Source organism: Musca autumnalis, unplaced genomic scaffold (assembly GCF_047663935.1).
Source record: "Musca autumnalis isolate F117 unplaced genomic scaffold, ASM4766393v1 scaffold_112, whole genome shotgun sequence".
In the NCBI taxonomy this organism is placed as follows: domain Eukaryota; kingdom Metazoa; phylum Arthropoda; class Insecta; order Diptera; family Muscidae; genus Musca; species Musca autumnalis.
In genome coordinates, this window is record NW_027411659.1 from 1 (window position 1) to 144,179 (window position 144,179).

The 144,179-nt window shown below is 35.1% G+C and overlaps 8 protein-coding genes across 15 annotated transcripts; 2 read left to right on the forward strand and 6 right to left on the reverse strand.

Moving 5' to 3' along the window:
* Nucleotides 1-10,632: 10,632 nt before the first annotated feature.
* Hyls1 (Hyls1 centriolar and ciliogenesis associated) lies at nucleotides 10,633-46,273 on the reverse strand. The gene is made up of 3 exons (XM_073964491.1): nucleotides 45,456-46,273; nucleotides 11,203-12,219; nucleotides 10,633-11,142 (listed from the first exon to the last, which is right to left on the reverse strand). The coding sequence occupies exons 1-3, from the start codon at nucleotides 45,553-45,555 to the stop codon at nucleotides 10,970-10,972; spliced, it is 1,290 nt and encodes a 429-aa protein (XP_073820592.1). The 5' UTR covers nucleotides 45,556-46,273; the 3' UTR covers nucleotides 10,633-10,969.
* On the reverse strand, nucleotides 15,658-16,742 carry LOC141391798 (uncharacterized). The gene has a single exon (XM_073964492.1). It carries the CDS (start codon nucleotides 16,613-16,615, stop codon nucleotides 15,923-15,925), a length of 693 nt encoding a protein of 230 aa, XP_073820593.1. The 5' UTR covers nucleotides 16,616-16,742; the 3' UTR covers nucleotides 15,658-15,922.
* Nucleotides 18,705-22,217, reverse strand: LOC141391796 (uncharacterized). The gene is made up of 2 exons (XM_073964489.1): nucleotides 19,731-22,217; nucleotides 18,705-19,679 (listed from the first exon to the last, which is right to left on the reverse strand). Exon 1 carries the CDS (start codon nucleotides 21,903-21,905, stop codon nucleotides 20,064-20,066), a length of 1,842 nt encoding a protein of 613 aa, XP_073820590.1. The 5' UTR covers nucleotides 21,906-22,217; the 3' UTR covers nucleotides 18,705-19,679; nucleotides 19,731-20,063.
* On the reverse strand, nucleotides 27,005-44,029 carry chif (DBF4-CDC7 kinase regulatory subunit chiffon). Its single transcript, XM_073964488.1, has 3 exons — nucleotides 43,937-44,029; nucleotides 41,703-41,853; nucleotides 27,005-35,590 (listed from the first exon to the last, which is right to left on the reverse strand). The coding sequence occupies exon 3, from the start codon at nucleotides 35,569-35,571 to the stop codon at nucleotides 28,822-28,824; it is 6,750 nt and encodes a 2,249-aa protein (XP_073820589.1). The 5' UTR covers nucleotides 35,572-35,590; nucleotides 41,703-41,853; nucleotides 43,937-44,029; the 3' UTR covers nucleotides 27,005-28,821.
* A 16,450-nt stretch (nucleotides 46,274-62,723) lies between the features above and the next one.
* LOC141391802 (uncharacterized) lies at nucleotides 62,724-79,264 on the reverse strand. Of its 7 annotated transcripts, XM_073964498.1 has the most exons (5): nucleotides 79,115-79,264; nucleotides 78,875-78,959; nucleotides 64,198-64,260; nucleotides 63,170-63,242; nucleotides 62,724-63,104 (listed from the first exon to the last, which is right to left on the reverse strand). In XM_073964498.1, exons 2-5 carry the CDS (start codon nucleotides 78,906-78,908, stop codon nucleotides 63,086-63,088), a joined length of 189 nt encoding a protein of 62 aa, XP_073820599.1. In that variant the 5' UTR covers nucleotides 78,909-78,959; nucleotides 79,115-79,264; the 3' UTR covers nucleotides 62,724-63,085. The 7 variants fall into 7 exon arrangements, 2 of the variants coding, with proteins under 2 accessions (XP_073820599.1, XP_073820598.1); XM_073964497.1 differs by having other exon boundaries at nucleotides 62,724-63,242; XR_012409719.1 differs by lacking the exons at nucleotides 62,724-63,104; nucleotides 63,170-63,242; nucleotides 64,198-64,260 and adding exons at nucleotides 74,484-74,622; nucleotides 74,680-74,805.
* Nucleotides 79,265-95,717: 16,453 nt separating this feature from the next.
* On the forward strand, nucleotides 95,718-98,115 carry LOC141391800 (uncharacterized). Its single transcript, XM_073964494.1, has 2 exons — nucleotides 95,718-95,947; nucleotides 96,017-98,115. The coding sequence occupies exons 1-2, from the start codon at nucleotides 95,914-95,916 to the stop codon at nucleotides 96,409-96,411; spliced, it is 429 nt and encodes a 142-aa protein (XP_073820595.1). The 5' UTR covers nucleotides 95,718-95,913; the 3' UTR covers nucleotides 96,412-98,115.
* Nucleotides 98,116-98,134: 19 nt separating this feature from the next.
* LOC141391799 (SWI/SNF-related matrix-associated actin-dependent regulator of chromatin subfamily A-like protein 1) lies at nucleotides 98,135-107,513 on the forward strand. Its single transcript, XM_073964493.1, is given in 9 exon segments — nucleotides 98,135-98,270; nucleotides 102,108-104,227; nucleotides 104,305-104,857; nucleotides 105,297-105,787; nucleotides 106,200-106,350; nucleotides 106,417-106,800; nucleotides 106,802-106,832; nucleotides 106,894-107,088; nucleotides 107,151-107,513. Coding segments are annotated over 6 exon segments (1,284 nt in total). The 5' UTR covers nucleotides 98,135-98,270; nucleotides 102,108-104,227; nucleotides 104,305-104,857; nucleotides 105,297-105,552; the 3' UTR covers nucleotides 107,439-107,513.
* Nucleotides 107,514-114,757: 7,244 nt separating this feature from the next.
* CaBP1 (Protein disulfide-isomerase A6 homolog CaBP1) lies at nucleotides 114,758-116,819 on the reverse strand. Of its 2 annotated transcripts, none has more exons than XM_073964495.1 (3): nucleotides 116,615-116,819; nucleotides 116,436-116,506; nucleotides 114,758-116,372 (listed from the first exon to the last, which is right to left on the reverse strand). In XM_073964495.1, the coding sequence occupies exons 2-3, from the start codon at nucleotides 116,446-116,448 to the stop codon at nucleotides 115,078-115,080; spliced, it is 1,308 nt and encodes a 435-aa protein (XP_073820596.1). In that variant the 5' UTR covers nucleotides 116,449-116,506; nucleotides 116,615-116,819; the 3' UTR covers nucleotides 114,758-115,077. The 2 variants fall into 2 exon arrangements, with proteins under 2 accessions (XP_073820596.1, XP_073820597.1); XM_073964496.1 differs by having other exon boundaries at nucleotides 116,436-116,566; nucleotides 116,615-116,760.
* Between the last annotated feature and the right edge of the window lie 27,360 nt (nucleotides 116,820-144,179).

The following is a 144,179-nucleotide window of genomic DNA, read 5'->3' on the forward strand; positions in this document are numbered from 1 at the left end:
GTCTTGCATTTTTATTGCCATATAAGCCCTTTTCCTTTACTCGAAAAGCGTTCCTTTACTTCAGACACAATGTAATTCATATGGGAGCAGTTTTCAACTTTTACTACTTTTGCCGGTTTTACCATTTTCAGAAGTAAAGGAACAGACCAATATTATTATTGCTCTGTCTCAGAACCTGTGAGAATTTACAATTGGCCCGTTCCCGTACTTTATCAGCCCTATTCTGAACGCATGGGAGTTGGGAATTTTTTTCCATTCCCACATTTTCGTATTCTGAATAAAATTTTGTGGGAGTTTTTTTCCCATTTCCCATCTCCCCTCATTCTGAATGAAGTTCGAATTGGAATTTGTTCCCATGGGAAAAAAGTATACATTCTCTATCTTGAATTGTGGGAGAATTTTGTGTCTTTTTGTGGGAAAAATCTCCCCAGCAAACAGTGTGGGAGTTTGAAAAAAATTTTCAAGAAATTTCATATTTTTATGAAATTTCATATTTTAAGACATCTACACGACGAAATTATTGCAAATATTTATAATCGCCATGTGTTTGCTTAATAAAAGCATACAAAATGTACTGTAAAATATGTCATTAGTAGACTTCGGATTTTGCATATTCTTATATGATACAAAAACCTGCAAGAATCTAACATGTTTTACACCGATAAAAAAATTTTCCTTTATGTTATCGAACAAAACAAAAAAAAAAAAAGTAGTAAAAATTAGTAGATTTTTGCAGTTCTGGAACAGACCATATGTATTAAAACACGAGAAAAAGTCATGGTTGATCATCAAATCAATTTCAAAAGAATTTTTGGCAATAATTATTAAAATATATTGGAAAATAACCATAATATATACAATCTTTACAACTTTTATTCATTTTCGTAATATAACCTTCGGGTTTTTTGAATCAGACGACTAACGTTCTATTGAAAACGTGTTAGTCTCCTCAACGACACGCCAACGATCACACAAACGTACATACATATATGCCAAATTATTGCAATCCTATTCCATTTTCCGAAATGCCTTTTCTTGAATAGGATCATTATTTTGAACGTAGAAGCTTGAAATTTTGCAAGGGCATGTGTTTTAGTTTTAGATTCAATCAAAAACGTATTTTATTTATTTATTTATTTATTTTTTTGAGATACGTTTTCTGAAATATGTTAAAATCGAGAAAAATATCCGAATTTTTCTCTATGAAATTTTTTTTTTTAAAATATGCAAAATACGAGTTCTTGCGATCATTAGGAATAAGTAAAACTAGCGATATACGCGTTAAACCCCTAACTAAAATTATTCCGAATCAACATACAATTTTTAAATTCGTTGCAAACTTAAAAAGTTCCTATTACTTTATACACAAAACTTATGTTTGCCTACTAATTAAAAAATGCTTACACCAATTCGCACAATCTGAAGAAAATGTGCTTATTAGAACAACATCACACATCGTTGACTCCATTCACTTAAAAAATCCATAAATCAATGCACGGTTGTTGAATTAAGTAAGTTGTGCTTTTGCTAATCTAATTCAAAAACCGCGAATTCAATGCAAATAGGCATTTTGTATTACAAAACAAAATTACAGCCCCCTAAAAGTATGCTATCATAATTTGGTGTAACTAATTTCGAATTTCGAAAATTCAATTCCCATGATTTGATGTTCCCACGTCGTTGAGAATATGGAAAACGTGGGAATGGGAAATTTCGCTCCCATGGGAAACAGTTCCCATGGGAATGTTCAGAATAGGGCTGTATAAAGTGGTAAAAGTCGTAAAAGTTGTAAAAGTCGTAAACGATTTTCATATAAATTTTGTGTACGGGAACGAAAAATGTGTAAAAGTGGTAGAAATTGTAAAAACTTTTTAGTTCTGGAACAGAGCTTATTTTTCAAACGTTTACAATTTTTTATTTATAAATTTGAAAATATTCAGAAAAGGAATAATTTATGTATAATTCATCGTTATGTAACACACACTTTTTAAGATTTGGGTTATTCTCAAAAATGTTGGTATGCAATTTTATTCGTGGCATCTTTCGAATTGTTTTAATAATAATTATAACGAATATTATTATAATAATAATTCTACGAATATTAACAAATTAAATTCAACCCTTCAACTTTGAATAAACAACTGCAAATATAAACATTCATTCACGCTTGCACACGCTTCCATGCCAACACTGATGCCAATCGAAAAGGTTCTCAAATGTGATAATCACAATATTTATATATCAGCGACATCTGCATTTCATACTTCATTTATAACAAGTACAGTTTGAGAAGCCCTGCATCATAAACATAACAGCATTTAGTATGCTCAATTTATAAAAGATGTCTCCATGCGAAAATTAATACTTTAGTTCTATTTTATTCTGTCATTCAGTTTGTAACACACTATGTCCAATCTTTACCATTGTACGTCTTTGATGGTAAAGATTGGACAAGATGCACAATGCAGTTCAATTTTACTATTAAACCATAAAGGGTGTTTGTGTATAACAGACAATTAATCCCGGTCCACACTAGAGCGATTTCAATAAAATAATTTCATGAAATTAGGTGTTCTTAGATCGAGTTCCCCACTTCAGCAATATCAAACAAGTAAGAACGGCGTTAAGTTCGACCGGGCCGAACTTGTATAACCTCTTCCACGAAATGTATTGAAGTAAAATGGAAAAATTAGTTTCAATTCAATTTTAGACGCAAAGAAAATTCAACACCAAATTTCAGCCATTTTGGCGTGGACCTATACCGACAAATTTTGAGTATCCCTACCAAGTCTAAATACCAAATTTCAGCCATTTCGGAGGAAAGTTGAGGCCTCAATCTTCGTGAGGTACCTTTCCATAAGGCGTGGACCTATACCGACAAATTTTGAGTATCCCTAACCAAGTCTAAATTCCAAATTTCAGCCATTTCGGAGGAAAATTGAGGCCACAATCTTCAAAATACCGAAAATAGGGAGGTACCGTTCTATTGGGACTATATTAAGGCGTGGACCTATACGACAAATTTAAAGACGAAAGTTGAGGACACCAAACTCCAGCCATTTCGGTGCAATATTGAGGCCACAACGTTCTAAAATACCGTTCTATGGGGGCTATATGAAGGTCCATATACCGACAAAATTCTGGGGGAAAGTTTTATACCCCCAACGTAGACTAAGTACCAAATTTCAGCCATATCGGTGTGATAATGAAGCTAAAACCTTCAAAATACCGAAAATCGGGAGGTACCGTTTTATGGGGGCTATATGAAGGCGTGGACCGATACCGACAAAACGCTATATTTGCAAATATTACGAATGTATCGGTTTAAAAATATACGAGTTAATTTACAATCTAGGTACTTCTCTGGGGCCTAAAGACCCGACCACGCCTGCTTGTTTTAAATATGGTACATCTCCAATACTACTGAACCAATTTTCATGAAATTTGTTGTTATGAACATTTTATGAATTACGGATATTTTATGAATTTTCCCACGCCTTGTTTTAAACGCAGATACACGCAGAAAAATATATGTTAGAAATATGTTTGGATCCAAACAAATATTTGTTTGGTACTGGTTGCAAACAAATATTTGTTTGGGACTGGTTGCAAACAAATATATGTTTGGATCCACACATAATTTGTTTGTGTCCAAACAAATATATGTTTGCAACATTTTGTGACATATCTCAATTTTATTTTTTTGAGTACCAACATATTTTTTATGTTAGAACATATTTTTTATGGCTGGAGAGAGGATTTTGACAAAGAGAGTAACATGTTAGAGAGGCCTTTTTTCCTCCATTTATCAGTTTCATCATAAATTTTGGGAGACAATGGGGCTGTGTGTATACTAGGTACATATTTGGAGCCAAATTACCAGACCATTCCCACTTTATAAATATGTTACATATTGAAAACTAATGAGAAAAAAAATATATTATTCCGAAAAAAAACTATTTCTCAGAAAGACTTCTTCATATCAATGATATGTAACCTCCTCCAATTCCGAACGACGAGCCGCACAATAAAACACCGCTTATAGAGGCGGTAAAACGTTTGTTAATATGTGAGGTATTATGTTAAACTTGAAAAAAAAAATAAAGCCCTAATAAACATGCGCTTCTTTGATTTTAAAAACAAAAGATTGAACCAACTTCTTCTTTTTCAATGAATTTCCATCGACCCCAAACATTTTTGCAAGAATTCTACTTTCTGCGAGAAGTTATGAATTTAATGGAATGATGTGGAAATTTTCAAATTAAAAATGTAACGAATTTTCATTCATGTTTTCCAAAATATTCAATCAAATGTGAAAAATTATTAGTTTTTTGAATTCAAATAATTTATAGACAGATAATTATCTGTAACATACAAACAAAACAAATTTCTATGTGGTTGTTGTTGAATTGTATTTGTTGTAGTATTTACTTTACCTTATATTTGTTCTACCATGACTAAAACGGAGTTATTGTTTTTTTCCAGTCCACAATTTTAGTTGGAGATATTTTATGAGCACGAATACCGCAAACACTTAAATTAGGTCAGAAAATGTACCTAAAAACATCTCCAGTTGGCGGCATTTTTATATGGGCCCTACATATATCAAAGTTTGAACCTATGTTGACAAATTTGGTTAGAGAAGTTTTGTGGCCACAGGAATCAAAAATGTCAAATAACAGGTAGTTCGGTCATCAAATGTAGCTAAACTCCTCAAACCACCTAAAATCGGAAGGTATCTTTATAGGAGGGGGGACCATACCAAAAATGGACATATGTTGACAATTTTTGTGGGGAAGTTTTGTGATCACTGGGAATTTCAAATGTCAATTTACAGATAGAAACAAAATTAGGTTCTGTTATGTGGGGTCTATACCAAAACACGGAGCTACATATATTGAAAATTTTTAGTGCAGAAATTGTGTTGCCGCATCTCTACGCGGCTCAATGTGTGCTGAAACACGATTTTCGTATGTTTTTACTTTTGACTTAAAGACGGAAGAACGTGCAACTTCATGAATTAAGCCAGAAATCCTCTTATGTGACGAGGTCTTGAGTGCTTTATAAAAATTTACGCTACAAAACTTATTTTTAATTTACGGACATTCATTCATTCAGTTACTGATAGGCAGATATGATGTATACTCGAACGATATCGTTATAAATTGAGCTCCCACTAAAAGCAACAATAACTAATTTGTTTTTCGAAATCATTTGCTCTGTTCCTTTACGTGCCTGAGGTTACCATTTCTTACCATTTTTAACCAATTTATATGATAGCAGTTTACCACTTTTACCATTTTCTGCAACTGTTACCATTTTTAAAAGTAAAGGAACAGACCAATTATTAACTTGCTATCGATTTCTCATAATATTCAACACAAAATCTGTATTTTTATTCATGAACGTAATTTAATCTTCAACAGGACAAAGGTTCAAAAAACAAATGAATTCTTTGCATTCACCTCATTATCTCAGCAGTGTATTCTTTTCTAACCTTTTCAAAGTTTTGCTAGAATTCTATTCATTATCTCCATCTTGATGATAGCAACCAGCAGCTGACTCCCCCCAAAAGTTTCTAAAGTGCATTATCATGACAACAAAAGTCTTAGTCCTGCTGCTTGGTTTCGAGCACATTTGTTTTTTTTTACACATTGTTAACATAATTAAATATATAACATCAATTAAATCTACTTCGGTATAGTTTGGACAATCGAGAAGATTCATTAACTCTGTTGTTTGTTACCGAAAATAATTGAAACAAGGAATTTTAATTCAAACTATAAAAAAGCTGCAACATGGTGTAGATTTGAACATAAATTCTTAGACAACAGTTTAGGTTTCTTTATTGATGTCCTTTTTGTCGGAATTATTTTGTGGATAAAAGAACCTGAAATAGAGAACATGACCGTCTCCAGTATGCAAAGTTCATATTCGTACAAACTTCAAAAATGAATAAAATCGTTATTAATTCCATATTTTATAATGAAATCATTTCAATGAAATAATTTCATAAATTATGCGTTCTTAAATCGAGTTCTAAATTAAAGTAATTTTTATACCCTTCACCATATGGAGGGTATAATTAAATTTGTCATTCCGTTTGTAACACATCGAAATATTCGTCGGAGACCCTATAAAGTATATATATTTTTGATCAGGTTTTTGATTGCTTGAGTTGGAGTATTGATCAGCATAAAATTCTTTGTCGATTTAACCATGTCAGTTTGTCCGTCCGTCCATCTGTCTGTTGAAATCAAGATACAGCTCGCAATTTTAAAGATAGAGAGTCAATATTTGGTACAGAAGTTGTTATTACTTGCAGGATGGTTGGTATTGAAAATGGGCTATATCGGTCCACGTTTTGATATAGCCCCCATAGAACGGTACCACCCGATTTTCAGAATTTTTAAGGTATTAGCTTTATTATTACATCCAAATGACTGAAATTTGGCACTTAGTCTTCTTTTAGGGTATTAAACTTTCCCCCAGAATTTTGTCGGTATCGGTCCACGCCTTCATATAGCCCCCATAAAACGGTACCTCCCGATTTTCGGTATTTTGAAGGTTTTAGCTTCATTATCACACCGATATGGCTGAAATTTGGTACTTAGTCTACGTTGGGGGTATAAAACTTTCCCCCAGAATTTTGTCGGTATATGGACCTTCATATAGCCCCCATAGAACGGTATTTTAGAACGTTGTGGCCTCAATATTGCACCGAAATGGCTGGAGTTTGGTGTCCTCAACTTTCGTCTTTAAATTTGTCGTATAGGTCCACGCCTTAATATAGTCCCAATAGAACGGTACCTCCCTATTTTCGGTATTTTGAAGATTGTGGCCTCAATTTTCCTCCGAAATGGCTGAAATTTGGAATTTAGACTTGGTTAGGGATACTCAAAATTTGTCGGTATAGGTCCACGCCTTATGGAAAGGTACCTCACGAAGATTGAGGCCTCAACTTTCCTCCGAAATGGCTGAAATTTGGTATTTAGACTTGGTAGGGATACTCAAAATTTGTCGGTATAGGTCCACGCCAAAATGGCTGAAATTTGGTGTTGAATTTTCTTTGCGTCTAAAATTGAATTGAAACTAATTTTTCCATTTTACTTCAATACATTTCGTGGAAGAGGTTATACAAGTTCGGCCCGGTCGAACTTAACGCCGTTCTTACTTGTTTGATATTGCTGAAGTGGGGAACTCGATCTAAGAACACCTAATTTCATGAAATTATTTTATTGAAATCGCTCTAGTGTGGACCGGGATTAATTGTCTGTTATACACAAACACCCTTTATGGTTTAATAGTAAAATTGAACTGCATTGTGCATCTTGTCCAATCTTTACCATCAAAGACGTACAATGGTAAAGATTGGACATAGTGTGTTACAAACTGAATGACAGAATAAAATAGAACTAAAGTATTAATTTTCGCATGGAGACATCTTTTATAAATTGAGCATACTAAATGCTGTTATGTTTATGATGCAGGGCTTCTCAAACTGTACTTGTTATAAATGAAGTATGAAATGCAGATGTCGCTGATATATAAATATTGTGATTATCACATTTGAGAACCTTTTCGATTGGCATCAGTGTTGGCATGGAAGCGTGTGCAAGCGTGAATGAATGTTTATATTTGCAGTTGTTTATTCAAAGTTGAAGGGTTGAATTTAATTTGTTAATATTCGTAGAATTATTATTATAATAATATTCGTTATAATTATTATTAAAACAATTCGAAAGATGCCACGAATAAAATTGCATACCAACATTTTTGAGAATAACCCAAATCTTAAAAAGTGTGTGTTACATAACGATGAATTATACATAAATTATTCCTTTTCTGAATATTTTCAAATTTATAAATAAAAAATTGTAAACGTTTGAAAAATAAGCTCTGTTCCAGAACTAAAAAGTTTTTACAATTTCTACCACTTTTACACATTTTTCGTTCCCGTACACAAAATTTATATGAAAATCGTTTACGACTTTTACAACTTTTACGACTTTTACCACTTTATACAGCCCTATTCTGAACATTCCCATGGGAACTGTTTCCCATGGGAGCGAAATTTCCCATTCCCACGTTTTCCATATTCTCAACGACGTGGGAACATCAAATCATGGGAATTGAATTTTCGAAATTCGAAATTAGTTACACCAAATTATGATAGCATACTTTTAGGGGGCTGTAATTTTGTTTTGTAATACAAAATGCCTATTTGCATTGAATTCGCGGTTTTTGAATTAGATTAGCAAAAGCACAACTTACTTAATTCAACAACCGTGCATTGATTTATGGATTTTTTAAGTGAATGGAGTCAACGATGTGTGATGTTGTTCTAATAAGCACATTTTCTTCAGATTGTGCGAATTGGTGTAAGCATTTTTTAATTAGTAGGCAAACATAAGTTTTGTGTATAAAGTAATAGGAACTTTTTAAGTTTGCAACGAATTTAAAAATTGTATGTTGATTCGGAATAATTTTAGTTAGGGGTTTAACGCGTATATCGCTAGTTTTACTTATTCCTAATGATCGCAAGAACTCGTATTTTGCATATTTTAAAAAAAAATTCATAGAGAAAAATTCGGATATTTTTCTCGATTTTAACATATTTCAGAAAACGTATCTCAAAAAAATAAATAAATAAATAAATAAAATACGTTTTTGATTGAATCTAAAACTAAAACACATGCCCTTGCAAAATTTCAAGCTTCTACGTTCAAAAATAATGATCCTATTCAAGAAAAGGCATTTCGGAAAATGGAATAGGATTGCAATAATTTGGCATATATGTATGTACGTTTGTGTGATCGTTGGCGTGTCGTTGAGGAGACTAACACGTTTTCAATAGAACGTTAGTCGTCTGATTCAAAAAACCCGAAGGTTATATTACGAAAATGAATAAAAGTTGTAAAGATTGTATATATTATGGTTATTTTCCAATATATTTTAATAATTATTGCCAAAAATTCTTTTGAAATTGATTTGATGATCAACCATGACTTTTTCTCGTGTTTTAATACATATGGTCTGTTCCAGAACTGCAAAAATCTACTAATTTTTACTACTTTTTTTTTTTTTGTTTTGTTCGATAACATAAAGGAAAATTTTTTTATCGGTGTAAAACATGTTAGATTCTTGCAGGTTTTTGTATCATATAAGAATATGCAAAATCCGAAGTCTACTAATGACATATTTTACAGTACATTTTGTATGCTTTTATTAAGCAAACACATGGCGATTATAAATATTTGCAATAATTTCGTCGTGTAGATGTCTTAAAATATGAAATTTCATAAAAATATGAAATTTCTTGAAAATTTTTTTCAAACTCCCACACTGTTTGCTGGGGAGATTTTTCCCACAAAAAGACACAAAATTCTCCCACAATTCAAGATAGAGAATGTATACTTTTTTCCCATGGGAACAAATTCCCAATTCGAACTTCATTCAGAATGAGGGGAGATGGGAAATGGGAAAAAAACTCCCACAAAATTTTATTCAGAATACGAAAATGTGGGAATGGAAAAAAATTCCCAACTCCCATGCGTTCAGAATAGGGCTGATAAAGTACGGGAACGGGCCAATTGTAAATTCTCACAGGTTCTGAGACAGAGCAATAATAATATTGGTCTGTTCCTTTACTTCTGAAAATGGTAAAACCGGCAAAAGTAGTAAAAGTTGAAAACTGCTCCCATATGAATTACATTGTGTCTGAAGTAAAGGAACGCTTTTCGAGTAAAGGAAAAGGGCTTATATGGCAATAAAAATGCAAGACATTACAAAATATGCCAGAATAAATAAAATGCATTCATCATTTGTTCAAAACATGCATTTTAAGAATTTTATTTTATTAATATAAATTTTAAAAAGTCTCCATTAAATCCAACCCCAGCTGATTGTCGAAATTTGTCGCATTCGTAATACATGAGTCTAGCCAGACCGACATAATTATTTATATTCTAATGCAACAATTTCGAAAATGTTCACAAAAATGTGGGTGTGCCTGGCCAGACTCATGTGTTCCGAATGTGATATATATGTGAAAAAATCCTTATAACTCTTTTTTTGTTAATCCTTTTGGCTTCGTGTTTCTTTCATTGGAAAGGCAAGAAAATTTCATTAAGCTACCAGAAATCTCAGATCATTAGCATAATCGTAACACAGTTGAAAATGCAAAATTATATGAAAAAGGTTTCAAAAAGGCAAATCTCGGGTATCCAACGCAGGGTTAAAAGTTCCTGAACAGGCTTACAAAAGACAATTTTTTAATTAATGGTAAATATCAAGGCCTACAGAAGGTCGGATATTTCAAAAAGGAAGGGAACTCGAATGAATAACATTTGATATGTTACTTACTAAATGTTGCTGATACAATTTTTTCAGCAACTTTTCCTTTATACAACTGTCAAAATCTGCAGCATTAGTAATAATTAGGTTTGTCTTCGTACTTACTAAATGTTGCCGACACATTTTTCAGCAACTTTTCCATTGAACAACTGTCAATTTTAGAAACATTAGTAATAATTATTACAAATTATCGAGTACGCAGACAGGCATATTATTACTAATTATCACGTAAAAAGACACAGCTATTATCGAGTATAAATAAATAAATTGGAAAACTATTTACAAGTTTTTGTGAAGAAGATCAAACATTTTTTATTAAAATCATGTGTCTGAAATGAATTTTGGTGTTTTTAAATCTCCAATCATTTAAAATTGTTGAGTATAATAAAATAGTTTACGCTGCTACTAGAAAAACATACATTTTATTTTTCTCATTTAGTTGTTGTCAGGTGGTTATAGAGAATAAACAGCTTTATAGATATAAAATTTGCATACGCGACAAAGTTTTTTATCTCATTAATTAATGTGTTTAAATATATGTCGGTATTATTTTTAAACTGTGCATTGTGTACTTTCAACATTTTTAAAATCAAACAGCTGTAGCATGGTATTGTTATTCCGGATCTAAAAATCGTTGACGTACATGCCAGCGCAAACGATTATGATTTGTCTCGCCGGGTATGTGTTTACGAAAGTGATCCCATTCGTTCTTATAGTACTGATATAATGCCACAGGATCTGCGTTATTGGGTTTACGAGAACGGCCATGTGAAGACGAACGAGGAACTAAAATTGAAAAAAGTTATTGTTGTTATAAGAAAACATTTAAAACATACGCATACTCACTTAAAACGCTTGTTGTTTTTGGAACACGAGAACGCGAACTGCTACGACCACCACATGATGATACGGGACTGCTTGGCCTTTGTGCACTTTTTGTACGTGTTTTAGATTTTCCGTCTGTTTCGGATTGCCATTCAGGCAACTTCGATTTGGAACGTGGTAAACGTGTTATACCTGTTACAGTTTTTTCACCACTCAAATTCTCCCATTCAGGTGTATAACTGCGAGAGGATGGTGACAGTTGCTTAGGATTTTGGTTTTTGCCTGATGAATGATCAGCCAATAAGTCTGCCATCAAAGCTTGAGAATCGAGAGTTTTTCTTTTATTTGTCTCCGTTGAATTCTCATTTGTCAAATTTAATTTCTGCAACAATTCCTGTGATAAATTGCCTACATTGTCACCATTCTTACTATTATTGGAAGTATGTTTCATATGTGGCAAATGCTCTTTCAACTTTTCATTTACTATATCTTCAATGAGAGATGTTAGTGGCTTTGTTGATGCTGGCTCATTGTGACCATAAAGTTTATCCTTTATTGTTTTGTTAACCAAATCCTGTATAATTGTTTTTAGTGTAACGGGATCCATAAATGACCCATTTACTGTTGCCGATTTGTCCCCTTTTGGGCTTGCCTTTTTGCAGCTTGTTGATTTGGAAAATTTTTCTTCTAAAATTTGGGCAACAATGTCTTCCACTGTCGATCGAATAGACGAAGTTTGTGTTGGCTTTGAGGCAACTTCTTGAGTCTTCATTTCAATGAGGCTACTATTATCCGTAGAGGTGTTAGTATAACTGGTGGATGCATTGTTTTCCTGTAATATGCTTCTTTGGCGGGCCTGTTTGCTTGTCGTTGGGACATCATCTTTTAGGCACTTCGCTTGTCTTCCACTTGGAACATTTTCCTTATTATGTTTGGCCCTAAAACTAGCCGTTGTTCGCCGAAACAAACTCTCGTAGTAGTCATCTTGATGGGCATTCACGCCCATACGCTCCTCATATTTAATTAATTTTCGCAAATCTGCAATCATAAAGAAAATAATATAGTTGTAAACAAGACCGATAACAAAACTTCGTATAAAAATGTTTTGTGCATAAATATTACTGATCCCTAAATGCCAACGAGCACATTGTCTAGTCGAAGTAGAGAGCGAACTATTTTTGGTAAAATGACACTTTATGAAGGGTATAACACTTCCGCACATACACTTAGGCAACTAAATAATTGGAAGATGGTACCCTCACCATGAAAAGCAGGTTTTCCTGTGGGCCGATAACTACACAAAAATCATTTAATCACAGAAATGATTACAGATTCAAATAACACAACCCCTCTTACGATGACGACTTTTGGCTTTAAGAAACGTATGATGATTGGAACATGGAACGTGAGAACACTCTCTGAATAATCTAAACTACAACAATTATGTCGGGAGATGATCAAATATAAGCTGCATATTCTTGGTTTGAGGGAGGTAGGATGGTTAAATAGTGAGAGAGCCAAATTGTCTACTGGATACAAATTCCTCTATTCTGGAAATAATATGAACCGAATACACGGAGTAGGGCTCCTCTTAATACTCTTAATATAAAAATGCAAAGGTTGGAAACAACAACACCAACATCGAAGCGATTATGGGACCCAATGACCTAGGCAGCATCATAAACGAGAAAGGAGACCGGCTCGTTGACAATCCCAGCACCATCCCCCGAAACCAATTGATCACATCATAACCAGTAAACTTTTCGTGGGCTTCTTAATGGATGTTAAGGTAAGGAGGTGCTGACATTGATAGCGATCAGCAGCTACAAGTTGGAATTTTCAGACTACGACCTGCTGCAATCAGAAAGAAAAAGGCAACTTCCAAATATAATATGGTCAGATTGCAGAACCAAGCCACGTCGGAAGCATACAACTCAGCCTTGAGATCAAACATTGGTGATGAAAATAAAGAAGCGACATAATGGGAATCTATTGCACAAGCGTGAAAACAATGTGCCCAAGCCGTACTTGGACAAGCTTTACAACGCAGGAAACCATAGATAAGCGAGTCGACATGATCAGAAATTACAAACTGCGAAATTCTAAAGAATAGAACTGATGTCTCTAGCACCTCTACTGAAAAGGCTGCAGTAAATGCGGAATAGAGAAGATCAGCAGCAAACGTTAAGTATCTCACGCGTATCGACAACATCGCAGATGAAGCAGAGCATGCATCAAATGTTAGTAACATACGCCAAATCTACGCAGTTGGAAACAACATTAGGAGCATACCAACAATCAGAGACAAAAATTGATCTGAGCTTACTACACCAACCGAACAGCTGTAACGTGACCGTTTCATACAATTTTTACATCTCATTCCATCCCACCTTAATATTTCCATTATTTACTTCGTGCAACCACCCTAATATGTATTGTGGTTTTATTCACCCAAGTCGTCGATCAACTGCCGAACAAAGTACGAATAGACGTGTGGCTCGTCCGCAGTCTACCATACTAGTCAGCCACGATTCGATCCAGCTCATAGCAAGCTCTCAGCGCTTAGCACGCTCCCAGCTCTTAGCAAGCTCCCAGCTCTTAGCAAACTCTCAGCGCTTAGCACGCTCCCAGCTAATAGCAAGCTCTCAGCGCTTGGCACGCTCCCAGCTCTTAGCAAGCTCTCAGTCAGCTCAAGCTCATAGCTAGCCCCACGCTCATAGCGAGCTCCATGCTCTTAGCCAGCTCCCATTAACCGATCTCTTCCCCCACAGCCGACAGCAACCCGAATACTACAGAGCCGAATCAGCATCTGAATACATCAGAGTCGACGCAAACATACACTATTACCATTGATCCCGCATCTTAAACCAGATCACCATCGAGCCGAATACAACAACCCGATTGTCACTGGTTACCAACACACACATCTTATCCATATTCCTCACACATTTTGTTCGTATATCCAACACCAAGAGTTTTTTTTGGGTCCTTAGCTCGACCTTGGCAGCGACTGAGCTTACCTCAGCCCTAGTCGAAACCACTCGTTATACAGCTAAATCGATTACGTAAATTCTTTGTAGAAAATCAACCGACATCAACATTTTCAAGGTGAAATCCAAGACGCGACATTTTAACGCAACCACCAACGTGCGAGGAAATCAAATCGGCTCTTAAATCTATACGAAATGAAAAATTCAGCGGCCCAGATGATATACTAGCAGAACTCCACAATATGGTGCACCCACATTAGCAGAATCCTTAAGATCTATAGTACGCAATGCATGGGTTTCAGAAGAAATACCAAATTCATAGAAAAAAGGTGTCATGATAACGATCCCCAAAAATGTGACTTGAAGAAGTGCAAAAATTGGAGGCATTACCTTACTAAACGCGATTACAAAACTCATCGCCAGCGGTGAAGATAATGATACGAAGCGAGCAAACTGGTTTTCGTCCTGGCAGATCATGTGCAGACCATATTAATACTTTGCGAATCATAACTAAGCAGTTTAAAGAATATAACTCACCGCTATATTTATTGTTCGTCGATTTTGAACGAGCTTTAGATACTGTATCGCGTGAGGCACTAGGGGATATTTTCTCTCTAAATGGATTCCCCGACAAAATTATCCAACTGATCCGCGAGTTATACAGTAACGCAACCAGCTATGTATGCTTCAATGGCTTTTTTAAAACATACAAATAAACCTAGAATTTTCTAGTTCCGCATTAAAATTTATACTTTTTACAATTAAATTAATAGCTGAAGGTTCAAAATACTGATTTTGATCGAATTTGACAATAATTTCCGTATTTTTGGTCATTTTAATTGCATGATTTTCTCTTCTGGCAACGCAACTACAGTTGAGTTGCTATCCATAATCGACCCCTAAAAGCCAAGTTCGACCTAATAAAAAGATTTCAGATTCACATTTGAATTAGGTCGAACTTGGTCTTTAGTCATTCACCAGATATGACTTATAGCCCGTTTCCACGGTTCGTCGTTCGTTCTCTATTCGTTGTTCGACCCATAATTACGAATAAATTAGTTATTTCCCCACACAAAATTCTATGAACGAATGAGGATTTTCTACGTTGTTCGATTAGAACTACTCTCTGAACGGCGAATAAGTATGTCCCATCCCTAATGCGGCCCATACACTATGGGCATGCACGACAGCATTTGTAATAGTATTAGTAAATTTTGAAACATTTGTCAATGTATGTGTCAAGTGATCGATTGAAGACTATTGGTTTCCGTAGACTCAAATGAAATACAACGACCGTTTTATATTATAATAAAGAATTCACAAACGTTTATTAATTAAAATTATACAGGCTTATATTAATACGTGTTGTCAGTTTGGCTGCTTATCTTCAACTTCCTTACATTTAAAAGTTAAGGGTTGGATCAGGGTTGTATCTAATTGTACATTTTTACATGTATGCAACAAAAGGTATCTACTACTATTTTTAACTTGACAACTAGAAAAATGTCAAGTGATCGATTGAAGACTATTGGTTTCCGTAGACTCAAATGAAATACAACGACCGTTTTATATTATCATAAAGAATTCACAAACGTTTATTAATTAAAATTATACAGGCTTATATTAATACGTGTTGTCAGTTTGGCTGCTTATCTTCAACTTCGTTACATTTAAAAGTTAAGGGTTGGATTAGGGTTGTATCTAATTGTACATTTTTACATGTATGCAACAAAAGGTATCTACTACTATTTTTAACTTGACAACTCGGCCTTTCCTGACCTGAAGTCGTCCTCGGCTTCATCATCGCTTGAGATATCCAACTCGGGGGAACATTCACACCATTTCTTCATCTTATCGGAGCTGAATACGGAACAGAATTTCCTATTCGTGATGTTTATTCCAGGAATGTCCTCTATCAGGTATCTATCGTTGCCCAAAACTCGTGCTATTATGTATGGACCCTTGTACTTGGGTTCTAACTTCCGTGATTCACCTGTCGCTGGCGGCTCATTCTGTATCAGGACCAAGTCACCTTCTGCATACATCGTCGGATTCGAATGTTTACTGTCAAACCTCTGTTTCCATCGTTCTCGTTCGCTTTTGATGTTTTCTGCGGCCAGAATGCGCTTTTCGTTGATGGGAATTTCTTCGTTGTGTACATCATCTTGTACAGCTGCTAACAAGCGGTTTTGAATTAAGTCGGTGGGCATGTAATCGAAGATCAATTCATTCGGACTGTTGCCTGTTGTCGAATTTTTCGTTGAATTGATTGACCATTGCAAAACGTGAAGTGCCATGTCCCAATCCTTCGGTTCTTCGGTGGTAGTTCGCAAGTAAGACAGGATAAGTTGATTGACCCTCTCAACTTGTCCATTTGCCCTGGGTGTTCGGACTGCATTCTTGATATGTTGAATATTATTTCGATCGCAATATTCCTCAAACATTTTAGATGTAAAAGCTGTTCCACGGTCGGAAATTATCCTTCGAGGTAGACCAAAGTATCCGCTAACCTCATTTAAAACGTTGATGACGGGCAATGTCTTCGTATTTCGAACAGCTTTTATGACAACAAATTTCGTAAAGGAGTCGGCTATGGCTAATATATGCGTTTTTTGCCTTATTGTAGCAACACTCTACACACGCTGCAATGTACTCCTTCATATATTTCCGCATACGGGGGAACCAAAACGTTTGTTCCATTCGTGAGAGACTTTTCTCCAATCCATAATGACCAATATCATCATGACAATGTTTAGCTATGCGCCATCGTATAGCCTTCGGTATGACAAATCGTAGTCCATTTTTCGTTTTCCGGTAAAGTCGATGTTTTTCCAATACGTATTCAGATTTTATCTGTTTTTCTTGCTCAGATTTTAATTCATCTCGCAGTATCATCATTATGTTCTTTATGTGGTCGTCGTTTAACTGCATCGTGAGGATCCAATCATCGCTATCGATACTCATTATGAACCCTGCTGGTTCAATTTCCGTTGGTGGTTCATCCGGTGAACGGCTGAGAGCATCAACGTGTGCCATACGTGATCCTTGTCGGTGTACGTACTGACAATCAAATTCAACTAATTTCATCAGCCATCGTGCTACTCGTGGTTGTAATTCCTTCGTTGCCTTTACCTTAGTAATTGCGGCACAATCAGTTACGACGCGGAATGGCTTTCCAAGTAAGTATGTACGGAAACGCTCCAACGTTTCAACCACAGCTAAAACCTCCAACTCGTAACTGTGATATTTCGATTCCGTTTCAGAACAGTGACGACTAAAATAAAACACTGGGTGCCAATTACCATTACCATCGGACTGTAACAAGACTCCAGCTAATCCCAAACTGCTTGCATCCGTGTGAACCTCGTGATCTGCCTTCATATCGTAGATTGCTAGGACCGGTTCACTGCACAAAATTTGAATTAGGCTCTTGAATGCGTTTTCCTGTGGTACGCCCCAACGAAATTTATTCTCTTCACGCTTTCGTGTTAACATCGTGAGTGGTTTCGTTATGGCTCCATAATCCTTCACAAATTTCCTGAAGAAGTTCGTTAGGCCAAGGAAACGTCGAACTTCTGTTACATTGGTTGGTACCTTAAAATGTCTGATCGCGTTCACTTTCTCTTCTCCAGGCGAAATACCTTCAGGCCTAACTATGTGGCCTAAATAAGAAATCTTTTCGGCTAAGAACGAACATTTTGCCAATCGCAACGTGAGACCACATTTCTTCAAAATATCTAAAAATCTTTTTAATCGGTCCAGGCCTTCTTTGACTGTTTTACTGGGAATTATCACGTCATCCAGATACGCTAAAACTTCTCCTGGATTCATAAATTCTATTACTCGGTTCATCGTGGCTTGAAATATTGCTGGCGCGTTTACCAAACCAAATGGCATCCGGTTGAATTCATAATGACCATCTGAAGTCACGAACGCTGTGAACTTCTTCGAGTTCTCTTCTACTTCAATTTGGTGGTAACCCATACGCAAGTCGAGTGTGGTGAAATAACGATTTCCGGCGAGTTGTGCGATCTGCTCATCCAATACTGGCATAGGATGCGGTATGCGTACTGTTATTTGATTTAACTGTCTGTAATCAATACATAAACGGTGTTCACCATTTCTCTTCTCGACCAAGACAATTCCCGATGCGTACGGAGAATTTGATTTCCTGATAATTTCGTTGTCAAGCAAGTCCTTCACAATATTTGCCACAATAGGGCGTTTAGCAAATGCAATTCGATATGGCTTTCTTCGTATTGGTTCCGGCGTAGTAACTTCGATTTCCATTTTCACTAAGTTACACTTACCCAATTCGCTTGACTTTTCTGAGAAACACTGCCGATTTTCTTGGATGATCATCTGCAATTCGTTGTGTTCTTCGGTTGTTAAGCTTTCGTTGCTACTAATTGCATTTACGTTTTGCATCCAGCACTCATCTCCTTCAATAATGGTGCGTCGACCTTTTTGGCATAAAACATCTCGACCCAAAAGTACATCATTCGGAATCATTGAATCTTCCACTACATATAGGGGTCGATCGTCGATAACAATTATCGTTGAGTGGCGTTGCCAGTTGTCAAAATTGATCCACGTATGGCAACTCTCAACTGAAGTTGCGAATCTCAGTTGACGAAGCGGCTGTTTTTCAGCAACCACCAATTTTCAGTTGCAGTGAACATTCTCGAAGAAACAAGAAGTAAAATAGAAGGAAAAATAAACATTTTGTTAACAATTATTGATTCTTTTCATCATTAATTAATTTTGTGTATCAATATGGTGAAAATAACGACAAAGCAGCAGTTCGAAATATTAATTGATAAACTGAGTGAAAATCCAAACTTAGCCCGAGGAGTTCGGGAGTTTTGGTGAAACCAAAGCCACAGCGGATGAAGCGTGGAGGTCCATTTCGGACAGTTTAAACAGCCATGAACCTCTAACACGAACACCTGAAGAGTGGCAGAGTCTGGATTCACTTTAAAGCAAAGTTGAAAAAGAAAATGCCTCAAAATAAAATAAACTTCAACGACACTGGTGGTGGTCCATCAAAATAAGTGAATTTATCGCCTTTGGAGCGGACAGCAGCAAATCTTTTGCAAATGAATTTGGTGACAAATACAGTAGGTTCAGTTTAAGTACAAATGACGTACATCCTCCATCTATATAGCCAACTACACCAGAGAATTTCGTTTTTGAATAAAAATGGTTTTTATTTTGCCTTTTTTCCTCTCTGTCAACTTCGAAACGATCAAATTTTGGCACAATGTGTCCTCTGTCAAGTGGACAACTTCCTTCAATACTCTCGACAATGTAGATTGAGCCATGCAATTGTTGAAATCATTGCCATGGGACTTTTGGAAACTTCCGTCCTCCAAGAATCGCAACGCTGCGCACACTTTTAAAAGTGGGGGTATTCCTGTTGATCTGTAACTTTCTTTGAAGTCATCCTTTAACGTTTCCACAATGTAAACTACGGCATCCTTTGGCAATCCAAAATACGCCTTAAACCTGAGATAATTTACTGATTATACAGATCTTTCCACATGATCATCAGCTTACAGTGCAGATGGCAATTCCAATGGATTCGACTTGTCCCTCAAATTTCTTCTAATAGATGCAATGTCCTGTATATTTTCTTCATCAAAAAATAATTCCACCGAACTTATCATTTTTTGGGACAGCAAATAAAACTTGACGATCCAAAGATTCAATGGGCAGGTTATATTCCAATCTTGGGTTGTTTTCCAAATTTGCTCGAAAACTCAGCCAAAATATTAAAATATTGTCCAGAATACACAAAAGAGTTATCCAAAGCGCAATTATTTTTAAAATGTTTTTTTTTTTTGGCGAATAGAGGTCACAAGTTTGAAAAAACACTGATCGATAACATGTTTATCGACCACCCAGTTGAGTTGACATTAATGGTACAACATTTCGTCTCAGTCGCGCAGACAACTGACAACGCAACTCAAGTTTAGTGGCAATACAAGATAGACCCAATAGATTCACGTCGTAACTCGTTTCATCAATATCAATCGTCACATTGACAAATGTTGTGCATTCGTATTTGCCTCCAGCAAAACCATTTAAAACAATACAGCAAGTTTTCGTTTCGCCAATTATCGTTGCAAAACTTCGTCTGATCAAACTTCGATCACTTCCAAAATCAATAAAAGCTTCGGATTCATTGTCCTTCACTTTGACAAGTTTACGTAGTATTTCATTGGACTTTCCGCTGTCCTTTATTTTGTTGACATTAACATTCGGGGTTTTCGTTGGACATTCACTTGCACCGTGTGAAGTCCGTTTGCATATTGTGCATCTATTTTTCTTCTGCGGCTCTGGGCAGTATACAGCTTTGTGGCCAGCGTTACCACAATTAAAACATTTGAATTTATTCACTTTGTCATCGCCTTTCTTCTCTGGACCCATTTTATGTTCACTGCTGCGTTTCGATTTATTCGTTATTGGTGTCAGCACTCTTCTTACCTCATTATAACTACAATATGCGTTGATGTCACTCAGAAGTTGATTGCAGGTGGTATAATCATTGGATATTTTCAGCTTCAATCCTTGGTCGTTAATTCCGTTGACGATGTGCCGTGCTATGGATGATTCACTTAAATTGCCCCGTTTTCCAATAGCGTACATTCTGTAATAATATTCCTGCGGCGTTTCGTTGAGCTGTCGTTTTGTCTGTGCCATTCTAATGTGAACATCGGCTGCGACTTCGTTTTGAGGAAAATCTGAAAGAAACTTGTTAACAAACTGAGGCCAAGTCAGAAATACCTCCTGCACTGAGTCAACCCAATACTTGGCTGGGCCAGCCATTTTCTGTTGCACTGCGAATATAACTGATGCGTCATCCCAATTATAAGCTGTCTTCAATAATTCCACACGTCGTACAAATTGCGAGGGATTAATAGATTCTTCTGATGACGGATTAAACTCTGGCAAAAGTTGAATTACTTCCTTTACGTTCCCAAAGGGGTTGTGCTGAACATAACGCTGTATCGGCTGCATACATATTTCTGACTGCGGCGGCGCTGAATAGACACTCGTTGCTAACATCGGTGGCTGCACATACACATTGTGCGGCTGCGTTGACTGAACATACCCATTATTCTGCTGCGTATTTTGCGTGAACACTCCTGTCTGTGTACCTGTTGTGAAATTCGCATGTGTCGTTGTATGTGTTGGTACGTTGTAGCATGACGTCACTACATTTTGCGTTGTATTTCGTGGAAGTTGAGCATGTCCGTGCAATGAAGATGTAAACGTTGGTAAACCAGCAGAAGCACTCGTGTGGACCGTTGGAATCGACGTAGTCTGAACTGCACCAAAAGACGTATTCGTTTGAACATACGACGGAATCGAACGTGATTCCGGTAATACTGTCACAACGTTTGCCACGTTTGGCAAGCTAGGCCGTGTGCCTTGCAGGGACATATTACCATCCGGTGTCGCGAACGTGTTCAAGGGAGATGATGCGTTGTTCGGCTCAAATGCTGATTGTCCACGTTGCTCCATAAATAAACGTAATCCAGTTACCATGTCTTCCAATTGCGAAATTCGGTTTTGCATATCATGAGGAGATGTGAATCCGTGCAAATACCTTTCGTTGTTGTCTTCAAGTCGTTCGATCAATTGCTTTTTGTTACCACTATGAGAAACACCAATTTCTCTGCATTTCGCTTGCAATTGCTTAACCGTGCATTTGTGCAAATTTTCCATATTTCTTGTTGGTAGACGCTTCTTCCAATAAGATGATCCTTATCCCACTTCTGAGAAAAATGTCAAGTGATCGATTGAAGACTATTGGTTTCCGTAGACTCAAATGAAATACAACGACCGTTTTATATTATCATAAAGAATTCACAAACGTTTATTAATTAAAATTATACAGGCTTATATTAATACGTGTTGTCAGTTTGGCTGCTTATCTTCAACTTCGTTACATTTAAAAGTTAAGGGTTGGATCAGGGTTGTATCTAATTGTACATTTTTACATGTATGCAACAAAAGGTATCTACTACTATTTTTAACTTGACATTTGTGTGAATATTTTATGCAGGATAGAAATCAAAATGATTTTGATTTTGAAAATGAACCCCTTTCAATCGGATGAATTTTGTTTATTTTCCCAGTGACAAACAAATAATTTTTGAAAACAACAACTTCTATTTGTGATAAAATTAAACAATTGGAAAATTTCAACTCAAAATCGAATTTTTGGAGGAAAATATATATTTTTTTGAAATTGGATTGAAGGGATGCCACACACTAGTCAATCACACACGTACACAAAGGGTTCATTTGGCAGTGCAGTTTGGCAGTATAGTGTATGCCCGGCATAACAAATGAGAGAATTTATCGAAAAAATTAATTATGACATGTCTAAATTCAAAATTGAAAAATTTGTTGAAAACACCAAAAATTTTTAGAAAAAATGAAAAAGATGAATGAAAATTAATGAACTAAACATTTTATATAGATGCACAAGGAAGATGGTTGTGTTTCCTTCTTAATTCCACACACATTTCTTGTCAATTAGTTCAAAATCGCGTAAAAATCTGAAACAAAAAGGCGTACAAATCTGAAACAAATACCTGAAAGCCTGTTACACAAATATTGGTTTGACATGTCTCTCTCTCTTTCTCTCTCTTTAATTTTGAAAATAGAAACATATAAAAAAAATATATTGAAAATACAAAATTATTCAGAATTTATGAAAAAAGTGAATGAAATGTGTGTAGTTAAATATAGAAGATACATTTGAAGGAAAGTCTATTGCTTTTCCTGTTCATTTAATGTACATATATTTTATGTGTTTTCGATTAAAATTTTCGTGAAAACAAGGAAACAAAAATGAAGGAAATCTCTTTCGAGTTGAGCTGTAAGGCCTTTAGAGATACATTGAAAAATTAGGAGTCTACCGAAGTCCCACGCATCCAACCATTACACTACGTTTCACGAACCTGGGTCTCCGACAACTGAGTGTTATGGGCCGATTCCGTACAGCGAGGCGAGTCATGTCGCGTCGTCTATCGTCTCTGCGACAAAATTTAAAAAATGCACTACGTACAGCGATAGAAAATAATCGTCGATAACAAGTTATTTTTTTTATTTTATTTTTATTCGTTAGTAAAAATGAACGGCGACAGCTAATTTGTTGTCGCCGGAAAATGAACATTACGGCGACAAAATTTGACGTCGTCGTGCGACTTTTGCCATACGTAATGGAAAAATTGCAACTGGCAACGCGACACGACTCGCCTCGCTGTACGGAATCGGCCCATTAAGGTTGCCGGCGTCTTAGCGTTCTAAGTCACCATCAACTTGTCAAAACTTTAGTAGACAATAATTGATGATCAAATCAAAAAATAAAATCTTCTGATATAGAAGAGCAATTACTAATGATGTAGGAATAAAACTTACCGTAGTATTTGTGAACATTGAAAAATGGGATTACCAAGCAAGACTATAGGAAAAGTTTGGAGTCAATTAACTGACATAATTTCGCATATACATTTATCTAATGAAGTGCGATATATATACTAGTTTCCAAGCTTTGCCTTCGTCTGCCACAACAACAACAACATCCTAATACACCTGAAGATCGGCTTTACCACCCGTGAAACGTAGTGTAATGGTTGGATGCGTGGGACTTCGGTAGACTCCTAATTTTTCAATGTATCTCTAAAGGCCTTACAGCTCAACTAGAAAGAGATTTAATTAAATATCACTATAAATGGCCTTCGCCTTAATAAGGCAAAAATAAAAAAAAATGAAGGAAATTTTGTTTATGTTTCTGTTAATTACGAATGGTGTCGTAGAAACGGGTTAATTGGTGTACGTCGTTCGACATGCGAACAACGTAATTGAAACGCTCGTGTGAACATGACATTAAGCAATATTGCCATGCTTCTTATGTGTCGAGGCCTTATACTATCATGATGGACCCCAGTCAGCCTTTAACCGGCTGACTTTCTGGCTGAAGTAATTTCTGGTAAAAGACGAAAGACCAAGTTCGACCTAATTCAAATGTGGTTCTGACATTTCTTTATTCCTTTCCCAGAAACGACTTCAGCCAGAAAACCAGCCGCTTATGTGCCGACCCCTTTAAGGCCTTGTTTAAGTTATATCTGGTAAATGATTAAAGACCAAGTTCGACCTAATTCAAATGTGATTCTGAAATCTTTTTATTAGGTCTAAACTTGTTCTTTAGTCTTTTATCAGATATGACTTCAGCATGGATACCATGCTTCTTATCTGTCGAGGCCTTAACACAATTTTCGTCTCATCAGAAAATATAACGTCATACCAGCACTCTAGTGGACGTGAAATGTTCTCTGTAGCAAATCTTAATCGCTTCTGTATTTAGTAGTTTAGTAGTTGATTTAAATCGACCTCTTTTTGATTTTAAATAAATATTTTGAGCTTGAGGTCATTACTGGGGCTGTTTTTATTTATTTATTTTTATCAATATTTCGGAATAGTTTACATTGCATCTTCAGGGTATATATTATAAAAATGTTTCTAAAATACTAGTCTATTCTATCATCGTCGAATTTAAATATTGCAATGTTTGCCAAATTTACACGACTCCATCGGTATGAATACCACTTAAATCTGCCTGATATGCATGTTGATCTAGAGGATCTCTATAGTATCTTTGGACCTCATCTTTAGATCAAGAAGATCTTTCCTGACAGGTCCGGGTTCATCTACGCAGTCCATGTGGTGAACAGTGTGACTGTTAACTTAGTGGCGGATATTTTACATATTCCTTGTGGAAAAACTCAACAAGATCAATGAGATAGGCATTTTGCACAAATGTTATCAACGGTTGAGCCTGACGCCATTAGCGTACAATCATCCCCGGGATGACTTTGGACTTCTTGTTTCTAAATTCCACGTATAACCCAACGTTTCATGCAAGGTCGAAGGATAGCATTCTCGACATCCTCGAACAGCTTAGAGTGACTGACCGTATCAAATGCTATCATCAGGTTCAATGCTACCATCACTGTTCTGTGACACGGCCTGTTCTGATTGAGTCCTAGGCTAATATGGCTGACTTCCGTATCGTCAGATGCTTTGCAAATGTGTGAAGTATTATGTTTCTTAGCGCCGTAGTACTTAACAACTGCGAAGCTACGTGTTTCAAAACGTCAAAAATATGCATTTTAAACGCAGGTAAAAAATAAACATGTATAATTTTTATTTCTGATGCATTTAGTTGCATTTTCGAGGAACAATGCATGAGTGTGCAACTGAAATATTTTGACGAAGTTTAAACAACACAAAGCATATGACGATACGGAAGTCAACCTATCTGTGGAATTGGAGTGCAGTTTTTAATAGTTGGCATCGCAGCATCTGGTCACACATTTCAATTCAAAACCTTCGAAATGAGGTCTGATTTAAAATTTTGGGAGGAGTGCGTGTGAGGTACAAAGAAGTAATAACCTAAATATGCCATTGACAAAAAAACGTCTAGTTGGTTGGTGACCGCTATATCTGAAAGTAGACTTCCCCAAGTAAAACAAACGTCATGGTACAAATACACAGGTAGCCGCATCGGCAATTGTTGGCAACATAAGATGTCAAAATTTGACATCAATTCAATGCAATTGACACTTTATGTTACCATCAGCTGGCATGATAATGCTACCTGTATTATTGTACCATGACAAACGTTAAGTTCGGCCGGTCCAAACTTTTTACCCTCCACCATGAAATATTCTAAAAAAAAATAGAAAAAATAGTTTTCTCTGTTTCGAAAGACCCATGTACCGTTATATGGGGAACGTGAACACCATTGACCTATGTCCACATATTTTGTTGGTTAAGATTCTTTTTGACCACTTTGAACCCTAAATGTTAAATTAATTTCAAATCGGGTGGTACCGTGATTTGGAGGATATTCCAAAACATGGACCTATAACCACAATTTTTGATGGTGGTTTTTTGATCACTTTGAACCCTAAATACCAAATAACATCCAATTTGAGTAAAAATGCCGAACATCAAAGTACTAGTGGTATTCACTCATGTTGGTAAAGTGGCATTGTAGATCTTGTACATCATGTTAATATTGTAGATCTACAAGTGTTTACAATACCACAACAACAAAATACATACATGAAAGTTTAATTTACAACAGGGTTGTTAATATACTCGACCAAAAAGTATTGTAAACATTCCATTGTACTTTTACAAGGGTTAGATCAGCTGATTCTTGTGTCGTCACTTTGTTGTGAGTTTTATTTATGTCGGAGTTTTGTTTTTTTGGTAGAAAAAATGGGAAAAGTAAAAAGAATAAAAGAATGGAGGCAAGAAAAAAAAACAATTTTTTATGAAAAAAGTGTAATAAAACTGAAACTAAAAGATAGACTTACGACGACGTTAAGATGCTTTGACTTGTTTACGATATTCACAAAAAAAGATATTCACACTTCGTTGTAAAAAACCCTGGTACATATAGTACATTAACAAGAGTTGTCAATCTACCACAATGAGTGAATACCGCTACTTTAAGTCGCGTGGTAGGGTGATATGGGAGCTATTCCAAAACGTGGACCTATATCCACAATTTTTGGTGCAAAATTGTTCGACCCTATGTCAAATTACATCCAATATGGGTCGAAAATGTCGATAAAAACTTCAAGATTTTGCCGACCATTTTTGTGGTGAAGTTTTTTGACTACTAGAACCCAAAACGCCAAGTTACAAGTGAATTGGATCGAAAATGATTTAGGTTTAGAATTAATACTACGAAGGCTTAATCCAAATCTGAGTACACAAAAATTGAAACAAAATAAACACACAATAAAAAATTTGATTTTAAATTAATATTTTTTTCTTTATTATATTGCAACATAAAATTGTTACAATCTATAGTTACTTTAAAATGTAATCAATATTTGTTGATTTGTTTTACAAAAAAAAAAATTTGACCGAAAAATTAATATTTTACCACTCATGACTCTTTTTCTTTTTGTAGTTTTTAGATTACTATTATATAATAAATTACATTAAGATGTTCTAATGTTTTTTCTTTTTATTTTATTTCATTTTTTACAATTACATTTAAAATTAAATTGTATGTATTTCAAAATGATGGGAACATGATGCTGTTTGCCTATTTTGTGTGATATAGAAAATGAGAAAATTTGGTTTGAAAAGTTCCGGGTCAGAACAAAAAATGAAATATTCTTAGGGACAAAATAGGTGACATAGATGTAAAAAAATAAAAAATAGAAGCGATAACAGGAGAGAGAACAAGTTTTTTTAAAGAAAAAAATCATACTTTTGCTGAAAATTGTATTCAAGTTTGTTTATACACCCGAAATATTTCACGTTCATATATTAATTAGATTCAGTTGTTGTGTGGTGTACATTTTTAATAGGCATTTATTGTAAAAAATAATGTTTTTATATGTAGTATGCATGTTGATTGTATAAATTAATAGTAACAAATAAATTTAATAATGACCATTTACTATTTATGTTTTCTTTATTTTTTATTTATTTTAAATTAAATACTAAAAGCCTACATGTTATTATTATTAACTATAGTATGTATGTATATATTTATATAATTTGTATTACAATAAAATTTGTTGCTGATATTTTTTAACTAAACAAAATGATTTACAAAGAGCAAAGTACATTGAAGATTGATTTGGGGGAGCATTATATCGATTTTTTATTCTTTATATGGGTCAATTATTTCAGTTGCTAGTGTGTGTGTTTTTTTCATAAATGAAACTGTTAACGTACAAGGAAAGAAATACAGTAAACAAAAAAAAAACAACAACAAATTATAAAACAAAAAAGCGAAAAAATCCAGAAAATAGATTTTTGTAAAAAAATTAAACAAAAATCTTAATCATAGTATACTTTGCGTTGGTATATTGCTAATTGGTAGCTTTTTACATTAATAATTTACCCTAGTCGTATCTTAATACCATTTATATGTATATAAATTACAAAAGGTAATATTATATATTTTGTTTTGTTTTGTTTATTTAAATATTTATACGAATACAACAATGCTCTCTTGATCACATTTTTGGCATTGAAAATTTAAAGATGTTTATGGAAACATGTTCCTTAATATCCCAGTTGAAGCATAATTTCGATTCGCTTTCTTGATCTAGGTTTAGTCAAATATGGGGAAAATTGATAAGCCAAGAGTTTCGGGAAATAAGACATTTAAAAGGAATTCATAGAGAAATAAAGAAGATTTCATTTGAAAAAAGAATATAAGAAATCCTAAACTGAGCCATCACTGACACAAAAACAACTCATAAGAAAAAAACTTAGAGGATTTTTCGGAGTATTTACATGATTCACTACAGGTCACTCTGAAAGCCCAAATGACTATTAATTTGGTACACATTAATCTGGCACACAAAAACCTTGACTTAATAATTTTCCTCAGCATTTTTTTCTGAAACTAAATCGTGAAAAAAAAAAATTTGTTTCTTAAAACAGACACAAAATTTCTTATTGACAAATCGAAATCAAATGCAATTTTAATTTGTTTTATGCCGTTGAGTCTTGATGGTGCCGTGCTACTGTTGTTGCTGATGGTGGTGGTGATTCAGTCGAAAATTGGTATTAAAATAAAACCCTGTCCCTATCTGCGATAACGAAATCTTCTAAAGGGTGCCCGTAATCGACGGCATGTTACGCGAACTTCCTTCTTTAGAAACTGTGAAATCGCCAAAGATTTGACCGCTGCTGTTGCCGCTTCAGCTGCACATGATGCCGCATTTGTGGGTGCATATTTGGATAAATCAAATTTACGTTTTGGCGTTGTTGTTGTCGTCGACGTGGCAGTAGTATTATTTAGCATTGCATTACTCGAGTGATCGTGATGATGCAGATGATGATGGTGGTGCCCATCATCATCGCCAGTATTATTTCTTAACTGCGAATGTGAATTGCTAAGATCGAGATCAGTATCCAGGCCATCTGATGAAACCGTGAAAATATCCGAATTATCACCAGCCTTTTCGCTGGGGCTAATACAACTGCCCAGACTACCATTCAATTGAGGTGTACGACGCAAAGCACGCATAAATGGTGTACAAGGCGTAGATGTCGTTGCCGCGCTATGGTTATTTAAACGAGATTTATCAACAGGACTTAGTGTAGAAGCTTCATCAACTAAGCAACGCAGGCGTTTCTCTTGTGGCTCATAGGAATCTTCATCATCTTGTGTAAGAAATGTTTTTGATGTGGATCGTTTTGATTTTTTCAGGATTTTCTTACATTCAACGTCAGGAGCATCTTCATCCTCCTCATCCTCTTCACGTTCTTTATCATCATCATCATCTTCCTCGCCCTCCTCCTCATTTGCTCCCTCCCTGATATCAGCATCCTCCTCTTCATCGGATTCAGCTGCTTTTTGTCGTCCATTAACTGCATCTTCTTCTATGGAATCGGCCATAGTTTCATTATCTACATCCTCTTCGTCATCCTCCTCCTCATCATCATCGTTGGCTGTTTGTGAGTCCTCATTTATTCCCAATTGTGATTCATCCTCCTCTGCCGTGATATTATTCATAGTTTCATCATCATCTCCACATTTACCATTTTGTGTCATTTCCACATCTGAATCGGGTGGTGTAATCACACCATCATTTTGTGTTTTATCTTGGGTGGTTTCCTCATCATCGCCCATAACCTTTTCGCCAACCACACTCTCGCCTGCAGCATCAAGTAGCTCCTGTTTTATGTGTATTTTCTTGGCCAAATGTCCATCTTTTTTCACTAACCCATTTTCCAGGAAGAAAATTTTATTACCCTGTGATTGTTGGCGGGTCACAGTCTTCTTTCGACAAACTTTGGGCCATCCAGTTCGATTAGTTTTGGGATTTTTTCGTTTACGATAATAACCCAACATATGCTGCGAATTGAAGATGCTGAATTTTTTGTTTTTAGGATCTTGACCGGGTCTATTATCGTCACCATCTTTTAGTCCGTTTTCCAAATCTTGATTTATCAAATCACAAAGATCGAAATCGCTGGAGAAATAATCTGTAGGTGGAGGTGTATTAAGCACAACATTGGAGGATGTGATTGGTGGCATATCCTGTTCTTGTGGTGGTGTTGCCTGGCTGGATTGACTATTCACACTGCTGGAATCGGTTGCAATGCCATTCAACTCAAACAATTCATTATCAAGATCTGAAGCACCCGGCGGCGTTAATGTCAAAAATTTATCAATTTGCCATTCTAAAATTCGGGGACTCTTATACTCTGTGGTCATTTTCGTTAAAGCTGCCAATGCCGTTGAATCGGCTTCGAATTCAAGAACACCCTTTTTGGATCCTGTTTTGCGTATCAAAGGTAGGTTATTTTTACCCGTCAACGAATTTCGATGGACACCCACTATTCTTGATCGTCCTCGACCTCGGCCCCGACCCCTACCACGCTTTACAACTCCGCCACTGGCTGCCAGAGATTCACTAGCCGTATTCGAGGCATTCGGCGTTCTTGATCTCTGTTGCAATTTCAAGGCCGCCGCCAACGAGGTACTTCCTGTTGAATATCTTCCGAATAAATTCATAGCAACATTATTAGCAGCAGCTCGACCTCTCGAGGAACGAGCAGTTGACGCTCGGGCAATAAATGGCGGAGAATAATCGTACTTGTTGCGCCCCCGACGCATGCGTTTTACGTTTTCCGATATTTCGGTGGCAAAGCGTAGTTCTTCGACAGGAGTGGCCGCTTGCGAACGAGTTCTAGGTGAATTCAGAACCGTGCTTTGTGGCAAAGGAGATTGTCTGGCGGGAGTTTTTGCAGCGGGAGGCGGAGTTTTTAAACGTTGGACTGCCCTTTGTAACGTTACTTCTTTTTCAGTGGGCTCACTGGCAGGTGGAATTTCTTGTGGTGGCGGCGGTTTCGAATCCTCTGTAGGAGTTTTCGGCTCATCAACTTCAGAATTGGACTTACTAACGGAATCCTTTCTCTGCTTTATAATACAACTGACTAATGCCAATGTGGATGCATGCTCACGTGGCGACTTCCGTGGTGGCAACTCCAAATGAGCCATAAACGCCGCTTTGTTGAGAAGTTTTTTATGCATCCTTCGGGATTTACCAAAGGTGGCAGTACTGCTTGCACAGCTACTCGCATTACTGTGAGTAGAGCCAGCTCGGTCATGTCTATTGCGGGTGACGTCTTCCTGTTTTGTTTCCACCTTATTGTTGTCATTTGCATCCGCTGCTGCCGCTGATAACCGATGAGCATTACTGTATTGTACCTGTTCTTCGAGCTTTTGACGTTGTAGCTTTTCCTGCTGCTCCTGTTCTTGGCGATAGCGTTGAAGCAAATGCAGCTTTTTGTGTTTGTGCGTATATGGCGTTGATGTTGTTGTGGAGTCTGAAGTGGAGTTTGAGAGTTTGGAATGTTCTTGTTGTTGGGGTGTAGTTGGATGAACGCCGGAGTTAGAAGATGGACCACAATTCTGCGTTTCTTCCTCTTGTTTGATCACGTTTTCGGCTTTTACTTTGGAATCACTACCCTGATCAATATTTGCTGACTTTGATGCCTCTGCCTGATTAGCTTCAGTCTCTGGTTTGTTAATACCTTTATTCTGACATAGTTTACAACACACTTTTGTTCCCATTGAGCCTTGTAGGGATATTTCAAAGGGCACCGGTCCCATTTCATAAGGAAGTTTTCGATATGATGTTGAACCAAAGTACTCAAAGTACTTTTCTTGGCAGTTATCTTGACGCTTATACACGCGGTACCATAAATCGTACTCCGGTAGACGTTCGAATGCATATCTCAGTTGTTTCAGTCGTTCACTTTTGGTGTAATCGAAAAACCTGGAAGGAGACGATTGTTCAGTTTTCAATGGCGAAGAAGTAGTGGAAGAGGATTTGGGCGGTGTTGTTGTCGTTTTATGTTCCTCTTTTGGGAGTTCGGGTTGTTCGGTAGATGATGTTACAGGAGGAGCTTTTTCTTCTTTAGATGACAGTGCTGATTTTCTTAGAGATTTTTTAGGTGGTGATGATGAAGGAGGTGGTTGAGCCTCTATTTTCTTCTTTTCAACCACGTCTTTATCAGCAGCCTTCGCTTTAGTTTGGAGCTTTGGTTCAGGTATTTCCATTTCTTTTTCTTCCTGTTCCTGTTCTACGTCTGACGTAATTTCGGTTTTAATTTGCATTCCAAAACGACGTGTTCTTCTTTGTCTTGTGGCAGTAGATAGCTGCTGCGTTAATACCGTCGTCATTGACTTATTCATAGGTTGGGTTTGTGGTGTTTGCTGAGATGCAGTTGTATTGCTAACTGACTTTTTAGGTGACGTTTTAGCTTTGCTTTCGGTCACTCTGAAGTCTTCATCTTTTTCATCATCATTATCCACTGACAGATCATCGTCATAGTCCTCCTCGTCGAGGAGTTCATGTTTGTAAATGATTGTAGTTCCACCTCGTAACCTCTTTTCACACGTATTAGTGGGAACGGTATTTGTGTCATTATTAGTATTTGTTGGTTTTGTTGATTTGTTGGATATTGTATTCTCCCCCATCCTATCCTCCATATGAAAAACAACTGATTGACGGTGACTATAGCGTAATCTTCTAGTTCCTAGTTCCACAATTTCGGGCTTTGGTTTCGTTTCTTTAGGCGTTATAATCTCCACCTGCTTCTGCTCGTCTTCCTCCTTTGCTGGCTTTTCCTTTTTTAATTCCAGTTTAGGTTGAGTTTTCTTTGTTATTTGGGAGGCGGTAGCCTTGCCTCTGGTTGTTGCTGCTGCGCCGTTGGATGAAGCTGCTGCTGCAGCGACTATTGCACCTGAAAGCTGTTGCTTACACTTATTCTTGGCTGCATCAACAGCGGCCTGCATAATACGAGTACTGGTTGTAGCTGCCGTAACTATTGCCGTTGCAGTTCGGGAACTTTTGCGTGTGGCTTCAGGAATTACTATTTTAGCTGTCTCTGCTAAAATTTCCGCAGAACTTGGAGCTGCTGCTGAATTTCTACGTCCACCGCTATGGGTTGCGTTCTTTTTCAGTTGTTCAAGTGGCTGGATGGGGGCTTTCGGAAAGCTCTGCCTACCTCCCTCACCACCTTTGGAGGTGGTAGTGAGATTGGTAGTACTAGATTTGAGCCCCTTGGTCGGTATGGGAGTTTTCACATAGGTTTGCCTGCCCTCTTCCTGGGTATTCACAGGAGTGATAATTACATTGCGTTTTCCCGTTGTTTGGCCAGGTAACTTTCTTTTGGCCCTAGCTATGGCCTTCTGGCCATTTACCACAGGCTTTTTTGGACATTCTTCGAAATATTCTTCATTCTCGTCATCTGAGTCGGATGAAGGTGTGGCCTCAGACGGTGTTCCAGCCGACGAAGAAGTGCAAATAGAGGCCGTATGTTGGGCTCGATCGGAACTCGTATGTCTATCTATGTCGGTGGGCAATTCACTCGAGTCGCTTCTCTTCTTGGGAAACATGAAGTTCTCTGCCTCGCCGTTCAGTACCTGCAGTTCGGTATTGCGCACCTTTTTAAATTTGACAATTATAGAGGGTGATGCTGTTACACCAGCATCATTGCCTCCAACACCTCCCCTATTTTTGGTGGGTGTACATTGGATATCTGTTGTATGCGTTTCCACAACCTTATACAAAGAGTTTGGCGGCAACATGGCACGTATGGGTGGTGATAGAACGGCATTTGATGTAGAACCTGAATGTTTTTTGCGGCCTGTAACTGGCGTCTTGACAACCAAAGGTGGTAGTGGTGGAGGCGCTGCTTTCTGCGGACTAGGTGTCTTTGGCGATTTTGTGGTGATAATTGAATTCTTAAATTTCTCCGAGGAATGTTTTCCCTTTGTAGACCGTTTGGATTTTTCTCTTAACGTCGGTGAAGCATTCGTTGGTTTAGATGGCTGATTTAATGAACAGGACTCTTCTTCTACTGCCTCAACGACAGCCCCACCACCATCGTCCAGAGGATCTACTTCATGGCCGACTAGCTCTTCTTGGTCAACTTCCATTTCTTCCAGACCGGCTTTTGAATCCAATTTACGATTTTCATTTAAGAATTTGTTAACGTCCGCCGAAGATGTTATTAACGAATCTAAGGCAATGAAATTCTGAGAGTTTTTGGCAAAGTATTCATGATCCTTGGTCTTAAGGTGGATGGTTAAAGCGTCGTATTCAATTTTACATATTTCACAAACACCACATTGCTTGTCAGACGAATCCTTTGGCGCTTGGGCCTGATTCTTACAGACACTGTTTTTCTGTGAATTGGCGGGTGACTTAAGTTCATTATCCTGGGGTTTTCTAATGTTTTGAGCTGATCTAGACCTGGATTTGCGAGTCATGTTGTTATCTTTCAGTTGATTGTTTTCACCACCGTCGTTGAGTTTGTCCTCTTTGGGGATATCCTTCTTGGGCGATAATCGGAAAGCACCGTCTTCACGGGTTAATTCAATTTTTGGCCACTCACTTGCTGGCTTTTTGAAGAGGTGGTAATAGGGGCGATAATTTCGTTTCAGTGCTTCAATTTTTATGAACCCTCCTTTGAGACTAATCGGTTCGACTGTATACAACTTCTGAGATCCGTTGGCTGAATCTCCCAAATAATCCTTTAACTCGTGCTGAACTTTTTTGAAAAATCTTAAAGCGTTCTCACACTGCCATATAACATACGGAGGGGGTGGTCCAACATTATCTCGGGATTTCAAGGGTGTTGTGGCAATTACTGCTGCTGCTTGTGGTATTTGCTCGACCGTTGATGCTCTTCGAGTAACGCATCCAGTTGTGGTGGGTGTTGAAGTTGCGGCAGTGCTTAGACGTCTGGCACGGTTTAATATGGCATCGGCTCTAGAATTTCGTATTGGTTTCTTTGAGGCAATTGCTGTACTGCCATTATTTGCTGCTCTAGAGCTTTCAAAATTTTCTATTGAGTATGGAGTCTGTGGTGTTTGCGGTGTCTGAGGCGTTTGAGGTGTGCCTGGACAACTGGTGTTATTACTACTAACAACGCCTGCTGCGGTGGCGGCAGCAACGACGGGCTTATCTGTTACAAAGTGTGTAACACTTGGCGTTAAAAAGAACTCCAGTGATCCACCGAGTAGCTTGATTTGTTCCTCTATACGTTTGGTCAACTGATGATCACATATATCCAAGTAGAACTTAAAATGGCATAGAGGTTTCTTGCATTTGATTACTTTGACAGGAGTACGTTTGTGTATGTCGGATACCGTAGCACCTGCACCTGGTGATATTCCTGGCGTAGCTGCTGCAGTGCCTGTCGAGAGATTCCTTGTTGTTGGTGTTGTTGGTAATTGCTGAAGAGTACTTTGCCGTTGCTGCTGCTGTGTTTTAAGTTTGCTTTTTTTGATAATTTCCGATTGCGGTTGCATACCTTCAGGCCCAATATGGCTATTCACACAAATTTCAATTTGTTGAGTTGTTGATAAAGGATAACAGTTCATATTGTTGTCGTTTGTTGTTTTACATTTTGCAGTGGATCGAATAGACAGACGGTGGCGCAAATCAATTTTGAAGAATTATTTGAAACGAGAAAAAGAGAAAAGATGGAGAAGAGAAAACAATTTTAGTTAATTGGTTTTTGCAATGTAAAATCAATAAATTTTTGAAAAAAAAAACACTTTTATAGAGAAGAAAAAACGACCGCCAAAACAATTTAACACCTTTTTAAATCAATCCCTTTACAAAAACACAAAAAATGAAAAAAGAACGGCCAATGCGAACAGAAAAGGACCAAAGCAAATAATAATCTGACAAGCCAGATGTACAAAAATGAAAACAATCACATCAACCCCTGTGATCACACAAATACATAAGCACAAAACTGTCAGGAGAGAAATCATGTACATCACAAACACACACACTCACACAAAAATGAAAAGGATCATCAGGATATGTTGCACAAAGAAATACAACATTGTTTACTAGTGACACAGTGCTGTATTTTTCAGTAGTGCTATGTTTTATCCATGGTACAATAAAGTAGAGATAGGCCAGGTATGAAAATCGCTGAAAAATACAACCTTGCAGCCATGGCTTAAAACGTCAAATGTCATGGTAGAATAATAAGATTAGATGTATCTGCATAGTTAGCCCATTCCATGGAATTTAGAACTCCACTGTTTATATGTTAAAAGTACCAAATAGAGCAAAAGAATAAAAATTACTTCAGCTAGGCTCCAGAATATTGTTGCTAGAAGTGTTCCAAAAATAGCAAAAGTTGTACCCAAACTTATGACAGTGAAAAAATTTGCATTCTCTTATTTTTACATACTATTTCCAGCTAAAATTTTTCCGTTCCCGTACTTTTGGAAAGAATTTCAATTTATATCAATATTTGACGAAACGTTATTTCGTAAGTATTACTATTAAAAAATAAACAGTTGCTCTGTTCCAGAACCTGCAATAAGCTACTATTTTTTACTACGATAACAATTTTTCCTTTATATTATCGGAAAAAATAGTAGAAATTAGTAGATTCTTGCGGTACTGGAACAGACCAAGTTTAATTTTTCCACACGAATAAAAACCGTTCGAACGAACGAAGATATAGCGTTGCAGCAGAAGTTTTCTTTTGAAGCAATTCACCGATGCCTCTACCTTTATTATTACATAACGTCAACAACAACCCTTCCTTTGACAGAACAGGCCATAACAAGAAAAAAATTGTAATCAGCTGCTCTCTGTGCCCTACCTGTAATTACTCTACCATGGTTTTATCCTAAAAAACGACAAAAAATTGTTGAGAAATAGTTAAGAAGCCTATGAAAGAGTAAATGAAAATATAAAGAATATCTTTTTTTTACAAACGTTCCCACGCCTCACTTTCTCACCCCAGCCGACCGAGGGGGCGACCTCCCTTTTGCGTAGGGATCGCGTACACACCATGATCCGCATCATGATGGGATATGAGAGGGAAATTGAAAACCAGCTACAGAATCTACTTCATCAGCTAGTTAGTTAATTATTAAAACATGCGTTACACTACTCATTTAAAAATAAAATTATTGGTCTGTTCCAGTACTGCAAGAATCTACTAATTTGTTATCGTAGTAAAAACTAGTAGCTTCTTGCAGGTTCTGGAACAGAGCATATGTTAGTTGATCAACGGTTTGAATTTCATATTACGAATTAGATTGAGAGGCCTGACACAAAATATTTAACTCCAAGAAAAATTTAATAGAAGATATGGTTCATTTTTGTTTGCATATTCTTAGCTTCTTCTTCCTATATTATAACATCAGTTAAAGGGACCAACCTAATTCTCTAATGCAAATTTAATATATACCGGATATAAATATGGTTTAAAGAACTAGTTATCGTTTTGGGTGGGTGGAATCATACCAAATGCTGCATATCCACTCACTTCGAATGTTGCATATTGGGAACTCGTGGCAGAAAAATAAAGTTTTCTTGTGAATAGGAATAGGGTTTATTTACATAGCCAGGTGAAATTTAAGGCTCTCCATGTCCATTTAAAGTCCCAGGTTGTTTAGGTCTCCATGTTTGCATCGGATAAAGCGGAACAAATTCTCCTTTAGCGGCATCTAGCGGAAGCAAGAAATATCTTTACACTAAAGTTTCCAATAAGTAGCCGACTTCGGCCAAAACATACTTTTTCTTATGGGCAGATGCCAACCTTGGCTACAAGATAGAACCTTAAAAGATGTTTAAAGTTTTCTCTTGAACTTTCATGGTCTGTAACTCGGAAAGTATACATTTCCAGGAAAATAGTCATAATTAGCTTTGTTCCTTTACTTTTTTGATGGTAAAATAGGTAAAAGAGAAAAGTGTCAAAATTTCTCAAAATTGCTCTCTCATGAACATTTTTACCAGAAAAGTAAAAGAACGGAAAAATGGTAGATCTGGTAGCAATGTCAAAAATAAACATAAAAAATCAATTTTCGTCTTTTATTTCACAGTTTTTAATTTAGTTTTGTCAGTGTTCGACTTTTCCTTCTGTTTTCCGTCCATTTTTTTCTTCATTGTGAAATAATCGTAAAAAAAAGTCGAAAAATCAGTTCTACCATTTTTTACCTGCAGAAATGTTGCTGGTAGCCTGTGATAGAAGAGAAAAGCGTATGTGCTCTCTCTCCTCTCTCACTCTCTTAAAAATTGCTGCCAGTTTTACCACTTTTTGGGGTTAAGGAACGCTTTGCAGGTTAAAAATGGTAACAAATGGTAAAAATGGTAACCTCAGACAAGTAAAGGAACACAGCTATTGTTTGGAATTAAAATAAAAAATATAAACTAGAACCTCAAATTAAGTTTAAGGCTTTATTTTGAATTTTGATGGTTCGTAACAAGGAATCGAAATAAAAAGTGGTACCTTTGGTGCAACAATTTAGAGCCGAGACATTGAGACATCTATGGACAAATCGAATAATCATAATTGTTTGAAATCAAAATAAGAAATAGAAACTAGATCATCAAATGGTGTTGAAGGCTTTATTTTGAACTTTGATGGTTCGTAATACGAAGCCAAAAATTTAAACCAAGTCGGATGATCTAATCGAGATTTATCTTGCGCGCCAAACGGACGGACATTGCTACAAACATATGTCGCATCAAAGTGTATATACCCTCGTGATCCTAAAGGAAAGTGTATAAATATGGAGTTCTTTTGTAAGCCATCACATTTATCCCCATAAATGAAATAAATTTTTGAATAGTTTCTCTGTATACTTTCACTTAAGGAATTCTTTTCCCTTAACCAAATCCTTTAATTGTTTTAGTTCATTTACCATTACTTGATTGATTGTGTCGTTTCCTGAAAACTGGGATCTGAAATTTGCGAAAGCGGGCTTTTGAAGAGAAACGTTCCAACGTTTCGTCGTCTTATGTGTGCATGTGCTATTATCTGTACATTAATTTTTGTGCAGATAAGCTTGTAAACCCAGGTGACCTGTAAGGAAACATGTTAGCCTACTCAACTCTGCCTTACCCTCGTTTGGGTCCCCCCGTGGGATTTTAGTGGTTTTCCTATTTCCTCTGTGTTCTATAGGGATATGTGCACGTTTGAATTTACTTTCTTGGATGTTATTGCTTTGATTACGGTTTTACTGTCCGTAAGAACGTGGTAGCATTAAGCCTGTTCAGACACATAGGTTTCGTGCTGCTACAACAACAACCTAGTTTTTGAGTTTTGATAGGTTAGTTTGAAAATTTTAGGGCAAATGAAATACTATTGCTATGCGTAATTAAGACTTTAAATATCATCTCTATGGTATTCATCTCCAGATGATTGTAGATACACAATTAGTTTATGCACAAAAAAGCAATATTTTAATAGTTGGGGGTCTATTCATCATACCAAAGGTGTTGTTGTAAATAAATATACCACATAACATACAACGATATATGTAAATTTGTATATAATGAATATGTATAACTCTTTATTTACATGTTTATTGTAGTTAAACAGTTGGTGAGTTATACATTTTAGTATATAATGTATATTACGGATTTTTATATAGATACAAATGCATATGCATATTTACATATAGGTAAGGTAAATTCTCATAGTATTTATTATACATCGATATTTGATTGTTTATGTGAAATGTAGGTGTAGGAGGTAGGAAATAGAACCACAAAGCCCATGTATTCTGTATATAACAACTATTATTGTATATAGTGTTTTCAACTTTAAATCGATTTAAATCATTCCACATAAGTTTTAATTTAGGCTAAACAGTATTCCGCTTCAATTATGCCATAACATGTACATAATTCTAGATTGACCATTCTGATATTATGCGACCTAATATAAATGACATTCTTTTCAAAAATGGCTACATTCATTTTTATTTATTACTACCTGAACCCAGTGCGCTTCGCTACCTCGACTAAGGTATAATATAGTTTGACACATTTGTTTGTAGGCCAATTTTCTTCCAAATTTCATTAAAATCGGGTATACATAGCGTGTTTGGTGCATCAAATACATGAAATCGGACGAAAATATATATGGGAGCTTTATCCAAATCTGAACCGATTTGGATATAATTGGGCACACTAATTTCTATACCGAATTCCGTCACACATTCCAAATTTCATTGAAATCGGAGATATATAGCGTGTTTCGTGCACCAAATACCTAAAATCGGCCGAAAATTTATATGGATGCTATATCCAAATCTGAGCCGATTTCAATATAACTTGGCAAATGTATTTCTAGACCAAATTCATTCACACATCTAAAATTTGGAGATGGTAAAAGATACCATTCTATAGATATTTGCATACAACATCTAAATTTTTGGAGGTACCTCCGATTCTGATGCTATATCTCCGGATCAACGCGGAATTTCAAAACATTTTATAGCCTATGTTACTTTCAGGCCATGTAGTGATATACTCTGAAAATTTGAGGAAGATCGGTTTAGCGGTTTTTGAGTCATTAAACTTCAAACAAACAAACGTACAAACATTTTTCTACTTTAAAGATCCCTGTTCTATTGGATATCGGGAAATAGTCGTTACTAGAACTATAGTGATTTTTAAATATGAGAAGTAAATACTGTGCATTTTGAAATCAAAGGAACAATATGTCATGCCCGGCATATGCAGCATATAGCCAGAAATGCAACTTTGTATGTCGGTGTGCCATACATAAATCTCAAACTAAATTTACTAAAAATGCTATTGATACACCTGCTATTATTGGTAATCAAACTATGCAAAGGATGGAACCATATCCTAGTAAGGGATCGTTTAAAACAAACTACATTAAATAGACATAAACAATGACAACTTAATCTGGTTAATAACAGAAGATATCAGATTGCTTTGAAGTTTCTTTGAATCTTCTTTCTTTCTATATTAAAAAGTTAGCTCCACTTTCAAATTAATCATCTATGTAATAACATCCAGTTTGTACCTATGCCTATTAGTTTTATATGGATTGCCTAGTGTATGTAGGAATGCAAAGATGGACGACATACTACATGCCCAAAACTTTAGTTTCTGGTTAACTATACACATGAACACAAACATCTAACACGATTCCTCTGCAGAGAATAATTTCATTTCCCTGCCAGCTCACATCACGTTTTTCCCTATTGATGCTAGTTTTTATTGTGTACATAAATACGTAGACGTTTATTTGTATGTAGAAACAGAAAAATAGCCAAAAGAACAACACCAGCGACGACATTGCAGCAGAATATGCGTTCGTCAACAACAGCAACACCAGCACAATTTGATTCTGTGTAAATGGTTTTTTAGATATTTTTCTGTATTTTCGTTTCTGGTTTGACTCATGGCTAGAGCTAAATATGTTTCTTATACACGCCATAGCAGCGTATATTCTGACCATTGCATTTAGCTTATTCCCTTTAAATTTCCAAAAGAAAAAAAAAAACAGCGACACACACATTATCTCTTACGATTTGCACAATCAACATTCATCTGCACAATCTGCTGTCTGAATAGAAATCAGTAGTCTTGAAGAAATGACAACAAAAAATTTGTATTGTAGACTTTTATGATTGTAGCTTACCATGTATAGCTGGTTCTAATTGAATATTCATTTGTGTCATCTTTATATTATTAAATTATTGCATTTTAAATTAAATATATTATGCTTATTTGTCGGTTCTGTCTTTGCTTTCATATGATGTTCCTCTAATAATCCGTCAAAAAATACAACTCTGTGTCGCACATTTTATTCAGTGCTGCTAATGTTGTGAGAATTTTGTTCGGTCAAGAAGATGAATGTTGTTGATTTTTGATAGGGAATTCTAAATTTACAGTTTACGCAGTAGGGGAAGATGTTATCTCAAGCTAAAAGTCTGGATCTCTTCGAAATCTATTCTAACTTTAATCTATGGACGAGCGTTCAGTTAGGGTTCACATAAATAAATATAGGGTATTAGGAGAATACTTTGAAGTTTAACAAAACATGGATTTATTAAATTTAAGAAATCTCGTCTGTGAAATGTAAAAGAATAAAGGAGAACAATTCAAGGAAACCTTTATATTGCATTTCATGTATAATTAATTAATGAAATTATAAGCATTTTAATTTTACAAAATTGTTTCGGTAACTTAAAAAAGAAACAATGATTTAGAGAATCGCACTACTGGACTATGTCTTGATAATGAAATATGGGCTAATCCATTAAAACATAGTTTACACTGATAAGTATTTGGAGAAAATACATCATTTATTTGATAGATAAATGGTTATGATTTAAATATCAACAAAAGTCCAAAATCTTAAAAATGAATAAGGTGTATTTACAAAACATTGTTCCACAACATCCCATACGGGACAAGGGAGACTTCTCTCATATCAATGATTGCACCCCGATTCATATTAGCTCCATGATATGGGACCTACAGTTTATCGCCGAGTCCGAACGGCGTGTCCTACGACACCACTTGTAGAGAAGTTTTACATGGCTGAAATAAATACTCACGAAATGTCGCCAACATTACTGAGGGGGATTTTGCCACCGTTGAAAATTTGATGATGGCTAGTCGGGAAAACCTTCTTAATGAGGATTTACTTGACGTATACGTAAAGGAGTTGACATTTGAAACCCAGTGGGTTTGTTAAATCCAGTTATATATAAACGTACTATTATTTTCAGATTGTTTCAATTTATTTAATTGCAATTTATTTTCTTGTTTCCTCTTTTTCATTGCAGACATCATTTAGTGGAGAAAGCTATTTCTTTATCAATGATTTAAAACTCATTTTTCATCAGCCAAAATTAATATTTGCGCAAATTTCCAACTCATCAATAAATGTAAACAATGACAAAAAAACAGCTGTTATTTATAATTGTAGATTATGTCACATGAAAAAAACATTTACAGGTGTGAACGCACAAATTGAAAGTTGTATGGATGACGCCATACAACGGTCGCTGGAGCAAATATTTGCGTAATGTGACCTTACCATTACACTTTTTTCATGTGGTTGTTGTTTTTGACATTAAATGGGACGAATGTATTTGGTCCCATGGCACAAATACCCAGGTAGTGGCATCGTAAAATTTTGAATATGTTATGTCAAAACTTTCTTTATGTTGTTGGGGAGATTACAACAAAAATATTTTTTTTATAAAGGGATTTGACTTTTCATATTCGATCAGCTGGTGTGATACCACTACCTGGCAGTTCTGCCATGTTTGGTCCTAAAGATTTTTAGCATTTTAAATGTTGTAGCCCAGTGACGTAGACAGGTGTCTGCCACCCGAAATAGTCAGTTTTTAGACATTTTATGTATACCTTACTCTCAAAAGTAAAAATTTGTAATATTAGCCCATCCACTAGATTTACTAAATGATGTGCGGTGTAAACGCGCTATCTGTTAATTCCAAGTATAACGAACCATGGCGGAATAAGGTATTACATCAAATCCATGGCACAATGATACAGGTACAGCGGCAAAAACAGCTGGTTATCACACTAGTTGTCAAAATTCATTATTGTGAATAAAATCACATACAAAATGTAAACAAGAAATTCACAATAATACATTATTGTGACCAAATTTGACGTTTGGTATGATTTGATGTAACACCTTCTTATTACACCATAATCAAATCATACTAAACGTCGAATTTGGTCACAATAATGCATTACTGTGAATTGCTTATTTATAGTTCGCGTGCGATTTTATTCACAATAATGCATTTTGACAACTAGTATGAAATCAGTTGTTTTTGATGTAACGCCGTTTTTGACGTTGCGCCATTAAACGCCTAATAAAAATGTACACACAAATATTTCGCGTTGAACCCAAAAACTTTATATTAGCAACACTGTTCAAATAAAAAGTTGCGCGCAAAGAAACCGAACCAATGGAGGAAACATCGACTAAAGAAAATAAACTTAAGAAAAGGAGGAAAAACAAAGTCACCACTGTCAAAATGAAAACATAAAACACAAACGACAACAAAATAAAAACGAAGATAATGGCAAAAATTGAAAACGAAAACAAATAATTAAAAGAATAAGGCAACATATGATAAAAGTCATTGAAAAGAAAAGGCAGAAAAATGCAATTATAAAAATAATATAGCAATTACCAGCGCAGACCACAAATGCACAACGTAATTATTTTAGCCCGCCGACACAACAAAACGTCATGTGAGGTTTGTGAATTTTTTGTGTGGTGTTGAAGTTGATAGTGTAGAAGAAAATGAAATCGAAACAAATTTACAAAGAAAAAGAGGGAAAAAATTACTTAAATATGAACAAATAAAAGTGTATAGGTTTTGTCGTTTTATATAAGGTTGGTTGATTGGTCGGTAGGTTGGTTGGTCGTCGTTTGTGTGCAGTGTAGTGAGTATAGAAAGAAAAACAGGCAAAAAATATGTGATGATGTTTTGTGTGTACTTTACTTATTTTTTTGGGATGGTTGGTTCAGAGTCTGTATGTAGATCTAGTTGCTTGGTGTATGGTTGGTCGGTATGTCTGTCGGTTTATACGTTCGTTTGCCGTTTCGCATAGGCTGACGAAAGAAACAACGTTACGTTGGCCTGTATGCTCTTGTTTTGTTACTATCTAAGCTAAAAACATGAAAATACCATATATAATGTATGTGTGGCATTTGGTGTGGTGACTACAAACTTGGATGTGTGGTTGGATGTTTTCCTTCTCCTCTACTGCCTTGACTACAGACTACAAGCAAACAATACATATACCAGCCCAGCCGGCATTATACAAAGCAATCAAGCGACCGACCGACCAGACCAATCGACAAAAAAGCAACTATGGCAAACAAACCCAGCAAAGCACTAAGAGCTCACTTTGCAGCAGAACGACGAACCAACAAACGAATGTTCAGAAATTAAATGTATTTTGTGGCGTTCGTCGTCCGAAAACATGGAAACAATTTAACAAATACAGCCAGAACATACACAATATTGTATCGGGGGTTTTATTTTTCTACAGCAGAAAAAAACTCGGCCAAACGACGAACAAGTTAAAAAGAGGTTTTTTTCTTGTCAACGTTTGTTTTCTGAGTAACATTTTAACTTGTTTCGTTGCTTAGATCTCACTTGATGGCAATTCATCAAAGGCGATGAGGTTAGCAAAATGTTTTTAAGTCAAAGCCAGAAATAAACAAATAAATAATGTTTTTGTTTACAATTGAAAGGTTAATCTCACTCTCACACTCTTTTCATTCCTTTATACGCGCTCTCTACTGTGGGGTTTCTTTCATTCTCCCTCTCTCTCACTCACTCATTCGCCACAACAATTATACTAAATTAAATATTATTAAATTTGTTTTTACCTTTTAAAAATTCTTTCAGTTGTTCTGCCGATATATTTCGGTAGCCCAATTCATTTAAATAATGCAAAATGGCGCGTGCATCCACTGGCAAATGTGACATTTTCTTGTGAAACTCACACTAGCGCTCTCCACATACATTGATTTCGTGTCGTTGAAGCACAGCAGATGAGAAGGAATAATGAGAAAACTAAAAAACGGCAACAACAAAAACTCAGTTCAAACAAAAAGAAAGTCCCCACATAAATGTTTCTGCCTCTGCTTCGCGTTGTCTTCGTTGTTTTACTTTAACTGTTGTTGTTATTATTGCAGCCAACAAGCTTTAGTAGCTTGATATGTTGTATAAATTTACACTTTCAATAAAAAACGATTCGCGTACAACACATACACATTATAAGAAATTCTTTGTAACTTTTGCGTTATTGGCAATTCGTTCACTTATTTCACGCCGTAATTACACATACTTTCAAGTTTTTTCATTTATTTTATTAAAAGCAAAATTATCTTCTCACAAACGTTTAAATTTTTTTCTCCGTTGCTGGCTTGTGATGTTGTTGGTGGTATCACTCTGTAGAGCGTTGGTTTTTTCCTGGGTTTTCACAACTTTTCTATATTTAGTTCAGTATATTTCTTTAAATTTCATACAATTCTTATAAAACAGTTTATGCGGATTTAGTTTTTTGGTTAATTTTCTTTTAATCTACTATAGTTTTATAGAAATTTTTAACTTTACGCAGAACGTATCAACTTTTTGTAATCGTCGTATCGTTTCGTTTGATGCTCGTTTTTTCTTTCATACTTTATCTTTTGCTTGCTTTTGTGGTATATTCTTTCTGCAACTGGAGGTGAATATAAAAACACACCTCTCCAATGTTGCTTTGCTTATTTTCGTTGACATTGTTGCAATTCGTTGCAGGGTTGTATTTTTTATACCTTTAATATAGGCGTATTCTCAACTAGGAAACGGATTCGCAAACTACCAAGTCGATGGTCAGACTAGCAAGGTTTCTTGAAACCAATTTCGTTAAAGTTTTTTTTCAAGTTTCGTTAGTGTCCACACACGTTAACGTGAAATTTAAGATTTTTGTGTGTCCTCTTTATTTTACCGTTCGCGTTTGTTGTGTTTCCCATACCAATAAAAACAAAACGAACATAAATAAACTAAAAAAACAACACAAAATAATTAACATTAACAATTAATATTAATAGTTAAATTTTCACTATTTCATTAATTAATTGTTTTTCTTAAATCTTTTTATGCTTGTTTTGTTGTTAACGTTTGCTTGAGAAAATAAAAGTGAAAGAAAATGGAAGAAAAAATCTTGCAACGAATAACAAGAAGAAGCAACACAACAAACACAGAAAACCATGTACATGGGTTTCACTACTTCATACCCCTCGCCTATAAACTGGACGTCGCCATGTTGAAATCGTGCTAGTCTGACCATCGACCAAGGGGTGGGTACAATATGTGTGTTTGTTTATTTAAATTTGTACAAATTATTACTGGATGTTGTTGGTTTACTCTACAGTACAATGCAAAATACCCAGCTTTAGAGATCCCTACAAAAAAACAGTTGGTTGATCCCTACCCACTGCTGGCGAAATCTTTTATTCTAAAAATAAGAGAGTGTATACATTTCTAAGAATTTGTTATAAAATAAAGAAATAAAAACTTAAGTTGCGAACATTTTTACGGCAAGAAATTTTGGAAGTTGTGCAATTGGAGTTATGATTTCACAACATCTTTCGATGTAGTCCAACAAAGTTATGAAAAATGCACTCCGTTCGATACATTTTATAAGCAGTTGCTGTAGAGATCCCTACAGAAAAAAACAGTTGGTTGATCTCTACACATTTCTTCAAAAGATAAACAATAGTGTAAACATTTCAAAGAAATTGTTATAAAATAAAGAAATAACTTAAGTTGCGAACATTTTTGCGATAATTGACGAGACTGAAATTTTTAATGGAGTGGAGTTGGAGTCCATGTCAAAAGCTGAACTAGTGATGGGAAAGCAACAAAAAACAACTTTAGAATGATGAAAGAAAATCAGATGCGCTTGGATTAAATCGAGAACGGAGGAAGTAAGCTCAAATGTGATTCAATTTAATGGATTTTTTTCTTAATTTGTGTTTATATAATAAAGTTCTTTGTGTTCTTGTTTTACACAAATAATAAATGCATTTTATTTATTCTGGGATATTTCGCAATGGCTTGCATTTTTATTGCATCTTTAGAATGACTAAAAATGCAATCCGAAGAGTGCCTTTAAATTCAACCCAATCCACTACATCAACCCAAACCACTGATTTGGATCGAAAATGGAGTGCATCTAGCTGTGTGATGCGGAAGCAAAATGGCGTATCCTACCCTGCGTTTACACGTGACAGGGCAGTTGAGTTCATGTATTGATTGTCAAAACCCCAAAACATGCCTGTGTGGCGTAGGCGTTCCGACAACTTCGAAAACAGTTGTAAAATTATGAATGCAAATCATCGATTTCCTCTTATTTTTCGTTCACATATTTTGTTTTTACAGTGTTATATTTAACTTGCTTTGGTCCGTTTAGTTCAAATCTGGTAACTCATTTTTAACATAGTTGCAGTTGACCAATCGAACTGAAACATTGCACACTTTTCAGATTTAGATGACAACAAATGAATATGAAATCAAAACCAATATTGGTCCATTTTATAGTGTTTTAACGGTGTTTTATTTAAATTGCATTTCAAATCTGGTAACTCAATTTTGACACAGTTGCAATTGACCAATCGGACTAATGTCTAATTTACATTAGCAACTTGTTCGTCATTTGGAGCTGTTTCGTCATTTATTTGCTAAAACAGGTAACATTTTGCGTCATTTACCATACAAAAATAAATGACTATAGCTACGTCATTTATTCTAAACAACGCACGAAAACACCATTCTATTATACGCAACCCTGCTTTTTCGTCATAAACTACCAAAAAATGCAACTGTTTTATGATGTCTTTGTTTGTTTGTGTGTGTTGTAAAAAAACAAAAATACTCAAACGATGACAAAAGTGAAAATAAATGGTTAAACAACTTGCAAAAATTATATTTTTTACTTTGGTCCGTTTTTACGGTGTTTTATTTAAATTGCATTTCAAATCTGGTAATTCAATTTTGCACAGTTGCAGTTGATCAATCGGACTAAAACTTTGCACACTTCTCATATTTGGATGACAATACATGAATTTCCATTTTAGTGTTTAACGGTGTTTTATTAAAATTGCATTTCAAATCTGGTAACTCAACTTTGACACAGTTGCAGTCGACCAATCGAACTGAAACTTTGCACACTTTTCAGATTTGGATGACAATACATGAATATGAGCCCATATGCAAATCGCATATGCATTTATCTAATGAAGTGCGATATATATACTAATTACCAAGCTTTGCCTTCGTCTGCCACAAAAACAACATCCTAATGCTATGTTTACATTTACGAAATCCACTCGATTTCATCCAATGGATTTCAGATGAGATTTCATTTGACGTTTGAGCTACGGAATTGACAGATGAAATCGAGTGGATTTCGTAAATGTAAACTTAGCATAATACACCTGAAGATCGGCTTAACCACCCGTGAAACGTAGCGTAATGGTTGGATGCGTGGGACTTCGGTAGACTCCTAATTTGTCAATGTATATCTAAGGTGTAACAGCTCAACTGGAAAGAGAATTAATTAAATATCGCTATTAATGACCTTCGCCTTAATAAGGCAAAAATAAAAGAAATTCATTTTCAGGGGTTTAGTTAGAAATGCACTTAAAACAAGTAAAAAAGTATCAGTCGGCTTTGCCGACCGAGATATACCCTCAGCCTGTGTGAATTGAAACTTTCATCTATTCACAATATTAAATATAATACCGGCTGTACATTTCCAAAGGATCTTAGGACAGATCCTAAACTGTCCTTAAAAATGTTTGAACTTTTGTGGATGAAGACCGATAAGGACCGTTTCTGAAGTAAAACTATCTTTGGACAAAATGTTAGGAGATCCAAAGTTTGCACGGGGGGGAGGGTACTGGATTTTGCGCATCGATAGTGCCCATCTTCGAAATTAAACAAAGGTTGGAAAAATATGACGGAAGCCAAATTTTTGACCGAATGGGTTGATCCGATCGAGAGTTATCGTGCGCTTCAATCAGCCACTATACATGATTCCATAGGGATTTTTATAACATTATGGCTATTTTCTCAGGACGAATGGATATGCGCCCTAAAAAACTTGTACCGTCGTAATGGCGGCAGCGAATGCAATTTATTACAACAAAGATCAAAGTGATTCGAGAGAAGGCCGTAAACTGCATTTTTTTTTAAATTTTGTGCGGGAGTTACCCGAATGAGTTGACATATGCAGTCCCTATTCGAACCTGATCTATGTCTTATAGAAATATTACGATGTTCAAAGTACGGACTAAGTCGGATACTCTCCTCCAGAGTTATCGTGCGCACAAGTTTTCCGAACATTTTTGAACTTTTGTGGGGGAGGTACCGGAAGGAATGGACCGATATAACTTATCTTCGAACCTAATCTAAGTTTAGACAAAATATTACGAAGGCCAAATTATGGACCGAATCGACAGATCCGTTCGAGATTTGTCTTGCGCTCCAACTATTACACACGGTGTCAAAGGGATTTTTTGCAACTTTCAGGTTATTTTCTCAGGAAGTATGGACTTGCCCCTGATGAAACTTGTAGCGTCGTATGGGGAGCAGTGAATACAAGTTGCTACAACAAAAATCAGAGCCATTCGAGAGCAGGCCCTAAACTGAACTTATCCGAAATTTTGTGTGGGAGGTACCCGAAGAAGTGGAATGATTGTGTCCATATTGTAACCTTACCTAATACTATGTTTACATTTACGAAATCCACTCGATTTCATCTGTCAATTCCTTTGTGTATATGTCAAATGAAAACTCATCTGAAATCGATTGGATTTCATTTGACGTTTGAGGAATGGAATTGACAGTTGAAATCAAGTGGATTTCGTAAATGTAAACATAGTGTAAGTCTGGTATACATTTCACGATTTGCAAAGTATGGACCAAATCGGTTACTTCCGTCAAGACTTATCGTACGCACAAATTTTCCGAACATTTTCGAACTTTTGTGGGGGAGGTACCGGAAGGAGTGGACCGATATAACCCTTCTTCGAACTTAAACTAAGTTTGGACAAAATATTACGAAAGCCAAATTTTGGACCAACTCGGCTCATCCGTTCGAGAGTTATCGTGCGCACCAGCCAGCCCAACAGACAGACGGACGGACATTGCTAAATCGACTCCAAATTGTCTGAAACACATTTCGTCCAAACATACTTGGGGTCTAAGACCCGTTATTTCGATGCGGCACATTTTGCCCGTATGAAAGTGTATATACCCTCGTTAGCATAAATGCTGAGGGTATAACTAGGAAATCATTTGTCGCTTAGCCTCAATAAATATATTCTTTCTCATGATGGAATCGCTCAAATAAAACGGTTGCATTTAAATTATAAATGGTGGCAAAATTAAACGGCAAGCGTTTTATTTGAGAGATTCCATCATGAGAAATGCTAAGTTTACATTTACGAAATCCACTCGATTTCATCTGTCAATTCCATAGCTCAAACGTCAAATGGAATCTCATCTGAAATCCATTGGATTTCATTTGACGTTTAACCTATAGATTTGACAGATGAAATCGAGTGGATTTCGTAAATGTAAACATAGCTAAAGAATCTATTTATTGAGGCTAATACTATGTTTACATTTACGAAATCCACTCGATTTCATCTGTCAATTCCTTTGTGTATACGTCAAATGAAAACTCATCTGAAATCGATTGGATTTCATTTGACGTTTGAGGAATGGAATTGACAGTTGAAATCGAGTGGATTTCGTAAATGTAAACATAGTATAAGCGCCAAATTATTTTCTAGTTTTAAGTGAATTTCTAAATAAAACACTGAAACTTATTTTTTTTAATTATATTTTATTGTTCACGTTCTTTTGTTTTCAACACATTTCAATTATTATCTCACACATGTTTACAAAAAATTTCAAAAATTTGTTAACCGTAATGTCTGTGAAAAACTGATGCACAGCTGGAAGACAGCCGACAAATGTATGTATGTGTTAGTAAATCAGAGTTGTATTTGAAGACAAACTGTCTGGTGTAAACGCCTAGTTAAAATTGAAAACAAGGACAACAAATTTTGTTTGCGTGGCTAAATTAAATTGTTGATTTTTAATACGTAATAATACTTGAGCAAGAAAGATTTGTCAAATATTGATATTTATTGTTGTAAAACTACGGGAACGAAAAAATTACAAATTTTGTAAAAATTCTAGCTGAAATGTTGCCGTATCTGGAAATCGGATGTTATGCCAAGTTTACACTTGCGCTCTAAAATCCACTGGATTTCACGAAATCCTGAAATACATCCCGGTGTTTACACTTATTTTTTTGTTGATTTCAAACATATCACAATGATCAAGGTAGATGCATATGCGCAGCTGATCGAACATGAATTTTCAAAACAAGTTGTTGTAAATTGAATTAGTCATCAAAAATATACGACAATATAGAACTTTACAACTTTATTTCGAAAATTATCGTAAAATTATCTATATATCGTATTAATTGTGTATAGTAATAACAAATGAACAAATAAAAAAATGATTTTATCGTTGAGACATCATAATAATAAATTTTGATAGATAAAAGTTGTGTTCAGAACTTGCAGCAGTTTTCCCGTTTGGTGCTAAAAATGCGTTCCCGTACTCCGAAGTTTTGCAAGACTTGCACTTCTCTTTAAGCAAAAACAGCGCCGAATAACACCCTATTCTCCTGTTTTTTGCCATACAATTTTGGCATAGTAGAAACTAGCAACATGTTCATTATCATCTAAATACGATAGCTGATACGTTGATTTGCTGCAGTTTTTGCAATTTCCGTAATTTTTTCGTTCCATTATTTTTTAAGAAATTTTTATGGGGAATCAATTTTTGACAATTCGCTCTTTTTTCTAACATTGCCATTAAAAAAGTACAATAACACACTGAGAAATAGCATTCTGACAAAGTAATTTAATATTTTTTTCACATTGTTTACAAATTTTGATACTAAAATTTTTTGTTGAATCAATTGACCATCTACCTTGTTTATTGTGATACGTGAAAAGTGTTGCAACTTTTGGTACTTTTTCAGGCAATAACAGGGTTGTATATCATGTGTACTGCGATTTCGATGTTGATTTCGCTGAAATCACGAAATGAGATGATTTCATTTTTGTATGCGAAATCATGATAATTTTTGCTTGATTCCGCGCGAAATCACGAAACGCCTTCGGAATCACGAAAAGACGCCGAATGTAAACCAAACATTAGATCAAGCAAACTATTCAAGCAGAAGATAAGAGAATGACATATTTGTTTTCACTGTCTTATACCCTAGACAGACGGCAGAGTTAATTTGCATTAAAAATGTCCTAATTTGAATTAATTTTTCACCCTGACAGACGATAGTATCTGCATTTATTAAACAGCTGTTTGTGTTGTTTGTTTGTACCCAGCAGACCATTTCATAAAGCTTTACAAAAGTTCGACAAAATATGAGAAACAAATACACTTTCTACCTTTGATCTTTTCACCACGATGAAGCAAAAATAAATTTAATTTATTCGCGATATTTTTGAGTCTTTTTAATAATATAAAAATATTGCAAAACTTTAAAAAACATTTGAGGAAGATATAATTTTCGATAGAATTGGTATGGTGGGTAATGAAATTTTTTGTGAAAATAAAAATTTGAAAAAGAGATTTGTTAGAAGGCGTGAAAAACGATTAGCTGCTATTCTACTCGCGAAAGACCACTACTTATTATGAAGAAACGCGAAAATTGCTGATTTGCTTTCCCTTTTTATTTCCTTAAACATGGAAATTTGACAAAAGACAATTGATTTTCAACAGCATTGCCATATTGAAATTGCTAAATTCAGTTTAAATTTCCTTTGATTTTGTGCATTAATAATGGGGATAATGTTCAAATTAATTTGAATTAAGGCTGTTAATGCAAATTAAGACTGCCGTCTGTCTAGGCTATTAAGTTTTTGGTACAACTTTTGCTATTTTTGGAACACCTTTTAAGCAATAATATTATGGAGCATAGCTGAAGTGAATTTTATATTTTACTCTATTTGGTACTACTTTTAACATAAATAGTGAAGTTCTAATTTTCATACGTTTTTGTTAAACCGACTAACTATGCAGATACATGGTGAAATAAAAGCTTCGTACCAGTACTTTTTTAATGGTAAAATGTTCAAAAGAGAAAACTGTCAAAAATTAGTTCAACGCACACATTTTTCCAAAATGTACGGGAACGGAAAAATGGCAGAAACGTCAAAAAATCTGGAACAAATGTCAAAGTCGGCGTGTCAGCGAATTGGAAGCCGGCAAACATGTTGCACATTTTTGCTCGCTCTCATTTGTCGTGTAAAAAGTTTCTAAAGAGAAAGCCAATCAGCGCCATTTTTGTTCAAAGAGAAGTGAACATTTAAAAAATTTCAATATGTGTTAAATGTGTAAAAACTTTTTAGTTCTGGAACGAAGCTAAAGTACTCTTATGTTATGATTTCACAACATCCTCCGATGAATTCACTCCGTTGGATACAATTTATAAGCAGTTGCTTAGTAATCCCTACCAAGCAAGCCAATTTGTAGATACCTACAGCTACAGAAATTTTTCAAAGATAGAAAAAGTGTGCATCAATTTCTAAAATTTTTATATAAAATAAAAAAATACAACCAAAAGTTGGGAACATTTTTACGGTAACTCACGAGAAGAAAATTTCTTAATGAAGTGCTGTTGGAGTACTTGTTGAAATCTCAACTGGTGATGGGAAGACAATATAAGAACCCCTTTAGCAGATGAAGCAAAAACATTTCAATTTGGATTAAATGGAGAGCGGACGAAATAAACTCAGATGCGATTGAATTTAATGAAGAAATTACATAACCTGTCTTAATGTAATAAAGTTATTAATCTTGTTTTACACAAACAATAAATTCTTTTTGTTATTTTGGGATAGTTTGCAACGGCTTGCATTTTTATTGCATCTTTGAACTGCATAAAAACACATTCCGAAGAGTGCGTTTAAATTCAAGCACTACATCAAAACACGTGCTTTGGATGCAAATTGGACTGCATCCTATTCTACCCTAAAGGGTTAGTTAAAATGCGATTCCAAAGGGATAGTTAAAATGCAGTGCAGAAGGGTTAGTTAAAATGCAGTGCTAATGGAGTGCATCTTTCAGTAGTCACGCTCTTGTAAAAATCATGAGTGAATGCATAATTTGATGCACTTCCAGATCACTTGTACACAGAGATGGTCTGTATGACGATTTTTTAGGTTTTCGACGGTCAGAAAGTTGTAAACGTCGGAAACGTCATATACCCGTAGAAAACGTATAAAAAGTAGTAAACGTCATAAACCTCTAAAAATGTATGTTACCACCATATTTTTCAATTAATACTAATTCTAAAAGCAGAGCGTACGTACTTTTTTGGAAATTTAAAGACATTTTTATTAATATTTTATTTTTTAAAACAACTGAATTGATTTAACAAGAAATTTGATGGAGCACTTAAGGCCTGGGTACGTAAGCTGCCTCGCATAGTTGCCTTGTTTTCCTGCTTCATTTCTGACATAACCAAAATAAAAGAATAAAGAAGAAAAGCGCAACCTAGTTCCAAATTGGCTCGGCCTTCTTTATTCTTTTATTTTATGTTATGTCAGAAATGAAGTAGGAAAGCAAGGCAACCATGCGAGGTAGCTTATGTACCCAGGCCTTTAGCACGCCATCTACAATGCATTCTGAACACTACGTGTGATAATGCCCATATAATATAAAACATATATATAATGTATATTTTTAAATCAACTCTTTTTATGTTCGTTTCTTTTTTACTAATACGGGATCTCAAAATAATAAAATGAGTTTTGTTATTATACAAAACAACGATTTTTATACCATCAGCCTTTAGGCTAAAGAGGGTATTTACACTTTGATACGGTCAAAAATGTGCCTCATCGAAATAATGGTTTTAGACCCCAAGTATGTTTGTACGATATCCGTTTCAGACAATTTTGAGTCGATCTAGCAATGTCCGTCCGTCTGTCTGTCTGTCTGGCTGGCTGGTGCGCACGATAACTCTCGAACGGATCAATCGATTCGGTTCAAATTTTGGGTATCGAAATATTTTGTCCAGATTTGGTTTAAGTTCGAAGATGGGCCATATCGGTCCACTCCTTCAGGTACCTCCCCCACAAAAGTTCAAAAATGTTCGGAAAAATTGTCCGCACGATAACTCTTGAAGGGAGTAACCGAATTAGTCCATACTTTGCACATCGTGACATTTCTACCAGACATAGATGAGGTTCCAATATGGACCCTATTGGTTCACTCTTTCGGGTACCTCCCACACAAAATTTTGCTTAAGTGCAGTTTAAGGCCTACTATCGAATCGCTTTGATTTTTGTTGCAGCCACTTGTATTCACTACCTCCATTACGACGAAATAATTTTTTTCAGGAGCAAGTCCATACTTCCTCAGAAATCAGCACAACAACTGCAAACAACCCATATAATACCATGTGTCGTAGTTGGAGCGCACGATAACTCTCGAACGGATCAACATATTTTGTTCAAATTTTGAGTCTTTCAATATTTTGTCCATACTTAGTTTAAGTTCGAAGATAGACCATATCGGCCCACTCCTTCCGGTACCTCCCCCACAAAGGTTCAAAATTTTTCGCCAAGATTGTGGGCATGATAACTCTAGGAGGGAGTAACCGAATTGAGCCAAACTTTGCTGTTGGTAATATTACTTTCAGGCATAGATCGGGTTCTAATATGGACTATAACGGTCCACTCATATGGGTACCTCCCACACAAAATTTGGAAAAAAGTATAGTTTAACAACTCCTCTCTGATCTTATTAATTTGTGATGCAGCAGGTTGCACTTGCGGCCCCTGTTACGACGTTGTAATTTTTTTCGTGGGCAAGTCCATACTTCCTGAGATAATGACCCAAAAAGGTCCAGAAAATCCTACCGGCACCACCTAAACTGGCTAATGTGTAAAATAACCTTTTAAGAGAGAAATCAATTTAGCTCAAACTTTGTAAATTGAAAAGTAAAATTGTAATATATTTAAATTCAGAAAATTAAGTACAACATTTTTAATTATGTAGTTTGTAAGGAAATATCCATAGACTAATAAAGAAAAAAAATATGTATTTCCTACAGATTTTTATTAGGTCCGAATATGTACTACATCGGATCACTCCTACGGGTACATCCTACCCAAAATTTGGAAAAAATTCAATCGTCTTGGATCATTCTGAATTTTGTTGCAACAAGTAGTTTTTTGCGGCCCTTTCCATCCTGGAAAATTTTCCCAACAGCTAAAAAACCTACAGAAATATTGTGTTAACTTTTTTTCTTCGGGTACATGGCTGAGGGTATATCTCTGTCGGCTCAGCTGACTGATACTTTCTTACTTGTTGGTTATAAAATTATATTGTTTATGCTGTAAAAAACCTTGTTTTTTGGCAAGGTTTACGACGTTTCTGACGTATGTAATATACGTCAGAAATGTATGTCATATACGTCATAATTTCCGACAGACCATCTATGCTTGTACATATGATTTAACTCCATCTTTGGAGGCAAACATTTTGCTAGGAGAGTTATAAATACATTTTTGGCTATCATTCTTCAGTGAATGCCTTTTGAATCGAGTTTCCCAACACAGTAATTTCATAAAATCACTTTAGTACGAAACGCCAAAATAATGGAAAAGTTTCGTATGAAAGTTTCAGCGTGTAGCTTTAGAGATATTCGATGGTTAAGTTTATAGGCGAGGTGTATGAAGTAATGAAACCCATGTACATGGTTTTCTGTGTTTGTTGTGTTGCATCTTCTTGTTATTCGTATGCATTTTCTTTGTATGTTGTATGCATTTTCTTTAATTTTTATTTTCTCAAGCAAACGTTAACAAAACAAGCATAAAAAGATTAAACAAAAAATTTTGATTTTTCAAAATAGTCTGGCTTAATCCCTTTTGTTGTTTTAATATTTAAAACAACAAGTTTATTAGTGGAGAAGGTTTGGCATTGTTCGCCAAGGGGTAAGGCAAGGAAGACTAGTTTCGATCCACGCCACTGGATCTCATCAGTTCCCTTTGTTTCTTGTTTGTGGATATTCTCCACCGAAGTTATTTTTCAATAACTTCTTCAACAAGAAACTTTTTATACCCAAACATCAATCGTCAGCTCGAAGTATAAACGTAAACAAAGAAAAACCTTCAATGAGAAGTTTTTCTTTGGTAACCTAACACAACTCCGACGAAAGTGTTTACGAAACAAAGCAAACCTTCTTCACTCGTATGTGTCGTTGATTTTTCAACGAATGCACATACCCAAATGCTGTTTGGTAGCTTATATACCAACAACACACAAAACCGTGCCAGTGTTTCTCAAATAGAACATTGGTGGCGTTTATTTAATTGGGATAGCTGTTACAATTTTGATTTTTCAAAATAGTCTGGCTTAATCCCTTTTGTTGTTTTAATATTTAAAACAACAAGTTTATTAGTGGAGAAGGTTTGGCATTGTTCGCCAAGGGGTAAGGCAAGGAAGACTAGTTTCGATCCACGCCACTGGATCTCATCAGTTCCCTTTGTTTCTTGTTTGTGGATAAACTTGTTGTTTTAAATATTAAAACAACAAAAGGGATTAAGCCAGACTATTTTGAAAAATCAAAATTGTAACAGCTATCCCAATTAAATAAACGCCACCAATGTTCTATTAAACAAAAAACTCTAAAGCCACACGCTGAAACTTTTATTACGAAACTTTCCTTACTTACTAAGTCCCGGTCCACACTAGAGTGATTTCAATGAAAAAATTGCATGAAATTATGTGTCTCTAGACTGACTTCCATAGTAGAGTAAAATCATAAAATTGCTGTAGTGGGGAATTCGATATAAGAACTCCTAATTTCATGAAATTTTTTAATGAAATTCACGCTAGTGTGGACCGGGTCTAAGGTGATTTTATAGCTCTGTTCCTTTACGTGCCTGAGGTTACCATTTCTTACCATTTTTAACCTGCAAAGTGTTCCTTTACTTTAAAAAGCATACAATTTATATGAGACCAGTTCACCACTTTTACCATTTTTTGCCACTGTTACCATTTTTAAAAGTAAAGGAACAGACCATATGAAATTACTGTATTGGGAAACTCGATCTATAAACGCCAAAATAATGGCAAAGTTTCGTATGAAAGTTTCAGCGTGTGTCTTTAGAGAAAGTTTAATTAATGAAATAGTGAAAATTTAACTATTAATATTAATTTATTTATAAATTTTAATTATTTTGTGTTATTTTTTAGTTATTTATGTTTGTTTTGTTTTTATTGGTATGAGAAACACAACAAACGCGAATGGTAAAATAAAGAGGACACTTACTTACTTACTTAGCTGACCCATTACAGAACATTTGTTCCATAGACCGAACTAAGAAAAGATCTCCAATCGTCTCAGTTTTTCGCTTCGCTTTTTGGAATACCGCGCCTTTTCATTTTTTCATCCACTTGTATGCTCTGTCGAAGCTTAGGCCTGCCGATTCTGCGTGCACCGGCATGTGGCATGTATTCATACGCCTTTTTAGCGGGTTTATCATCGCTCATTCTTATGATATGGCCTAGCCAACGAAATCGTTGCATCTCGATACGTTTAACTATATTCATGTCTTTGTATAGCTGATATAGCTCGTGATTCATACGACGTTGATATTCACCGTCAACGCAAATCGGCCCGTAGATCTTTTGAAGAATTTTCCTCTCAAACACACCAAGCACTGCCTTATCTGCTTGCGCAAGTACCCATCCTTCGGAGCCATACATTAGCACGGGCAGTATCAGCGTTTTGTATAGTGTTATTTTGGTTTGACGAGATGTGGCTTTGACACGCAAAAAGCTTAAATTTCACGTTAACGTGTGTGGACACTAACGAAACTTGAAAAGAACATTTAAGGAAATTGGTTTCAAGAAACCTTGCTAGTCTGACCATCGACTTAATAGCTTTGTTCCTTTACGGTTAAGTTTCTTAAAGTTTTACCTTTTTTTACTCGGAAAGCGTTCCTTAACCCCAAAAAGTAGTAAAACTGGAAGAAATTTTTAAGAGAGTGGGGGAGAGAGCCAAAATGGCTTTCTCTTCTAATACATTCTGCTCGACAAATTTTGTTGTGTAAAAAGTGGAAAATCTGTCAAACTGCTGATTTGACATTTATTTGACAATTAAGGAAAAAAGAAAATTATGCGCTTTGTCAAAGCAAAATAAAAAGAAATAAAATAAAATAAGAAAAATTTAAACCAGCGAAATTTATTTTGTTTGTTATTTTTTTAAGCAGCCATGTTTGTTTTTTAACATTGCTGCCAGATCTACTATTTTTCCGATTCTTTACTTTTGTGCAAAACTTATTACGTGAGAGCAATTTCACAGTTTTCTGAGAGCAGAGAGAACTTCTCTCTTTTGCTACTTTTACTATTAAAAAGGTAAAGGAATAAAGCCATAACAAGATAGGATATTTTAATTCAAAGACATAAATACAACAAGATAAGACATTTTCTTGCTATCAGCTGCTCAATGTTTACCTTATTTTTGTGGAAAAATACTATAAATATTACGATTCAGCTATATTTATTCATAGATCGAGTTCCCCAATACAGCATTTTCATAAAATTACTTTAGTATGGAACTCGATCTGTGAACGCCAAAATAATGGGAAAGTTTCTCCGCACATTTTGCGCGTGTTAAAAAATCCAGTACAAATCTCATTGCATTTAGATATACCTTTTGGAGGATTTTATTTTCAATCAAGTGATTTTTGTTCATAGCACAATTACCAAGGTAGATGCATCAGCCTATCCGATCGAATTTGAAACGTCAGAAGAAGTTGTTGTAAATTGAACTCGTCTCAAAAAACATACTGCAGATTAAAAATTTATTGTTTAATATTGAAAATGTTAGCACATTCTGCTACTAACCCTGCGTTTTTAAATGACAGGACAGTTGACTTCATGTATTGATTGTCAAAATCCCACAACTTGTCTATGTGACGTAGGCGTCCAGATAACTGCAAAAACAGTTGTAAAATTATGAATGAAAATCATCGATTTCTTTTAGTTTTCCGTTCACATATTTTGTTTTTGTAGATATTCTTTTGTTTTCAGCACATTAGAATTATCGTCTTACTTCTTTTTCACAAAAATGTCAAAAATTTTTTAAACCGGCTGTCTGTGAAAAACTGATGGACAGCTGGGAGACAACCGACAAATGTATGTATGTGTTAGTAAATCAGAGTTGTATTGGAAGACAAACTGTCTGGTGTAAACGACTAGTAATGCTAACTAATGAGCAAATAAAGAATTATTTTATCGTTTAAACATAGCAAATATTTGTCTTGGTTGATTAAAATCATCTTTGTATATCAAATCATATTTATTTTTTTCGCATCGTTTACAAATTTTGACATTTTAAATTATTTTTGTAATAGCAATTCATCGATGCATCTACCTTGTTTCTTGTGCCAGCTTGCAACTTTTTGTATTTTGTAGCAACATGTTGCAAAAAACAGAGTTGTATACGAGGATTTATACTGGATTTAAAACAAATCCACTCAATAGGAGGATTTATTTTTGTATGGGAAATCCGGTAGATTTTGGCTGGATTTAGCAAATAAAACCTGATAATGCGCTAAATCCGGCTAATGGTGTCATATCTAAATGGCATATAAAACAAATCCACCCAATACGGGGATTTATTTTTGTATGGGAGTTCTGGCAGATTTTGACCGGATTTAGCAAATAAAACCTGATAATGCACTAAATCCGGCTAATGAATTCATATCTAAATGACCTATTAACTTTCTTTATGAGGACTTATTCGACGTTTGCGCTATAGAATTGACATTTGAAAAACAGTGGATTAATTAAATCCGGTTAAGTGCAAACGGGGTATAAGTTGGAATAAAGCAGGAAAAGCATCAACGTTTGATTAAAATATTTGGTCTGAGGCTGAATTCTTGTTCTATGGAAATTTGAAATGAAAAATATTTCCTTTATAATTTTTTTTATTTGACATTTATTTCCTTTATACATTTTTTCATTTCACATTTTCATAGAAACAGAATTAAGCCTCTGGTCCTTTACTTTTAATGGTGGTAAAAGTAGCAAAAGTCTTGAACTGTCCACTTCAGATGAAAGAGGGACCAAGATAAATCCTGGGCTTTGCCATGTTAAAGCCGGTCAGGACCGTTCGTTGGTACCTTACACCCCTACGTCGCCCTGTGGCTGTGGCCTACCTTATACATTATTTTACCATGTTTACCATCTTATTTCAAATGTCAATACTTATGCTTATATGCTTTTTACATTAGAAGAAAAATCAGGTTTTAGGCCTGTTTCGTCATTTATTTGCTAAAACAGGCAACATTTTTCGTCATTTACCATATAAAAATAAATGACGATAGCTCCGTCATTTATTCTAAACAACGCACGAAAACACCATACTATTCTAGGCAGTCCTGCTTTTTTGTCATAAACTACCGGAAAATGCAACTGTTGTTGTTGTATGATGGGGAAAAACAAAAATACTTAAACAATAAGTAAAGTGAAAATAAATGGTTTAAATAACTTGCAAAAATTACGTTTTTGTTTTTGAATTAATTCAAATCAGTTGATAAACATTTGTGTTGTGAAATTCCTGTTTTTTCTAGTTAAAATTATCGTGTCTGTGTGTTGTGTGATTGTGTATGAGTTTTTGCGTGCGTGTGTATATGTAAACAAATGACGCAAAAAGCAAATGTAAATAAACTTCATTTATTTCTAGGATTTCGTAAAACGAAATCATATAAGTCATGTTCCTTTACGTGCCTGAGGTTACCAGTTTTTACCACTTTTTACCCGCAAAGCGTTCCCTTACTTTGAAAAGCATACAATTTATATGAGAACAGTTCACCACTTTTACCATTTTTTGCCACTGTTACCACTTTTAAGAGTAAAGGAACAGACCAATGATGTGCTAGTCTAAAAAGGCTTTTATACATACGTCAAATAAATCTTCGTCATATACCCAGTCATAGATTCAGAAGAAGAATTTGTTAAAAAATAAAATAAAATTGTTTTGGTGAATTAGAAATATTTATTTTTTACTAAAGTTGTATACATATATTATGATATCAGCTAGCCTTTCTTTGTGACCTTGTAAATATGCCTTGGTATTATTTAAACCTATAAGATCTATTTACTTGTCTGACTTTCGGGAACATGTGTTATTGCTGTAGTTGAAGCCAATGTTTTATCATTTTTCTTCTTTTTATCTCGACATAAAAATGGATAATATACGAAGCCATAGTAAAAGGCTATACAACTAATTATGACCACAATTGTAATGACAATTTCGTAAAACGGCCAATGCTCATTAAATGTAATAGCGGGAGCTTGAGTTGTTGTTGGTTGTTCAAGTTTTGGATTTCTGTAAGCGTTATATGAAATTCGAGAGGCTGAAATAACCGTTGGTGTAATATATGTAGTTTCTGTAGCATTTTGTTGTGTTTGGTTTCGATACTTATTATATAACCTTCGCCAATACGAAGGAGTAGCGTTTTCCGCATAGCAATAGTAACTGAAATTAAAGGTCACTGCAAAGAACAAAGGCATAGATGCAATAGTAAGTGACACATTCGTTTAGTATTTTCATAACACTATTAATCTGTTCCAGAACTGCAAGAATCCATGGTTCAATTAAAAAGGTTAGCTAAAGCTATCTGTCTGTTAAAATTTTTTCTTTCGAGTGTTCCTAAAACTTCAAAATTATATACACAATCAGTGTATGTGTATGTGCTGTTTGAAAAATATGTCAAACAATTTTAAAAGCAATCGAATTCTATGATTTTTAAATTTTAGAACATTTGTATGGAAGAAATTCTTCAGCTTTGCATTGAAACAATAATTTCATCATATCCACAATTCGATTATTTGGAGAAACTTTGACACTTCAGTAATTTTTCGCGTTTTTTATAAAATGCTCAAAAATGTGTTGTAAACAAACCCACTTGCTGCTTTTGTGTTTAGTCCCGGGCTACACTACAGTAATTTCATTGAAATTTTGATATGATATGCGTCTCTAGATCGTCATCCATAGTAGAGTAAAATCATAAAATGGCTGTAGTGGGGAATTCGATTTAAGAACACCTAATTTCTTGAAATTTTTTAATGAAATTCATGCTAGTGTGGACCGGGACTTAGTAATTTTGAAATTTCATTGAACTTTTGATATGATATGCGTCTCTAGATCGTCGTCCATAGTAGAGTAAAATCATAAAATTGCTGCAGTGGGGAATTCGATTTAAGAAATGTTTTAATGAAATTCACGCTAGTGTGGACCGGGACTTAGTAATTTTGACGTTTTAGGAATTCAGGAAAAACCAGGGTTCTATAATTCGTTTTCATTTAGATCTACCTCTTTACTTATACCATGCAAGAATCTACTATTTTAAACTATTTTTTGGATAACATAATGGAAAATTTGTTATTGTAGTAAAAAATTGTAGATTCTTGCAAGTTCTGGAACAGAGCATATATCAATTCACTTACCCATCAGCAAAATGATCAAAGTCTTGTTCATAGTTTTTCTTAATAAATGCCAAATAATTTCTGCTATTTAAGAAGAAAACACATAGAATAGTGCTTGTTTTACATTTACGAAATCCACTCGATTTCAACTGTCAAATCCATAGGTTAAACGTCAAATGAAATCCAATGGATTTCGGATGAGATTTTATTTGACGTTTGAGCTATGGAATTGACAGTTGAAATCGAGTGGATTTCGAAAACTTAGCATAATAGCTGGTTTACATTACGAAATCGACTCGATTTCGTAATGTAAACCAGCTATAACAAATGAATAACGGTAAATGTATATTAATCGGTGTTTGCACTAGAGCCTTTTTCCGAGTTATGCTTGGTTTACATTAACGAAATCCACTCGATTTCGTCTATCAATTCCCTTGCGTATACGTCATACGAAAACTCATCTGAAATCCATTGGATTTCATTTAACGTTTAAGCAATGGAATTGACAGATGAAATCAAGAGGATTTCGTAAATGTAAACTTACTATTAACCTTCTGTTTGAGGATTTATTTGACGTTTACGCTATGGAATTGACATTTTAAACCCAAATCCACTGGTTAAGTGCAAACGGGGTATTATGCTTGATTTAGCAAATCCAGTGGATTTAAGTTGTCATTTTCGTTCAATATATGTCAATTAAATCGAGATAGTGTACTTTATCATAGTATAATACCCCGTTTAGAGTATGATTGATTTAACAAATCCTGTGGATTTAAGTTGTCAAATAAATCGAGATAATGCTCTTGATAGGGTTTTCATATTAGCCCAAAAATAAGGTTTTAAAGCTGTTCATAGTAAACTACGCACGAAAACACCATTCCATTATAAGCAACCCTGCTTTTTTATCGTAAACTATCGAAAAATGCAACTGTTTTATGTTTCTATCTTTTTCCAAATAAAAATTATTGTGTACATGTGTTGTGTGCGTATATGTTATTGCGTGAGTGTGTATGTGTAAACAAATGACGCAAAAACCAAATGTAAATAAACTTCATTAATATCCCGGTTACACTTAACCAGATTAACCCAGTGGGTTTGGGTTTCAAATGTCAATTCCATAGCGCAAATGTCGAATAAATCTTCATAATGTGGGTGAACCCGGCAGAAAGTGATAGTGTAACCGTGATTTCAAATGTCAATTCCATAGCGCAAATGTCGTTTGGGTTTCAAATGTCAATTCCATAGCGCAAATGTCGAATAAATCTTCATAATGTGGGTGAACCCGGCAGAAAGTGATAGTGTAACCGTGATATTAGTTCTAGGATTTCGTAAAACGAAATCATATATGGTCTGTTCCTTTACTTTTGAAAATGGTAAAACCGGCAAAAGTAGCAAAACTTGTGAACTGCTCTCATATGAATTGTATGGTGTCAGAAGTAAAGGAACGCTTTTCGAGTAAAAAGTGGCAAAACTTGAAGATTCTTGCACGTAAAGGAACAGAGCTATAATGTGCTAATCTAAAAAGGCTTTAACAGGGTGTTTTTGGAAAAATGCTTGCCTGTCACACGAACCGTCCGTACTAAAACGAATACGTTCAAAATTTGGTTCTTGTATAATTTTACGAACCATTCGTTTTTATCTGAAAGCTTTCGTCTATTTCATAAAAGCTTTTATATTTCAGGGTTTCCATGATACTTATTTTGTGAATTTTGCATAGGCATCTACACGTAAAATGTGTTAAGTGATGGCAAACCCGATAAACAGATGAAAAACAAAAAATAAGAAACAATTTAATCAAATTTGTCCAAAAATAATTGTGATAATATGAAGAAACGGATGTACATATACGCGTGTGCTTCTATGGAAATAAATAAAATTGCATTCCCTTCCAGTTTTCGTGTGTTTTGTGCCATTTATTACTCAAATTATTTAATTTTCATTCAAAACGACGGGTCTTTTCCATTCGATTATTTTTGACGTATTCGTTCGTCTGATTTTGTTACGAAAACCAAAAAAAAAAAAAAATACGAAAATAAAAAGCTTTCATTTGTCTGTCACACGAATACAAACGTCAACCGCTATGAAAACCAAATTGTGTCTTCGTTCATGAAATCGACGAACGAATGGGCAAAAACTTTTTACGAAAACAGGCTGTAAGTGTATAGTCTAACTGCTAACATCGTGTTTTTGTAAAAAGTTTTTGCCCATTCGTTCGTCGATTTCATGAACGAAGACACAATTTGGTTTTCATAGCGGTTGGCGTTTGTATTCGTGTGACAAACAAATGAAAGCTTTTTATTTTCGTATTTTTTTGGTTTTGGTAACAAAATCAGACGAACGAATACGTCAAAAATAAACGAATGGAAAAGACCAATCGTTTTGAATGAAAATTAAATAATTTTAGTAATAAATGACACAAAACACACGAAAACTGGAAGGGAATGCAGTTTTATTTATTTCCATAGAAGCACACGCGTACATGTACATCGGTTTCTTCATATTATGTGTGTTCGTTTACTCAAAATTCGTACAAATTGTTACTGGATGTTGTTCGTTTACTCCCCAGTTCAATGCAAAAGACTTTGGCCGTTTGCAAGAAGTTACTGGACTTGTGCAAATTTGTACAAATTATTGAGTAAACGAACACACCTATTATCACAATTATTTTTGGACAAATTTGATTACATTTTTTCTTATTTTTTGTTTGTCATCTGTTTATCGGGGTTGCCATCAAGTAACACATTTTACGTGCAAAAGCCTATGCAAAATTCAAAAAATAAGTATCATGGAAACCCTGAAATATAAAAGCTTTTATGAAATAGACGAACGCTTTTAGATAAAAACGAATGGTTCGTAAAATTTTACAAGAACCAAATTTTGAACGTTTTCGTTTTAGTACGAACGGTTCGTGTGACAGGCAAGCATTTTTACAAAAACACGCTGTAAATCTAAATAACGATGGGACGTACACAAATATTTCACCAACCAACCAAAACAACGCTCTCTGAGCGTCCGTATAACCCAAATACGTTGAGTCCCAAATCACACAAAATCCGCGACCGAAACTTTTTTAAATGTTTTCATTCGTAAAACAAATAATTTTCCTTTGCAATTAATTGGATTTTAGGTTTTGTTGGGCTTTTGTTTTCAAAATACAAAACACACACACATACGAACAATAACGTTCTCTCATAGTTGAATTTGTTCAACTTACAAAAAGTATACGCTCGACCATGGTAGAACAAACCACCCAGCACAAAAGTTTGGAAGTAGTGCAATGCAGAGTTATGATTTCAATACATCTTTCGATGCAGTCCACACGGAGTTATGAAAAATGCACTCTGCTCGATACATTTCAGAAACACTCGCTTATAGATCCCTAGCCAAGCAAGCCAATTTTTGATCCCTACAGTCGCAGTTTTTTTTTCTGAACACAAGAGTGTCTAAAATTATAAGAATTTGTGTAAAAAAAAATAAAGAAATACAAACTAAAGATACGAACATTGCTGTAATCCACGAGACGCGAATTATTTTTGAAGTGGAGTTAGAGTTTTTTGGAAATCTGAACTGGAGTTGGAGGAAAAATGAAAAACCATTTGGATGATAAAGCAATATCAGTTTCGGTGTCACAAAAAGCAGAGCAGAGGAAGTAAACTCAGTTATGATCAAATTTAATGGAGAGTTGTTATAATTTGTAAATCTGTTCCTTTACTTTTAAAAATGGTAACAGTGGCAAAAAATGGTAAAAGTGGTGAACTGGTCTCATATAAATTGTATGCTTTTTAAAGTAAAGGAACACTTTGCAGGTTAAAAATGGTAAGAAATGGTAACCTCAGGCACGTAAAGGAACAGAGCTTGTATTAGTGTAATAAAGTTAATATTCTTGTTTACACGAATAAACAAGCATTTATTTTGGGATATTTGCAATGGCTTGCATTTTATAGCGTCTTTAGACTGCATTTAAATTCAATCCAAAACACTACATCAAAGGCTGTGATTTGGATCGAAAATGGAGTGCATCCTAGCTGTGTGCCGTGGAAGCAAAATGGAGTGCATCCTAGCTGCGCGCTCTATTGTAAAATTCATAGGTGAATTCATGGGAAAAGATGTACTCCAGCGGCAATTGTTCTAGTGATTTAACTGCATCCGCGGATGCAAACTTTTTGCTGGGCAGGTAAAGTAAGTACTACAACAAATACAACTCAACTACAACCACATAGGAATTTGTTTTTGTATGTAAACGTTAGTGTCAACGTACATGTAAACAAAATAGGGAAATGTGTATAAATTATTGGAATTTAAAAAACTAATAATTTTTCACATTTGATTGAATATTTTGAAAAACATGAATGAAAACTCGTTAGACACATTCCACTAAATGCATAATTTCTCGCAGAAAGAAGAATTCTTGCAAAAATGTTTGGGGTCCCTGGTAATTCATTGAAAAAAAGAGGAGCTGTTTCAATCGTTTGCTTTTGAAAACAAACAAGAATATGTTTATTAGGGCTTTATTCTTTTCAAGTTTAACAAAATACCACAGCTGTGTTCCTTTACTTACCTGAGGTTACCATTTTAACCATTTGTTACCATTTTTAACCTGCAAAGCGTTCCTTAACCCCGAAAAGTGGCAAAACTGGAACCACAGGCTACCAGCAAAATTTCTGCAGGTAGAAAATGGCAGAACTGATTTTTCGACTTTTGTTTGACGACTATTTCACAAAATGGACGAAAAACCGAAGAAAAAGTCGAACACTGACAACACTAAATTAAAAACTGTGAAATAAAAGACGAAAATTGATTTTTTTATGTTTTTTCTGACATTGCTGCCGGATCTACCATTTTTCCGTTACTTTACTTTTCTGGTAAAAATGTTCATGAGAGAGCAATTTTGACACTTTTCTCTTTTACCACTCTTACCATTAAAAAAGTAAAGGAACAAAGCTCACATATATTAACAAATATAGTACCGCCTCTGTAAGCGGTGTTTTAGTGTGCGGCATGTCGTTCGGACCTGGAGGAGGTTACAGTCTTTATGGGAAATAGTTTTTTTTTATGAATAAATTTGTTCTTCAAAAAATATATATCCCTAATATACATGGAACATAGAAATAAATATATATGGTCTGTTCCTTTACTTTTAAAATGGTAACAATGGCAGAAAATGGCAAAAGTGGTAAACTGCTATCATATAAATTGTATGCTATTAAAAGTAAGGGAACACTTTAGTCGATGGTCAGACTAGCAAGGTTTCTTGAAACCAATTTCGTTAAAATTTCTTTTCAAGTTTCGTTAGTGTCCACACACGTTAACGTGAAATTTAAGATTTTTTCGTGTCCTCTTTATTTTACCATTCGCGTTTGTTGTGTTTCTCATACCAATAAAAACAAAACAAACACAAATAAACTAAAAACAGCACAAAATAATTAACATTTATAATTAAATTAATATTAATACATAGTTAAATTTTCACTATTTCATTAATTTAATGTTTTTATTAAATCTTTTTATGCTTGCTTTGGTCTTAACGTTTGCTTGAGAAAATAACAATGAAAGAAAATGGAAGAAAAAATCTTGCAACGAACAACAAGAAGAGGCAACACAACAAACACAGAAAACCATGTACATGGGTTTCACTACTTCATACCCCTCGCCTATAAACTTGACGTCGCCATGTTGAAATCGTGCTAGTCTGACCATCGACTTACGGGTTAAAAATGGTAAGAAATGGTAACCTCAGGCACGTAAAGGAACAGAGCAATAAAATGTCTTATGGAATTTGACACTAACATAACAGCCCAGTTCAGTCAGCCGGGTATTGCTGCTACCTTTTCTTGTTCTACCATGACGCTCGACGTATTTCGGTAGTTCTCAAAACTGCTATGCCTAAGGCCCATACCTATATACGGACGTATACCCAGGGCGTGTGTGGTGAAAAAAGTAGAACACATGTATTCTTATGAGAACTACCGAAATACGTCGAGCGTATACTTTGTGTAAGTTGAAAAAGTTTAACTTTGGCAGAACGTTATTGTTTGTATGTGTGTGTGTTTTGTATTTTAAATACAAAAGCCCAACAAAACATAAAATACAATTCATTGTAAAGGAAAATTATTTTAAATGTGATTTGGGACTCAACGTATTTGGGTAATACGGACGCTCAGAGAGCATTGTTTTGGCAGGTTGGTGAAATATTTGTGTACGTCCCGTCGTTATTTAGGTTTAGCAGTAAATACGACCGTATTCCCAGGGCGTGTGTGGTGAAAAAAGTAGAACACATGTATTCTTATGAGAACTACCGAAATACGTCGGGCGTATACCTTTTGTAAGTTGAAAATTTTCAACTTTGACAGAACGTACCATGTGTTATTGTATGTGTGTCTGTGTTTTGCATTTTGAAAACAAAAGCCCAACAAAACATGAAAGAAAATGTATTGCAAAGGAAAAATGTTTGTTTTACGAATGAAAACATTTAATAAAGTTTCTGTCTCGGTTTTTGTGTTTTAAATGGGATTTCGTATTCAACGTATTTGGGTAATACGGACGCTTAAAGAGCGTTGCTGTGGTAGGTAGGTGAATATTTTTTGTACGTCACGACTTAAATTAGGTATAGCTGTAAGAATACAAGTGTTCTACTTTTTTCACCACACACGCCCTGGGTATACGTCCGTATATAGGTATGGACCTTAACTATGATGCAATAAATAAGGTGAATCGGTAACTACAACAGCAATACTATTTTGATTGAATGTTCTTCAAGCTGCTAAAATTTTTGTTTTCATTTTAATACAAATAATTCACGATGACTATGAATTTGACAAATTGGGTGGAAACAGCTGGTCTTAGTGTTCCACCTTATATATTGCGCCATTGTCTAAACCAAGCTTAATCATGCAAATCCTTTATAATATATATCATATTAAAGCAATGTAACCAATTATTTGGACTTTTGAAGAAGTAATAGTACATTGACATATAGCCGGATTTAACAAATCCACTGGATTTCAAATGCCAATTCCAATGCGCATACGTCAAATAAATCCTCATAAAGTAAATAAATCCGGCAATAGCGCTAATGCGCAAGGCGTTTAAGATGTATGTCCAGATTACGGCAACATTAGCTCCGGTGATAAAGGTGTCAAAAGAGCAAACTGTCGAAAATGAGTTCCACATACACATGTTTCCAAAATGTACTGGAAGTTTATTTGCAATTTATAACATACAGGGGCTAAAATAAGAATCACCTACTACTTTGAGGTGACAATAAATGTTTTGCAACGGGAAAACAAGTCTATAAAACGAATTATTTTTCCAAATTTTTGTAGTCAATATGAATTTTTATGACTTTTGTGCCTAATAATGGACTAACAGTATTGAATGTGATAAAGTTATATGTTATTTTACATATGTGTTGTCACTTTGCATGTACATTTTGTATATAAAAAGTGACAACCCATATGTAAAAAAACATATCGTATAAAGTACCCACAAGCAAAGAATGAATATTTGACTCAATATAGCTTTGTTTTAGAACTAAAAAGTTTTTACAATGTCCCGGTCCACACTAGCGTAAATTTCATTAAAAAATTGATGAAATTATGCGTTTCTAGATCGAGTTTTATAGCAGAGTGAAATCATAAATTGATCTTATTACGGAATTCGATCTAGGAACGCCTAATTTCATGAACTTTTTAATGAAATTCACGCTAGTGTGGACCGGGACTTTGGTAATTCCCCAAGAAATCATAGATTTGGTAATTTTTGCAATTTTTTTTTGTAGATAATTCTTATTTTAGTCAGCATTTGTCATAATTCGCTAAAAAGCTTTGTACAGTAATAGCACGTCTATATATATAACCGAATTTAACAAACCCACAAATGTCAATTCCTTTGCGTATACGTCAAATAAATCCTCATTAAGAAGGTTAATACTGCAAAAGACTATAATATAAACATGGCCTAAGTCGATGTTTAGACGTTCAAAGTTAATGGGAAAGAAAATTGAGTTTGTGGGCGAGGGATTAGAGAGGAATACGGTTGTACACAAACCCCTGCACTCGCAAATTCTGTTTTGTTTCTTTATTCTTTGCAGATTTTTCTCCGCCGGCAAATAAACAACAACGCATACATTTGAATTAAAAACTTTTGTGATGAAAAATAAATTGAACAAGAAATTATCTGTAAAAATTAGTAGTAAACATATACATATCGTAAATATGTATTTATTTAATTTTTAATGAACTTTAAATTAATATCTACAAGCAATATCGCCTTAGTATTGCCTTTACATGGTCAAGCGAGAAAATTAGTGTGAAGAAGAATCAGAAAATTTACACAAACAGTATGTGTGTTTGTTTACTCAAAATTTGTACGAATTGTTAAGGCCTGCGTACATAAGCTGCTCTGCCTGATTGCCTTGCTTTCCTTCTTCATTTTTGACATAATAAAAATAAAAGAATAAAGAAGGCCGAGGAAATTTCGAACTGGGTTGCCCTTTTCTTTTTTATTCTTTTATCAGAAGTAAGCAAGGTAAGCAGGCAAGGCAGCTTATGTACGCAGGCCTTTACTGGATGTTGTTTGTTTACTCTACAGTACAATGCAAAATACCTTAAGGGGTGACATAAGCTGCCTTGCCTGCTTACCTTGCTTGCTTCTGATAAAAGAATAAAAAAGAAAAGGGCAACCCAGTTCGAAATTTGCTCGGCCTTCTTTATTCTTTTATTTTTATTATGTCATGGCCCCGGCACATACGATCCGTTGTGAGTCGCGTCAGGCGTTAAAAATAACAACCACATGAAAAATGTGTAAGTGATGCCAAGTTTGTTCTTGAAGTTTTCATGTGGTTGTGGTAACGCAACGCTCAACGCGCCGTATGTGCCGGGGCCTTCAGAAAGGAGGCCAAGCAAATTTCGAAATGGGTTGCCCTTTTCTTTTTTATTATTTTATCAGAAGCAAGCAAGGTAAGCAGGCGAGGCAGCTTATGTACTCAGGGCTTTAGTCGTTCCCAAGAAGTTACTGGACGTGAATAAATTTGAACAAATTATCGAATAAACGAACACACCTATTATTTGCGTGTCTAAACTGCAAGGAAATTTTAAAAGAAATTGAGAAAAAATTTCCCATTCAAGTTTGAACCAAGGCAAATTTATAGAAGGTATGTGCATGAATTACAACTAAAAAATTTACAAAAACAACATTGTTGTTCATGGTACAATTATTACAGGTAAAAGCAAGTGTTGTTGTACAACAATCGATACAACAACCACATAGAAATTTGTTTTTGTACGTAATACTAGTGTCATAGTCATATTGTCAAAAATGTAAACAAATATAAAAAATATAAACACATTTTGAAGGTTAATAAATATTGTTTTGAAAAATGTCATGGGTTTTTAATTAAAGAATTGAAGAAAAAACGTTAGATTTTCAATTTTAACGTTCCAATTACATTTCATCTTAACAAAAAGTTTTTAGCGGTATGTATTTGTCTTAATAAAATATTTACAATCAATAATAATTGATTATTTTTCAGATGGAATTATGAAGAAAGAGCGACGAAGGATGACAAAACAAAGCCAAGAAGGGGTTATTTATATCGCAACGGACAAGATTTTTTGTGGTTGAATTTTGAGTATTCTAATTGTTTTTATTCCAAATGCTACATGAAAACTTGTATCAAAAAGAAATAAAGTGCGCTTCATATAAGCACTTCGTATGTTACTGTCGTGTGTTGTTGTTGGAACTTAGAATGAGGTCATCAAAACCAATTGCTTTGAAAGAGTACGGCGGTCTTTACTATCAACGCTTGCACCCAATTGGTAATGAGATCCAGGGCTCCATCCACCAATACATTCAGAGTGAGCTTTATTTTAGCTGTCCGTGTGGCTATTATGTCTGTCGAGTGAATATGACGTGCAAAGCTGTGGTAAAACTGTGAAATTAGATGTTTGTGTTCGTTTATTGTATACTAGCCATGGGAGCTACCGTGGTGCAGTTGTAAGCACTCCCGCCTTGCACTCAGGAGGTCTGCGGCTCAATTCCTAACTAGAACATCTGAATTTTGGCAGTGATTTTGGCTTTCATTTCCAGATTATTGCAGCCATGAAAAACTTCTCTACAGGAGCGGCGATAAAAAAATATTTTCTATGTCATTGAGCTAATATAAATCGGCTTGCATTCAGTGATATGAGAAAAGTCTCCCTTTTCCTTTTGGGATGTTCTGAGAACAAATATATGTATGTATATGTTGGACACGGGAGTCCCATGAAAACCATTTATTAACATAACATTTCATTATGATTTTTTTATTTGTTAATTTAGGGCTCAGGTAAATACATAATATGAAGTATTTATGTATGACTGATTTTCTCCTGTTGTATATCTATTTCCTTTTCCTCACAAAGTTCTTGAACGGATGTGGAATGGAATGCAATATTTATATCTGTGGAACTGAACAAAATACATATTACATACATTTTCAATTCTTAAATACATGTAATTAATTACCATTCCATTGACACAACGTTCGGCGAATGCACAACAAATCGCTCTGCATGTGGCACAAGCTTCCACTTTTTCCTACTCTTCTCTTCTTGAAATCCTTTCCTTCCCAGTCACGCCTGCGATGTGGATCTAATAAATTGTTGAAATAAGCACCTTTGTCCTTCGTTTCTATTCCTTTTTTATTTTAAACTGTATGTGGATGATTTATTTTTTATTTTGAAAACAACAACAAAAAAGAATACACAATGACAAACAATGACAAGTGTCATATACATTTTGACACTAGTATAACGGGTGAATCTAATCAGCTGGGACTTGCTTTTACCTGTATTATTGTACCATGATTGTTGTTATTGAAAATTAATTGTCAAAGAAAATATTGAATATTAGGGTCGTTCCAAATTTTTTTTCAGGGAACATATAAATACATTTTGAAAATCCTCTAAAATAGAACAAATTTGAATCAAAATGTAAATATAACGCATTTAGAACTCTCGTAGGTAATTTTTATTACATGTTTACGATGAAAATAAGTATTTTATGTTGGCAAATTTCTAAGTTTCAAATTTCATGAGTAGACCCTATTACATTTTGAAAACTAAATATACAAAAAAAGTAAGAATACAGCTGGTTGTCACTTCTACCTTTAATAAATATGCCTTGGTTTGAACGTATAAACTCGAACTAACTTCACAAGTAATAAGTATTTACAAGTTCTTGCAAATACTTGCAACTACATACTTCTCATTTCTATTTTATCGAACAGCATTTTGTAAAAGTATGTACAAATTTGTAAAAATAATTTGCAAAAAAGGTCATTATCGAACTTTTTCTGCAATATTTGTATTCATTTTAATAATTGCGAACAGAATCTTTGTTCCTGTGTGTAAAAATATTATATTTTATAGCAAATTATTAAAATTTTGCGCTCATAGAAAACTATATTTAATTATAAAAATGACAGAAATAAAAGGACATTTTGCTTATTTTTGAATATTTAGTCGGACATAGTTGAAATCATGTGAAAAAGTCACGAAAATATAGAAATAATCGATTTCGTGAAACACATAAGCCAGGCAAAACCAAGGACTTGGAGGAAAGATAAACGGATCACCTGAAAAATACTGGCTAAACCTCCCTTAATTTTCTTGAAATTGGTCACAGAGTCCTAAATTACTTTCAGAAAATAGAAAATATGCACCTACATTCCAAAAAATCATAGCCTTGTAACACATCATAAATCATTAGTAAATACATGTCTGTTAGAAGCTCCTTTTTATTTTTTGTGTTGCTTTTTTCCTGCTTAGACATTCAAAACTATCTCCATTTCATCAAGTTTCTTATGTACATCAAGTTTTAAAGATACATCAAGGCAAAACTTGAACTAGATTATTGGTTGCGTAAATAAGCCGATGGCTTTTCATGTGTTACAAGGCTATGAGAAGCTTTAACCTTACGATTTTTTGGAATGTAATTGCATATTTTCCATCTTCTTGTTTAGCCGAAATTTTTCAACAGATTCCTCCCATCCCAGTCCTTGTTTTTGGCTGGCTTATGTGTTTTATGAAATCTATCATTTCTATATTTTCGTGACTTTTGCATGTGATACGTAAACTATATTCGACTATATATTCAAAAATAAGCAAAAATTCCCTTTATTTCTGTCGTTTTTATAATGAAATATAACCAGTTTTCTCTTTTCTGGGATAGCGTTTTTCCTTAGCGTTAAATTGTAATAATTTGCTATAAAATATAATATTTTACACACAGAAACAAAGATTCTGTTCACAATTATTAAAATGCATGGTATAAGTAAAGAGGTAGATTTAAATGAAAACAATCTATAGAACCCTTGTTTTTCCCGAATTCCTAAAACTTCAAAATTAGTAAACACAAAAGCAACAAGTGGGTTTGTTTACAATACCTTTTTTGAACATTTTATAAAAAACGCGAAAAATGAATGAAGTATCAAGGTTTCTCCACATAATCGAGTTGTGGATATGATTAAATGTTTGTTCCAATGCAAAACGGAAGAATTTCTTCCATACTAATGCTCTAAAAACAATTTTAAAAATCATCAAATTCAATTGTTTTTAAAATTGTTTGGCATATTATTCAAACAGCACACACATATTCATATGTATATTGTTTTGAAGTTTTAGGAATACTCAAAAGAAAAAATTTAAATTGACACAAAGCATTAGCTAACCTTTTTTATTAAACCATGGTAAAATGTATACAAATATTGCAGAAAAAGTTCGATAATGGCCTGTTTTCTGAGAAAATACTTAACCAATGTTACAAAAAAGTCCCAATTTACATTAGGCGAGTTTACTTGTGGCATTTTTTCTCGTTCCTTTTTAAACTTGCCTCTTGCGTTTATAAAAGGTAATTCTGTTCCGACAAGTTTTGTTTTCAAAACAATGAAAATAATGTCAAATACGAAAAATATAAAATGAATTGCCTGAGAATTGCTGGTACGAGCAATTTTTTTCCATTTCCATTCCCCTTATGTGTCTCTTCTACAAACTGGGACTTGCCGCAAGTAAACTCGCCTAATGTAATTTGGGACAAATTTTCGGTATTTTTTAAGCATGGAAAACAGGGTTAACAAACTTTTCTTTGTTATTCTCACTATAGGATCGCCATGGATCCATGTTTTATACATGTTTTAACCTCATATAAAATACTGAGGGGTTATTATTGGTAAAATTGCAAACAGAATATTTTTGACACTCACTGCATATTTTGACGGAATATTGTTTTGAGGACCAATAGCAAGAGATTTGCCCAATAACCCGTATAGTTTTTACATAATTTGTTGCCATAAACGAACATTTAATATGAAATTTTTTACATTGTTGGTCTTTGAAATACATTTGTTGTCTAACCTACTTTATTAGGATTCATGGTGTAAGAAAGAAGGTGATACAATAATAGCAACCTATGTCTTCATTTGCTGTCAAAACATATTTTTAATCAAAAATAAATAACAAATATTTCGCTTCTATAAAAAATATCTGTGTACAACATCTTTGTTTAAGCTTCGCGAAAAATAACTATTTTTATTGTTAAATATTTAATAAAATATTTAAACGTTTTCTTCTAACTTTTGTGGATATTTCGCGCAAAAAAAATTTGACAGCAAATGAAGACTACAACCTAACGTCAACTATTGGATCACCTTGTTAAATTCGCCTTGATTAGGATTTATTTGCCGTTTGCGCTATGGAATTAACATTTGAACCCCAATGGGTTTATTAAATCCGGCTAAGTGCAAATGAGCTGTAACTGTGGCTGACTTCCGTATCGTCAATTGCTTTGTGTTGTTTAAACTTCGTCAAATTTTTTCAGTTGTACATAATATTTCAGTTGCACAGAAATAAAAATGATACATATTTGCTTTTTACTTGAGTTAAAAATGAGTTTTTTGCACGTTTTGAAACACGTAGCTTCGTGGTTATTAATTACAACGGCGTTAAGAAACATAATACTTCGCAGATTTTCAGTCCTTTGTCGATGGTCAGACTAGCACGGTTTCAACATGGCGACGTCAAGTTTATAGGCGAGGGGTATGAAGAAGTGAAACCCATGTACATGGTTTTCTGTGTTTGTTATGTTGCCTCTTCTTGTTTTTCGTTGCAAGAGTTTTTCTTCCATTTTCTTTCATTTTTATTTTCTCAAGCAAACGCTAACAACAAAACAAACATAAAAAGATTTAATAAAAACAGTTAATTAATGAAATAGTGAAAATTTAACTATTAATATTAATTTAATTATTAATGTTAATTATTTTGTGTTGTTTTTTGGTTTATTTATGTATTTTTTTGTTTTTATTGGCATGAGAAACACAACAAACGCGAATGGTAAAATAAAGAGGACACGCAAAAATCTTAAATTTCACATTAACGTGTGTGGACACTAACGAAACTTGAAAAGAAACTTTAAAGAAATTGGTTTCAAGAAACCTTGCTAGTCTGACCATCGACTTTGTAAAGCAACTGACGATACGGAATTCAGCCTGTATGTCAAACAGATCAAGATAGAGCATGGTGCAATTATAAGGTGGTGTAAAACGACGTGGTTTCAATCTGTCAAATTTTTTGTTATTGTGAATAAATTGTATGAAAACGTAGACAAACATGTTGACATATTGAAGAATTTTCAGTCAAAAATGAGTTGTTGTTGTGCTACTTACTTGACCTGGTAAATAGATCTTGAGATAGAGCCATTGCCACGAAAAAAAAACGCCAATCGAAACCAGGGACGTACGCAGGTGCCGTCTTTGCTTTCACCAACATTTTTCCCGGAGAAGAAGTGAATGATTTCCAATAGTGGCAGAAGTGTTTAGTGGGGATTATTTAAATTATAATATTTAAAGACAAAAAATCGATGCATCACTTTAAAAATGTAAAATGTTTGTACTTTAGAGTTTTACCAGGGCAATTAATGTACATACATATGTATATGGGTTTTTATGTATGTATGTATGTACGTACTAATGAAATTGAACACGCTAGCGGAATTTTATTTTTGTTCTTTGTGACTGAAGCTTTCTTCGCTGTTTGTAGCCTTAATCTAAACTCTTTGGTGCCTGAGACGAGAATGAATTCTTGAAAATACTACTATAAACAACAGACATAAAACTACATACATACAGTGGATCGAAGCGAAAGTCGTACAGCTAATGAAACTTATTTAATAGTCTTATATCTCCGACACAAAGAAGGAAGAAAGTATTTACGCAGCTTTTTAGTCCATTTGGTCGACAATTTAAAAAACCGAAATAAGGAAATTATCATCCCCGGTTACATTGTTAAAAAAAAAATAAATTAGCTAAAATACTAAACATTTTAACATCAAACGAAAGTCGTACAGCAATAAAGAAGACAAAGAAGTTATTAATATAATTATTCCTAGTAGATGTTTTTGTTAAATCTTAACAATCGATAGGGTCAACTCTGGAAACTTAAATCAGTTAAATGGGACAGAAGCCTAAAAAAATATTTTTATGAACCAAATGAGAAAATAATTAACTAGGCGTTTACACACAGACAATATTGGCAAGACAATAGCAAATTTACAACCCTGCGGGGAAATAAATTAGTTTACACCCCGGTTACACTATTGAAAGTTAACCCACTGGGTTTAATAGATCCAGTGGGTTAATCTTTGCTGGTTACACTTAGCTTTTCGAGGATATAAACTGTCAGCTGATGTTTCTTTACTAGGCGTTTACCGTTCGTTTACACATGGCAGGACAGTTGACTTCATGTATTGATTGTCAAAAACCCAAAACTTGCCTGTGTGACGTATGCGCCCAGACAACAGCAAAAACAATTTAAAATTATGAATGAAAATCGTCGATTTCTTTTTGTTTTCCGGTCACATATTTTGTTTTTGTTCATGTTCTTTTGTTTTCAACACGTTTCAATTATTATTGGTATGTTCCTTTACTTTTAAAAATGGTAACAATGGCAGAAAATGGTAAAAGTGGTGAACTGCTCTCATATAAATTGTATGCTTATAAAAGTAAGGGAACACTTTGCGGGTAAAAAGTGGTAAAAACTGGTAACCTCAGGTACGTAAAGGAACACGACTTATCTCACTTATTTTTACGAAAATGTCAAAAATTTGTTAACCCGGCTGTCTGTGAAAACATGATGGACAGCTGGAAGACAGCCGTCAAATGGATGTATGTGTTAGTAAATCAGAGTTGTATTTGAAGACGTTCAGTCTTGTGTAAACGCCTAATATCAAAAAAATTGTTTCCAAAACTTCAAATAGTAACTATTGATGCATTACAACAAGTATTTAAACAGTATTGTGATTGATTGGAAAACAAAAAATATGGGACAAAATGCATAAATAGTGAGCAAAGAAAACGAAAATGTAATAAAGTCGTGCTTTACACTTGTACGATTTCTCGTATAAGATATCGTCCCCTTTTTGCTCATATTCGTATATTTTACACGCAGGGATACATTTTTGTATCATGTTACTTTTTGTTAAAAAAGTGTCTGATGTAAAAAAAATAAATAATTTTATAATTTTCAAATAACTTTAGATTTATAAAAGCCATACGGCCAATCGTAAAAGTTGAAAACACGACAAACTCTGTTGTAAAAACAGTTGCAACTTTTCGTACTTTTAAGCATATTTGAATTTTTTTCCACATACATCGAATACAACACTGCATTTTTTGTGGATTTGTGCGGGATTTAAAATAAACCCAGCCGTGGGAGGAGTTAATTTTTGTATGGCAAATCTGGGCCCTATTCTACGAAACAATTTATCAACTTTTCATTTTGCACTTAGCAATATCAAAATTTCAGTGAAATTACTGTAGTGTGGCCCGGGACTTAAGCGTTCGGCACATACGGTGCGTTGAGCGCCGTGCTGCAACAGCCACATTGTTGTTTTTCAAAAAACTTGGCATCACTTACACATTTTTCATGTGGTTGTTGTAGCGCGACGCTCAACGCATAGTATGTGCCGAGCGCTTTAGTTTTCAAAAAAATGTAGCCCTCTTTTTGATTTCGGTTCCACAAACGTTCTTTCTGCTAAGTGAAAAGTTGTAATTGCAAAGTGTATTTTGCTAAGATTTTGCAAAAAAATGTGCTCTTTCGTCCAACAGAAAACTTTTGATTTTACAGATCAAATTTTTATATGTTTGCCTTAAATTTGCGAGGTAAACGTTCTCTTTGCCAATGTACATTGTTAAAGCAAGTAAAGTTTTAAAAACGTTACGACGGGAGATTTTGTTCGGAAATAGTGAAAACACGGTTATGACAAGAAATTTTAAGGATTTTTCCGAACTTCCACCCTCCCCGAACCACCCCCTCTGAATCAACCATCCTACTTCGAACTCTCACTCTCCGAAATTCCACCTCACAAATCGATGTTTCTCGATTTTACACTTTGACTAAACTCTATTTGAGTATGTTAGGTTTGTCATTTCGTTTGTAACTCATCGAAATAATTATTTGCGACCCTATAAGGTATATACATATATTTTTTATCAGCGTAAAATTTTAAGTCGATGTAACCATATCCGTCCGTCTGTTTTAATCACGCTATCTTCCGAACGAGTTGAGATAGGGAGCTGAAATTTTGTACACACTTGTCTTAGATCAAGTTCGAAGATAAGCTATATCGTTCCACGTTTTGGTATAGTCCCCATATAGCAGTACCGTCCGTTTTCAGATATTTTAAAGTTTTTATCTACATTTTCAGAACGGATTAGTTCTAATTTGACAAGTAACTTCTCCACCTTGTGGAGAAAGAAAACTAATTACTCTATGTTAAGTCCAATTTACATATGCACATTAAATGATTTCGTTTTACGAAATCCTAGAAACAAATGAAGTGTCGAGCAAAAAATTTTGGAAGTTGTGCATTTGGAGTTATGATTTCACAACATTCTTCGATGCAGTCCACACGGAGTTATGAAAAATGCACTCCGTGGATACAATTTATAAGCAGATGCTTTAGAGATCGCTACAAAAAAAAAAAACAGTTGTTTGATCCCTACCCACCGCTGGCGAAATCATTTATTCTAAAAATAAGAGGAATTGTATTTAAGAGGAATTTGTTATAAAATAAAGAAATAAAAACTTAAGTTGCGAAGATTTTTGCGGTAGTTCACGAGACGGACATTTTTAATGGAGTGAAGTTGGAGTCCATGTCGAAAGCATAAAATACTTTAGTGTACGGTACATTTGCCGTTGGAGTACATCTTTTCCTATGAATTCACTTATGAATTTTACAAGAGAGCGCGCAGCTAGGATGCACTCCATTTTGTTTCCACAGCACACAGCTGGGATACACTCCATTTTCGATCCAAATCACGGCTTAAGATGCAGTGCTTTGGATTGAATTTATGTGGATTCTTCTGATTGGATTTTTAATCCGCCTAAAGATGCAATTAAAATGCAAGCCATTGCGAAATATCCCAAAATAAATAAAATGCATTTATTATTTGTGTAAAACAAGAACACAAAGAACTTTATTATATAAACACAAATTTAAAAAAAAAGTTTCCATTAAATTCAATTACATTTGGGCTTACTTCCTCCGTTCTCGATTTAATTCAATCGCATCTGATTTTCTTTCATCATCCAAAGTTTTTATGTTGCCTTCCCATCACTTGTTCAGCTTTCGACATGGACTCCAACTCCACTCCATTAAAAATTTCCGTCTCGTGAACTACCGAAAAATTGTTCGCAACTTAAGTTATTTCTTTATTTTATAACAAATTCTTCGAAATGTATACACTCTTGTTTATCTTTTGAAGAAATGTGTAGGGATCAACCAACTGTTTTTTCTGTAGGGATCTCTACAGCAACTGCTTATAAAATGTATGTATCTTACAGAGTGCATTTTTCATAACTCTGTTGGAGTACATCGAAAGATGTTGTGAAATCATAACTCCAATTGCACAACTTCTAAAAATTTTTGCTGGGTATGAATTCACTTATGAATTTTACAAAAGAGCGCGCAGCTAGGATGCACTCCATTTTGCTTCCAAGGCACACAGCTAGGATGCACTCCATTTTCGATCCAAATCACGGCTTAAGATGCAGTGCTTTGAATTGAATTTATATTCATTCTTCGGATTGCATTTTTAATCAGTCTAAAGATGCAACAAAAATGCAAGCCATTGCGAAATATCTCAAAATAAATAAAATGCCTTTATTATTTGTGTAAAACAAGAACTCAAAGAACTTTATTATATAAACACAAATTAAAAAAGTTTCCTTTAAATTCAATCACATTTGAGCTTACTTCCTCCGTTCTCAATTTAATCCAACCGCATCTGATTTTGCTTCATCATCCAAAGGTTTTTTTATGTTGCCTTCCCATCACTAGTTCAGTTTTCGACATGGACTCCAACTCCGCTCCATTAAAAATTTCCGTCTCGTGAATTACCGCATAAATGTTCGCAACTTTAGTCTGTATTTTTTTATTTTATAACAAATTCTAAATATATTCACACTTGTTTCTCTTTTGAAGAAATTATGTTGGGACCCCTTCAAAAAATTTTGGAAGTTGTGCAATTGGAGTTATGATTTCACAACATCTTTCGATGTAGTCCAACAGAGTTATGAAAAATGCACTCCGTAACATACATTTTATAAGCAGTTGCTGTAGAGATCCCTACAGAAAAAAAACAGTTGGTAGATCCCTACACATTTCTTCAAAAGACAAACAAGAGTTTGTTGCTTTGTTTGCTTTTAGCTTTGTTCCTTTACTTTTTTAATGGTAAGGGTGGTAAAAGAGAAAAATGTCAAAATTGCTCAAAATTGCTCTCTCATGAACATTTTTACCAGAAAAGTAAAGGAACGGAAAAATGGTAGATGTGGCAGCAATGTCAACAAGAAACATAAAAAAGTCAATTTTCGTCTTTTATTTCACAGTTTTTCATTTGGTTTTGTCATGGTTTAATAATAAAGGTTAGCTAAATCTTCCTGTCAATTTAAATTTTTTTTCTTTCGACTGTTCCTAAAACTTCAAAACAATATACACAATCTTTGTATGTGTGTGTGATGTTTGAATAATATGCCAACAATTTTAAAAACAATCGAATTCAATAATTTTCAAAATTGTTCTTAGAACATTTGTATGGAAGAAATCCTTCAGCTTATTATAGCAACAAACATTTTATCATATCCACAACTCGATTATGTCGAGAAACCTTGGCCCTTCATTCATTTTTCGCGTTTTTTATAAAATGCTCAAAATTGGTATTTTATAAACAAACCCACTTGTTGCCTTTTTGTTTACAAATTTTGAAGTTTTATGAATTCAGGAAAAACAAGGGTTCTATAGATTTTTTTCATTTAAATCCATGGTAGAACAAGAAAAGGTAGCAGCAATACCCAGCTGAACTGAGGTTGTAGTGTTAGTGTCAAATTCCATTCGACATTTTATGTATTTATTTCTATGTTCGATGTATATTAGGGATATATATTTTTGAAGAACAAATTTATTCATCAGAAAAAAAACTATTTCCCATAAAGACGGCGTCATATCATTGACATGTAATCTCCTCCAGGTCCGAACGACATGCCGCACACTAAAACACCGCTTATAGAGGCGGTACAATATTTGTTAATATGTGTGCTATTTTCTTAAACTTGAAAAGAATAAAGCCCTAATAAACATGTGCTTTTTTGTTTTCAAAAGCAAATGATTGAAACATCTTCTCTTTTTTCAATGAATTACCAGCGACCCGAAACATTTTTGCAAGTATTCTACTTTCTGCGAGAAATTATGCATTTAGTGGAATGATATGGAAACATTCAAATTGAAAATCTAACGAGTTTTCATTCATGTTTTCCAAAATATTCAATCAAATGTGAAAAATTATTAGTTTTTTAAATTCCAATAATTTATAGACATTTCCTTGTTTTGTTTACATTTACGTTGACACTAAGGTTTACAAACAAAAACAAATTCCTTTGTGGTTGTTGTTCGAGTTGTATTTGTTGTAGTATTAACTTTACCTTGTATTTGTTCTACCATGATTTAAATCTACCTCTTTACTTTTACCATGAGTTTTGTCAGCGTTCGACTCAAAAGTCGAAAAATCTGTTCTGCCATTTTTACCTGCAGAAATTTTGCAGGTAGCCTGTGGTAGAAGAGAAAGCCATTTACGCTCTCTCTCCACTCTCACTCTCTTAAAAATTGCTTCCAGTTTTGCCACTTTTCGGGGTTAAGGAACGCTTTGCAGGTTAAAAATGGTAACAAATGGCAAAAATGGTAACCTCAGGTAAGTAAGTCGATGGTCAGACTAGCAAGGTTTCTTGAAACCAATTTCGTTAAAATTTCTTTTCAAGTTTCGTTAGTGTCCACACACGTTAACGTGAAATTTCTAATTTTTCCGTGTCCTCTTTATTTTACCATTCGCGTTTGTTGTGTTTCTCATACCAATAAAAACAAAACAAACATAAATAAACTAAAAACAGCACAAAATAATTAACATTTATAATTAAATTAATATTAATACATAGTTAAATTTTCACTATTTCATTAATTTAATGTTTTTATTAAATCTTTTTATGCTTGCTTTGTTCTTAACGTTTGCTTGAGAAAATAAAAATGAAAGAAAATGGAAAAAAAATCTTGCAACGAACAACAAGAAGAGGCAACACAACAAACACAGAAAACCATGTACATGGGTTTCACTACTTCATACCCCTCGCCTATAAACTTGACGTCGCCATGTTGAAATCGTGCTAGTCTGACCATCGACTAAAGGAACACAGCTAAAATAAAGAAATAAAGGCCTGCGTACATAAGCTGCTCTGCCTGATTGCCTTGCTTTCCTGCTTCATTTTCGACATAATAAAAATAAAAGAATAAAGAAGGCCGAGGAAATTTCGAACTGGGTTGCCATTTTCTTTTTTATTCTTTTATCAGAAGCATGGCAGAACTACCAGGTAGTGGTATCACACCAGCTGATCGAATATGAAAAGTCAAATCCCTTTATAAAAAAATATTTTTGTTGTAATTTTCCCAACAACATAAAGAAAGTTTTGACATAACATATTCAAAATTTTACGATGCCACTACCTGGGTAATTGTGCCATGATCAGAAGTAAGAAAGGTAAGCAGGCAAGGCAGCTTATGTACGCAGGCCTTAAAAATTGAAGTTGCGAACATTTTTGCTGTAATTCACGAGACGGAAATTGTTAATGTAGTGAAGTGCAGTTGGAGTCCATGTCGAAAGCTGAACTAGTGATGGGAAGTCAACATAAAAAACCTTTAATATGATGAAGCAAAATCAGATGCGCTTGGATTAATTGGAGAACGGAGAATGTAAACTCAAATGTGATTGTATTTAATGGAAATTTTTTTAATTTGTGTTTAATAAAGTTCTTTGTATTCTTGTTTTACACAAATAATAAATGCATTTAATTTATTCTGGGATATTTCGCAATAGCTTGCATTTTTACTGCGTCTTTGGATTGATTAAAAACACAAACCGAAGAGTGCCTTTAAATTCAATACAAAATACTACATAAAAAGTTGTGATTTGGATCGAAAACGGAGTGCATCCTAGCTGTGTGCTGTGGAAGCAAAATGGAGTGCATCCATTTTGCTCGCTCTCTTGCAAAATGCATAAGTGAATTCATAGCAAAAGATGTACTCCAACGGCAAATGTACTGTACACTTGAAGTGATTCAACTGCATCCGCGGATGCTAACTTTTTGCTGGGCAGCGACGGGTAAGGATCAAACAACTGTTTTTGCTTTGTGGGGATCTCTAAACTGCTTATAAAATGTATCGAACGGAGTGCATTTTTCATAACTCTACTGAACTACATCGAAGGACGTTGTGAAATCATAACTCCAATTGCACAACTATAAAATTTTTTTGCTGGGTATTTACATCTGTTTTTGCGTCATTTGCTTACGCACACAATCGCACATATACACGGATACAATAACCCATACATACGCACACAATAATTTTAATTCCGAAAAATAAGAATTTCACAACACTAATGTTTACCAACTAACTTGACTTAATTCAAAATTAAAAAAGACATAATTTTTGCATGTTTTTATACCCTCAGCCTTAAGGCTAAGGAGGGTATATACACTTTGATACGATGAAAATGTGCCTCATCGAAATAATGGTTTTAGACCCCAAGTATGTTTGGACGAAATGTGTTTCAGACAATTTGGAGTCGATCTAGCCATGTCCGTCCGTCTGTCTGTCTGTCTGTCCTGCTGGCTGGAGCGCACGATAACTCTCGAACGGATGAACCGATTCGGTTAAAATTTTGGCTTTCGTAATATTTTGCCCAAACTTAGTTTAAGTTCGAAGATGAGCTACATCGGTCCACTCCTTCCGGTACCTCCCCCACAAAGGTTCGAAAATGTTCGGAAAGTTTGTGCGCACGATAACTCTTTAAGGGAGTGACCCATTTGGTCCATACTTTGCACATCATAAAATTTCTACCAGACTTAGATGAGGTTCCATTATGGACTCTATCGGTCCACTTCTTCGGGTACCTTCCACGCAAAATTTCGAAAATGTTCAGTTTAGGACCTGCTCTCGAATCGCTTTGATTTTTGTTTTAGCAACTTGTATTCACTGCCTTCCATACGACGGTACAAGTTTCATCAGGGGCAAGTCCATACTTCCTGAGAAAATAGCCCGAAAGTTGCAAAAAAACCCTATGACACCGTGTGAGGTGGTTGGAGCGCAATATAGCTCTCGAACGAATCTACCGATTCGGTCCAGCGTATGGCCATAGCAATATTTTGCCCAAACATAGTTTAAGTTTGAAGATAAGCCATATCGGTCCACTCCTTCAGGTACCTTCCCCACAAATGTTCGGAAAAGTTTTTCGTACGGTAACTCTTGAAGGGAGTGGCCGAATTGGTCTATACTTTACACATCCTAATATATCTACCAGATATAGATCAGGTTCAAATATGGACTATATTGGTCCACTCCATCCGGTACCGCCCACACAAAATTTCGGATAAGTTCACTTTAAGATCTAATATCGAATCACTCTGATTTTTGTTGAAGCAACTTGTATTCGCTGCTTCAATTACGATGGTAAAATTTTTTTAGGGGCAAGTCCATACTTCTTTAGCAAACAGCCCGAAGAGTGGAGATCCACTTCCATAACGGTCAATGTCAATCCATTCCTTTTAGTATCTCCTTTTGATCTTTAATCCTAATCAAAATGTTTGTCGGTTCAAATGCCCAAAATTTTTAAAACCCCCTAAATACATACGTATTTTGGAAAAAAAATTGTTTCAATATACACAGGCTGAGGGTATATCTCTGTCGGTAAAACCGACTGATACTTTTTTACTTGTTAATTTTCACTTTTGTCATCGTTTGAGTATTTTTGTTTTTCTACAACACACACACACAAACAAACATATACATCATAAAACAGTTGCATTTTTTGGTAGTTTATGACAAAAAAAGTGCTGCTTATAATAGTATGGTGTTTTCGTGCGTTGTTTAGAATAAATGACGCAGCTATCGTCGTTTATTTTTGAATGGTAAATGACAAAATGTTGCCTGTTTTAGCAAATAAATGACGAAACAGCTCTAAAACCTGTTTATCGTACTAATGTAAAAAGCACATAATTAGCTCATGGTGGAGGGTATAAAAAGTTCAGCCCTGCCCGCTTTGAGGTAGTTTACACTATCTATCAATGTCATATGACACGAAATAAAAACATTCCATATCTACCCACACAGGCAATGTGGTGACGTAATTTTATTACAAATTTGCTTGTGTGGACGCACAAAGTAAATGGCGTAAGGAATATCACAAATATTGCAGATATTAGCGACTATATAACGATGAAAAATTTCATGTCATATGACATTTACATATAGTGTAAACTACCCCTTAATTTTATTTTATTTTGTTTTAATTTATTGTATTTTATTTTATTTCACTTCATTTTATTTTATTTTATTTCATTTTATTTTACTTTATTTCACTTCATTTTATTTTATTTTATTTCACTTCATTTCATTTTGTTTTATTTTAATTTATTTTATTTTTTATTTTACTTCATTTTATTTTATTTGATCTTATGCTTGGTTTACATTTACGAAATCCACTCGATTTCAACTGTCAAATCCATAGGTTAAACGTCAAATGAAATCCATTGGATTTCAGATGAGATTTCATTTGACGTTTGAGCTATGGAATTGACAGTTGAAATCGAGTGGATTTCGTAAATGTAAACTTATGTTTGGTTTACATTCGGCGTCTTTTCGTGATTTCGAAGGCGTTTCGTGATTTCGCGCGGAATCAAGCAAAAATTATCATGATTTCGCATGCAAAAATGAAATCATCTCATTTCGTGATTTCAGCAAAATCAACATCGAAATCACAGTACACATGATATACAACCTTGTTTTTGCCTGAAAAAGTACCAAAAGTTGCAACACTTTTCACGTATCACATGGTACAATAAGAAAGGTAGATGCCTCAGCCCAGCTGATCGAATCTAAAACGTCAAAAAGCTATGAATTCGCCATGAAAAATCAAAACAAAAAACCATATGATTTGGTAAGTAGGAGATAGCATGTCTACACTTTATAGACAAACACAAGCGATAAAAAGAGACAACAAGAGACCATTTGGCAAAAATTTTGACAGTTTACATTACAAAAAAAGTTGCTTTGTTGTAGCAATTCGCCGATGCATCTACCTTTCTTATTGTACCATGCGTATCACAATAAACAAGGTAGATGGTCAATTGCTGCAACAAAAAATGTTATGCCAAGTTTACACTTACGCTCCAAAATCCACTGGATTTCACGAAATCCTGAAATACACCCCGGTGTTTACACTTATTTTTTCATGATTTCAAGCATATCACAATAATCAAGGTAGATGCATATGCGCAGCTGATCGAACATGAATTCTCAAAAATAAAATGAATTCATCAAAAATATACGACAATATAGAATTATATATAGAACTTTACAACTTTATTTCGAAAATTATTGTAAAATTATCTATATATCGTATTAATTGTGTATAGTACTAACAAATGAAAAAATAAGAAATGATTTTATCGTTGAGACATCATAATAATAAATTTTGATAGATAAAAGCTGTGTTCGGAACAGAGATGGTCTGTATGACGACTTTTCAGGTTTTCGACGGTCAGAAAGGTGTAAACGTCGAAAACGTCATATACCCGTAGAAAACGTATAAAAAGTAGTAAACGTCATAAACCTCAAAAGATGTGTGTTACCATCTTATTTTTCATTTAATATTAATTTTACAAAACTGTCTGTGTTATTGAAGGGCCTCCGTACCTTTTTTGAAAATAACAGCATATTTTTATTAATATTTTAATTTTTAAAATAACTAAAATAATTGTATAAATTGTATTACGCACTTAGCATCTACAATATATTTCGAACACTACCACTGCTTTACATATCTCTAAAACCACACGGTGAAACTTTCATCCGAAAAGTTGAAGAATGAAGGAAATCCTTCACCCAAGCTCCTCTCGCCGAAAAGCTGTGAAAGTTTCGTATGAAAGTTTCAACGTGTGGCTTTTGAGTATGATTTAAAGAATTTGCGGGGGAAGTAATAAACAAACATATTTATAATGTCCATATAATCTAAAAAAATATATATAAAATGTATATATTAGAGTGAAATCTTTTTATGCCTGTTTTTTAATATAATAGGATCTCAAATGAAATAATTAAATGAGGTATATTATGTAAAAACATCAATTTTTTGGTTATAAAATTCGTTTGTTTATTCTGTCAAAAACCTTGTTTTTTGGCTAGGTTTACGACGTTTCCGACGTATGTAATATACGTCAGAAATGTATGTCAGATACGTCGTTATTGCAGACAGACCATCTCTGGTTCGGAACCTGCAAAATACTACTACTTGCAGTAGTTTTCTCGTTTAGTACTAAAAATACGTTCCCGTACTCCGAAATCTAACAAGACTTGCACTTCTCTTTAAACAAAAATTGCGCGGAATAACACCCTCTTCTCCTGTTTTCTGCCATACAATTTTGGCCTAGTAGAAACTAGCGGCATTTTCATTGGCATCTTGTTGCGTGGTCTTTGCAGTTTTTTTTTAATAAAAAAAGAAACGAAAAACCCGACAACATTTCTTCGCACAACCGACCGAACAAGACGCCGTTTTAAAAATGAGGCGCGGAAACGGCAAGTAGATGCTGGTGAATAAAAAGTGGTGCCAATTACAGGGCTGTGTTTGAGTAGGGTAATGGAGAATGATAACAGATGACGAGATACAACCCTGAAGTTATGACAGGTTTAGTAGTACCTGGGTGTAAAAGAAAATAAATAAACTGAAGGAAAATAAAAGAAAATTATTGGAAAGTAGGGGAAAATTTTAGCGTCATTTCCCAGGATATAAAAGGGCCTAGAACCTAAAAAGCGCGTCAGAATCAAGTGCCGTGTCTAACCCCTAAGTTGGGATATTAAACCTCAACGTTCAACCAGAAAACAAAAAAATAAAACAAATAATTATAAATTATTTTTCAAAAAAACAATTCAAATATTTTATTTAAAATTGTGTCTTTTTTTTAAATGTTGTGGGCAGATTACCAACTACGTAAGTTTTAATTTTGGTGCTTGTATTTAGTAACAAGTAGTGATTGTTTGGTGTTGTGTTTATTTTATTCTTTATTTAAGATTGCACCAACAATTTAAAAGAAGACATCAACTGTCCTCCTCGACGATCCAAAAGGGAGGAGGGCAGCAACATTTTATTCATCCATTTGAAAATTATCCATAAAAATACATCGGGGAAGCAGAAATAACCTTATTATGATTTTTTGGTTTTTGCTGTGAACCACACATATGATTGCCTGGATCATTGAAGAATTGATGTAAACCGTGCGTTTCTGGTGCTTGCCAAGAAAACCCTTCCTTTGCTGAATTGAGTAAAAGATTGATGTAAGCCTTTGATGCCAGGTAAATTAAATAGTGAAATCCCCCGTTTACACTGCTTACGAAGAACGAATTTATTTAATTGACGGCCATTTCGCGCATGAGCGCCAATTATCCAAAAAGAAAAAAAATACCTGAAATGAAAGTAATGAGAAAACTTTGAATTAATTCTTAATATAAAAAATATCTTGATTCTAATTAATTTGATTTTTATCGTAAACTAGATATATTTTAAAATAAGTTGTGTTGTCCATACTCAATATTTTGATGTTAATTTTTTATTTATGTGAGGGTTATTAATGCCGTCGTTTAATATTAATCGAGTGTAGGATTACTTCTCAGCAATATTATCATAAAAAAATTTAAACAAAGAAATATTAAGACTACCAATGAACAGTCTAATCACCGCTTAAGAGAGCTCTTTTAGGTAGGGAATTTGATAGAATTTTATTGTGTGTGGCCGAATTGGCATTGTAATTGGAAAAGAGAGGTAATCTGAGTCAGTGACTCGCCATTTTGTCCCTAATTTCGGTATTAATAATTCATTTTTTTTAAGATTATGAATTTTTGTTAGTAGGTTAAGAACAAAAAAATGACTAAGCCATCAATATATTTTTATGCTTGATTGTCAAGAAAAATTATGTGCTAGTTTTGTGTTATAAAGGGGGGTAATACGATGTAAATTGCTAGGTAAGTGTGTCTGGAGCACGGGGCCCTTTTAATAATGACTGATGAAACGGACTAAAGGGTCAAGGTTGGGCGGGCTATGTGTGGGTGCAATTTTCCATCAAGCACCTTTGTCACTGGTATATGTAGGGTTGTATTTGTTGTTTGTGTTCTTGTCTTTGTATGTTCAAATTCAATTATTGTTTATCCCCTTGGGCTGATGGTGCCAGGGTTGGGACCGCCTTGAGTACAGCTCCCCTGAACTAGCTGGATACCCCACCACAGTGCCGCATAAGCCGGATTATAACAATCTAAATACAATAGTTAATACGTTGATTTTGACACTTCTGCTATATGCTCTGTTCCAGAACCTGCAAGAAGCTACTAGTTTTTACTACGATAACATTATTTCCTTTATGTTATCGGGAAAAATAGTAAAAAATAGTAGATTTTTGCAGTACTGGAACAAACCAATAGTTTTTGCAATTTCCATCATTTTCCGTTCCCGTATTTTTTTTTTAAATTTGTATGGGGAAGCAATTTTTGACAGTTCGCTCTTTTTTTCTAACATTACCATTAAAAAAGTACGGGAACACAATGAAAAGTAGACTTGTAACAAAGTAATTTAATATTTTTTCACATTGTTTACAAATTCTGAAACTAAATTTTTTTTGCAGCAGTTGACCATCTACCTTGTTTATTGTGATACGTGAAAAGTGTTGCAACTTTTGGTACTTTTTTAGGCAAATACAGGGTTGTATGTCATGTGTACTGTGATTTCGATGTTGATTTCCCTGAAATCACGAAATGAGATGATTTCATTTTTGTATGCGAAATCATGATAAATTTTGCTTGATTCCGCACGAAATCACGAAACGACGCCGAATGTAAACCAAGCATTAGAATCAAAATTTTTAAACAATGCGAAAAAAATGTTAGATTACATTGTTACAATGCTATTTTTCATTGTGTTCTCGTACTTTTTTAATGGTAATGTTAGAAAAAAGAGCGAATTGTCAAAAATTGATTCCCCATAAAAATTTCTTAAAAAATAATGGAACGAAAAAATTACGGAAATTGCAAAAACTGCAGCAAATCAACGTATCAGCTATCGTATTTAGATGATAATGAACATGTTGCTAGTTTCTACTATGCCAAAATTGTATGGCAAAAAACAGGAGAATAGGGTGTTATTCGGCGCTGTTTTTGCTTAAAGAGAAGTGCAAGTCTTGCAAAACTTCGGAGTACGGGAACGCATTATTAGCACTAAACGGGAAAACTGCTGCAAGTTCTGAACACAACTTTTATCTATCAAAATTTATTATTATTATGTCTCAACGATAAAATAATTTTTTATTTTTTCATTTGTTATTACTATACACAGTTAATACGATATATAGATAATTTTACGATAATTTTCAAAATAAAGTTGTAAAGTTCTATATTGTCGTATATTTTGGATGACTAATTCAATTTACAACAACTTGTTTTGAAAATTCATGTTCGATCTGCGCATATGCATCTACCTTGATCATTGTGATATGTTTGAAATCAACAAAAAAATAAGTGTAAACACCGGGATGTATTTCAGGATTTCGTGAAATCCAGTGGATTTTAGAGCGCAAGTGTAAACTTGGTATAAGTTTACATTTACGAAATCCACTCGATTTCATCTGTCAATTCCATAGCTCAAACGTCAAATGAAATCTCATCTGAAATCCATTGGATTTCATTTGACGTTTAACATATGGATTTGACAGATGAAATCGAGTGGATTTCGTAAATGTAAACATAGCATTACTTTCTTGGCATGGAACGAGAAATTAAATTGTACTGTTTTCAATAAGACAGCCCTTAATGAAGCAAGGTTTCAGGCGCTAAGTTAAAAATGTTCTAATGTTTGGTTTACATTCGGCGTCTTTTCGTGATTTCGAAGGCGTTTCGTGAAATTATCTATATATCGTATTAACTGTGTATAGTAATAACAAATGAAAAAATAAAAAATTATTTTATCGTTGAGACATAATAATAATAAATTTTGATAGATAAAAGTTGTGTTCAGAACTTGCAGCAGTTTTCCCGTTTAGTGCTAATAATGCGTTCCCGTACTCCGAAGTTTTGCAAGACTTGCACTTCTCTTTAAACAAAAATAGCGCCGAATAACACCCTATTCTCTTGTTTTCTGCCATACAATTTTGGCATAGTAGAAACTAGCAACATGTTCATTATCATCTAAATACGATAGCTGATACGTTGATTTGCTGCAGTTTTTGCAATTTCCGTAATTTTTTCGTTCCATTATTTTTTAAGAAATTTTTATGGGGAATCAATTTTTGACAATTCGCTCTTTTTTCTAACATTGCCATTAAAAAAAGTACAATAACACACTGAGAAATAGCATTCTGACAAAGTAATTTAATATTTTTTTCACATTGTTTACAAATTTTGATACTAAAATTTTTTGTTGAATCAATTGACCATCTACCTTGTTTATTGTGATACGTGAAAAGTGTTGCAACTTTTGGTACTTTTTCAGGCAATAACAGGGTTGTATATCATGTGTACTGCGATTTCGATGTTGATTTCGCTGCAATCACGAAATGAGATGATTTCATTTTTGTATGCGAAATCATGATAATTTTTGCTTGATTTCGCGCGAAATCACGAAACGCCTTCGAAATCACGAAAAGACGCCGAATGTAAACCAAACATTAGCATTAAGCAAGCAACAAAAACCCATTGAGATTACACCTTTACGTCTTTCTCATTATCGTTGCCATTCACTCAATTATCTCGTGTAAACCCAGTATTATATAGTAGAGAACGACACATCAAATATCGCGCCATGTACAAAAACAACTTTTCAAAATTCACCACATATTTTAAAAATACAAATCTGTGTTATTTTATGTCAAATACATCTCTGCTTCGTAAATGCAATTGAGTGGCACAAACACACTTCATTTTTTGTTGCACACATAAAAATAAAAGGGAAAAAGAAAAGGAGCATAAAAAGGAAACACTGACAAATAATATCAAGTGCAATCAAGCCAGCCCATATAAAATAAACATAAAGGGAGCAGAATTAAGCAAAAAATTAAACATTTTGAAAGCAAAATGATGAAAAAAATTGTGATAGTTTTGTTGATAGGTAAGTAGTGTAGATTGAAATGAAAAACAAATTACAAAGTGTCTTAATGTTTTGTTGTTGCCGTTGCAGTTACCTTGAGTTTTTATTGCCAGGCGGGAAATGTCGGTAGAGGGCGATCTGGTGTTTCCAATTCTCGACGTTTATACTACTCTCAAAATCCAAAGCAACAACAACCTACTCAAGCTCCTGCCATTACACCTAAAGAATATTTGGATAAAAAATCGGGATTCTCAACATTTGGCATTATCGCCATTATATTCGTGGTTATAATTAGTTGTTTGGGCTTCTACTATGGCATTATGTGTTATCCATTTTTGTGTCGAGATGAGAAGAAATATCGCTTCATGGATGTATCATCAACTATAACAGCAGCAACTTCCCGTTCCATACAATCAATAGAAAATTATCCTGAAGAACAAAAACATGCTCAACAGCACAACAACGAGGAGCATAGATTTAAATAAGATGCACCTAACGTAGTTGTGCAGGGACCTTGCTGGTCCCAGAAGAATATGGTGAGATAGATACAATAGAATAAGGCAACACAATGGATATAAGGATGTACGAAAGAGGTCTTGTAGAGTAAGACAATTAAATTTTTTTTTGCAAAAGTTATAAGTTAGCTTTGATAGTTTAGGAAATCTTGTTCTGAAATGCTCAAAGAAACGTTATCGATAATCACATGGTTTTGTGGTAGCCATAATTGATTTAAAATCTGCCCTGTTTTCTTGTACAAAAATCATTATAACTACTGGTTTATCCCTTTGTTATGGACAAAACAACGACAGGCTGAGTTATGCTGCTTGCCTGCCTGCCTCTGAGTTTGCCAACAACAACACCGACAAATTACAAATTTCTTAACAAGCCCTCATGAATCACTTCTTTACTTCTCTGAATTGGTTTCACTGTTTAAACCTTAGAGCCATTATTACTCTTGTATGTTTTCATTATATGGTATGGTCGTATTCGTTGTTGAATGTTGTTGGTAATGTTTACGATAGTTGTTGCTATTTTTGGCTTTACACATTCTGGTGTATGTTGTATGTATGGATGTATGTGTAAGTGTGGCTTATAAATCCCCATTTTGACCTCAGTCTATTTGTCTGCTTGTTTATTTAGTTGTTGTTTTTGTCTTTATTGTATTTCTCAGCGAGAAGAACGTTCGTTGATTATGGAATGTCGGTTTTTTGCTTTCTTTCCTCATAACCAGTCTTTGATTTATTTCAACACAGGTATAAAATTTTAAATTCTGTTATAAGCTGAAGTATGTAAAATCACCAATCCAATTTGTTTTTGACGTAGGGCGCCACTCTTTACAATTTTTGTAATGTAGCAAAATGTGAACCCCTCCCCCTAAACATAGCTTCAGTTGAGATATCTTTAAATATGCAGAGTTTAACAAAAATACATTCGTTTTAGATTCACCATTAGCAATCTTTAATACCATTTCAGAAGGATTCAAGGGTAGGTTACTCGACTTCAGCTAAACGATTAAGCAGCCAAGAAACACAGCTTAGACACATTATTTAGTGTATTCTAAATTTAATCAGTAATCATTAAAAGTTTCAATTGCAAATTATGGTATCTAGACGATCAATTCTATTCGGCAAAATTTCTTATAAATATTTTTCAAATCAATTTCGTGGTCTACCTTACAAAACTATTCCATTTATATCCAACGAAAATACCCCAACATTTATACTTAACAATATTGTGATCAATTTTCGGTTTATCACTTGAATACCTATCATTAATTTATTATTCCTGCCAATATTAGGTTTACAGCAGTAGTAGGTTGTTTTATGAAATAATGAACAGTAACTCCTCCCTGTAGTTTATTTTTAACTCCCATAGCATTTGAATATTATTCATATGGAATTAAATATTTAATATAAAAGGCATTGCATTGAAAGAATTTACAAAACAAATGGATTTTATAATATTGAAATTAAGACTCGAAAAGAATCAAATTAAATTAAAAATAATGTTTTTTGAATATATACAAATTTATTTATAAGATTAGTTTATAATGATTATAATATTACAAGAAAAAACGTTGTAATTCCCCTGCATTTTTATACAAAATATTTTGATAGCATTTTTACATACATTTTTATACAAATTTTACAATAAAAATAAAATTAAAACAAATGTATTTCTTATAGAAACAATTATGATATTATTTCAAGAAGAGGTCCTTATGGGTTTTATATGGGCGTGTTCAGTACTCCGAGACCTATTTGTGATATCAAATTCACAATGAATATTGGAATGAATACTGGAATATTCAAGTATACTTGTAATAACTTAACGAAATTTGTCGGTAAGTTCAACAGATAGCAACAGTATTGTCAACTGTTATTGCTACTTTTCATTCATAATTAGACATCGGATTTTTGCATATTTTTAAATATTATAATGCACATAATTCGTTTATTATACAAAGAAGCTGGAGCAGCTTTGTACGCATTCGTGGTTATTTCCAATATGACATCGAATTTCTATCATTGGAACGATATAATTCTATATAATAACGTCGAAGCAGTCACATTCCTAGAGACAGCGAGAGTTGCAACCTCATGGGCACCAAAGAGTATGTGTCTTTTGTTTGCCAGGCGATGACATTGGTAATATGGTTGCACGATTGTTTCAGTCTCTTTCACAGCATTACATAGACTGAAGTACTTAATGTTGTTGTCAATAATGACCAATAATGACCATTATAGCATTTCTGATATCTGACTTGCGAATTGATATCTGAGTTGGTGAAATGGGGTCGGTTTTACCAGCCAGACAGATAAAGATACTGATCAAACCCAAGACAGCGGGTTCATTCGCACCGGATTGACCCGAAACAAAAAGTGTTTCGGCCAGCAGCTGCCAACCCAGTATCATATGCTGCAGCAACAACAGTAAAGGCACTGACGAACAACACTAAATCTACTCAAAATTGTCTAAAATAAATTTATGAATTTGGTTGGTAATCATTGGTTCCAATGAGTAATAGCCTTAGTTGCCAAGTCTCCCATGCCACACACAGTTGACCTCAATCCCTCCGCAACGTCAATATCTCACGGATATACTATACAAACATTTACTAAAAGACACCAAAGAACCCGAAATTAAATCTTCGACTTTGCCACTTTAAGTCTTCACTTCCGCAAATGCATCAACCTCGCCCTTTCTCTGACTATTAAAAATATGGATACTGACGGGGAACCCTCAAGCTCTGATATTGCAGACCATGTCAACGACTGTCTAAACAGACAGAGCTTGATACTCCTCAATCTCATTGCGGAAAATGTCTTCCCAACTTTCAGGGAGTAGAGAATCCCGGATGACATTTGGCATAATTTATCGCCGAGAGAAGAGGTTTAAGCCATGGACACGAAAGTGATTCATGCCTCTACCTCCACTCATGATACAACACCCCAATCCGTTGGAAAGGATGCTGAACGGACATATTCCATTGGACCAGACGACTTGCCGTCGGATAAATCCGGACGCCTACGTCACACAGGCAACTGTCCTGTCATGTGTAAACGCAGTGTTATTTGCGGACAAATTGTATAGTGATCCCAATTCCAAGTTTTAGGATTCCAACTCTATCTGTTAACCCAAATTCAAATTGTCCAAATTTAGTATTTTTTGGTACCCATAAATACTAATTTCCAAAACTACCTCAATCCCACACTCCAACAGAAATCTCAGGATTTCAACCCTATCCGTTTGCCTAAATCTCTATTGTACCAAATTTAGTACCATTTCGTTCTTTTTGTACCCTAAGTACGAATTTCCAAAACTATTTTAGTCTTACACTCCAACAGTAATCTTAATTCCAAAATCGAAGATTGCAGCTATTTTCGTTCACCCAAAATCCCTATTGTACCAAATAGTACCATTTAGTAATTTTCATATACATACACATATGGCCAAATAATAACTACATCATAGCTTATGTTTGATTTTGTGCTCCACAATCAATTTTTTTCTCAAAAAAGATGTGAACTGCTTTACATTTCGAAACTTCTAATCGTAATCAACGATGCAACAAGCATAAAAACGCAAAAAATTGGTAATATTTTGTTTCTGTCCCACTTTTTTCTAAAAGTTCAAAATTTGGTTGGCCAAAAAAATAAGTACATTTTGGATTTTTTATTATTTATAAATAATAAAGTAAATTTTACTAAAGGCTGATTAATAATTTAACTGTGCTAATAAAATTAGACAAAAATAAAATAAAAATTAATTGATGGATGGGACGAAATGAACACTGTTACACTGGAGAGAGGAGATTGGCGTCAAAATTAAGAAATGAGGGAAAAATTTTTTCGAAATAGCCAAATCCCTGGAAAAGCCGGTAGGTTTTTTCAAAACACATCGAAACCAAAACGAAACTGAAGAAACACGGTGTAGGTCTAAAAAGGCAACAATAAACAATAAAAGCAACCCATTGTTGCTTTAGAAACCTATTAAACTAATATTGGGTAATTACTCTTGGCATAGGTAATGTTATATACACCCGAATAGCTCGGAGAATACTAGGGGCTACCAAATTACCAGAATAATTAACAAAAGGTGTTCAATGTTTCGGGAAAAAATGTGTTGACGAGGTCTTCCTTAGCTAACAATCATATGGGTTGGTCTGGAAAAACGTACATGGACAAAATTGGCGAAATTTCCTCTAGAGCAACGGAATAAAAATTAATGAAATAAATTTATTTAGTAACAATTACGGCAAGATTAATTTCAATCTCAAGGGAGAGGAATTTCATACAATAGTCACAAAAATTCAAGTAAACATGGAGGTACCCACCTAATGGTGTGAGGCTGATTACTTTTCCTGGTATGGTATTTATCCAATATATCACATTACAGATGCTGCGACCCATTTCCAAAACAAAAACATATGAGTTCCAGGACAATATAATAAAGTTACTTGACTCGCCTATACATTAATCGGACATGAGGTCAATAGTAAATCTTTGCGCACAATTATTCTAAAATAAACATCAAATTTAGAATTTTATTCAAAAAATGTGGTATTAAATAACTTTTGAAAGATACTGCAAACTCCTAAGCAATATGCCAAAAAGAATACAAAAAGTAGGTCAAAATAAACGTGGAAGCAACAAATATTAATAATATAAACATCCCAAATTACAATCTATCATAAAACAATTCAATATACTAATATTAATTAATGATTTCCAAAATGTACTTATTATTTTGTCCATCAATTTTTTTGACTTTGTTTGCAATTTCGCATTTACAAGATTGCTTTTCTTCAAGATCTACGCAAAATTTTAGGTTTTAAGTGTCATTTATGTCGCAAAACTTAAATTTATTCTGAATTTTGTTTTACAGTGAATACATTTCCTGAATTGACCCAAAAATTTGCATACTTATGTTTGTACTTATTATTTTGGCTAAATCTGTACGTACGAATTTCCTAAACTACCTCCATATTTCAGTCTTACGTTCCTACAGTGATCCTAATTCCAAATGTCAGGACTCCAACTCTATCCCTTAGCCGAAATCCAAATTGTAATAAATTTAATACCATTCAGTACTTTCCGTACAAATGAGTACGCATTTCCAAAACCATATCCTTGAATCAACCCAACTTCTCAACTTTGATTCTCATTCCAAATTTCATGCTTCTAGCTCTATTCGTTCCGATAATACCAAATGCTACCAAATTTAGTATCTTTTAGTACTTTTCGTACAGTTATAGATTTCCAAAAACCCTATGGTACACTTTTCTAACTCTCCAAGAGTGAACCTCATTCCATATTTCAGAATTCTAGCTCTTCGCGTTTGCCTGATACTAAGGGTACCATATTTAGTACATTTCAGTACTTTTCGTACCGTTCTAGTTCGAATTTCGAAAAATCCGGTCTTATCTGACACCTTGGCACCAAGACTGACACCCTCAAAATTTCAAGATTCTAGCTCAAGCCGTTTATCCTGGGCGTTGATTATTAATCAGTTAGTCAGTGAGTCATCATTACTAAACTCTTTTATAAGTATAGATAGAGATAAGTAATGGCCCGGTGGGTTTTTTAAATGTGGTTACATATATACGTACTATTAGTTTAAAATTACCCTAAATTCCAACTATTTATATTTTTATTTTCTTCTTTGTTTATTTATTTAGAAACATTTGACCGCTTTCTATCATCTTTCCTTGCGAACGAATGGAAAAAACATAAATCCAAACCATAATCATAAATAAAATTGTTTATTTATTGCTTTCGAACGAAGGAAAAAAACATAAATCTACATACAATACCATTTATAATTTCCGTTTCCAAACCAAATTGACATAAAATGGTGAATAAGAGGTCCTGCTGCATCCCTACCTGCAACAACAGGGAGCCAATGCCATACATCACATTTCATGCAGTCCGCTCTTCCTGGATACCAATGCTGCAGCAGCATTATGGATGTGACATTGACTATTCCAAGAAATTTATTTGTAGTCGTCATTTTGACCCAAGCTCTTATTCCCGCAAGGGGTATTTATTCAAATATGCGATTCCAGTTCTCCTTGATCCCTCGACATCCTCAGTGAACAATCCACCTGCCAGCGGTTCACCCGGCCCCTCGACATCCGCAGTGAACAATCCACCTGCCAGCGGTTCACCCGGCCCCTCGACATCCGCAGTGAACAATCCACCTGCCAGCGTTTCACCCGGTCCCTCGACATCCGCAGTGAACAATCAACCTGCCAGCGTTTCACCCGGCCAATCTGCATCCGATGACGAAATGCCGGAGGACTTACGGAGCGAAAAGGAAGTGTGGATTGATATATCTGCTCCTAAAGCAACGTATTCCGTCAAGGAACAGAAGGTGTTGATTAAGAAAGTATTGATGTCGAGGAATACATACATAAGAGAGAGAAACGAGATGGGTTTTTCCTCGCCGCCAATTGAATATGTGGAAGACCTAATTGCACAGTGCAACGAACACGAAATGCCGGAGGACTTACGGAGCGAAAAGGAAGTGTGGATTGATATTATATCTGCTCCTAAAGCAACATATTCCGTCAAGGAACAAAAGGTCTTGCTTAAAAAAGTCTTGATTTCCAGGGATGCCTACGTAATGGAGAGAATCGAGATGGGGTTTTCCTCGCCGCCCCCTGAATATGTAGAAGCCTTTTTTCCACAGTGCCCCATGGCTTTTTTGGACAGCACAAGCGCTGTACTAAAGGAAATCGTGCAGCAGATGAGTGCAAACGAAACAAAATGCATATTATCTTTTGATGGTGTCGGTGTCGCAAATCCCAACATGAAGTTCGCACATTGCTTCCATTTAACCAGCCTTCAGTCAGAATGGAGCATTGTCGCAGGCGTTGTGAGTAAAGAAAATTATAACATTGACGACTTGAAAGATTGGCTGGCAGTTATTTATAAGGCGGCCCGTGAAATTGGACTTGACATCGAATATAATAATGTCTGCGATGCACACACGATGCAAGCGTCGTTGTTGTCGCCCTTGAAACAGCATGATGTCTATGTTGAAGTTGTGCAAGGAGAAAAGTTGCTGTGGGGCATTGATATGATGCATTCAATAGCCAACCTAGTTAGGTCCTTCATGATCGACCGAATTTCTATAATTAAAACTCGAGAGGCGGTTAAATACAGTTTAGTTGCTCGATGTAACCAGAAATTGGAGAAGAATTTAAAATATAATTATGAAACCTTCGACATCGAGGAATACTGTGAATTTTTCAGCGACAACGTGTTGGATAAACTTGCGAAATTACAACAACAGCCCGGTTTGGATGCGACAAAGCTTGTGTTGTCAGGTGTAAAACCATTTACCCATTTATTAAAAAATGAGGAAAATATGTGTTTAGAGGAGAAGCAAGCGACTTTAGAAGCATTTTTCAAATTCCTTCAAACGGTGAATTTTCACAACAACCATTTGCTTGCCGCATCTATAAAAGGATGGCAAATTTTATTGCAAAAATTCCCAAATGTTGCACTTACAAAATGTACAACGCACTCGACCTTAGAACGGTTTTTCAGCAAAGTAAGAAAACACTCTTTGCCAATACTTACTTTGGAAAACATGAGATATGTGAAATGGAGAAGTGACGCGGTTGTAAAAACCACCAGCAGAATGAGTGTTGACGATGCTTTATTATGGGCGGAACGGAAATTTTCATGTTAACGACTTTCATATCCCTACATTCCATACGAGTGGACATTTGACGAGTCAAAAAGACAGAAATTTAATTGAATTCTCACAACATATGAGATTGTCTTAAAGGTAGGTACTATACAACAAAGACAAAGAAAGTGTGGCGAGACATATTTCCTAATTTTTCCCTCATTTTTCTTCCATAGGACAAATTGTTCCTGGGTACCTTGCAATGTGCAGCATTGCTTGTTGACGAGGCTCACCGTTTTAAAAATGATGATTCTCTTTTGTATAAATCGCTCAAAGAGTTCGAAACCAATCACAGATTATTGATTACGGGTACACCGCTGCAAAATTCGCTCAAGGAACTTTGGGCCCTACTGCATTTCATTATGCCCGAAAAGTTTGCCACCTGGGAAGATTTTGAATCGGAACATGGTAATGCTGCCGACAAAGGCTATACCAAGTTGCATCAACAATTGGAGCCCTACATCTTGAGGCGTGTTAAAAAGGATGTGGAAAAATCGCTACCAGCCAAAGTGGAGCAGATTTCACGTGTCGAAATGACCTCCCTCCAAAAGCAATACTACAAATGGATATTGACAAAGAACTTCGATGCACTGCGCAAGGGTAAGAAATACCAAAAAGTATACTCAATTTGTACCTAAACCCACCAAAGGAAATAGACACATCTTGCTTGGAGTCGTTGGAACCAAAGTTGTCAAGCAAACTTATGCCATTTCAAAGGGAAGGAGTAAGGTGGGTAGACTTCTTGTTATATATACCTATGAGGGGAATAATAAATACTTATTGCCTGTTCCAGAACTAAAATTTTTCCGATAACATAAAGGAGAAATTGTTATCGTAGTAAAAATTTGTAGATTCTTGCAGGTTCTGGAACAGGCATTTATTCATTCAAAACCTTCACGATACGACGACTGATCGGAAGAGTTGTCAAAATTATTTTAACTGAAAATTCCTCGAACACCCCGCGTGTGACAGGGCGAAATTGTAAGGTGAAATAAAGCCTTATCCGAAGTCTGGAAAATGGTCGGGTGATGCCGCTACGGAAGCCAGACTAAGGATGCTAGAAATGTGGCCCGGACATCCTATTCAGATTTGTTCTTAACTTTTCGATGCGAACATTTCTTTGTCTCATAGAGTGTAAAATAATATTTTACTTCGATTTCTTTTGCAGTTTTCCCATCTCTCAAAATGGTCGTTGTATGATCTGTGATGAAATGGGTTTGGGATAAACATATCAGGGCATTGCAGTTGCTGATTTCTATAGAGAAGATTGGCCCTTATTCATATGTACCACTGCGTCAACTCGAGATTCTTGGGCCAACCATATACGAGAACTCTTGCCATACATTCCAATACATTACATACAAGTTCTCAACTCAAATCAACAGTACATTGGCGATTGTAAAGTTCTAATTACGAGTTACAGTATGATGGAAAAGAATATTCAACAAATTACCGATCAAAAATTTGGTTTTTTAATATTTGATGAGTCGCATAGCTTAAAAAATCCAAAAGCCAAATGTACAATGGTTGCCGATCGTTTGTCGCAACAAGCCAAACATGTGATTTTATTATCCGGAACACCGGCTCTATCGAAACCCGTTGAGCTGTTTAGTCAATTGCAAATGATTGATCGGAAATTTATGAGCTATATTGATTTCAGTAAGTACCTATAACGACATCGTTAAATTGAAATATTATCAGGCATGTCACAGAAACGAATTCCGATCGAAAGTGGAATTGATTCCGTATTTAGCTTCTTCAGAAAACGAAAAACGAAGAATTTTTCAGAATGAAACCACTTTTGATTTTGCAAACGGAATTGTATTTTTATTTTATTTAAATCTGTCACTTTAAAACACTCTAAAAACACTTAGAAATAATTAAAATGTTGTTTTATTAACAAATTTACATTTAATTTCGCATTTAAAATAAATAATTAAGTTTTTGGACTTCACAAAATCGATCGGAATCTAAAGAAGCTAAGACAAAAACGATCGAAATGAAATTTCGGAATTGCAACTATTCCGATCGGAATCTGTGACATGCCTGTATAATCTAAAATAATGCATAGCAACTCGTTATTGCGACGGCAAACCAACTAATTTCGGCTGGGATGCCAATGGCCAGTCTAATTTGAAAGAGCTGAATGTGGTTCTGAGACTTAAATTTATGATTAGAAGAACCAAAGCTGAAGTTCTCAATGATTTGGCAGAGAAATTTAGGTAAAAATATTTAAAATATATTAAAATACATAATACAATACATAGACATTTTATGTGTTTTTTTAGAGAAACTGTGATATTAGATCCCGCCTTGGTTTGGCCAAGTGATGAAGTTAAGGAATCCTTAAACACGGTTGCCAAAACTTTACAATGTAGTAAAGGCCAGGAGAGAGAACAAATTCTGTTACGATTTTATGCCCAAACAGCTGAAGTCAAAGCTAAAGCTGTATGTGCCAATCTAAAACAACAAGTTAAGGAACCGAAGAAATTCATAGTTTTTGCCCATCATCGCATTATGTTGGATGTCATTTGTGATTGTCTGCGAAAACTCAAAGTGAATTTTATTCGTATAGATGGTGCAAAAAGGAAGCAGGATAGAGGTGAATTTATCGATACATTTCAAAAGAAGCCGTCATGTAAAGTTGCAGTGTTATCATTGGGTGCATGTAATCATATTTGCAGAATTAACTTGGAATCCTAGTGTAAGACAAAAATTATCCAAACTAAAATGCAATAGAAATTACTAATGTTTGATCTTTTCAGACTTTGGCTCAGGCCGAAAGTAGAGCCCATCGTATTGGCCAACAGAATCCAGTAACTTGTCGTTATTTAATGGCTGCAAAAACGGCAGATGATCATATCTGGAATATGCTCAAAGCCAAACAAGATGTTCTCAATAAAGCTGGTATTTTTTGTGAGAATCTTCAGGACGCTACACACACCATAGCCCCCACAACCGTAAGCACCAACAAATCGATTCCCATTAAATGTATCTGTTTTCAACTTTTTTATGTTTGCAGTCAAATAAAATTGAAAAATACTTTTCCCCCGCTAAACCGACAAATGTGCCCCCTGCAGCAACATCGCCAAATGAGCCATGCCAAAAGTCAAATAAAATTGATAAATACTTTTCCCCCGCTAAACCGACAAATGTGCCCCCTGCATCAACTTCGGCGAATGAGCCATGCCAAAAAACTCCTAATCCAAAGTCTACAGTGGATAATTTAGAAATATGTAAAGAAATTGAAAATATTGAAGATTTTTTTCAGGATGACGATGACGATGCTTTTAGGGATATTTTGTGTTGATTGCTTTTAATTTTACTATCAATTGTATGCAGATTCCTAAAAAAATAAATAGTGTTATACTGTCAACATAAAAAATCGATTGGTAATTACTTGAAGAAAAATCCAACTACTACACGCCGAGATTGTTATGTCCTCGGATAAGGATAACAACAACTTTCTTCTCTCAAATTTGGTGGAAAAGTTGAGCGGGGAAATTGCAGCGGCATACGGTTATTCACCTTAAAAATTCTCAAAATAATGAGGTATAGTTCTATGGAGGCTATGTGAAAACATGGACATATCCGACAATTATCTGCAATAATGCTTTATACCTCCAACGTAGACTAAATTCCAAAGTTTAGTTTTTTTCCAGTTTTTTCATTTCAATTGATTGATTAATGTGGCTAAAACCTTCGACCGGTCCAAAAAGTTAGGGAGGTACCGTTCAATGTGAGCTTTATCAAAATATAGGGAAATATAAATAAAAAGACAGGGAACCAGTTCAACGCCCTGGGCCATATAGACTGGGTTACGGAGTTTCCTAAGGAAGAAGCAAATCGGTGGCTTCACACAATCCTCCACCTGAAGGTCCGGTGACTGGGAGCCTCATTTCCCCCAACATTATAATGCCATGGTACCCACTCAACCTAATTAAAGGTGTTTTTAAGATTTCAGCCACATTTTCCAACGATTTGGCTATTCTCTAAAAAAGTATTGTTACAGAATTAGATTTAACTAATCTCCGTGTAGACGTTGTTTTATTCCCCAGTACGATTTGTACCAAATAAAACAGGGTTCGTTTTAGATTACGTTTCTACAATGCTTTATTTACTTTATTACACTTATTCGGAACCGTCTTTAATTACTAAGCACACAGCTTGTATCTAGTTAGCACTCAGCACTTCTTTAACCGATCTGTTCAGTTCAACGCTTAAAACACAACTCACTCGCCATTGCCAGTTCCCCTGTATTTATACCCCAAAGTCTCCTTGGTCTAGAACAGACGTGTGCACGGGCAGTGGCTGCTGTAAAATACTCTTACTTTTATTAATTCAACAAAACTCAGACGTTTAAGTATTTTTTTGTAATTATTATTTAATAAATAATTTCATCCACGATTTTAGATTAAAATTATGTTTTCACAATTAAAAAACAATTTAGAAAACCATGAAAAGCGACAAATGTTAAATTCTCTTATATTCTCTTAAATACTGTTTTGCTCACCATTGGTCTAGAACAATGGTGCACAAGAAGAGAATGCTGTTTTGGGTTTTTGTATAGGAAAGAGAGTTGTAGTTAACTTTTTCGTAAAGACGCGTGCATGGCTGGTCTAGAATTATCCAGAAAGTCAGGCAACACCTCGAATCTGTGCAACGAACACACAGACGCACATTCGCACTAAGCGAACAACCATACTCACATACATACATGGGGGGAATACAGACGGACGACAAGCACAGTAATGACGTAATTACAACAATAAACAAATGCAAGAAAGAAGTAGGAACTAAACGATAATTATATGATTATCCCCCTGTTTTTGTAACTATTTTTTGTTCGTTCGTCTATATTCGTAATAATTTGAGCATCCATAGCTCAGCCCCTAGACGATATACAGACCCAATTCTTCGTAGGCATGTTCTATATATAGTATAGAATTCCTCATACAAAAATCAGCGTTCTACATTTGCCCTAAGGCGAGTAAATCGATCTACAAAATTTGACAATTCGTGTGAGAACAATAAATATTTTTACAAAAACTGGGGGTATGGCAAAACAAAATAGAAGCACATTAATGAAAGGTAAAGTAACATCTAGAATAATGAAGAGAGTTCTACATGGTAGTTGTTGTTGCTTAAATAAAGTAACTGCGTAATAAAAACTTTACGTTACAATTCAAATTTTTAAATTAACGGAAATTAAACTTAACTAACTTAAACCTATCAGTTACATTCGTAACATTGCCTCCCGTTTAATCCTGTTCGTCCCGAATAGACACAGTTCCCTCTCGGTGGTATGGGCATTGGTAACACTGCCTCCCGCTTAAGCCTGTTCCTCTGGACTAGACACAGTTCTCTTTCCGTAGTGGTAGCAACTGATTTAGATGTACCCTCTACGCCATTAGCTTTGGACTTTCGCTCTTTTCTCTCCAGGTATCGTGACGTTATATCTTCTTTCTTTGTGGTCACCTTCCTAAGTGCCACCTGGTCTTCATCGGACTTGTCCTTCCTTGTTGTACGGCCGCTTTTCGAAGGACCTTTCCTCGACGTACATCTTCGCTTTTTCCTCCTCGTTGCGAGATTTTTCCACTTTCCTACGGGCCATTTGTCGGCGGCTTCCACCTTCAGCGTACGGACATCGACAGCGATCTCGCCGGATTCTGCCTTTGGGCGATGTTTGCTTTTCTCGTTGTAGCCCACACTTATCGGTATTCCCACATTGGACCAAGTCATCACACGGTGCTTTATGTCCAGGTTGATATCGAAGGCAATCATGAAGTCTACACCAAGTATAACTTCGTCCACAATATCGGCCACTATAAAATCGAAATTTACCGATTTCCTACCCATACTCAGCCTTTGGTAGGCCTTTCCATGTACCGTTGTAGTCTCGCCTGTGGCCGGCAATACCTTCCCTTTTACCAAATCCGGTCTAATAATGGACTTTGTTGCACCGGTGTCCAATGTCAAGGTACGCAATACACCATTGATAAAGCCTTTAACCGTTAAGTTGTGGTTCTTCTGCTGGACTATGGCTATAGAAATGGTGGGACCATCGTTTTCTTCATCTGCCAGCGGCGCCTCGTGATTGACGGAATCCACTTTTGTTGATTCACCTGATGTCTCTCTTTCCAGATTCTTGGCCACCAGTTGGTCGTCGCTTTTTGAAGGCGGTGTGGTGGATCTGGGCCTTGCTTGTCTCAATCTGCATTCTCGGGCCAAGTGTCCAGTTTTCCGACAGATGTAGCAAGTCTTTCTCGTTTTTCCAGCCCCTCGTTTCACTTTATCTATTACCTGCATTAGTGCATCTTTCATTAGTTCGACAACGGTCTGGGGATTGTTGTCCTCAACTTCCAGCCTCCGCACATTGCAAGCCTGAGGTTTCACCATTGTCTCTTGCTTATGTCCGCCACCGTACTTAAGTTCGAGAGCAGCAATTATATCTCCATAGTTGCTTCTAGAAGCGGCGGGAATATTCTGTAATACGTCAGCAGCATCGCCCTTCAATGACATAAGCAGTTGTACCGCCTTGTCGTTGTCGTTCCACGAATTTCTCGAAGCAACCGTCTCAAATTGTAATTTGAAGACATCAAACGATGTAGATCCGTCGAATTCCGGAGGCTTGATTTTCAGAGTGTTATCAATAACTCGCACTGGTCCTCCTTTGATTTCCAGTTCAGACATTTTCTTTTCCAGATTCACAATCTTCTCGTCGTGGGCCAGAAATTGCCTATCCAATTTCTTTAAATGGTTTTCCACAACCTCGAATCGCTTTCCAATAACTTGCGTAATATTGTCGAGTCTTTCGCTGATTCTTCTAAAATTTGCCTCTAATTCTTCCAATTTTTGGGAATTTTCGTCCAATTCCTCCGTCAGACATTTGAAGCTTTCATTTATTGTAATAGATTCCTCTTCCATTCTCTTACTAAATTCCTTCGCCAACGTTACTGCAATCACTTTTGCAACCTCCGTATAACTCGGAACCGCGTCTGAAGTTCCATCTCTAATATCAAACTCATATTCGTCGATGTTCATTCTGAGGCGCTCGAACAATTCCAAAATGCGCTTTTGTAGCTCAGCCTTACTTCCAGTAGTTGGCAACCCAAACTTAGATAGCGCCTTCTTCAAGTCTTCCTTTCGTAGATCCTTGAACTTCATCTTCATTGTAGGATTATCGTAATCTCACTCCTGACACCAATTGTTACGGAATTAGATTTAACTAATCTCCGTGTAGACGTTGTTTTATTCCCCAGTACGATTTGTACCAAATAAAACAGGGTTCGTTTTAGATTACGTTTCTACAATGCTTTCCCCCGCCGGGGATAACAATCTTGAAGCGATGCGGGGGCTAGACGTCACAATCTTCTCATTTAACTTCTTGTAGTGTTGAACTGGGAGGCTGTGATTGACCACAGACGCACATTCGCACTAAGCGAACAACCATACTCACATACATACATGGGGGGAATACAGGCGGACGACAAGTACAGTAATGACGTAATTACAACAACAAACAAATGCAAGAAAGAAGTAGCAACTAAACGATAATTACATGATTATGGCAAAACAAAATAACAGCACATTAATGAAAGGTAAAGTAACATCTAGAATAATGAAGAGAGTTCTACATGGTAGTTGTTGTTGCTTAAATAAAGTAACTGTGTAATAAAAACTTTACGTTACAATTCAAATTTTTAAATTAACGGAAATTAAACTTAACTAACTTAAACCTATCAGTTACATTCGTAACAGTATGTTTCGTAAGTCGATGATCAGACTAGCAAGGTTTCTTGAAACCAATTTCGTTAAAGTTTCTTTTCAAGTTTCGTTAGTGTCCACACACGTTAACGTGAAATTTAAGATTTTTTCGTGTCCCTTTATTTTACTCTTCGCATTTGTTGTGTTTCTCATACCATAAAACTAAGCAAACATATATAAATAAACTAAACAACAACACAAAATAATTAACATTAATAATTAAATTAATAATAATAGCTAAATCTTGTCTATTTCATTCGGGTATGTGACGAAAACCGAATCGACTCGATTTGCAGAATCGAAATGGTATATAATCGGAGTGCCGTTGATGATATATATAGGTTTGCTTCGCAAAAGCACCTTATTTGTATAATATTTTTAAAATCCATTTTCAATTTCATTAAAATATTCACCAAAATTAAAGATATACGATTTCGATTTATGGCAAAACGAGTCGAATCGTTTTCCATCACATACCCGATTAATACAATGTTTTTGTTAAATCTTTATATGCTTGTTTCGTTGGTAACGTTGGCTTGAGAAAATCACAATGAAAGAAAATGGAAGAAAAAATCTTGCAACGAACAACAAGAAGAGGCAACACAGCAAACACAGAAAACCATGTACATGGGTTTCACTACTTCATACCCCTCGCCTATAAACTTGACGTCGCCATGTTGAAATCGTGCTAGTCTGACCATCGACTAATGTAGACCCCAAAGCCATCAAGTAGTGCAAATGTTCGAAAAAAACCAGATTTTAACTTGATTTTAGCCAGGATTATTGACAAATTTAGTAATACAATTTTCTATTTCTGCATTAAAATTTATAACTTTTTACAACTAAATTAATAGCTGAAGGTTCAAAACACTGATATCGATTGAATTTGACAAAAATGTATCTATTTTTACTTACTTACTTTAATTGCATAGTTTTCTTTTATGGCAACGCAACTACAGTTGAGTTGCTATCCATAATCGACCCCTTAATTATTATTGTAATGATTGTACCATGAGTAGACCTAATTCCTCTGAAAAATGCATCACCGCCTATACTACTAAAATCCCCTTTTTCGTGTCTTACCAAAACTATTAGGGAAGTATGGACTTTAAAATTAATATAGCAAACTTTAGACCTGAACTACAACTGCACATAAGCGTATATATTTTTATGATTTTTGTGGGAGGTGTCTGAAGGAATGACATTAAATATTATGCTAATATACAAATATAGCCATTCATTTTCAAATAACGTCATTTTGCTTGGTACCCATAAGATTTTTTTTCGGAAATTTCGGGACCATGTCTAGAGAAGTATAAACTTTCGAAGTATTATCCGACAAGTGGCCTTAAACTGGATTAACGAAATTTATAAATACGCAGTTCATAGTTCTCCGACAGCTATATATGATTCTTACGTACGTGTCCTTATTTCAATCGTCTTAATGTATGGCCACATCAGTGTGATGCAACCCAGCAAACCAAATGACACATCGGAACAATTTAGGAAGCAAAATCGTTCAGATTTCTATACGATTTTTCGTAGGGAATTCGTTCAGATTTCGGAGAGAATGTCGGATGTATATTTCCCTTCGAATATGCTGTTTTTCTTTCCATTTCGGATCAATATGTCGGAAACAAATTTCCCTTCTCATAACAACCACCTTTTGTATATACATATTTAACAAGCAATATTTTAGTTTGTTGTCGAAAAACAAAATGATTGGTTATAAAATTCGCATATACAATTTTTAAATATAAATGCTGATAGACTCAACATATTCGTAAAGAATGTTAACATTGTTCTACTATAACTACAAAATCATAACAACAGTGAAAATCATTAGATACGTTTGAAATTAATCTTCCAATAAAAACATAACAAAGAAAAATTTATCAATAAAAAAGAGACGTCAGAGAAAAATATTTTCCTTCGATATTCAGGCCAAAATCTAAAATTCGTGTGTTGCGTGTGCGTTAAAAAAAAAAAAACAAAATAAATGGTATTTCAATTTGAATTAAATCTATTTTGTTTTTTTTTTTTAATTCCAAAATCGTCAGAAATCTTTACGAAGATTCGGAAGGTACCTCAGATTTTCATACGACATTATTCCGAAATCGTTCAGAAATCTGTATTCGTATTCCGAATTTTCCAAGGATTTTCTCCCGAATTTGTTAAGATATCGTTACGATTTCGGATCCGACGGTGGGCGTAGCGCCCAAATTTTGTTCCGATTTCGTTACAATGTCGGTTCGATTGGTTTGGTGGGAAGTCGCGCCAAATCTGTCGCAGTGTGCAGAACGTTTGTGTGTTCAAGTGACAGAACACATTACAAACTTATACGTATGTATGTATAAAACGATTTTCGTTGGAGGTTTTAAATGCTATGTCGCTTTTAGATAGCCCAAAAAAACGTTATTGGAAATCGAATTCATTTATTTCGTATTTTGTATCACCATAAAATCCGTTTTTTAGTCATTTAATCTATACATAGTTTATCAATACAAAATGATAACAAGTATGTATGTGTCGGGTCGTTTTTTAAATAAAAAATAAACATGAGTATTTATCTCTTCATATGTGTGTGTGTTTGTAGAAAGATTGGTTTCAATAACATTATCCTAGAGATAAAAGTGGCACAGATTGTATTTCAAAAATTGATTGGAGATACATTTTCTTTGAGTTACAGAAATAAAAACAACTAACGAAGAAATTGTTTGATAACAGTGGAAGGTTGAGATTAACATCGATGTGTTGCAGCGTTTTTACATACATACACATTCATTTACTATAAAACATGAAAACCTATTCAAGATACTTACGACGGTTATTAACCTCAAGAATGCAATACTTTGCGTCAAGTATTTTAATAAATGCATATTTATATTGATACATTATACATTTAGGTCTTAAGTCTTTCTATGAGAAAAAATTTAAAAAATAAAACAATAATACAAATTATATTCATTCAAATATCTATAGCCATTGATTGGCCTTACTAATAGTTGGGCTCTTTATTAAACTATACGTAGTTGTTTTTTATATAAAAATTAATCTATGAAATTAATGACAGTCTTATGAAATGAAATCAAGTGATTTGCTGATAAATTACAGTGTGAAATGAGGAAGATGTTGTTGGTGGAATTTTGTTGTTATTGTACTTATGATCTAGAAAACTCCTTTTACAATTCATCCTTAATGTCATCCAAATCGACATCGGAAAGATCAATATCCTCTTCAACGGGCAATTGACCATCTTTACCATCCCAGGCAAGTACAGTGTTAATTGCTGGTTTCTTAGCTCCCTTAACAGGTGCTGTTTGACCACGACCAAAGGAAATATCACGCAAGAATTCATTAATACCATCCTTAGAGAAGGAACCTTTTAGGACGGAGAATTTCATTTTCTTGAAATTGACCACAGCCATGGCGGGGTAACCGAAACCTCCCATTTCCAATGCAGATTCCAATTCAGGTTGAGCCAAAGCTTCAACCCAAGCCCAGCCCCAGGCTTTCTGTTTGAATTTGTCTCCCAATTCGCGAAGAGTAGACAAGAATTTGTTACGGCACTTAGCATCGCAATCAAGAATATGGGGCAGCACAGAGATAACGCACAGTGGTTTACCTTCGCAGGCGGAGTCGAAAGAAGTTTCATCAATGATCTCTACCAATTCTGGAGCTGGAACATTGGCAGCGTGTTTGTCCAAAGCCCAAGTTACAATGTCTGATGAGGTACGTCCACCATCATATTCTTGAGCATCAGAGGAGGATTTCTTGCCAGCAGGGAAATATTTAATTGTGGGATAACCTCTGACACCATATTCGGCAGCCTTGCTCTGGTGGACAGTAGCATCTAGGGCACCCAACTTGACCTTACCCTTCAATTCTGTTGCAGCTCTGGCCCATTCGGGTGCCAAATTCTTGCAATGTCCACACCATGGAGCATAGAATTCAACCAGCCAATCATCTTCAGATTGCAACACCAATTTATCGAAGTTGTCATCAGTCAATACAATGACATCACCGTTGCCTTCATCACTGCTAGAAGAGCTGCCGCCGCTGCTACCGCCAAAAGCAGCTTGTACTTTTTTCTTAGCTTCAGCCAAAGCCGCCTCCGCAATGGCCTTAGCTGTGCGTTGGCCGTTGTAATCCGTGGGGGAGCGTTTGTTTGCACCGAAAATCTTAATTGTAGGGAAACCACGTACACCGTATTGACCGCCCAATGATTTGTGTTCATCAGCATCGACGGCACCAACCTTAATAACGCCCTTCAATGCTTTAGCCAATTTTTTGTATTCTGGAGCCAAACTCTGACAATGTCCACACCAGTTAGCATAGAATTCAACAACCCAAATTGCATCGTCTTGAACAACAAGTCGATCGAAATTGGTGGGTGTTAATTCGACGACACCATCACCAGACGAATATAGACCCCAGACAGATGGCACAGCCACGGCAAGCAAAAGGCATACAAATCCTGGAAAACAACAAATCAATAATTCAGTATTCTGCATTTTGTTAGTGCTTAGATACCACTAACCTTTTATTTTCATTTTGGTAGAACCGCGCTATATAAATGCTTCTAGAAGAAAAGCCGGTGACGTTGACAAACTGCAATTTGTTCATTCCGTTGAAACAAAGAATATGAATGGAAATAACAAAATATAATATCTTAACTTATGAAATTATAGTTAATGATCTGCGTTATTATTTACTTACTTATGTTTATTATATCTTTTTTCTGTAAAATAAAAATTTAAACTAACAAATCCAGAATATGTTTACTTTGAATGTTACTTTGCAGAATATCGAATCTCTCTCTATTACAGACGTAGACGTTTCTGATTGGCCCGTTTTACGAATTCAGTGATGCGTACTATTTTTTTCTGTGAAATCGTCAAATACATTAGAAGTGTTACCAACCATTTTGCACATTGCCATTGTCACATTTTTTGTGAAGGAAATCGTACCCGTGGTTTACACAAGACAAATTAATTTATCAGCTATCTAAAGCTGAGTACACATAGCCAGTTTTGAATGACAGCTTTGTTGGTGCTTGCTAGTGTGGCCGTTCATTTTTGTCAGTCATCAGGCAACCACGATATGTTTTGTGGTTGCTGGACGGTTGGACAGTTATCGATAACTGCGAAATATCGACATTCAAAACTGACAATGTGTACTGCTCTTAAGTCGTGTTCCTTTACGTGCCTGAGGTTACCAGTTTTTACCACTTTTTACCCGCAAAGTTCACCACTTTTACCACTGTTACCATTTTTAAAAGTAAAGGAACATACCACTAGTGTTTATAAACACTGTAACCGGTTCTACCTTAATTTATTTGACGGAAAATGTGCGAAAACTAAACTCTAGTATAAACGTATTCTAAGAGACAAGTGAAACGCCGTTTGCACTACTCCGAAAACATCCAAAGCTGAAAACACGTTTGGGTAAAGTTTTGTGTCATTCCTGGTAGAAGAATACAGAAAAATTAAAAAATAAAACCACGTTATCTTTTATTCTTCTACCAGAAACGGCACAAAACTTTAAGCCCTAAAAGCCAAAACAGAATCAATCGTCGCTTGCTTTGCTTGCTTCCCAAATGTCAAATTATAAAAGAATGCCAGAGCCTCCTATAGGAGAACGCAGGTGGATTTGCAAAGAGGCTCTGACATTCCTTTATAATTTGACATTTGGGGAAGCAAGCAAAGCAATCGACGATCGATTCTGTTCTGGCCTTAAAGGTGTGAACAGAATGAAATACGCAGTTTTTTTCACGCTCAGTTTCATGTCAAAGATTAAAGGCCAAGTACTACCTAATTCAAATGCTGGCTAATTTATTTGAATTAGGTAGTACTTGGCCTTTAGTCTTTTACATGAAACTGAGCGTGATAAAGCGGCGTATTTCATTGTGTTTCTACCTTAAACACATCCAACGTTTGTTTCGAAGTTTCGTGTCGTCCGCTGTCGATTTACGTCGGCCGTTGGTGACACACAAAAACCGTTTGATAACGCCGTCAGCCATATGATTTATGTATACAATAACATATGTATTGTTACGAATGTAACTGATAGGTTAAGTTAGTTTAGTTTAATTTCCGTTAATTTAAAAATTTGAATTGTAACGTAAAGTTTTTATTACGCAGTTACTTTATTTAAGCAACAACAACTACCATGTAGAACTCTCTTCATCATTCTAGTCGTTACATTACCTTTTGTTATTGTTCTTTTGTTTGTTTTGCCATAATAATGTGATTATCGTTTAGTTCCTACTTCTTGTATTTCGTGTAGTTGTTTGTTGTTGTAGTTACGTCATTACTGTGCTTGTATGTATGTGAGTATGGATGTTCGCTTAGTGCGAATGTGAGTCTGTGTGTTCGCTGCACAGATTCGAGTTGTTGCCATATTTCTAGATATTTCTAGACCAAGGAGATTTTGGGTATAAATAGAGTCACGAATGGCAACAGTGGAGTTGTGTTTTAAGCGTTGAACTGAACAGATCGGTTAAATAAGAGCTGCGTGCTAACTAGAGACTTGCTGTGTGCTTTGTAATTAAAGTCGGTTCTGAATAAGTGTAATAAAGTAAATAAAGCATTGTAGAAACGTAATCTAAAACGAACCCTGTTTTATTTGGTACAAATCGTATCGGGGAATAAAACAACGTCTACACGGACATTAGTTAAATCTAATTCCGTAACAATTGGTGTCAGCAGTGAGATTACGATCATCCTACAATGAAGTTTAAGGATCTACGAGTGGAAGACTTGAAGAAGGAGCTAAGTAAGTTGGAGTTGTGTTCTACTGGCAACAAGGCCGAACTACAAAAACGCTTGTTGGAAGAGTTCGAGCGCCGTGGAATGAACATCGATGAATATGAGTTCGACAGTAAGGAGGAAGTCGAGTTATCGGCAAAGGGCGAATCCTCCGTTGAGGAAGTTTCATCGGTAGCTGCCAGTGGAGACGATTTGAAATCAATGCTGGCTATGATGATGCTGGAAATTAAGAAAATAGAAGGTAGCTCCATGGAAATGAATAAGAAAAATGAAGAAACTTCCAGACTTATGCTGGAAATGAAATCTGACAACTGTAACAGCGTGTTTTTGTAAAAAGTTTTTGCCCATTCGTTCGTCGATTTCATGAACGAAGACACAATTTGGTTTTCATAGCGGTTGACGTTTTTATTCGTGTGACAAACAAATGAAAGCTTTTTATTTTCGTAATTTTTTTAGTTTTCGTAACAAAATCAGACGAACGAATACGTCAAAAATAAACGAATGGAAAAGACCCATCGTTTTTAATGAAAATTAAATAATTTGAGTAATAAATAGCACAAAACACACGAAAACTGGAAGGGAATGCAATTTTATTTATTTCCATAGAAGCACACGCGTATATGTACATCCGTTTCTTCATATTATCACAATTATTTTTGGACAAATTTGATTACATTTTTTTCTTATTTTTTGTTTTTCATCTGTTTATCGGGGTTGCCATCAAGTAACACATTTTACGTGCAGATGCCTGTGCAAAATTCACAAAATAAGTATCATGGAAACCCTGAAATATAAAAGCTTTTATGAAATAGACGAAAGCTTTCAGATGAAAACGAATGGTTCGTAAACTTTTACAAGAACCAAATTTTGAACGTATACGTTTTAGTACGAACGGTTCGTGTGACAGGCAAGCATTTTTACAAAAACACCCTGTAAGATGTTAGAAGAGATGTCTAGAAAGAATGAAGAAACTTCCAGACTTGTGATGGAAATGAAAGCAGAAAATTGTAGAATGGTTGAAGAAAATTCCAGTAAAATGTTAGAAGAGATGTCTAGAAAGAATGAAGAAACTTCTAGACTTATGATGGAAATGAAAGCAGAAAATTGTCGAATGAGCGAAGAAAATTCCAGAAAGAGTGAAGAATATTCCAGGAAATTGGAGGAAAAGTTAGAAGAGAACTCTAGAAATATTAACGAGAAACTCGAGAACATCACGTTAGTGATTGAAAAGAGAGTTGAAAACGTGGAAGTACAAATGAAAGAGTTGGATAAAAAGATTTTGTCTGTTGACGAGAAAGTTCTGGCCCATGATGAGAAATTTGTGAACCTTGAAAAGAAAATGTCGGAACTGGAAATCAAAGGTGGCCCAGTGAGAGCTATTCATAACACGTTAAAAATTAAGCCTCCAGTGTTCGACGGCTCTACCTCTTTCAATGTGTTCAAATTACAGTTCGAGACATTGGCTGCTAGAGATTCTTGGAACGACAACGACAAGGCGGTATCACTCCTTATGGCATTGAAGGGTGATGCTGCTGACGTATTACAGAGTATTCCCGCCGCTTCTAGGAACAACTAAGGAGATATAATGGCTGCTCTTGAACGTAAGTACGGTAGTGAACACAAGCAAGAGATTTACCGAATGGAACTGAGGGGAAGAGTCCAGAAGCCAAATGAGACTTTACAAGACTTTGCGGCTGATATAGAGCGGTTGGCGCAGTTGGCATATCCAGGAGAGACACATCCATTGGTGGACCGCATAAAGATTGAGACATTTGCAAGTGGTATTCGTGATCCAGAGATAAAATTTGCGGCGTATGCGGCACCGATAGGAACATTTGCAGAAACCGTGTCATTTGCCCTGGCCCAAGAAACCGCGAGGATGCTGGTGAAACCTAAAGCTTACAACGTGAGGAGGCTGGAAGTTGAGGACAACAATTCCCAGACCGTGGTCGATCATCTGAAAGAAGCACTAATGCGTGTGAAACGAGGGGCTGGAAAAACGAGAAGGACTTGCTACAACTGTCGGAAAGCTGGACACATTGCACGAGAATGCAGATTGCAACGACCAAGGACAAGATCCGCCTCACCGCCTTCAAAAAGCGACGACCAACCGGTGGCCAAGAATCTGGAAAGAGAGACATCAGGTGAATCAAATAAAATGAATTCCGTCAATCACGAGACGCCGCTGGCAGAGGATGAAAATGATGGTCCCACAATCTCTATAGCCATAGTCCAGCAGAAGAATCACAACTTAACGGTTAAAGGCTTCGTCAATGGTGTATTGCGTACCTTGACATTGGACACCGGTGCAACAAAGTCCATTATTAGACCGGATTTGGTAAAAGGGAAGGTATTGCCGTTAAATGGAGTCAAATTGCGGACGGCCACAGGCGAGAAGACCCCGGTGCATGGAAAGGCCTACCAAAGGCTATGTATGGGTAGGAAATCGGTAAATTTCGATTTTATAGTGGCCGATATTGTGGACGAAGTTATACTTGGCGTGGACTTTATGATTGCCTTCGACATCAACCTGGACATAAAGCACCGTGTGATGACTTGGTCCAATGTGGAAATACCGATAAATGTGGGCTACAACGAGAAAAGCAAGCATTGCCAAAGTGCAGAATCCGACGAGATCGCTGTAGATGTCCGTACGCTGAAGGTGGAAGCCGCTGACAATTGGCCCGTAGGAAAGTGGAAAAATCTCGCGACGAGGAGGAAAAAGAGAAGATGTACGTCGAGGAAAGGTCTATCGAAAAGCGGCCGTACAGCAAGGAAGGGCAAGTCCGAGGAAGACCAGGTGGCACTTAGGAAGGTGACCACGAAGAAAGAAGGTATAGCATCGCGATTCCTGGAGAGAAAGCAACGTCGTCCAGAAGAGCAAGAGTCCAAAGCTGACGCAGTAGAGGGTACATCTAAATCAGTTGCCACCACTACAGAACGAGAACTGCATCTAGTCAAGAGGAACAGGCTTAAGCGGGAGGCAGTGTTACCAATGTCCATACCACAGAGAGGGAACTGTGCCTATTCGGGACGAACAGGCTTAAGCGGGAGGCAATGTTACGAATGTAACTGATAGGTTAAGTTAGTTTAGTTTAATTTCCGTTAATTTAAAAATTTGATTTGTAACGTAAAGTTTTTATTACGCAGTTACTTTATTTAAGCAACAACAACTACCATGTAGAACTCTCTTCATCATTCTAGTCGTTACATTACCTTTTGTTATTGTTCTTTTGTTTGTTTTGCCATAATAATGTGATTATCGTTTAGTTCCTACTTCTTGTATTTCGTGTAGTTGTTTGTTGTTGTAGTTACGTCATTACTGTGCTTGTATGTATGTGAGTATGGATGTTCGCTTAGTGCGAATGTGAGTCTGTGTGTTCGCTGCACAGATTCGAGTTGTTGCCATATTTCTAGATATTTCTAGACCAAGGAGATTTTGGGTATAAATAGAGTCACGAATGGCAACATTGGAGGAGTTGTGTTTTAAGCGTTGAACTGAACAGATCGGTTAAATAAGAGCTGCGTGCTAACTAGAGACTTGCTGTGTGCTTTGTAATTAAAGTCGGTTCTGAATAAGTGTAATAAAGTAAATAAAGCATTGTAGAAACGTAATCTAAAACGAACCCTGTTTTATTTGGTACAAATCGTATCGGGGAATAAAACAACGTCTACACGGACATTAGTTAAATCTAATTCCGTAACAGTATGTTTGGCGCTCAATATTTAAGAAATACAAAAATATAATATAATTCCTCCCCAAACATTTTTATTTTATAATTTTTAATGTAATTTATTTCACTTAGGGGTAACCAAGCCTCAAATGCCATCTAATAGCTTAACCTAGACTACTCTAGCACCTAGATTAACAGCCAGTTTCTGAGAAGAATGTGTGCGAATGAAACACGCTGGACGTGTTTCGTTCGCACACATTCTTCTTTCGACATACATAAACATGCTGTAATGCCAAGTTTACACTAGCGCTCCAAAATCCACTGGATTTCACGAAATCCTGAAATACACCCCGGTATTTACACTTATTTTTTTGTTGATTTCAAACATATCACAATGATCAAAGTAGATGCATATGCGCAGCTGATCGAACATGAATTTTCAAAGCAAGTTATTGTAAATTGAATTAAACATCAAAAATATACGACAATATAGAACTTTACAACTTTATTTCGAAAATTATCGGAAAATTATCTATATATCGTATTTATTGTGTATAGTACCAAAAAATAAATAATGATTTTATCTTTGAGACATCATAATAATAAATTTTGATAGATAAAAGTTGTGCTCAGAACCTGCAAAATATTAGTACTTGCAGTAGTTTTCCCGTTTAATGCTAAAATGCGTTCCCGTACACCGAAATCTAGCAAGACTTGCAATTCTCTTTAAACAAAAATAGCGACGAATAACACCCTCTTAAGCTGTAAACAGATACAATGTTTGGGTAAAGTTTTGTGTCGTTTTGGCCGTTTTTACACTGTTGGGCATGATGCCGAAAAATTCAAATTCATTTGAAATATATGCCGACAAACAGATAAACGCTGGGCTTTGGTGTCGTCGTCGCCCTGTTGTTGTTGTTTTTTTCTCGACGCCCAACGCAAAACTTTAATCAAACGTTGTATCTGTTTTAAGCTTTATCCTGTTTTCTGCCATAAAATGTTGGCCTAGTAGAAACAAGCAGCAAGCATGTCCATATGTTCATTGGTATCTAATATTGTAACTGATACGTTGATTTTGACATTTCTGCTAGAGTTTTTGCCGTCATTTTTCCGTTCCCGTATTTTTTAGGAAATTTGTATGGGGAAGCAATCTTTGACAATTCGCTCTATTTTCTAAAATTACCATTAAAAAAGTACGAGAACACAATGAAAAATAGCATTGTAACAAAGTAATTTAATATTTTTTCACATTGTTTACAAATTTTGATACTAACATTTTTTGTTGCAGCAATTCGCACATCTACCTTGTTTTTTTGTCATACGTGAAAAGTGTTGCAACTTTTGGTACTTTTTTAGGCAAAAGGTTGTATATCATGTGTACTGTGATTTCGCTGAAATCACGAAATGAGATGATTTCGTTTTTGTATGCGAAATCATAATAAATTTTGCGTGATTCCGCACGAAATCACGAAACGCCTTCGAAATCACGAAACGAGGCCGAATGTAAACCAAGCATAAATCTTAAAACTAATAAAAATTGAATTTATACAAACAAAAAAATTGGACACACAGACTACTCCGAACAGATGAATCAAATAAATAGTATATGTATTTATCATTAAAAAATATAAGATTATAATTAAAAGGAAATATGCATAAGATTATTTATAATAACAATTAGAAAAACAAAATAATTTAAAATCCCTATCAAACCAAGCTGAGCGAAAAGGACAATACAAAGAGGCAAATTCAAAACTCATCAGACTGAGCATACAGGTAAATTTTTTCCCGAAAAGTTTTCAAAGGAAAGCTAAACGCCTTAAGTGAAGATAGTAAGGCATTAAATAATCGCGCCACTCTTACAAAAAAATTACTTTTCCAAAACTGAAGTCATTCTGGGCAGAACTAATTGCAAATTTCTTACAGACCTACCAAATGAAAACAATTGCGCGAACGTAAAAACAGAGGAGAATTCTAACACCAACAAAGCTACGAAAACTACACCCAAGGAAACGTTCAACATAAGACGAAACATGCTGACGCCAATTCAGAGAATAGACCTACCGCAGTACAAAGTTAACTTTGGACACAACAGAACTTACATGCGACTCGAAGGACAAATTATTATCAATTATTACACCAAGACAATTCACCGTACTTACAACATCTATAAATGTATTACGGATGGAAACAGATATTGAATTATCTGGAATATTCCCGAAGTACACAGCCTTTGTTTTAGACGTATTCACACTCCAACCATTAATAGACATCCAGTCAACCAACATACTAACAGTGAAATTAATACTATTCTGTAAGACGTCCAAAAACACAAAATCACCCATAAATAGCAACTGAATATCATCCGCATACGCAAAAGACAAGCCACTTCTACCGACAATACTACTGAACAAATTATTTATGTACATTATGAATAATAGGGGACCTAGGACCGAGCCTTGAGGTACCCCACTACTCACAGACAAGACACTGGACCTACATGAATTACTACTCACAAATTGCTTCCTACAACACAGATAAGAATACATAAGTCTACAGGCAGAAGAGGAGAACTTAAAATTGTAATATAGCTTCTCAATAAAAATGGCGTGGTTAATCATATCAAAGGCTTTCTCAAGATCGAGGGACAACAGAACAGCCACCATTGCTGACCTGTTTCCTTACATTATCAGTCAGACCTATTAGCAAAGACGTGGTGCTACGATTACAACGAAAACCATACTGGCTATCGTGTAATAGTGAAGATTCATCCATATATGCTACCATCTGTTTCTTCATAACATATTCCACCATCTTGGACAAAGTTGGCATTATTGACATGGGCCTTTGGTCGCCAGAATTATTATTTTTAGGAATCGGGACGATTTTGGCTACTTTCCAACCCGCAGGGAACACAGACGTAGTGACAATAGTATTAACGATATGCACTAAATAGACACAAATGTGAGGAAACAGAAGTCTTAAAAAATTTAATTTAAACCCATCACATCCAATCGCATTTGATTTAATACTTCCGAAAGCATCTGCAACTTCATCGCGACTGACAGACCGGAAGCTGAAGCCTTCACAAATAGCACCAGGGACACATTGTACACGAACACTACGACATTAATTACTAACAAATTTGCAATTAAGTCGTTCAACTATTGCTCTGTTCCAGAACCTGCATGAAGCTACTACTTTTTACTACGATAACAATTTTTCCTTTATGTTATCGAGAAAAATAGTAAAAATTAGTAGATTCTTGCAGTTCTGGAACAGACCAATTATCACTATGAAGAATATCAGCAGCCTCATTCAATACTCCATACTTTCTCAATACAGACCAGATTTGCTTAGGCGAATCAACACAAAAAGGCGAGATATTCTCTTATTCCTTCTCACAACATTCTCCGCTTTTCTGTGTACATAAAAAAATTGTACCTTTTTATTACTAAATTGCTCAATTAATAAAATGCAAATCTTGAAACGGTAGTATCTTAATATGGCCTTCAGACCGTTCAATTTAAAATAAATATATTGTAGATTTCCAATCTATTGAGGACATGATGTTTTGCCTCAATGGCTTTGCCCACCCTCTTTTGACTTATTTGAAGTCAACCGTGGTACTTCCTTCGCCATGAATAATTGTAGAAATACCCCTATCGAACATATTTGACAACCTGATTTAGCCCATTATTTTTAAATTAAGTTGTAAAACATCTTTATCTACCGAATTGTCTGTCTTCGCGAGTGGACGTGTTTTGATAAAGCTCTCACAAAATACTAAAATTTTTAAATAAAAATACGTTTTTATAAAGAACAAAACCGCTAAACAACTTTTGTAATACACCCTGTGTCATAAACAACTTTATAAAGTTTAGTGAAAAGCAGTGATCCTTATTTATTTGGAAATAAATTTTTTGTTTTACAAAATTGCAAAAGCTTTTTTTTTGTAAATAAACTGTTAGTAATTAACAGACATTACAATTCTATAGATTTGACCGAATATAAACTTGAGCCTAAAAGTGTGCTACACATTTTATATATTTTTCTTGGAGTAATACAAAACCATTTTTATTTTTAATTGAGTTACCCTATGGGCATTGAACTCTAATACGTTACTTTTAAAAATGGCTGAACACATGGAAGCTGATAATACACAAGTAAATCTTGTTATAGACGATGAGAGTGCCATTAGAAATTCTCGAGCTCCCAAAAGGGACAGAGAAAGTTTCGTTCAACGATCGATTGGGAACTTTGCTAAAACTCCACGTTTATCAGACTCGCCCTTTCGTCTAATTCAGATGCTAGACGATCGTTTTGCCAAACTTAGTGATCGGCTTATGGATGAATTCAAATCTTTGCTAAAGGAATCCGAAAATCGCATCTTAAACGAGTTGGACAGTAGATTTTGTGAAATAAAAACGGAAGTTTATGATGTCAAAGAACGTGTCGCTCTACTAGAAAAAGCTTCTGACGAGGTTCAACTTATGAAGGATATAAGAATGGAACTCCTAAGACAAGAGAACTCCCATGTTGCGTGTGAAGTCAGAATTAATGGAATTCCCTACTACGAAGATGAAAACTTACATGCTATATTTGGAAGAATTTGGGAATCTGCAAATATGCCCGCTCCTCGTTTAAAATCAATAAATCGGCTCAAAAATAGAAATAATACCAAGAATTTTAACTCGCCAGATGGCGTTATTATTGCCAAGTTTTTGTCACCGTATGACAAAAACTTTTCCTAAAATCCTTAAACGGTTACAAAAAGCGCAATAACAACAAACTTGTCCTGAACACAATTGGGTACAACTCAAACAACCTATTTTATGTAAATGCAAATATTTCCAACACGAATTCCAACTTTTACTAGATGCTATTCATATAAAGAAAAAAGGCCTTATTCAGGCAGCTTATACATTTCGTGGGCTCGTGTACATCAAGAGACTTAATAGCAACGAACCTATTTGTGTTTACCACCCCAAAATTATCGATGAATTCCGGAATACTGGTGAGGAGCAGCGTTTGGAATTCCAAAACTAACTACAAATTTTTTATTATTTTATTGTTTGTTCATAATTTTTTTATCTCTTATCATTTTACATTTTCGATTCAACATTTTGATAAATTAACTTTTCTTTTTCTACATAGTCTATCAATTATTGTGTATGCCTTGATCACATTTTTCAAAAATTTAATAACACTGATATCAATTTTCCAACATATATACACTACTGGTGCTTTAAAAGAATATTCAACTTATATCTATGACTCAAATTCGTAGAGTAAATAGAGGCTCCAAAGACGTAACTAAAAACTTAGTCAATATATTATCTAAACAAAAAAAGGGTATAAAGATCTGTCATATTAATTCCCAAAGCTTGGTGAATAAGTCTGACGAATTCAAGTACATTTTCGAAAATTCTGGCATTGACATTGTATGTGTCTCTGAAACTTGGTTTCATCCGTCTATCCCAGACGGCTTAATAAATCTCCAAGGCTACACAGTATTTAGATCCGACAGAGAGCGTCGTGGTGGAGGTGTCGCCATTTTTGCCAAAAATTCATTGAGGGCTAAGCTTCGAATAAAATCAAACTCCGATGATGTTATTGAACATGTGTTTATTGAATTGAAGTCCTTCAGCAAGAAAATGCTGATAGGTTGTGCTTATAGACCTAATAATACCATTGATCTCGACAACCTTCATCATATCTTAGAAAATGTAACGCTGGGATTCAATGATGTTATTATTGCGGGGGACTTTAATTCTAACACTCTTGTCGACCCTTCATTAACAAATACCATGCTTTCTCTTGGTCTTTATGCTACCAACTGTAGCAACCCTACTCATTTTTCCACCACTGTTAACACACTCCTTGATCTGTTTTTTGTTAACAATCTTGAAAATGTGCTACTTTATGATCAAATCTCGGCTCCTTGCTTTTCAAAGCATGACTTATTGTTTCTTACCTATAACTTTTATTTACAGGAAGAAGAACTAACATATTCTTTTCGGGACTATAGAAATCTGAATTACAGCGACTTAGAGGAAAAATTAGTTCAAATTAACTGGAATCTATTATATGGCATTGGATCTGTTGACCAACAACTTGAATTCCTTCAAAGTAATATTCTCTACCGTTATAACTCTACTGTTCCTATTATAACAAAAAGATATATAGCATTTCCAAATTAAATGAAACCTTTTCCAAATTGAATGAAACCTTTTCCAAATTGAATGAAACTTTTTCCAAATTGAATGAAACCTTTTCCAAATTAAATGAAACCTTTTCCAAATTAAATGAAACCTTTTCCAAATTAAATGAAACCTTTTCCAAATCAAATGAAACCTTTTCCAAAACAAATGAAACCTTTTCCAAATTGAATGAAACCTTTATTTTTATTGAAAGAAAATAGCCAGAATATTTTGAAAAAAGAAAGAAATAAAAAATTATATGGGGTTTCAACAATTTTTTACTTAAATTCTAATCATATGTAATGACCTAAAAGTGCAACTCGCTGCATGTTTTGCTTCCTTGAACTTACACTTTTTATAATTTTTGGGCATCAATTAAGGTTATAGCGTAATAATGCTAAAGAGAGAATTGAGGTTTAAAAAATTGATAATATATAATAACAGGGACTAATTGTATTACCTAATGAAGTGGTTCACGATTTGCTGCTTGTGGAATTTTCTCATTACATAATTGGAGCAGTCCTGTTTATTGAGATGTTGGTTGCTATGCTCAATCACGTCAACGATATTACGATCTATTGTCTGATCGCTTAGTACCACTCTGGTACACAATTTTATTTTTGAAAATGCCTTTACTATTGGGTTCAACATTGCTGAATATGGCATTAAAAATTTAAAATTACACCGGTTTAATTCTATCGTTATGTGTATTCGTTTACTTATTAAGTTATTGCATAAAAATTATCCTAAAAAAAACTTTCAAAAATAAAATTGTGTGCCAGAGTCGTACTACGCGATCGGATAATAGATCGTGATACCGTTGACGTGATTGAGCATTGTATCGAACAGCTCAAACAACAGTCCATGATTACAAAATCGATTAGTTGTCAATCAGGGTTATACCTAAAATTTTTGAAGAACATTTCGAAGCTAATAACGTCATCATGTGGTACTTTTATAGGGGTTCATAAAATAAGTGACGAAAAGGACATTGAAGGAAGCGAGTTAGAAGGTCGAAATGCTCTACGAAAATAATCCTCATTCGATCTGACTGAAGACAAGTCATTTCATAAATAAGCTAAAACAACTGTTAACAAAGATATAACGTTAATTTCAGATGCCTTATATGGGCTTCAGCAGAAACTTAATCACGCGATAACTCGGAATTTCGACTCACGGCGGATCTATCCTTCAGGATTCTTAATATACTCACCTAGGGCTTTCATCCCCAAAGGAATTATCTCTGCCCCAGATTTTCACCTCCATTTAGTGTCACAGTGTTATTAAGATTTTTTTAAACCTAAATTCTCTCTTTAGGATTATTTCGCTATAACCTTAATTGATGCCCAAAAATTATGAAATGTTTATGTTCAAGGAAGCAGAACATGCAGCGAGTTACATTTTTATGTCATTACTTAAGATTAGAATTTAAGTAAAAAATCGTTGAAAATCCATATAATTTTTATTTCTTAATTTTTTCAAAATATTCTGGCTTTTTTCTTTCAATAAAAATAAAGGTTTCATTCAATTTGGAAAAGGTTTCATTTGATTTGGAAAAGGTTTCATTTGATTTGGAAAAGGTTTCATTTGATTTGGAAAAGGTTTCATTTGATTTGGAAAAGGTTTCATTTAATTTGGAAAAGGTTTCATTTAATTTGGAAAAGGTTTCATTTAATTTGGAAAAGGTTTCATTCAATTTGGAAAAGGTTTCATTTAATTTGGAAATGCTATACAACTAAGAGTAAACCTTGGTTTAATTCTTCTGTCCAAAACTATATTAACATCAGGAACAGAGCTTATTCCAGATGGAAACGCTTCAAAACGCCAGAGCTATATGAAGAATTTTCATCTGCACGGAAAAGGGCAAATTATTTCATAAAGTTAGCAAAAACTGAATATTATTTTTCGCGATTTAGTACCGCAATCGACTCCAAAAGTAAATGGAAAACCATTGGCGATCTTGGAATTGGAAAATGTAAGAATACTGGTCTCTCTCATGTTGATGCAGATGAACTCAATGAAATGTTCATCAACATACCAACTACAAACGTGGACCCTTCTTTCTATTCGAATAATAGTGAACCATCAACTGAAAATGGTAACTTTGAATTCCGTTGTGTTACACATGACGAAGTCCTCTGTTGTTTTAATAAAGTAAAATCTAATGCCATAGGCCCTGACGAAATTGACCCCAAGTTCTTGCGTATAATCCTACCTTGTCTATTGCCATATCTTACACACTTTTTCAATTGTATACTTACTTGTAGCACATATCCTCAACTATGGAAACATGCAAAAATCGTACCAGTCCCGAAATCCAATAACGAGTTTCGCCCTATAACCAGTTTGTGTTTCATATCCAAAGTGTTTGAAAAAATTATATATTCTCAAATTACTGAGTATCTTCACAGAGAATCTTTATTAAGTGAAATGCAGTCAGGTTTTAGAGCAGGACATAGCTGCATTACAGCATTAATTGAAGTTTCAGAATCAATCAGGAGTGATATAGATGACAATCAGGTTTGTTTTCTTGTCCTCCTTGACCACTCTAAAGCCTTCGATACTGTAGATCACAGGAATATGATCTTTAAACTTCGGAGTTTTTTTAATTTTTCTATTTCCTCTACAAAACTTATATCTTCGTATTTAACTGATAGATCACAAACTGTGTACTCAGGTAACACGAAATCCAGGCCGTTACCAGTTGGCAAAGGAGTACCTCAAGGGTCAATCCTAGGCCCACTACTATTCTCCATATATGTCAACGATCTTCCTCTGCACTTATTGAATAGCCGTGTGCACATGTATGCAGATGATGTACAAATTTATTTGAGTAGTTCGTTGAATAATATTGCTCAGAGCATACAGGAGCTCAATAATGATCTTTCGCGTGTCTCTGAATGGGCCAAGGCGAATGGTTTATACTTAAACCCCCTTAAGTCTAAGTGTTTAATTATACACAAAAATAAAACATTTACACTGCAAAACATAAACGTGATAGTAAATCGAGAGAATGTGGCTATAGTCTCGAGCGCTAAAAATCTTGGCGTTATATTTAACAATTCACTAAGTTGGTCAAACCATATCAATAATGTCGTCGGACAAACATATGCTAAACTTCGAGTACTATGGCTAACTCACTCGTACACACCACAAATCATACGTTGCCTGCTGGCGAAAACATTCTTGGTCCCAGGGTTATTGTACGGATGTGAGCTCTTTGCCCATTGTGATTCAAGGAGTCGACGCAGACTTAATGTAGCATTTAATAGTATAATACGTTACGTATATGGACTACGGAGGGCGGAACATGTATCGCAATACTCAATTTCTCTTTTTGGTCTCAGTCTTAATTCATTGATAAATTATAAAGCACTACAACTCTTACACAAAATCATTGTAAAACAAAGGCCTTCGTATCTATTTGGCAGGATACAATTTACAAGATCTGATAGAGGCAGAATTATTGTACCCCTCAGACGGAGAAGTTTTGTTTCAGAATGGCAGTTTTTTCCTGGAACTATACGTCTTTGGAATACCTTACCACATGACATGCAAGTTACCAGCAATGTAATGACGCTTAAAAAAAAGGCTAAAAATTATTATATCCTAATTAATTTAATTTTTGATGTGATCATCTCATATACCACAAATACTTTTCTATCCTGTCCTGCTTCACAAATGTGTTTTAATTTTGTATCTTTAAACTTACTATATGGCGTAGAACTTCGTCCCTCCTCTCGCTGTGCAAATCAGAAATCAGAACCGTTGTGGGGGTAATAACCGGTCACTGCGGAATAAGATCCATGACTTGCAAGTGGGATGGCAATAACATTGAGTACTGTAGGTTATGTGAGGATGAGGAGGAAACGGAAACAATCGAGCACCTTCTATGTAGATGTCCTAGACTGATGGTCAAAAGACATAGACTATTTGGTGAATATGTGATTGAATCTCTTTCCTACTTCGCCTCTATTGACCCTACAGTGTTGGTGGTTTACTGTAAGAGCCTTAAGATGCTCTGGGGCAGGCCAGCACAGACCTAAAACCATTAGTAACTAGATCGTAGTTAGCTACTAAACCATCTTCCTTCTTTAAATAACCTGACTTCTCCAATACAGTCACTAATTATTCTATTTATTCTTACTCTTCTCTCTGTCATACCAACTTCCGCTTCCCTTCCTGTCCAACCTTTCCAACCTAATCATCTTCCTCCCACACAGCACATCAACAGACATATATATCATCACCCACAGTCCCGCAGCACCACATAGCTCTAACCACAACAGGCACCACATCACTTGTCTTCCACACCACTAATATCTTCACACACACTATCATCATCTAAATAGCCACGTATCATCATCTACAGCAGGGACGAGCTTCTTTGCTTAGATCGTATAGTGAGGGCGCCCACTGAGTTGTTTTTGCATTTGCCTCTCTCTCTCACGTACAGTGTAAATTAATGAAAACAAACAAAAACATAATGTGGTTGTTGCTTTTTTCACTCATACGTTCATACATGTCTTCGCTTTGGTTGTATTTCTGTGGTCATCGCTGATCTACAGATATACATATAACATATCTCTTTGCACAGTCAGCACCTGAATGCACAAATCACCATATAGCCATCAGTTACACATCATCACCATCTACAAGTACAAAACACCACTTAGCCGTACCACAATGCATAATCATCACATCTCTCATACACCATCGCCCAATCAACATCAACACACATAGCCATATCCATCATTTACAATCAAAAAGCCCAAATCACATATCACTACAACATCTTTCACATCTACAACACACATAATTCAATAGTTTGGATGATCACAATGGACCTCAAGGTCTCCGAGTGGAGTAGCTGCCAACATGGCAGCTACGCATCCTGAACCTAACCTAACCTACTATAGACTATGAAAATCTTGAAAATATTTAAAATTGTTTGTTATATATGTACGAAAACCCCATTTAAACATATGTTTTTAAGAGGATATTTAAATATTGTTATCTGTCTAAACTGCATATTTAATGAATAATTATCAATTGTATTGGACTTGTGATTTTTAATACAATTCTGCACTATAATTTATAAGACATTTGTCTTGTTGTGCAAGAATAATAAATAAATAAATAAATAAAAAAAAGAATGTAATTTGTACTTTTATGTAGTTGTAAGTAGGTTATGATATTCATATAAACATGACTATTAGGTTATGTAATCATCATTTTCATACGGCATTTTATGCATTTTTCTAAGTAACAGAGGAAATATGGTAAAGATAACTCAAATTTCTACCTTTCCAATCCAAAAATTTATATTTTATCTCAGGAAAGTGAATGCAATTCGATGGGTTTCAACCAGTTTCGTTGGCTGTGGACAGCTACAGGTCCAAAAATAAAGAAAATTCCACCGCCGAACGCTTCATGTCAACATCAAATAATATTTTGAAATTTTTTCATAAAGCGAGTAAATAGCACCGTTATTACGCATTTGTGAAACATGTTAGGTATTGAAAATATCGGCTACTATATACTCTACATGTCCACAAAAATATAATTTACAATTCCTCTCCTATCGTAAGGTATAACAGTATTTGTGAGTAAATAGGTTGGTTGTATTCAGATGAACCGGAGTGTATCTCTGTCGGCAAAGCCGACTGATACTTTTTTACTTGTTTTGTCATCTAGTTATGATAAGTCCGTGTTTAGACACACAAATTTCTCGGGAAAGTAAATTCAGTTTTTAGGCAATAGGGGGTAGGAAAGAGTATTGAGGAGCTCTTTCGTCTCCGCTCTCTCCCAAAAAACTCAATTTACTTTCCCGAGAAATTTGTGTGTCTAAACACAGACTAAACGAATAGCCACATGCCAATTTCGCTATACAAGTTGATTCTTTAACGTATCAGAATTATTGGTGTCTTTTAAGTCAAACCTTTTTCACGATGCTGTACTTTAAAAATGAAAGATTTATTCAGTGTCAACTTGCACAGATCACAACTCACATGGTGAAGCTAGTGATATAGAAAATTGAATGGCAACAAAGGTTGCTGACATTTTTGTTTTTATAAAAGCAAACATGGTCAAAACACTGTTAAGAAAAGTGCCAAAAATTTTGTTATATGGCCGGATTTTTACCTCTATCAGGCCAACGCCGTTAAAGACTTGTAGCAGCCGCATATTTTAGCATGAATATTATTTTAATATTTTAATTATTATTATGTATTAAATGTGAATGTTTGATTAATATGATACATTTCAATTATTATCATTGTATAACTATTATTGACACTCACTGTAATTATTATTTACCTTTCTCTTGAGACTATACATCACTCAGAACTTTGTTTGTTATTTTATTAATTTACTCAACAGAGTTATCGTTTAATTTCTCAAACCAATACTCAAATCATGTAAATACTCTCTCTCTTTGCAATTATTGATTATCACTCAATATTATTGTTATTACTCATTTTCTTACCTATATAAGGCAGAACAATGTTTAATTTCATGTCTTTTTTCCGTTTAACTATTGACGAATAAAGATCAACTTAAAACGAAAGCGGATTTGTTTTTTTTCCTCACCAACTCGGCGAATAAATATTGGAAATAATCCAGCTTAGACGTTGATCGTCCGGTTGGGATTTTTTCAATAAATATAATTTATTGTATTATACGAAAGATTAATATCCAACTTTGACGTTAATCGTCTGGCCTGGGATCTAATCCGAAATATAATACAATTTATTATATACAATATTTGCTGAGAAGGGTTCAGAACAAGTCCCCTTCTACAGACTAGTATAATATAGGGCAAGCCTGGCTATTGACGAATAAAGATCAACATAAAACGAAAGCGGATTTGTTTTTTTCCTCACCACCTCGGCGAATAAATATTGGAAATAATCCAGCTTAGACGTTGATCGTCCGGTTGGGATTTTTTCAATAAATATAATTTATTGTATTATACGAAAGATTAATATCCAACTTTGACGTTAATCGTCTGGCCTGGGATCTAATCCGAAATATGTATAATACAATTTATTATATACAATATTTGCTGAGAAGGGTTCAGAACAAGTCCCCTTCTACAGACTAGTATAATATAGGGCAAGCCTGGCTAATACAGGACTTTCCATATATCATTAGTTTGTTTATTTGTTTGTTTTAATGCTCACATTAAAAAGAACATTTTTTTATTTTCCGGTAAAATTTTAGTATAATGGTACCGGAAACGGAATATTTCAGGTTGCATAATTTTTAGTGACAGTCACTGTATGTTGAAGACGGTTTGCTCTTTTGACACTTTTAACATTAAAAAAGTACTGGTAAATGGTAAATGTAGAGAAACACGGCGTTTCTTAGATTTTTAATGGTTTTTTGTTGACTCACAGCCCAATATAAAATACCTTACCGGCAAGTTACTGAGTACTTTGCGTAGAAAAGCAAGCAAACAGAAATGTTGATAAAAACATACATACATCAATTCGCCTTCTGGATGACCTGTATTGGACCATAATTCCTAATAGGTAGCACAAATTGCTTTAAGGCGAATTGCCGTTTCACTCTAATAGGTATGAATCCCATATAGAAAATTTTCCAATATAACATTTATATTTATGCGTAACTATTGTGTCTAGCATTGTGAACCAACCACACAAAAACAACCTCACCGCAATATCGAGGTGCTGCATTTTATTAGCTGTTATTTCCAACAATGGAATATTCCGCTTCATGCCACAAATCAAAAAAGAATAAAGACAAAAGGTGAATGCAATTTTAAAGGAAATACACTTCATTGCCGCTTTAGTGACGGCGTTAGTATTTTTTGTTTTCTCTGTAGTAAAGAGTTATGTATACGAAGTAAAGCCATTGAAGTAATACGTCAGACTTAAGCACACATTAAAGTTAAGGTACACAGAAATGATAGTTTATCTTTATTAAGTCAAATAAGCCTTTTACTGAGAAAGTTCTTACTTTTTACCAACTTAAATACAATTCTGTAAAATTATGACGAACTTTGGATAAAAGTGTAATGCAGTCTGAACAGCGTCCTACTATTAAATAATTTCATATTTATTATTACCAACAAATAACTTAACAGATTCTATCCTGATCTATTCCTGTATCCCGCTGAATTGCAAGACAAATTCTGACATGGCTAGGGATATCTTAGAACGTATAGGTCTGTCAAAGGCAGCCATATAGACGACAAAATGATGTACCTCTTGGGTAGAATATTGGTCTGTTCCAGAACTCCAAAAATCTACAACTTTTTACTATTTTTAAATGGTTTTATTTAGCTCACCCCGTTTGTTTTTTTTTTATTTATTATTTATTCTTGGGTCAAATTTAGTAATTCAAATTTCACCCTCTTCCTGTCAACCGATTAATCAGAAATTTTGTATACACTTTGGATTTTGGTGACAATACAATTATATTTATTCATTATCATTATAAATTCAAGATGGCGGCCGCTACAAAATGGCGGATAACGTAGGTTTTATCAATCCCATCAATATGGGTATCAAATGAAAGGGCTCAACAACAATATACTATAAAAAATTTAAATCCAAGATGGCGGCCTCTACAAAATGACGGATAACGTAGGTTTTATCAATCCCATCAATATGGGTATCAAATGAAAGTGCTCAGCAAGCAGAATACAATATACTATAAAAAATTGAAATCCAAGATGGCGGATAACGTAGGTTTTATCAATCCCATCAATATGGGTATCAAATGAAAGGGCTCAACAGGCAGAACACAATATACTATAAAAAATTGAAATCCAAGATGGCGGCCGCTACAAAATGGCGGATAACGTAGGTTTTATCAATCCCATCAATATGGGTATCAAATGAAAGTGCTCAGCAAGCAGAATACAATATACTATATAAAATTGAAATCCAAGATGGCGGCCGCTACAAAATGGCGGATAACGTAGGTTTTATCAATCCCATCAATATGGGTATCAAATGAAAGGGCTCAACAGGCAGAATACAATATACTATAAAAAATTGAAATCCAAGATGGCGGCCGCTACAAAATGGCGAATAACGTAGGTTTTATCAATCCCATCAATACGGGTATAAAATGAAAGGGCTCAACAGGCAGAACACAATATACTATAAAAAATTGAAATCCAAGATGGCGGCCGCTACAAAATGGCGGATAACGTAGGTTTTATCAATCCCATCAATATGGGTATCAAATGAAAGGGCTCAACAAGCAGAATACAATATACTATAAAAAATTGAAATCCAAGATGGCGGCCGCTACAAAATGGCGGATAACGTAGGTTTTATCAATCCCATCAATATGGGTATCAAATGAAAGGGCTCAACAAGCAGAATACAATATACTATAAAAAATTGAAATTCAAGATGGCGGATAACGTAGGTTTTATCAATCCCATCAATATGGGTATCAAATGAAAGGGCTCAACAGGCAGAACACAATATACTATAAAAAATTGAAATCCAAGATGGCGGCCGCTACAAAATGGCGGATAACGTAGGTTTTATCAATCCCATCAATATGGGTATCAAATGAAAGGGCTCAACAAGCAGAATACAATATACTATAAAAATTGAAATCCAAGATGGCGGATAACGTAGGTTTTATCAATCCCATCAATATGGGTATCAAATGAAAGGGCTCAACAAGCAGAACACAATATACTATAAAAAATTGAAATCCAAGATGGCGGATAACGTAGGTTTTATCAATCCCATCAATATGGGTATCAAATGAAAGGGCTCAACAAGCAGAATACAATATACTATAAAAAATTGAAATCCAAGATGGCGGCCGCTACAAAATTGCGGATAACGTAGGTTTTATCAATCCCATCAATATGGGTATCAAATGAAAGGGCTCAATAAGCAGAATACAATATACTGTAAAAAATTTAAATCCAAGATGGCAGCCGCTACAAAATGGCGGATAACGTAGGTTTTATCAATCCCATCAATATGGGTATCAAATGAAAGGGCTCAACAGGCAGAATACAATATACTATAAAAAATTGAAATCCAAGATGGCGGCCGCTACAAAATGGCGAATAACGTAGGTTTTATCAATCCCATCAATACGGGTATAAAATGAAAGGGCTCAACAAGCAGAATACAATATACTATAAAAAATTGAAATCCAAGATGGCTGCCGCTACAAAATGGCGGATAACGTAGGTTTTATCAATCCCATCAATATGGGTATCAAATGAAAGGGCTCAACAAGCAGAATACAATATACTATAAAAATTGAAATCCAAGATGGCGGATAACGTAGGTTTTATCAATCCCATCAAAATTTGGAACCATCTTAGGTCGCGATGATAGTCTGATAAACGTGAAATTTAATAAACGGTTTGGGTTTACGACATAGAAGAAGCTTGCAATTTTACGTGATGATCAGATAATATTTAGCGGGTTAAATTTACAAAAACGTTTGTGTGAAAATTGGTTATATTTTTAGTATAACGACTATAATTTTATTCCTGGAAGATATGTTCGACATATGTAAGTTATATTCAGAAGAGAAACTCTTGACCTTTCCATTGAAGCCAGTTATGTTGATGAACAGGGTCAGATAATAGAGCTACAGGCTAATATATACAGGGATCCCACAGCTTTAACAGAAACAATGCAGGTTGCTGCTAACTTAACATCGCAATCAAGAAGGAAATTTCAGGTTATAGTGTCAAAAACGAAATTTATGAAATCAAGGATCTATTCAAACAGAATTCCAATGTCAATTGTAACGTTAAATTCGGTAAAATACGTTCAAAACGTATAAAGGAACATAATGTTATGTCTTTGACTTATGGTCTGTTCCAGTACTGCAAGAATCTACTAATTTTTACTATTTTTTTTTTTCGATAACATAAAGGAAAAAATGTTATCGTAGTAAAAAGTAGTAGCTTCCTGCAGGTTCTGGAACAGAACAATAATCAAGCTATGTATATGTCGCAGTTATAGTTCAATACTGACAACTTTTTGCACGAGGTAAAAGGTTTGGTCAAGGAATATGTCAGTAACTTTGGATAATGATCGGATAGTATTTAGAGGATGAAACTGACCATAGCTTTTTGTCGGAAAAAATATCTAAATACATTTTTTAAGCATATTTTAAATTCTGGGTGCATATTCCGAAAAATTAGGAACTCGAAAGTTGAAAACCCACACTTGACCTCTCCCTTCATGCAAATTGTGTCAATATAACGGTTAGATAACGGAACTACTGTTTAACATATAAGTGGGTTCCTTTATCGTTTTGCTTTGTTTGTAAAGAACTATATTTATCTTCAATGCTACAAAATGTCGCAATTACAATGCTGTACGGGGTCTTGATGTTTTTATAGTACCTTTGGTAAAAAGTAATTACCTCGAAATATTTGTTTTTTTTATAAATGTGGCTGGTATTCTTTTTCTTTATACAAATTTAATTTTTTTCCATTAAAATAAAGAAAATATCACATAACATGTCGCAATCGGTACCGTGCTAACTACCATCGAACATAACTCCCAAAACAATTTTGGATAATTGATTTTAAATTTATAGGAAACATAAATAGTAGCCAATACAAATAGAAGTATATTCAACATTTCAACAAAATGTTCCCTGCCGGATGTGTATATATTTGTTGTTTTTTAGTAACCGGCATCCCTAATTCTACTCTGAATTTTGCTTTATATGCTCTCATTCTCTCTTTCTTTCTTTCCTTTCTTCCTTTCCATTACTCCTTGTGGGTGAACTCTGAGGAAATTATTTACACTACATAAAACCAACCGCCCTTCATTTCTGTGAGAACACCCACATTTGGCGTTTTAGTCGGAAGTGGAAAAGCGTCGCTGACGAAAATTCTTTGAAAAAACAGCTTGATTTCTTAAATGAAATATGTTCACTATTTAAGAAAATAAAGAGTGTTTGCAATAATATGCAAGTACTTTCTGAAAAAAGAAAAGCGACACAGGCAAAACAATTTTGAAAAAAACGCGCGATTAGCTACAAAAATATTTTCACTTTTTGGAAAAAATTACGCGATTTAAGAAAATAAAAAGTTTTTGTAAAAATATGCAAATACCTTCTAAAATAAAACACATAAAAAATAATTAAAAGAATAAGCAACAATGTTTTATTTATAAATGTACTAGAAAATAATTTTTCGCTTGGCATCAAGTAGTATATTCTTCTTCACGATGGAATCTCTAAAATAAAACGCTTGCCGTTTAATTTTGACACCATCTTTAATTTAAATTAGAGTTAGGCAGTCTAGTTCCTGGAGCGGATCGATCTTCCTTAATATAGTTCCTTAATATACTTACTATTTGTATGTAGTCAAGCTTAATCTCATATTTGTTGTTTTCAAATTTTAAAAACAACAAGTTTAAAGTGGGATGTAGTTAAAATTGATTACTTTTGGGGATGGCAGAGAATACTAGTTTCGTGCTACGCCACTTGGACTCATCAGTTCTCTTAGTTCTTTGTATTGAAACAGAGAACCCTTCCCCAATTTTATGACGACTCGAGCTCAAGAATAAGTGTGACTGATGAATTCGTTTAAATCCAGGTCAGGCAATTAGGCGCCCGTGTGCGCTCATTTAACGTTGCTCTCTCCACACACACAATTCAACCCATTGAAAAAGCATGCACTCACACAATGACGCCCCGTAAAGTATGCAATAGAAAAGTATGGTGCCTGACGCTGGTTTAAATGCGAATTCAACCGAAAACACCTAAAAACTCTCATAGCCGCATATGTAAACCAAATTAACTACTCCCACTGTCATGTGTCTCCGAATTGCAGAGAATGCACATAACTATTTTGATAGTTGTCGAGAAATAACAACAACTAATCGTCCTTAATATACATATGTACTTCCATAGTTTCAAATAGTTTCCTTCGTTCCAAATATGTAGTTCCGAAAGTGAAGTAACGGTTTAACGAATCTTTCTCTTTTTTTGTTTCCATCATAAAAATAAATTGCGAGAATGTAATTTGCGTTTATTTAACAATGTGCATCGGAATGATGAACGAACCGAACGTGAAAGATCGATGTGAGTGTGGGATTAAATTAAGAAAATACGAGTACCTACAAATGAAAGGAATTATATGCACGAATGGAACTATATGAACTAAAGGAATTATATAAATGCTTACCGGATATAGTTTCAGTAGTTCCTTGTCCAGAATAGTTCCATGGAACTAGGTCGTTGCGGAACTACACATCTCTGATTTAAATGGAAGCGTTTTATTTGAGAGATTCCATCATGAAGAAGAGTATACTACTTGATGCTAAGCGAAAAATGATTATCTAGCGTTAAGTGCATTTATAAATAAAAATTTTAAGTTTTTAGTAAATACAACTGTTTCGACCACTGAGAACCTCATAACCAAATTACAGCCAATGTTGGCCGAAAATGTTGATAAAAACATTAAAATGCCTGAAATCGGGTGTTACCGTTATATGGGGCTATACCAAAACCTGGACCAATTTTTGGTGGGGAAGTGTCTGTACTAGAGATGGGCAATCTCGTTCAATTGAACGATCCGGATCACTATCTCGTTCAATGGACACTGGTATTTTTTTTTGCAAAACTGCGTATACTTAATTTCACACGTTGGTTTTTATGATGTTACTCATTCGTCTTTGAACGAGGACAGTGATCCGGCTCGTTCAATTGAACGAGATTGCCCAACTCTAGCAAATAGTTCCACATTCGTGCAACACGTATTAAAAAAGATTTCTCAAACACAATATTATATTTGACCCCGAATAACTTTTTTTGGGAAGATTAGGGAAGCGGTAAGCGCTGCGCATTTTGCAGATCAATTTGTGTCACTGCAAAGCCACTGCCGCGAACTACTCTTGTCCCTCACAAGCTCTGAAGTGGACATTGCCATAGTCCAGGCGTCATATGTGTATAAGAATATGGCCTCGGGCCAATGCCAATTTCGACCTCTTCGCTGCGTCCGAGGGGGACAAGTTGAGGACTTGTATAGTAGGTAAAAATAGCTTGAATCTAACCTTTTTATCTAATTACAGTAATGGTGACATGTGCACGCTTAGGCTGGGGCAGGGCACGGGGAAGGACACACTCTTATCCTTGGTCTATATACCCTTTGAAGACCCGGACCCACCAAACCTGGGTGTCCGAAGGATGTTGGACGATACGATGGGCGTATGTAACGTGATCTTGTGATGCGACGCAAATGCTCACCATTTTCAAGACGGAAACAGGTTTCGAAGAATACTCTCTAAGGACCCCCAATCCATTTGGAAGAAACAGATGGTACGTATACAGACTCTGTATAGAGATTCTTAGCCTAATAGCAAGAACCCATTTTGCAAGCTGAAAGGATGTGGATACCGTCAGCACTGAGGGTGACGACTAACTAGTTCGGGAGACATGGATTTGGTTCTTATTGAAAGGGTGGTTAGCAGAAACAAAATTTAGTGGGCGGTCAATACAGGAAGGTATAGCAATGCTTCAATTTGCATCACCGTGAATATATCAAATCCTGGAGATCTTTTCTGATTTCCACGTGTGTAGTTAACAACATAGTGACGGAAATAGATAATCACTAAAGTTATTGCTTACGCATATGATGTAGTGCCATTGATTTCTGGTAAATTCCCGTCCACAATATCGGAGCTTATGTAAGGAGCCTTATTAACGCTGTCTCGCTGGGCCAAAGGGAACGGCCTTGGAGTCAATCCAACAAAGACAAAACTGATAATATTCAATAGGAAACGTAACCTCGGCAATTTTGTACCCCCAATACTGGATGGAGTGCAACTTCCGTTCTCGGCCGAAGCTATATACATACCTAGGTACAATCCTGGACTGTCAGCTACGATGGAAAAGGGAAGTTAAGGAGAGGGCGAAAAGAAGATTAATGAAGCTCCATCCGTGCAAAAACTCTATTGGGAAAAGCTGGGTACTGAACCCATCGATTTTATACTGGTTTTATAACTCTCTTCTCTTGTTTGTTGGCATTGTATTATTATTAACAAAAAATATGTTTAATTAATTTTGTACAGCGCCACATTTCGCTTCGCAATGAATATGTCCTTAAAATGGTTTTCATATTTGACGCCGTTTGTCATTCCCGAATACCGGCTTGGTACTTTCTCATGGACAGACGACACTTTCATCAATTACCATTATACGGAACAATAAACGTCTTCACGCCACAGGATTTACGCGGGAGTGATACGCAAAATACCGTTAAATGCACAATTTCAATTGGAATTTGCGATGGTGTTATGAAAACTCCATTTCTTCAATATCCAGCAGACAAGGTGACGCGAACATTGAATTGAATGGGATGTGTATGTGTGCGTTGGAGTGTTTTGTGTCGACAACGTCGACTCGACATATCTGTAGTTGAACATGCAAACGCACATCATGCTCAAAATGAGAATAAATGATGATGAGCTTTCGAATGTATGAATTGTTGGTACTACTCAGTTTACCCAGTAAACAAAAAGGGCGAAAAAATAAACCAAGCTGATCGAACTAAGGAGTCAAAAAAGGTATAACAACTTCAACAACAGCATTTTTTCTATAGGTATGTAAATATGTACATATTTTGACGCTTGGGTGATGTAGGGGATGATTG

Bases quoted from the DNA above. Each gene is read 5' to 3' on its own strand.
- LOC141391802 (XM_073964497.1), bottom strand. From the start codon at position 78,908: ATGGCTCTATCTCAAGATCTATTTACCAGGTCAA. The intron at 64,261-78,874 runs GTAAGTAGCACA...CTTCTTAAATAG, and splicing joins AGATCTATTTACCAGGTCAA to CAGAAATTATTTGGCATTTA. The intron at 63,243-64,197 runs GTAAGTGAATTG...TGTTCTTTGCAG, and splicing joins TTTGATCATTTTGCTGATGG to TGACCTTTAATTTCAGTTAC.
- LOC141391796 (XM_073964489.1), bottom strand. From the start codon at position 21,905: ATGGAAAATTTGCACAAATGCACGGTTAAGCAATTGCAAGCGAAATGC.
- LOC141391798 (XM_073964492.1), bottom strand. From the start codon at position 16,615: ATGTTTGAGGAATATTGCGATCGAAATAATATTCAACATATCAAGAAT.
- LOC141391800 (XM_073964494.1), top strand. From the start codon at position 95,914: ATGATGAAAAAAATTGTGATAGTTTTGTTGATAG. The intron at 95,948-96,016 runs GTAAGTAGTGTA...TTGCCGTTGCAG, and splicing joins TGTGATAGTTTTGTTGATAG to TTACCTTGAGTTTTTATTGC.
- Hyls1 (XM_073964491.1), bottom strand. From the start codon at position 45,555: ATGTCACATTTGCCAGTGGATGCACGCGCCATTTTGCATTATTTAAAT. The intron at 12,220-45,455 runs GTAAAAACAAAT...TTATGATTGCAG, and splicing joins ACTGAAAGAATTTTTAAAAG to ATTTGCGAAAATTAATTAAA. The intron at 11,143-11,202 runs GTGAGTATGCGT...TTTCAATTTTAG, and splicing joins AAAAACAACAAGCGTTTTAA to TTCCTCGTTCGTCTTCACAT.
- chif (XM_073964488.1), bottom strand. From the start codon at position 35,571: ATGCAACCGCAATCGGAAATTATCAAAAAAAGCAAACTTAAAACACAG.